The 118,776-nt window shown below is 45.5% G+C and overlaps 2 protein-coding genes and 3 pseudogenes across 2 annotated transcripts; all 5 read right to left on the reverse strand.

Moving 5' to 3' along the window:
• Positions 1-2,340: 2,340 nt before the first annotated feature.
• Positions 2,341-16,048, reverse strand: LOC136157735 (histone-lysine N-methyltransferase PRDM9-like). Its single transcript, XM_065919520.1, has 11 exons — positions 15,974-16,048; positions 15,445-15,568; positions 15,031-15,138; positions 10,856-10,905; positions 8,904-9,060; positions 7,973-8,074; positions 7,488-7,759; positions 6,573-6,640; positions 5,311-5,504; positions 2,652-3,637; positions 2,341-2,397 (listed from the first exon to the last, which is right to left on the reverse strand). Exons 1-11 carry the CDS (start codon positions 16,046-16,048, stop codon positions 2,341-2,343), a joined length of 2,193 nt encoding a protein of 730 aa, XP_065775592.1.
• A 22,563-nt stretch (positions 16,049-38,611) lies between these two features.
• On the reverse strand, positions 38,612-41,040 carry LOC136161895 (xaa-Arg dipeptidase-like; annotated as a pseudogene).
• An 8,661-nt stretch (positions 41,041-49,701) lies between these two features.
• On the reverse strand, positions 49,702-62,854 carry LOC136161890 (histone-lysine N-methyltransferase PRDM9-like; annotated as a pseudogene).
• Positions 62,855-63,785: 931 nt separating this feature from the next.
• LOC136157736 (uncharacterized) lies at positions 63,786-82,808 on the reverse strand. The gene is given in 5 exon segments (XM_065919521.1): positions 63,786-64,134; positions 73,188-73,758; positions 74,465-76,292; positions 76,294-76,399; positions 82,747-82,808. Coding segments are annotated over 5 exon segments (2,916 nt in total).
• Positions 82,809-83,002: 194 nt separating this feature from the next.
• On the reverse strand, positions 83,003-110,184 carry LOC136157737 (histone-lysine N-methyltransferase PRDM9-like; annotated as a pseudogene).
• Between the last annotated feature and the right edge of the window lie 8,592 nt (positions 110,185-118,776).

Here is a 118,776-nt window from a genome sequence, read left to right on the forward strand (position 1 = left end):
GAGGGGCCCTGGGGCTGCCCAGCTCAGCAGGAACGGCAGGGGTGCGAAGCGAGGTCGCCCTCCCTTAGCGCCCCTGACCTAACACCCGCTCATCAGGGCAGCCCAGTGGCTAAACGGCCCCTTCCTCACCTAGCTCTGAAGACCTGGAAGGTGTGGGGGCTGGAGGACATGCAGAAAACAGATTCTGTAAAGCAATTATCCTTCTATTAAAAATAAAAAAAAAAGACTAAAGAAGAAAACACAAAAGACAGCAATGATGGGGCTTGTGTTTTCAGCCAGCCTCTGCCAGATTCCGCCTGTGCTTACGCATCAGACCAAAATGCTGGTGCTCCCACCCCGTATGACAGATGAGAATACAGACACAGAGAGGTTGAGCATCTTGCCCCAGCTCATGCAGCTGCTGGTGGCAGGGCTGAGACCTGGACCCCTGTGGTCGAATCTGGAGTCCAGATGCTGTGATGACCCCGAGGGAGCGGCAGAGACAGACGGCCCATGCTGAGTCAGGCTCGCGAGCACACACACACACACACACACGTGCACGTGGCCTTCACCTTTGCAGCTACAGAAGTCAGAGGGAACCAGAGGGCCACCAGGAGAGGCCAAAGGAGAGCCGGGGTCTATAAGGAGGAGAGGCCCCACTTCCCAGGAGGCCGGGAATTCCCTTCCCTGGTGATTCTGATTCCACTCTGCATTCCTCTCCCTGGACCCAGGAACTGACTGTCCAGTGACCTAACTGAGTTGGCTCCAGAATTATGCCTTCCCAGGGGTTAAGCTAACTGGACCCCACTGCTGTCAGTAATAACGGGGAATGAATACATAGTCTGGAATTCAGATTTGTTTGGAGAGAAAATTTATTAGAAAAGGAGACCTAAAAAACCACGAAGACAATTGGCATGAACATCTCCAAAACACTTGAGAAACCCTCTGCTGTTTATCTACCTCCTCTCATGTCATGAAAGTGGAAGGTCTATTTAACAAGTAATTCTGTGCTTATCACACTCTTTCTTTAAAATATTTATTATATATTTATTTATTCGGCTGTGCTGTGTCTTAGTTGCAGCATGTGGGAGCTAGTTCCCCAAGCAAGTATTGAACGTGGGTCTCTGCATTGGAGTTTTTACCCCTGGACCACCTGGGAATTCTCTCCTCATACTGGTGGGGACAGTAACGGGTCACAGGCCTCCTCTGAGGCGCCCTTAGAGCTGAGGCATGGGGTGGCTGCAGAAATCCTCCTGTGGCTAAGGTGTGGTTTGTTGCTCATGACTCACTCACACTCCCTGCAAACATAGGGCTTCTCCCCTGTGTGTGTCCTCTGGTGGGTGATGAGGAGGGACTTCCGACTGAAGCTTCGCCCACAGTCCCCGCAATCATAGGGCTTCTCCCCTGTGTGTGTCCTCTGGTGTCTGATGAGGGCTGACTTCTGACTGAAGCTTCGCCCACACTCCATGCAAACATAGGGCTTCTCCCCTGTGTGTCCTCTTGTGTCTGATGAGGCCTGACTTCTGACTGAAGCTTCGCCCACACTCCATGCAAACATAGGGCTTCTCCCCTGTGTGTGTCCTCTGGTGTCTGATGAGGACGGACTTGTGACGGCAACTGCGCCCACAGTCCCTGCAAACATAGGGCTTCTCCCCTGTGTGTGTCCTCTGGTGTCTGTTGAGGCCTGACTTCTGACGGAAGCTTCGCCCACACTCCCCGCAAACATAGGGCTTCTCCCCTGTGTGTGTCCTCTTGTGTGAGATGAGATTGGCCTTATGACTGAAGCTTCGCCTACACTCCCCACAAACATAGGGCTTCTCCCCTGTGTGTATCCTCTGGTGTATGATGAGGACTGACTTATGACTGAAGCATCGCCCACACTCCCTGCAAACATAGGGCTTCTCCCCTGTGTGTATCCTCTGGTGTGTGATGAGGAGGGACTTATCACTGAAGCTTCGCCCACACTCCCTGCAAACATAGGGCTTCTCCCCCGTGTGTGTCCTCTGGTGTGTGATGAGGAGGGACTTATCACTGAAGCATCGCCCACACTCCCTGCAAACATAGGGCTTCTCCCCTGTGTGTGTCCTCTGGTGGGTGATGAGGAGGGACTTCCGACTGAAGCTTCGCCCACACTCCCTGTAAACATAGGGCTTCTCCCCTGTGTGTATCCTCTGGTGTCTTATAAGGAATGACTTATCGCTGAAGCTTCGCCCACACTCCCTGCAAACATAGGGCTTCTCCCCTGTGTGTGTCCTCTGGTGTCTGTTGAGGCCTGACTTCTGACGGAAGCTTCGCCCACACTCCCCGCAAACATAGGGCTTTTCCCCCGTGTGTGTCCTCTGGTGTCTTATAAGGAATGACTTATCGCTGAAGCTTCGCCCACACTCCCTGCAAACATAGGGCTTCTCCCCTGTGTGTGTCCTCTGGTGTCTGTTGAGGACTGACTTCTGACGGAAGCTTCGCCCACACTCCCCGCAAACATAGGGCTTCTCCCCTGTGTGTGTCCTCTTGTGTGAGATGAGATTGGCCTTATGACTGAAGCTTCGCCTACACTCCCCACAAACATAGGGCTTCTCCCCTGTGTGTATCCTCTGGTGTATGATGAGGACTGACTTATGACTGAAGCATCGCCCACACTCCCTGCAAACATAGGGCTTCTCCCCTGTGTGTATCCTCTGGTGTGTGATGAGGAGGGACTTCCGACTGAAGCTTCGCCCACACTCCCTGCAAACATAGGGCTTCTCCCCTGTGTGTATCCTCTGGTGTCTTATAAGGAATGACTTATCGCTGAAGCTTCGCCCACACTCCCTGCAAACATAGGGCTTCTCCCCTGTGTGTATCCTCTGGTGTGTGATGAGGACTGACTTATGACTGAAGCATCGCCCACACTCCCTGCAAACATAGGGCTTCTCCCCTGTGTGTATCCTCTGGTGTGTGATGAGGAGGGACTTATCACTGAAGCTTCGCCCACACTCCCTGCAAACATAGGGCTTCTCCCCTGTGTGTGTCCTCTGGTGGGTGATGAGGAGGGACTTCCGACTGAAGCTTCGCCCACACTCCCTGCAAACATAGGGCTTCTCCCCTGTGTGTGTCCTCTGGTGTGTGATGAGATGGGACTTCCGATGGAAACTTTGCCCACAAGCCCCACAAACATAGGGCTTCTCCCCTGTGTGTGTCCTCTCGTGTGTGCTGAGAGTTGACCTGTCCTTGGAGCCTTGCCCACACTCTCCGTATGTGACCCTCATAATCCCTGAGACCCCTGCCCCCTTGAGCAATGTGCCTGTGTCCTCTGGATTCAGTTTTTGGCTTGTGCTGGGCTCGTCTTTCATTCTCTCATGCACCCTAGAAGCCTCCATTTGTCTTCCGGGTGAGTAGGAAGAGACCCTTGAAATCCTGTTCAGCCTTACACTTTTCAGCAAAGCATGGGGCCTGTCCTTGGCCTCCTGACCCTCAGGTTTGTCGCTCGGGCTGTGTGGATCTGAATATCTCTGATTTTGACTGCCTGGGCAGGGATCCTCTGGCTGGAGGAGGTCTCTTTCAGATGGTCTCAGGACGGTCTGAGCAGGGTGACTGCGTTGGATGTGTTGGCTGAGGAATTTCTGGCTGGAGAAGGCCAGAGAGCAGGAGGGACATGGATGGATCTTGGGCTTCGGTTCTGCTGAAAGAGGAAGCATTTGTCAGGTAGTTGGTTTGCCGTGGTCAGGCCCTCCCCACTCATCATTTAAGTGTTGACATTGCACAATCTGTATCTCATCGAGTGTCCTTACAGTCCACTTTTCCATTCCACTGTTGTTCTCTACATCTACAGAAATCCAGGAAGTGGGCATCAAGGACCTTTTCTACATATCACCCAGATAGGGACCTTCCAGCAGCATCAGAGGCAGCGTCTCTCCTGATAGAGGTGGATCTGCAGGGACTTTCCCTGCGTGTAAGTGTCTGAAAAGTCACGTCACAGTGGCCACAGGTATTTACCCTACTGAGGGATAAGAGTTGATGACTTAGGTGGAATCTCCTGAGAGTCTCACTGCGAGGGGAAATGGTCTATTAAGTTAGGGACGCCTGGCCTGGAGCCCTCTGCATATGGGAGGCAGCACGAGGGGTGGTTAGAGCAGGTGTGGCTAAATCTGACTTTGTGGCTCCATGTTCAAAGAGCAGCCTTTGTGCCGATCTCTGCAGGAAGTGGGTTTGAGCGTGGACGAGACCGAGCGGCCCAGGTACCACTGACTACAGGTCTGGCTCCTGCTGCCCAAACTGGTTCACATATTGCTCCTCTCTCAGTTTCCCATAAATCATAAAATAAAGGCATATCGTTTCTCAAGCCTCACCAGTACTCATACCTCATTTATTTCATTCAGGCTTAGTCCACTTAACATGCACTAGGAAACCCTGTTTAAAAATACATGTCCAGCCAGACTCTGCACAACCTCACTCCCGAGCATATTCAGCCAGCCCACTCTCCCACCATGTCTGGCAATGAACTGACCTCTGAGGGGACTCCCCGCTGCTGTCTCTTCCCAAAAGTGAACCAAAGCATCTTCTTACCACAGAGAACGTGCCGCTTGCAGCTGAAAGCCTGGCGGTTGTTCTGTGTCACCCAGGAGGACCCCTGGGGCCTGCACGTGGACACAGGCCCTGAGGCTTCCGTGTCCCATCCAGCCTCCTTCCTCTCCCTCTGTGCTTCCTCCCGCGACCCCTGGCATGGATGGCCTCGCTTCCCGGCCCTGGGGCTGCGGCACTGGCTGCTCTCCTCCCTGGAATCCTTCCCCGCAGGTCTTATCAATGCAGAGACCCTGCCGCGCCGTCCTGCACCGCACCCCACCCTCTGCTCACGCTGACCCGAGGCACGTTGCCTGCGCTGATTTTCCTCAGCACCAACCCCTGTCTGGTGTGAAGCCCCTGCTGCCCCAGGGCAGCGGTTCTGTCTGTTTCGGTGCGTGGAGCCCCGTCTGGCACAGAGCGTGAGCTCACATGACAACAGACTGGAACAGTAACTGAATGCGCATCACTGTACACGTGTCGCTTAGAAATGGGAGGAAATGAAGCAGAAACAAATAAAGGGCAGAGAGCTGGTAGGTGATAGAAAACTTGGAATTTGCTTCTAAGCCTTTCAGCAGAAGGTGATGTTACATATTATTTTGTATGAAGTATTAAAAATTAGAACTAGCATTTTTAATATAAAAATTTTTCCTAACAATCATATGAAAATAATCAAATTCTGAGGCTTTTTAATTGCTATTCAACTGACTTTGGACTGGATTGTCCTCTGCTTCGAAATCGGACCACGGAGGCTCCCAGGATGGGGTGGGGTGCTGGAAGAGGGGAGACACCCACCTCTCCCGGCCGCGAGCTCACTCTTCCCCATGCTGTTCCGCTTGATGCCAAGGTGCTGACCGTACTCGTCCCCGTACCAGACCAGCAGCTCACAGCCCGGCCTGACCACCTGGCAGGTTCGGTAGAAGATCTGCCCGTGATACTGGAAGGCCACCAGGTTCTGCTCCTCGTCGTCCCGGGCACAGTTCACATACCTGGGGTCGAGGCCGGGAAAGGGAAAGAAACCTCAGGGGATGAGTGCCCTCCACTCTCCGCCCATGCCCAGCTCCTTGCCTTCCGCCTCTGAGGCCGCCCCTCATGTGGACCGTCTGTTCACACCTTGGACCAGGCGATGGGAATTCCCATGCTTTTCTCTCCTTACCTAAGTAGCCATTTTCCAGAGCCCAGTTCCTGACTCGTCTCCACCTGGACTGTCCGTGAGGCTGCTGACCTTCAGCTCCTCTAAACTCTGAATTAAGTTCTCTTTCATCCACAGGACTTGGTGCTCCTTGGCTAGCACGCAGCCCTCAGCACTCACCCCAGCCTGCCTTCTCTCCCGAGTCTTTCTGCCATCTCCCCACGTGTATCCAGGGTCCTATTCGCTTGCCCACCCCCTCCCACAGACGCTTGGAGAGAGTTCTGATACAGCTTGAGACATGGAACAGTAATAGTCTGTTCACTGTCTGCCTGCCCTGATGAAAGGAGAAGCCCTCAGAGAATGGCCCTGCTCAGGACCAAGCTGCCCCCCATTCCTTCTGAGGCCTCAGGGCCCACTTCTCACTGGAACCAAGCCTGAGGAGGTTTTTGCCCACAGAGAGTCAAGGTCTCCTGTGTTAGGTCATCCTGGCGTGTGCAGTTACTCAAAGATAGAAGAAATAAGGTTACTGTTCCTAAAATCAATTGGGTAATGTCTGTTTGCAGTATGTTCTCCAAAAGGACAAGGGTTGTGTGATCTGCTTCAGTACCGATGTTCACTGTCTAAACTGAACCACAAAGTGCGTGGTAAGTGTCCATTAAGTGAGTTAAAGTGTCCCTGGTGAATCTAGACTCCTCAAGTTGTTTTCAATCCACCAGTTTTGTTCTGCATATAGAGTTGTATCTTGACGGCACATGCCATATTTTTATTTCCTACTTTCCAGTGTCTTTTGAAATGAAAGAGCATGATATGGAGGGAAAAGAAGAAAGAAGATGTGAGAGCTGTTGAGGGAGCCGGGTTGAGAAGGAAAGGGGCGTGGGATGGAGGGCGTCTCAGTGTCTACACACTGCAGACTCACTGCACTCACCTCATCCAGTTGGCCCAAGACGTGTCCTTTCCATCCACATACTCGTAGCAGTTCCTCCCTTTGGTGATCTGAGGGTCAGAGAAAGAGTTACAAGCTTTTCTTTTTTTTTTTTTTTTTGGTAGGAAGCAACAGAAGAGCTATTTCCCTGAGTAGTCATTGGTGCTTTTCAGCCTGCATGGATTCATCTGCCAGTCGGACCACACGGTAAGCTCCTTACTCATCATTCCAAGTCTGAGTCTCTTGGTTCATTGAAAGCAAGAGCTCCACAAGGTAGGAGTCACTTCTGTGTGTCTGTACACTGTGCTCCCACCTCTCCTCTGAGCTTTAGATAGAGGTCTGAGTGTCTGTACACTGTGTTCCCACCTCTCCTCTGACCTTTAGATAGAGGTCTGAGTGTCTGTACACTGTGTTCCCACCTCTCCTCTGACCTTTAGATAGAGGTCTGAGTGTCTGTACACTGTGGTCCCACCTCTCCTCTGACCTTTAGATAGAGGTCTGAGTGTCTGTACACTGTGTTCCCACCTCTCCTCTGACCTTTAGATAGAGGTCTGAGTGTCTGTACACTGTGGTCCCACCTCTCCTCTGACCTTTAGATAGAGGTCCTGAGTGTCTGTAGACTGTGTTCCCACCTCTCCTCTGACCTTAGGTAGAGGTCTAAGTGTCTGTAGACTGTGTTCCCACCTCTCCTCTGACCTTAGATAGAGGTCCAGAGTGTCTGTACACTGTGTTCCCACCTCTCCTCTGACCTTTAGATGGGAGTCCTGTGTTCACGCCCATGGCACACAGTACACAGGGCTGACTGTGTCATTGACGACCATGTTATCACCATCTGTGTCCTCCCATGTAGACATGAAGTGCCCCCCACCACATAAAAGCGGTTAGAGGTCAGAGGACAGGGAATTGGGTGCTTCTCACCATCCAGGCGTATCCACTGTTGGCGGCCTCTTCATCGTCTGTGATCTGGCCCTCATAGGGGCCAAAGTGCAGGCCCGCTGGCAGATCGGATGCCTCGTTCCACACTCCAAGCCCAGCGTCAGCGATGCTCGACAGCCTGATGCTTAACCCAGGGGGCAGAGTGAGGGCTGAGCGATTGGCATGCCCCTTTTCCACTGCACAGTCCTTTACAAATGTTGGGGGCCCATGGGCAGCACAGCTGTCGATGAAGAAGTTCTGACACTCCTCACAATCTGGAGGTGAGAACAGGGATTTAGAGGTGGTACAGTGATGTTGCTGGTCGCAATGACCTTCAGAAAGAACTGGGGCATTCCGGGCATTTGGCCTCGATCTTGTATCCCAAGTCATAGAGGAAGGGGATGATCGGGGGCTAAACGGTGACGTGAGGTTAGTGGATCAAGGGCTCGTAGCCCCTTCTCCATGAGTGGGCCAGCGGGGTCACTCACAGAGGTAGTCATCATCCTGGGGCTCGCTGACCTCTTGGTACACGAGGCCCTTTCTTTCTCGTAGACTGTACCTCTTCACTCCAGTCTCCTTTCTTCTGAGTTCTAAGATGGAGAACAGAAGCTCTGCAAGGCTGGTGGGGTCTGGGGAGTTAGTCCCTGTTTTATCAGAAAGTGTGAGTTCTCCTACCTGTCCATCTATACACTTTGTTAAAACTTGCTTACATGTATTTTTCAAACTTTACTTTTGTAATTTTAGGCTTTTATGATACAATATTAATTTCTTGGCCAGACTGCATGGCTTGTGGGATCTTACTTCCCTGACCAGGAATGGAGCCCACACCTCCTGCAGTGGAAGCGTGGAGTCTTAACCACTTAACCACCAGGGAGTCCCTTCTCTATGCTTTGTTTCTTTTCCCTTGAACTACAAGTTCAGGAGACTGAGGTTCCACTGACCACAGATGCCCAGTTCAGTGATTGCATCTTGCACTTCCTGTTAGTAGGTTTAACTTCCAAACCATCTTAATTAGGAAATAGTTCAATGACACCTCTACTCAGAAAATATATGGTAAGGGCTCATGATACCTAAGGCACTGAGCAGAGGTCTGGGCATAAACACTAACAAAGCTCGGTTCCCATTATCACAGCTGGATTTATTGAACTCCTTGTAGGTGTCAGACTTTTGCATTTAATGTAAGGCTTTCAAGCACTGTATGAATTATGTATCCTTATCTTCACTTTACAGATAGCAATCAGGACATCAGAAAATGGAAAAGATTTTCCCAAGGCCCCAGTGCTAACTTCATGTCTCAGATCAGTCCAGCTTAAACCCATGCATACCCAAAGTCCATGCCACACACCTGGGCCATACCTATTAGTTTTTCTACAGGGATTAGAGGAATTAATTAGAGGAACTCCCCAAATTTTCTCTTACCGACTTTTTGTCTGGGGTGCTGTCCAGGGGTCCTTGCTTTTCCGGAAGGTGGGACCGGTTTCTGAGCCTGCTTGGAGCCACTTGTCTTCAGCGATTCTGCTGCTCCCAGCAATTCCTTCAAACCAGATTCATTACTTAATGGTGCCCTGGACATTCTCTTCCATGTGAGTAAAAGACAACATGCATTTCTTTAGTATTTTAAGTCTTTATGAAGTGTTTTCACATGCATGACTTGAGTTAATACTTTGACAAATCTTGGAAATACCTGATATGGGGGGAGGGTCTGAACACTGGAGTGTAAAAAAGGGACCTAGGTGGATAGGGAATCAAAACTAGAATTCATATCTTAAGGTTCTTCCCCTTCAACTTTCTGCATAAAAGTGAGATCAAGGCAGGGAGAATAGCTGGAGGCCAGGGAAAGAAAAGGGTAAGTGCTCATAGAGAGATCCGGGGGTTTCTATTAATTAGTGGCCCTTTGATGGACAAGGAACTATGGTAAATTACAGATGGTACAAAACACATGTGGAAAATAAGGTGACAAAGCAGTGAGATTAAGAGGAGAAAAGACGATCGGCAGAAACATATTTAGACAATAAAGAAAGTGAGATGAAAGTTGCAGGTTGCCATGTCCTAGCGACAATGTTTGGAATTAAGGTAGCTGGTCTCATCAGTTCTCCTTGAACAAGGCTGTATGACCAGCTGGTTCTGCTCAGTTTCCTGATCCATGAATTGGTATACAGGCTAGTTCTTAATATTATAATGGACATGAAATTTAATAACCTTCAACAAATTGTTGTGTGTGCTATTTAATACAGTAAGAACGTGCGCATACATCTCTGGTATCAATTTATTCCCTAAACTGCATCTATATTTCAAGTGCAGCTCACAGATACTCCATTCAGCATTCTTTGATCTTTCTACTCCTAGATGAATGCTTAAATGTGGAGTCACTCATTCACAAAACATTCAGTGGGCCCTCAGGGGTTTTGAGCTGGGCTTGGACTTCTGAGAATGAATGGGTGTGGGCTAGGCTCTCAAAGCTCGCAACACAAGGGCAGGCTAAACACATGATTCCAAACAGGAGAGTTGCCTAATTGTAGCTCAGAGAAAGGAGTTGTTACTCCCTCCTACAAGAATGACCATTTGAAATGATGCCCAGATGATGAGTTTCTACTCAAATGCAGGTAATCTATGGGACGTCCTTCTGTTATTTTCTTATTTATTGCTTTTCAGGCATAAACCTGAGGCTTATCAGGATTGCAAGTTGCTTCGTCTTATTGGAGTGGGAGGCTCTGAGGCAGGGATCCTCTCTCCTTCTTCATCATGGACTGTCCACTCTACAAACTGCCCAGCATGTCCTTAAGCTTCTTCATCTTGGACCATCCACTCTACAAACTGCCCAACATGTCCTTAAGCTTCCATTAGTCAGATGTCTTAGCATATCCCTCCGTAGTACAGAACAAAAGAACTGAGGTTGAAAACATCTCTCAGATAAATGATATAAAGATATATGAATAAGCTTCAAAGAACTATGGAAGCTTTAATCAGTTTGTAAGGGGTTTAGAGTACGTGCATTGGTTTAGATTGCACTACCAGTGATACTGTGATCCCAGGCATATAATTAAATGTTTTCACCTCATTTGTTTGGGTCTATAATGGTGATAGCTATTTACATACTTATAGGTACTGTAGGATTGTTTTAAGGTTTAAGTAAGTTTATTCACATAAAATGCTTTAAGTCTGAAATATTTTGAGAATAATGTAACAATAGAACAGGATACTATGTTTGTTGTTCTTACTAACTGTAAAGGTGGTGATGATATCAGACAGTGTGCTAAAGATTCAGGACAGGAAGGCAGCAGTCTCCAGGATCTCTGTGTTTTCTCCTATTCTCACCTGTGACTGGATCCATGAGGAGGATATTTTGGCAACAGGATTTGGGAAATACTCACCTTCTGGTGTTTACTGTGCTCCACTCTGAAGGGCATCGAAGAAGGTTTACCTAAAAAACGATGAGAATCAGTGTTTTGGTTGGTAAATGTTTCCAAACTCTGGGTATTCTAACTAAGGACACATAATTCTAAGCCAGAGAGTGACAAAGACAATGATTACCAAAGGATGAATGGAAAATGATTTCTGTATCATCAACTCCCATGGTTCCACTGTGAGCATTACGTAATTTTCTTAAAATTAAAAAAAATATATGAAACTTCATCTGTGCCTCATCTGATATTCATAAAATATCTAATAAATTTACTAGTCTTTCATAACAAAAGTATTCAAGAATGTAGACATAGTAAGAAGTGACTGCAATAAAAGGTCATATATTGAAAGTCTATCTCTAACATCATAGTCATCAGTGAAAAAGACCAAGGAAAAAAGGCAAGGATGCCCGTTTTCAACATTTCTGTTCACCATAATATTAGAACTCCTAGCCAGCACGGTAGGTTAGAAATGGAAACAAAAGGCTTCCATTTGCAAAGAAAGAAGTAAAATCATATCTGTTCACAGGTGCATGGTTTTATGTGTAGAAAAATCTTTAAATCCACATACACAAAAAACCTGCACAGAAAGTTGCACGGTACAAAATCAAGTTTCAAATATCTTTCCATGCATGAAGAATGACCATTCCACAAAGGAAAATAAGAAAACAATACTATTTATTTTTTATTTTTTTGAAGCTAGGGTTGAGTTAAATTAAAAAAAAAATATTTATTTTTATTTATTTGTTTGTGCCAGGTCTTTGTTGTGGCATGTGGGATCTAGTTCCCTGACTAGGGACAGAACCGAAGTTCTCTGCATTGGGCATGTGGAGTCTTAGCCACTGGACAAATAATCTTATTTATAATAGCATTGAAAAGAATGAAGTAACTAGAAACAAACTTAAGGAGATGAAAGACTTATATGTGGAAAACTACAAAATATTGCTGAAAGGAATCTGACATAAATAATAGATAGGTGTCTCATGTTTATGGATTTGGAGGCTTAATATTATTAAGCTGTTCATACTACCCAAAGTAATTTAAAGATTTAAAACAATTCCTACTAAAATTCCATGGAATTTTTTTCAGATATAGAAAATCCATCCAACAGTTAACACGGAATCCCAGAGCACCACAAAGGCAAAGCAATCTTAGAAAGAACAGCAAAGCTGGAGGCCTCTGATTTCAGAACACACTACAAAGGTACAGGAGCCAAAAGAGTGTGGATTTGGCAAAACATGTGTGCTTAGTCGCTCAGTCTTCTTGACTTTCTGTGACCTTTTGGACTGTAGCCCACCAGGCTCCTCTGTCCAGGGGATTTCTCAGGCAAGAATACTGGACAGGGTTGCCATTGCCTTCTCCAGGGGATCTTCTTAACCCATGGAGTGAACCCTCATCTCCTGTGTCTCCTGCACTGAAGGCAGATTCTTCACCTGCTGAGCCACTGAGGAAGCTGGCTGGCTTAAAGACAGATATGTCAATCAATGGAACAGAATAGACAGCCAGAAATAAACTCTTTGGATACATGATCTAATGAAGATGTGTCAAGATAATGGGGAAAGTTTAATCCCTGTAATGAATGGTGCTGGGAAACAAAATAACCATATGCAAAATAATGAACATCTTGCAATTTGAAGAGAAATCACTCAGAATGAATGAAAGACCTAAATGCAAGACTTGATAAGACCCTTAGAAGACAACAAGGGTGAAGCTTCACGACACTGAATCAGCAATGATTTCTTAGATATGGTGCCAAGTGCACAAGGATTAGTAACAAAGTAAAAATAGAGAAAGGAGATTAATCTTAAAACCTCTGTGCAGCAAAGGACACACTGAACAGAGTTGAAAAGGCCACCTATAGGATGGTAGAAAATATTTGTAAAATATGCATCTGAAAAGGGGTTAATAAGCATACACCAGTATGAAGGCTACCTATAAGCCAGGAAGAGAACCTGATGGGCCATGATGGCACCTTGATATCAAATTTCCATGCTCCACCATTGTAAGAAAACTAATTTCTGTGGTTTAAGGAATGCAGTCTGCTTTGTTATGGCAGTCTGAGCTGACTAACAGTGAGAGAAGGAATTGAATAGACATTTCTCCAGAGAAAATACACAACTGGCCTACAAGCATACGAAAAGATGCTCAATATTACTAATCAATAGGGAAATGCAAATTGAAACCTTCTGTGATGGGCAACATGTATAAGAAGACAATAGGAAGTTTGGTAAGGATATGGATAAATTGGAACCCTTATACACTATTGTTGGCAATGTAAAATGTTGCAAGCTTTATAGAAACAGTATGGAGTTTCCACAGAAAGTTAGAACTGCTATATGGTCTAGCAATCCAGCTCAAGAGTGTGTTTCCATAAAAAATGGAGAGCAAGATATTGACTAAATAGTGGGCACACATATAGTCATTCCTGCATTATTCCCAATGGGCATAAGCAATTTAGATGCGTAAGCAATCTAAATGTTCATTGGGGATAAAAGATGGAGATTATATATAAGATATATGTTATAGCTCTTATATCCACATGCACACAACGGAATGTTTTGAAGCCTTAAAAAAGAATTCTGTCACATGCTACGTCATAGATAGGCCTTGATGATATTACACTAAGTGAAGTGACCAATCAAAAAAGGCAAACATTGCCTGATTCCCCTTCTCTGAGGTATCTAAATTAATCAATTCTATGGAAAGAGAAAATATAATCATGGTTGCCAAGGGCTGTGAGGAGGAAGGATTGGAGAATTGTTCCTCAGTGGGTTAGGGCTTCAGTCACGCAAGATGTAACACTTCTACAGATTTGTTGTACAGCAATGTGTGTATATATCCCCGGTGGCTCAGCAGTAAAAAATCCACCGGCAATGCAGGAGATGCAACAGATGCAGGATCAATCCCTGGCTTGGGAAATCACCTGGAGCAGGAGATGGCAACCCACCCCAGGGTTCTTGCCTAGAGAATCCCATGGACAGAGGAGCCTGGTGGGCTCCAGTCTCTGGGGACGCAGAGTCAGCCATGACTGAGCGATTAGCACTGTGGCCACTAACACTAACGTGTACATAGTTAGCAGCGGTGTGCCATACACTCAGAAACTGTTAAAAAGGTAAATAAAGACGAGCAGGCGTATGGTGAACCGAGGCGTATGTATTCCCTATGAAGAGTCTCTCCTTATGTCAAAACCTTTGCAGACAACCAAATGTTTGGTTTTCATGTCCGTTTCCCTAGTTTTAATAACCTAAGGGGACAGAGGGACATCCCTGGTGCATAGTGGATGAGAATCTGCCTGCCAATGCAGAGGACACAGGTTCGATGGCTGGTCCAGGGAGATGCCACTTTCTGCGGGGCAGCTAAGCCTGTGTGTCAGAAACTACAGAGCCTGCACGTGCTCTGCAATGAGAAGACACTCAGCGCAGCCAGAGAAAGCCCGTGCACAGGAACAAAGACCCAGTGCAGCCAAAACTAAATAAATAATTTTTAAAAATCTGGGAGAACAGAAATCCATAGATGGAGAATCATAGAACTATCTAAATTGTTTTCTCCAGTCTAGGCAGATTAATCCTTCTAAACTGTTTGAGCAGCAGACGAGGAAGTGAGCTGCTCACTTCTATTTTATAAGTGTACTTCATTTTATTTACCTGATGCCATCTCTGGTCAGTGAAATGTGGGAAAGATCATGGAGAATAAATAGTTCTCTCAAACCCTTTCCCAGAATCAAATTAAAGAATTAGTTTAACATTAGGGTAAGAAGATCACGTATTTTGTTTTATATACATACATAAATCATGTATCTTGACATAATATGTTAATCATTTCCTCTTTGAAGAGACTTAATACAATAACCAATAACCAATCTGTTTGGTGAATTTATTTCTAAGGTTTGTTTAACTGCCTTTCACTAAGAATGTTTAGCAAGATAATTCTTTTTTAAAAGAATGATAAATTTTAACCATAAAACTTTTGAGAATTACACTGGAACACCTATACATTCATCTTCATTCAGGCTAATGTCAATACTCAGCCACAGCCACTTTGGAATGCTGAAAATTATGTTTTCCTTGCTACTGGCTGAGATGTAGTTGAGACCTAAGCCCAGGCTGGTTTCAGGAAGACACATCCAAATCCTCCTGGACTCTCACCTTGCTGCCTTGGTGTCCATTCTTCATCAGAATCCTCAGTGTCATCTCCCTGGGGCTTGATGACCTGCCGGCGGTGACGCATGAAAGTTGGTCGAGTGGCTCTGAAACCTGGAAAGAAGCAAAATATTTGTTCTAAGAAGGGGAAACAAAGCATAGAAGCAATGGAAAGTGTCACAGAGTCAGGGAATCAGTAGGATGTGCTGGGGTAATCTAGAACAAGGCAAGAGGTGAGCTCTGTACAGCAGGGTCACCCTCCCTCTGGTACAGAACTGTAAACATTTCCTCCAGGTTATTCTCCACACAAAAGGGAACTGTGAGCAGGTGAAGCCACCTAAGAGCAGGCCAAGTGAACACTGAGGGTGAAGACCTGTTTCATGTTTTCGCGGCTCACACGCACCCAGCACTTCCTGTTACCTATAGCAATCAGCGCTTCGTAGTTTCTTTTCATATTCCTATATCGGATTTTTTCCCGTTCTCCCATCTCTTCCCATTCTTCCTTGGAGAAGTATATGGAGATGTCTTTGAAAGCATCTTTGGCCTAAGAAAAATAATAGATTTCATCAGTGATTTACTAATCTAAGTCAGACCTTAGAGCTGAGCCTTCTCCTCCATCTTCTGTGTGGGGAGTAGCCTGAAGCTCCTGGATGGTCTGTGTGAGACAGGGATGAAGACTTTCCTTCCCGACTGTGTCCTGCTTAGCTGAACAAACTCTGAGCATTTTCCTAACTCTCCCTGGACACAGAGCAGTTGAGAAGCTAGTGTCCTGATTTATCCCACTCCATCCCACCATCTCAGACAGGACCAGGCATTGGCATCCTGTGTACAGTCACAGGGAAGTTCACTCAGCTGCCCAGCCAAGCAGTCTGTGGTGCTTCAGGGCCCAGCAGCTTGTCCTTCCTATAGAGCTGGCTTCGAGCCCAGCTTTGCCACCTCCACCTCTCACCGTGGGCTTCCGCTCTGTTCTCCCGGCATCTCCCTCAGTGCTCTCCTCTGGAGACCTGTTCGGCCTCAGCGCCATGGAGTTCTCAAGGCCAGGGTGCCTCTGGAAGAAAAATGTGCTGAGATAGCCGAGACCGGTGTCCAGAGCCTGAGCTGCCTGCCTTGGGTGGACTGTCCAGGGTAGGAAGGTGAGGGGAAAGTCAGGGTGAGGGTATTGGTGGGATGGACGGACCCTGACTAGATATGACAGACCAGCCTAATGCGAACTAGATTTGTTTTCTTTTGTTCCCTACAATTCAGCCCCTCTGAGGGAAGGTACTGGGAGTGATGTGTCTGTGGGTGACGGAGGGATTCTCGAGGAGACCCGGAAACCCCTAACTGCTGTACTGGGGTCAGGCTGAAATCAGGGCTCTCTTCCAGTGAAGCAGAGGGAATGTTTCTCCAAGAAGGGTTTTGAGGATCTCCTCCTGAACACTCAGAAAAATTTGGGCATAACGTAGGTACTACGTCTAAGGGAGAAGTCGCTCGGCTTGAGGAGATCTGGGTCCCACGGGCTGAAGTAACTGGGGTCCTGAGACAGAGGGGACTGGGAATCTTTTGTCTTATGTAGAATGCGCAGGGTGAGAAAACTTGGGATCTGTGAGGCCTAGGAAATCGGGGGTTTCTTATTAAGGGACTTTAGGGCTCCAATAGGCAGGACAGTTAGGGTCTTGAGGAGGACGAGTTTTAAGAGCTCCCAGGCGGAGGTATTCAGGGTCTCCGAGGTTTAGGAAATTTGGTCTCTTTGCGGGTGGTATTTTGGGGGTGCCTCAGGCTGAGGGGAACTGGGGTTAATCTAGGTATTTGAGGGTCGCAGCACTAGGGAATTTGGGGTTTCTGTGGGTGAAGGGACTTGTAATCCCTGAAGCTGACGAGACGCAAGCCCGCTTCAGATTAGGACTCAGGTTACTCAAAGCTGACAGGATTTCGGGCCTCCCACCCTGGAATTTGAAGCCATCAGGCTAAGGGTTTCTGAGGGCTGCCCAGGACGCGTTCCCTTCAGCCTCCCCGCTGTCCTGCCGCGCTGCCCACCCTGTCCCCAGGAGCGCTAGAGGTTCAGCGAAGTCGAGTCCTTCGGCGCTGAGGTGAAGTGACGGGCCAGGAGCCTGCTTGTACCCTGTCAGGCACAAGCGACCAATCGGCGTGGTTACTGAGGCGGTCTGGCCAATAGGCGCCCGGAGGGTGCGGAGCGCGATGCAGGCCCCGCCCCACCGCTCGGGGATTGGCTGCTCTGTGGGCGTGTCTGTCACGCCTCCAGTGCGCAGGCGCAGCTTGGCTGGTCTCTTTGTTTTCAGGCCTGGCCTCTGAGGCCTGGATCCTCAGGCGGGCGGGCTGTCCTCAGGCTGAATGTTTCTTTCCAGTGCCCTCAACTGGTATATCGGCTCCACCAGACTGTAACCGCGCTCCCGGAGTTTATCCTAGGCCCCCCTGTGCCCTGCCTTATCCAATCCAGTTTTGGCGAGAACTCTTATGTGGTGAGTACTGCATTATTCCAGGGAAACGGTGTAATTAACTACATTCTGATGAGATGCACGATAAACACCGTATGGTCAAAGATTTAAACACAACGCGTGGAATAAGGATGTTAGAAAAAACTTGGAGGATTTTTAACCTGAAAGCAGAGCTGGCACTGATGAGACATCTGTTTATTTAATGTAGGTATGAAAAGCCTTCAGAAATGAGGTATAAGTAAAACTTCAAAGCCTTGCAAGTGTTTTCTGTAAGCCGAGGCATCGATCTGGAGGACTGTGGGTCCATAGAGCTGAGTTTGCCTGACACCTACTCGCTTCACAAGATAAAATAGGGACACTGGTTCTGGCCCTTAGGTAGCTTTGCTCTCATAAAAATAATGTGATTTCAATGTGTTGGAAGCAAAGCGACAGATTTTAGAATTAGTACCAAGTGGTGGTTGGGAGTCTGGATGGAGAAATGTTACTAGAGAAGCGAGTTTACCTCTTGGTGGGTGTAGAGCCAGAAGGTACAACCCAGCCAAAGTTCATGGGAAGGAAAAGTGTATTGCTTGCAGAACTATGGAGAACAACATGGAGCTTTCCAGAGCAGTGTCTCTGTAACCACAAAGTTGGATAAGCTTTAATCTATGAGTACAGGCATGTTCTGGCTTCTGAGCTGACTCAGATGGTAAACAATCTCTGCATAGCAGAAGACCCGGGTTCAAACCCTAAATGAGGAAGTTCCCAAGAGGAGGGCGGGGCAGTCCACTCCAGTATTCTTGCCTGGAGAATCCCATGGACAGAAGAGCCTGGTGGTCCATGGGGTTGCAAAGAGTCAGACATGAGTGAGTGACTAACAGTTTAACTATACATGCAGGTTCATTATGGGTCTTGGGTTGTGGGAGACTCCAGGCTTCAGTTGCTTGAAGTCTTGAGAGTCAGAACCAGTCACCATCAGCATGCCTTACATTCCAGCTGGTCTGGTATACATATAGCTATCTATTCTTGATATAGATATAGATATCTATTCTTCTTCATATATTTTCCCCTTATCAGTACAATTCAGTCACTCAGTCGTGTCTGACTCTTTGCAGCCCCATGAACTGTAGCACGCCAGGCCTCCCTGTCTATCAGTAACTCCCGGAGTTTACCCAAACTTGTGTCAACTGAGTTGGTGATGTCATCCAACCATCTCATCTTCTGTTGTCCCCTTCTCCTCCTGCCCTCAATCTTTCTCAGCATCAGTGTCTTTTCAAATGAGTCAACTCTTCACATCAGGTGGCGAAAGCATTGGAGTTTCAGCTTCAACATCAGTCTTTCCAATGAACACTCAGGTCTGATCTCGTTTCGATTGGACTGGTTGGATCCCCTTGCAGTCCAAGGGACTCTCGAGTCTTCTCCAACACCACAGATCAAAATCTTCCATTCTTCAGCAGTCAGCTTTCTTCACAGTCCAACACTCCCATCCATACATGACCACTGGAAAATCCATAGCCTTAACTAGAGAGACATTTGTTAGCAAATTAACATCTCTGCTTTTTAATATACTGTCTAGGTTGATAGTACCTTTCCTCCAAGGAGTAAGTGTCTTTTAATTTCCTGGCTGCAGTCACCATCTGCAGTGATTTTGGAGCCTCCAAAATAAATTCAGCCACTGTTTCCCCATCTATTTGCCATGAAGTGATGGGACCAGATGCCATAATCGTAGTTTTCTGAATGTTGAACTTTAAGCCAACATTTTCATTCTCCTCTTTCACTTTCATCAGGAGGCTCTTTAGTTCTTCTTCACTTTCTGCCATAAGGATTGTGCCATCTGCTTTGCTGATATTTCTCCCGGCAATTTTGAATCTAGCTTGTGCTTCATCCAGCCCGGTATTTCTCATGGTGTACTCTGCATAGAAGTTAAATAAGCAATTTTTATAGCCTTGACAATATATAGCCTTGATATGCTCCTCTCCTGATTTGGAACCAGTCTGTTGTTCCATGTCTGGTTCTGACTCTTGTTTCTTGACCTGCATACAGATTTCTCAAGAGGCAGGTCAGGTGGTCTGGTATTCCTATCTTTTGGGAATTTTCCACAGTTTATTGTGACCCACACAGTCAAAGGATTTGGCATAATCTGTAAAGCAGAAATAGATATTTTTCCTGGAACTCTCTTGCTTTTTCAATGATCCAGTGGATGTTGACAATTTGATCTCTGGTTTCTCTGCCTTTTCTAAAACCAGCTTGAAGATCTGGAAGTTCACAGTTCACGTATTGCTCAAGCCTGGCTTGGAGAATTTGGGCATTACTTTGCCAGCGTGTGAGATGAGTGCAATTGTGCAGTAGTTTGAGCATTCTTTGGCATTGCCTTTCTTTGGGATTGGAATGAAAACTGACCTTTTCCAGTCCTGTGACCACTGCTGAGCTTTCCAAATTTCCTGACAGATTGAGTGCAGCACTTTCACAGCATCATCTTTTAGGATCTGAAATAGCTCAACTGGAATTCCATCACCTCTACTAGCTTTGTTTGTAGTGATGTCTCCTAAGGCCCACTTGACTTCACATTCCAGGATGTCTGGCTCTAAATGAGTGATCACACCATCATGACTGTGTGGTCCATGAAGATCTTTTTTGTACAGTTCTGCTGTGTTTTCTTGCCACCCCTTCTTAACATCTTCTGCTTCTGTTAGGTCCATACCATTGATGTCCTTTACTGAGCCCATCTCTGCATGAACTGTTCTCATAAGCATGTTTTAAGGTTGCTATTGCAGGGAATGGCCACAAGGCGGCAGGACTTTTTCATGCCCAGTATTGATTGCCTTCAATGTGAAAACTCAAGTTTTAACTCAAGACTGTAATTCAATATGGAATGTACCTGAAAAAACACCCAAAAGCTTGTGTGTTCTTTCTGAACATTTTTATTTATTTATTTTAATAATTTTTTTTTAGTTTACTGGCAGATCCATGTGGCCTGTGGGGTTTTTAGTTCCCCGACCAAGTGTCGAATCCTCACCCCCTGCATTTGAAGCACAGGATCTTAACCACTGGACTGCCGGGATGTCCCCCTAAGCTTTATTTTTTTAAAGTAACCTTTATTTCATATTGTAGTAACATTGACATACCATGTGTTGTTGGTGGCAGGTGAACCAAATGTATTTTCTATTTTGTTGCTGTTCAGTTGCTGAGTCAGGTCTTTTTGTAGGAGCGTTTCCTTTTCTACAGGCCCTGTTATACTGCTAAGACATCTATTTGTATAAACATAAGTGTACATAAATGTAAATATCTAGGTACATAGATATGTAAATTTCCAGAGAGAAATATAAATGTCTAGGTACATAGATATACAAATGTGTATATGCATAGAAATATACATTCTAGGTACATAGATGTATAAATACCTAGCTTCATAGAGACATAAATATCTATATGCATAGGCATATAAATATGTATGTAGATATAGACATAACTTTCTATGTATATACAGATATAAATATCTATTATAGATACATATAGGCATAGATATCTATATACAAAGACTTGTAAATATCTGTATACTCGGAGGAGGGTTACACAGTGGACAATGAAGGAGACCACCTTATATACAAAATAAATGATACAGATAATGGCACTTATAAGAGCATAGTAGGAGAGAGAAACATAAACAATTTCAAACAAAGAGAACACAGCTAAGCAAGATGCATGTGACTAGTTTTAATCTAATGGCAATAAACCAACAAGTCCACAGAGGGTCAGTAGCTGATGGCAAAGTCTGGAAGGGTGAGATAGTGAAAACAAATTAAATGTTTCATCTTTGTTTACAAAGCATACCTTATAAATTTTTGGATTCATACTTGTTACCTCCTTAAATATGTATCACCTATATCCTCCTATGCCCACATGCAAACTGTTTCAACTCATATCAAGCATAACTCCAACTTGATGCAACTCTCATTAGTCAATTGTTGCAATTTCATGAAAAAGACACAGTGTGATTCTTTTGTATAGACCAGTAATGGTTAGGATTTGTGTCTTATTTTATTTTATTTTTTTTTAGTGTCCTTAGAGATCATTTAAAATTTCAACACTTCTCCTTGCTTCACCTTGTTCTGATTCAATTTATATTGGAAAAGTTATGGAAAGAGTGTTTAATATAATCTGAACTCACCAAGTATCTATTGTTTGGTGTACATAAAGATCTGAGAAGTAGACTTCGATGGATGTTAAAATAAATATTGTGGATATAGAACATAATTAAGATTGCAAGAGTCATTTGACCAGAGAGCAATCACAATGGATCCACTTCATCTCCCACTCCCATGGGGACATGTTTATTTTGGTAATAATATCAGCAACTGAAGAGTTAAATTGTTGAAACGTTGTTGCTGAAAGATAAGACGCTGGAATTCTTGGTCTCCAGAGGAGATGAATTCAAGCCAGGGCCAGAGAAGAGGCTGGGTAGCTCAGAGATTTGTGTAATAAAGTTTTATTAAAGTGTAAAGGAGAGAGAGAAAGCTTCTGACATAGGCATCAGAAGGGGGCAAATAGTACCCCCCTCCTTGTCTTTAGCTGTATGTTATATAGTCACTCACAGTCTGTTAATGAAAAGAAAGTAGTGTCATAAAATTTAGAATGGCACCAGATATTTCATCCCTGGCCATAAAAAGATTGACTTGAATCTTGTAGAAGGGCAGAATACTAACAAATAGTTTTGTTTACATAGATTAGGGGAATAATACCTGAGTAAGTATGTTGGGCTATTTGCCTGAACCAACTTGGAGATAGAATCTGGGATACATTAACATAGCTTAAGACAACATTTCCATAAGAAAAACCAACATATTGGTTAACTCAAGGTTTGAGAGTAGTTAGCTTCAGGTGAAACCAGGTGTCATGGCAACACAGCATTTTAAGAGAAATCTCCTTTTAAATTTGTATAGAGAAGCAAAATATCACTGTTTTTTTTTCCTCCTGCCACTTAAGAGAGATAAAAATGTCTGGAACTTGCAGCCTCTTTCCTCCATTTGGAGACCCCTGGCCTTCCTGCCTGTTACCCTCTCAGTGTTACCACTGTGAAAAATGATTATGAAAAGAAATCTATGGAATGTTTTCATAGATAGGATGCAACTTTCCAAGAGGCTTTAAATTTCAGGTGAATGTTTTATTATGTGAAATCTTGAGTGGATTACAGACTCTGTAAGTTTTACAGACTGTTCAAAGTTACATTCTGTTCCATCCCGGAATGAATGCATTACCTTTTGGTTCATGCACTTGTGACGGACTTAATCAGCTTAGAGACAATCTGTGTTGGAGAGCATACTAAACCAATGTGCGTACCAGTTGCAGGTCTGACAAGAAACATTTACTCTCATGTTGTAGTTGCTGTTCAGTGGCTAAGTTATGTCTGACTCTTTGTGACCCCATGGACTGCAGCACGCCAGGAATCCCTGTCCGTCGCCAACTCCCGAAGCTTGCTCAAATTCATGACAGTTGAGTCAGTGATGCCATCCAACCATCTCTTCCTCAGTCATCCCCTTCTCCATTTCCTTAAACCTTTCCCCGCATCAGGATCTTTTCCAGTGGCTCGGCTCTTTGCATCAGGTGGCCAAAGGATTGGAGCTTTGGTTTCAGCGTCAGTCCTTCCAATGAATGTTCAGGACTGACTTCCTTTAGGATTGACTGGTTTGATCTCCTTGCAGACCCTGGGACTCTCAAGAGTCTTCTCTAGCACCACAGTTCAAAAGCATTAGTTCTTCAGTGCTCTGCCTTCTTTGTGGTCCTACTCTCACGTCCGTGCATGACTTCTGCAAAAACCAGTAGCTTTTACTCTCACATATGGAATATCAGATTTGTTTTTACATATTGCCTGCTATATTTAGACCCTTGGTTCATACTTCATGTACCCATGTAGTGTTGTATTTCAATCCAGTTTGAAACAGAGCTTTGTTTGAAGAACGTTTTGCCCACCAGCAGCGTTCTATTCTCACCAGCACCTCTTACCTTTATGTGACATCTCAAAACTCAGAATTTCTTACATGCTATATGAATATCAGTTTCATCTTAGCAGAGTTTAAACAGAGAAGTGACAAAATCAGGGTGCCTATTTTATCAGGTTTCTCCAGGCAGAAAATTGAAGCTTGATGTTGTTCCGTTGCTCAGTCATGTCCAACGCTTTGCAACCCCATAGACTGCAGCATGCTGGGCTTCCCTGTCCTTCACCATCTACCAGAGTTTGCTCAAACTGCTGTTCATTATGTTGGTGATGCTATCCAAACATCTTGTCCTCTGTCATCCCCTTCTGCTCCAGCCCTCAGTCTTTGAAATTGAAACTCTTAGAAGGCAGAGTTCATACAGCTTATGGGCTCCTTGACTCAAATTTTTTTTTCCAAGAATTTTCTTATGTATTTTTTTAAGTATGGCCTTTCATTCATATAATAGCAAATAACAGAATTAGAAGAAACCAATCTGAAACAATGGATTGTTTCTACCCTGACAATGTGAACACAAAGGAACCATAATGAACACTTTGACTTTTCAATCCTGTCTGCACTGATTATGTTTCGACAAGACTGCTTGCTTTCTGCAATGAGAATATTGACACCGACCATGTTCTGTGTGCACGAGGACGTGGAGACCTGGGTGCGGACTGGGCCTGGCCTCCGTCCTGGAAAACTCCGTGCCTGTGTCTGAATGTCAGTGCTCAGAGGTCTGGGGTCTGGAGCTGAGGTGGGCCTCTCTGAGTAATGTGCCCTGCTCTGAGAGGGGTTCCATGGCCCTCCCAGGGGTCAGTGCTGCAGCAGGGCTCTTAGTCTTTCCTCCTGCCAGGCTCACCTGCCCTGAGGCTCATGGAGACTCCTCAGGTGGGCTACTTGGTAATTATTCCAATTTTTCAGCGCATTCAGTTTGAGTAGGGAGGCAGGTTCGCCTGGCTCATTGATTCCAGGGTACAAGGATCAGGCAAAAAATCAACGGGCAGCAGGTGAGGTTGCTATGTGATCGCCTTTCCGTCGGCCGTCCCTGCTCAGCAGACACCAGACCTGCCCCCCGTCTTCTAGCCCCGCGCCTGGTGTGTTTTCTCAACACCTCAGTGGGAAAACAAAGAACGGAGCCTGCTGGAACCAAGGCAGTGTGTTCAACATTATCGTGACAGCTGTCAAAACAGTTAGTATCAGACAGAACCAAAGGGCAGGAGAGGAGGACTTCTCTGGGACGAGAGAAGCTTTCAGGAACTCAGGAGTTTCCAGGAACCCACTCGTTTCCGCCTTTGGGGCCCAGCCATCAGGGACCTGGTGTCCTAACCAAGAGTCATGCAGCCCCAGATGCAGAGTTTGGGGACCATGTGGGTCTCACCCCGTCCACACGGGTCCGGATCCTGTGCCCAGAGACCCCGTGTCTGCTCTTCACTTCTGTGTGTCTTGCCCCTTGGAGATTCCCAACATCTGATTTGAGGGTGTTGACCTGATTAACCTGTGGTCTTTCTTCTCTTCATCTTGGGACATTCACATGAGGTCAGGCACCTTTGAATGGGTTGCTGCTCTGTGTTCTGCTGGGTGAAATCCTTTGGCGGTGTCATATTAACATCATAGTGTATCACAGACCTAATCTGTAGGGTCGCCACTGTCTAGGGACCCCTATATGGATCTTCTGTAATTTAATTTTTGTTTTCTATTGGAGTCAGGTTGATCTCCATTGTTTTACTAGTTTTAGCTGTATAGGAACTTAGTTTGATTTTACATAGAAGTGAATCTATTCTTTTTCCATATTTCTCCTCATATAGATTATTACAGTCTCTCTAGTAGAGTCCCCTGTTTTCTTCACTAGGTCCTATTTACTTATCAATTTGTTAGATCTTAGTGTGTATATAAATCCTAAACTCTTTATCCCTTCTTTCCTTCTTTTGATACTCATAATTTGATTTTCGCAGGCTGTGAAGACCGTTTTGTACATTAGGTCATTGGTATGAATTTATAGATTGTGCCCGTAAGTGATATCTCATGATATTTGTCTTTCTATCTCTGAGTTTCCTCACTTCGGGTGATGATTTCTTCGTACACCACACTGCTGAAAGCATCCTTGTTTCACTCTGTTTTACGGTTGAATGGTGTTCGAGTTATAGATGTACTGCCTTGTCTTCAGTTTTCTTCCACTGGGCCTTTTGCTGGATTCCGTGTCTTGCCTATTGAAGGAGTGCTGCCCTGAAAATCAAGGTGCACGTGTCATTTTGAATGGTGATTTTCTGTGGACCATGCTTCCCTGATAGCTCAGTAGGTAAAGAATCCGCCTGCAATGCAGGAGACCGCAGTTCAATTCCTGGGACTGGACGATCCGCTGGAGAATGGATGGGCTCCCCACTCCAGTATTCTTGGACTTGCTTTGTGGCTCAGCTGGTAAAGAATCTGCCTGCAATGCGGGAGACCTGGACTTGATCCCTGGGTTGGGAAGATCCCCTGGAGAAGGGAAAGGCTACCCACTCCAGTGTTCTGGCCTAGAGAATTCCATGGACCGTATAGTCCATAGTGCTGCAAACTGTTGAACACGACAGAGTGACTTTCACTTCACATTCTCTGGACCTAGGCCCGTGAGTGGGAGTGCAGGGTCATAGGATACCTCTGTGTCTTGTATTTCTTGGAAGCTCCATGCTGTTTTCCATAGTGCCTTCAGCATTTACATTCCCAAAATGATTGTAGGAGGATTTCATTTTTTGTATATTCTTTGCAGATGTTTTATTTTATTTATTTGTTTAGTCTTTATTCTTTGTAGATCATTTTGATGATGGGCACTGTGACCAGCGTGAGGTGATACCTTATTGTAGCTTTGATTGACATTGATTTAATAATTATTGGTGTGGAGTATCTTTCTGTGTGCTTTTATTATTTTATACTTTGTGAGTACAGTTTATCTCTTGAAACTGGCCTCTTGAAACTTGATAGAATTGATAGAAACTTGATAGAAGAAAGGTTCGATGCTATCTAGAGCAATATGGCATAGGAACCTGGAATGTTAAGTCCGTGAATCAAGGCAAATTGGAAGTGGTCAAACAGGAGATGACAAGAGTGAACATCGACATTCTAGGAATCAGCAAATTAAGGTGGACTGTAATGGGTGAATTGAACAAAGATGATCATTATATCTACTACTGTGGGCAGGAATCCCTTCGAAGAAGTGGAGTAGCCATCATAGTCAAAAAACGAGTCTGAGATGCAGTCATTGGATGCAATCTCAAAAACAACAGAATGATCCCTGTTCGTTTCCAAGGCAAACAATTCAATGCCAGAGTAATCCAAGTCTATGGCCCAACCACTAATGCTGAAGAAGCTGAAGTTGAACAGTTCTATGAAGACATACAAGACCTTCTAGAACTAACACCCTAAAAACATGTCCTTTTCATTAAAGGGGACTGGAATGCAAAAGTGGGAAGTCAAGAAACACCTGGAGTAACAGGCAAATTTGGCCTTAGAGTACAGAATGAAGCAAGACAAAGGCTAATAGAGTTCTGCCAAGGAAATGCACTGGTCATAGCAAACACCCTCTTCCAACAACACAAGAGATGACTCTACACATGGACATCAACAGATGGATGACACCGAAATCAGGTTGATTATGTTCTTTGCAGCCAAAGATGGAGAACCTCATACAGTCAGCAAAACAAGACCAGGAGCCAACTATGGTTCAGATCATGAACTCCTTATTGCCAAATTCAGAGTGAAATGGAAGAAAATCGGGAAAACCACTAGATCATTCAGGTATGACCTAAATCAAATCCCTTATGACTAACAGTGGAAGAGAGAAATAGATTTATGGGACTAGATCTGATAGAGTGCCTGCTGAACTTTGGATAGAGGTTCATGGCATTGTAGAGGAGACAGAAATCAAGACCATCCCCAAAAATACAGAAAAGAAAAAGAAATACAAAAAATCAAAATGGCTGTCTGAGGAGGCCTTACAAATAGCTGTAAAAGAGGAGAGTGAAAAGCAAAGGAGAAAAGGAAAGATATCCCCATCTGAATGCAGAGTTCCAAAGAAGAGCAAGAAGAGATAAGAAGGCCTTCTTCAGTGATCAGTGCAAAAAAAAAAAAGGAGGAAAACAATAGAATGGGAAAGACTAGAGATCTCTTCAAGAAAATTAGAGATACCAAGGGAATATTTTACACAAAGATGGGCTCAATAAAGGACAGAAATGGTAGGGACTTAACAGAAGCAGAAGTTACTAAGAAGAGGTGGCAAGAATACACAGAAGAACTGTGCCCAAAAGATCTTCATGACCCAGATAATCATGATAGTGTGATCACTCACCTAGAGCCAGACATCCTGGAATGAGAAATCAAGTGGGCCTTACGAAGCATCACTATGAACAAAGCTAGTGGAGGTAATCGAATTCCAGTTGAGCTATTTCAAATCATAAAAGATGATGCTGTGAAAGTGCTGCACTCAATATGCCAGCAAATCTGGAATACTCAGTAGTGGCCACAGGACTGGAAAGGTCAGTTTTCATTCCAATCCCAAAGAAAGGCAATGCCAAAGAATGCTCAAACCACCCCACAATGCACTCACCTCACACGCTAGTAAAGTGATGCTTAAAATTCTCCAAGCTAGGCTTCAGCAAGACGTGAACTGTGAACTTCCAGATGTTCAAACTGGATTTAGAAAAGGCAGAGGAACCAGAGATCCAATTGCCAACGTCCGCTGGATCATTAAAAAAGCAAGAGAGTTCCAGAGAAAGATCTATTTCTGTTTTATTGAGTATGCCAAAGCCCTTGACTGTGTTGGTCACAATAAACTGTGCAAAATTCTGAAAGAGAAGGGAATACCAGGCCATCTGACCTGTCCCTTGAGAAACCTGTATGCAGGTCAGGAAGCAAGAGTTAGAACTGGACATAGAACAACAGACTGGTTCCAAATAGAAAAAGGAGTACATCAAGGCTGTATATTATCACCCTGCTTTTTTAACTTGTCTGTGGAGTACATCATAAGAAACCCTGGGCTGGAGGAATCACAAGCTGGAATCAAGATTGCCGGGAGCAATATCAATAACCTCAGGTATGAAGATGACACCACCCTTATGGGAGAATGAGGAGAAGAACTAAAGAGCCTCTTGATGAAAGTGAAAGAGGAGAGTAAAATATTGGCTTAAAGCTTAACATTCAGAAAACTAAGATCATGGCATCCAGTCCCATCACTCCATGTTAAATAGATGGGGAAAGAGTAAAAACTGTGGTTGACTTTATTGTTGGGGGCTCCAAAATCACTGCAGATGGTGATTGCAGCCATGAAATTAAAACACACTTGCTCCTTGAAAGGAACGTTATGAGCAATCTAGACAGCATATTAAAAAGCAGAGACATTACATTGTCAACAAAGGTCTGTCTAGTCAGGTGTATTTTTTTTCCAGTGGTCATGCATGGATGTGAGTATTGGACTATAAAACAAACTGAGCACAGAAGAATTGATGCTTTTGAACTGTGGTCTTGGAGAAGATGCTTGAGAGTCCCTTGGACTGCAAGGAGATCCAACCAGTCCATCCTAATGGAGATGAGTCCTGGATGTTCATTGGAAGGACTGATGATGAGGCTGAAACTCCAATACTTTGGCCACCTGATGCAAAAAGCTGACTTATTTGAAAAGACACTGATGCTGGGAGGGATTTAGGGCAGGAGGATAAGGGGACGACAGAGGATGAGATGGTTGGATGGCATCACCGACTTGGTGGTCATGGGTTTGGGTGGACTCCGGGAGTTGCTGCTGGACTGGGAGGTGTGGTTTGCTGCGGTTCACAGGGTCGCAAAGAGTCAGAAATGACTGAGCGACTGAACTGATCTGAATTAGTGTTAGAAAAATTGTTTGATATAGGTGCCCTGGGATCGCATCTAATTTTCGTCCTAGAGAAGGCACAGCTCATGAGTGTAGCACATCTTCTGTGGAAATTGACATTGGTTTAACTATCACTATAGGTAAAACAACCCAATCATCTACTTCCAAATACCCTGGCTTTAACTCTGCTGTTGGAATTATATAGGAGTCAAAATTCAAGTCTTCATAATCCGTATATTCATGGCTTCAATATCTTGGGTGAGTGATAGTTTATACCATAAGGCATGGAGTGTTAATTTTGTCTATTTTATATAAAATCTATAGGGATAGAAAGGCAATTAAGACAAAAATAACCGCTGGTAAGATTGTTCGGATAGTCTACTTCTTGCGTGTCTATAGTGCTAGTGTGTGTGAGTTTGTTGTCAGAATAAGTGAGATAATATAAACTACTAGTGAGCTGATTAGGAAAACAGTTACTAATGTGTTACCATGAAGTGTAAGAATTCTTCTATGATGGCTGGTGTTGCATCTTGAAAGTCTAGTTGTAGAGGATATGCATTGATATATACAGATTTTTCACCTATAACTTAACTTCAACAAAGTGATATAATATTTTACTAATATCTCCTTAATAGAGAAAGAAATCATGGTTATGATTTTGGCTTGAAATCAGTAGTTGGGGGTTCGATTCCTTCCTTATTTATTTTAAAATGATATGCATAGTTTCTCTGGGTGTGTGATATGGTTGGTCTACTGTTAAGACCTCGTCTTGATGGAAATGCTTCTCGGGTAATAAGCATTATTGGTATTACTGTGGTTAAAAAATCAATGGGCCTATAGATGAAATAGTATTTCCTACTGTGTATGCATCTGGGTAGTCAGAATATTGTTGTGGTATTCCAAACAGGCCTAGAAAGTGTTCTTGGAAAAGGTTATGTTAACATCTACAAATACATTTCTGAAGTGAATTTTTGCTCATGTCAAGTTGAGTGTAGCCTGAGAATAATGACATTCAGTGCAGAAAGCCCCCTATAATAGCAAATCGCCCACTGAAAGTACATAATGCAACTATGTAACTACATAGTGTATATCATGAAGAAAATATCTGAAGATGAATTAGCCAGGAAAATTCCTGTTAACCCTCTGACTGTGAAAAGAAATACAAAACCTAGGACTCACATTATAGCTGGGGATCATTTAATGTTACTGTCAAGAGGCATTGCTAATCAACTGAACATTTGTACTCTTGTTGGCCTACTAATTATAGTGGCTGATGTGAAATAAGTTTGGGTGTCAACATACATCTTTACTGTGAATATACAATGTTCTCATATAATAAATCCTAAGAATCCAGTTGACACTATAGCTCAGACCATTCCCATGCACCTGAAAGGTTCTTTTCCCCTAAGTAACAGGTAACAATATATGAAATCATCCTAAATCCTGGCAAAATCAAAAGATATACTTCAGAGTGTCCGACAAATCAGATCAATGTTGATACAGTATTGGGTCCCCTCCTCCTTCAGGATCAAAGAAAGCTGTATTTAGATTTCAGTCTGTTAATAGCATGGTAAAAATACCAGCTGCCAATACAGTTAGTGATAGTAATATGGCTGTGATTAGGACTGGTCATATGAATAATAGTGTTTGATATTGGGATATGGCAGGGGTTTATATTAATAGTTGTAGTAATAAAATTGATAACACCTAAGATAGAAGAAACACCTGTTAGGTGTAGAGAAAAAATAGCAAAGTCTACTTAAGCTCCAGCATGAGCTAGATGTCTGACTAAAGGTGTAGACAGCTCAGCCTGTACCAGTGCCTGCTTCAACTCTTGGTGATGCAAGCAGTAAAAGGAAAGAGGGAGGGAGAAGTCAGAAGCTTATTTATTCAGGGAAAACTATGTAATTAGCTCCAGCTGTCAGGGAAACTAATCAGTTACCAAAGCCTCCAATCATAATAGGTAGCACTATAATGAAAATTATTACAAATGCATGAGCTGTCACAATTACATTATACATTTGTCCATCTCCAAGTCGAGTTCCAGGTTGGCCCAAGCCAGCACAGATTAATAACCTTAGGGCTGTGCCTACTGTTGCCAGCCAAAATCTTGGCCTTCTTTGCCCACTGACGCTGAACGAAAAATATGGAAACCGGGTTTGGAGGAAATAGAATGTTGACTTTTATTCTTAGCTGGCAGAGAGGAGAAACGCAGTAGGCTTATGCCTCGAGAGCTGTGCCCTGCCCCCCATGAGGAATCTAGGGGCTTACAGAAGGCAAGAGCTCACAGTCAGGAATCAGTGATGAGGAACAAAGGGAATAGGATCTTGATTTCTTCCTTTTGCATTGTTTCAAAGACAGTAGGAGATTGACGTCTATAACCCCGTAATTGAGTCTGGCATTCGGTGACCCTGTGGCCTTCTTTCTGACACGTAACTACAAGGGGAAGAGTGTTCTGAGGGTAAACACCAGATAGGGGATATATTTAGTGCAGAGTCAAAGGAAAATAGGTGACAAGTGTAGCTTCTGCAGAGTTTAGGGACAGAAAAGCAAACTTAGTCACAGACGTTCAGCGTGAGGAGCAGTTACAGGAAAAAGAAAAGTTAGGGATGTTCAGCCCTGCTGACTCTTCTCTTTATCTTCTTTGTTGTCAGAAAAGAAAGGAGAAAAACTCATTCCTCCTTTCCCCTTTCACTGCAACACTGTCTACCCGGCTCAGGCACCAAATAGTAATTATATAGTGCCGATATCTTTATGGTTAGTTGAAAACAATAGGCAGTTAGTGAACATAGGCTGAATGGCTGAGGAGGCTTTAGACTGTAAACCTAAAGACAGGGGTTTAATCCACTTTTTCTTTTTACTAAGTCCTGTATGAATATTTCACGTTCAGTTGCAAATTCAAAGAAGCCGGTTCAATTTGCTGGGACTTATACCGCTTTTTTTTTTTTTTTTTTCTTTTTTCCTTTGCAATAGAAGTAGGTTGAAGTCAGTTGACCAGGATATTTAGCTGTTAACTAAAAGTTCATGGGGTTATAGCCCACCAATCTAGAGAGGGTTTAGCTTGAGGTGGCTGGGTTGCATTCAATTGATGTAAGATATAATCTTGCAAACCTTATGAACAGGAATTAAGTAAATTATACTTGATTAAGGCTTTAAAGTATAAGGAACATCCCTGTAGTACAGGAATTTTCCTGTAGTTCATACAATAAAGAATCTGCTTGCAATGCAGGAGACCTGGGTTCCATCCATGGATCGGGAAGATCCCCTGGAGAAGGGAATGGCAATCCACTCCAGGATTCTTGCCTGGAGAATCCCACGGGCAGAGGAGCGCGGTGGGCTACAGTCTGTGGGATCTCAAAGAGTCGGACATGACTGAGCGACTAAGGCCACAGCACACAGGGCATTGAAGGCTCTTGGTCTAGTTAACCTAAATTCCTATTTCAGTACTGAGAGAATTGGAGTTATGGGTAGGAGGATTGTGGCTATTACAGTTATTGTGGATAGGAGTGTTATTTGTTTCACAGTTTAGAAACATCATGCTTTCTCTGTTATTTGTGGAGAGGAATAAGGTTAGTGCCATGGAGGCTGTGAGTCATATGTTGAAGTACGGTAGTGCCATGATTGCTATTACTGTTGGTAAAATGATACTCTTTTTGGTTGTTGTTATTTTTTCAGTAATTATTCACTTGTGTCTGAATCCTAATAGTGGTGGGAGGCCTCCTATTGATAATAGAATGATGAGGATAAGGGTTCTTATGATTGGTATTTTGTTGCATGTATGTGATAGTGATAATGTGGTGGTGGTGGAGTTGGTTATGAACATTCTGAATATGGTGGAAGTTAAGATAATATAACCAGGTTTAGTGGAGAAGGCAATGGCAACCCACTCCAGTACTCTTGCCTGGAATATCCCATGGATGGAGGAGCCTGGTAGGCTGCAGTCCATGGGGTTGCTAAGAGTCGAATATGACTGAGCAACTTCACTTTCACTTTTCACTCTCATGCATTGGAGAAGGAAATGGCAACCCACTCCAGTGTTCTTGCCTGGAGAATCCCATGGGCATCCTTTGTCCTGGAGGCTGCAGTTCCTGGGGTTGCAAAGAGTCGGACACGGCTGAGCGACTAAGCCCAGCTCACAATACACTATTAAAGTAACTGATGGTGAAGTTTGGTATAGCACAGACATGGGTGCAAGTTTTTGTCATGGTCATAGGATGAAGCCAGATGTTAGTAAAATGTATTGTATACCTTCTGGTACTCCAATGTGAAATGCAAATATTCCCAGTTTTATTCATAAGGCTATCATTATTAATATGGATGCTGTTGGATTAAATAGTTTTGTGACAGTCCATTGGCCTGAGAAAAATAAACAATGACAGTTATCATGAGTAATATTGATGTGGTGGATTGTGTCAAGTATTTATTTGATGCTTCTGTTACTCCTGGGTTGAAATTATTTATTATGATGGGGATCATGCCTAATATATTTCTTTCAAAGCCAAATAGATAAGTAATCAATTGAGATAATTATAATGACAATAAATCCTGAGACAATAGTTGATAGGATAATGATAAAGATGATGGGACTTGTTAGTACAGAAAGGGTATACATGAACATTTTTGGGGTACAGGCCCAGTAGTTTAATTAGCTGACCTTACTTATAGAATGTGGTGTAATTTGGTAGCACAAAGAACTTTGGATTCTTAGTGGTATGTTCAGTTCCTATAATTCTAGATATAAGAGGATTTAAATATCTATTATTTACTCTCTCAAAATAACTCTAGTCAGACACATTTTTTATGCTTGTGGAAGAGTACTTGATAATAAGATGGATAAGGATATGTGTCATGTGCATAGGGCTTAGTGTTAGGGATTGAAAATATTTGAGAGTAAATATATTCACTGGTCATATTGGAATCAGGGGTATAATTCTCAAATTGATAGGAAGGAGACTGTTAATGATAGTGATTTGGTTCAGTTCAGTTGCTCAGTCCTGTCCGACTCTTTGTGACCCCGTGGACTGCAGCATTCCAGGCCTCCCTATCCATCACCAACTCCTGGTATCCACCCAAACCCATGTCCATTGAGTCGGTGATGCCATTTCACCATCTCATCCTTTGTCATCCCCTTCTCCTCCTGCCTTCAACCTGTCCCAGCTTCAGGGTCTTTTCAAATAAGTCAGCTCTTCGCATCTGGTGGCCAAAGTATTAGGGTTTAAGCTTTAGCATCAGTCCTTCCAATGAATATTCAGGACTAATTTCCTTTAGCATGGACTGGTTGAATATCCTTGGAGTCCAAGGGATTCTCAAGACTTCTCCAACACCACAGTCAAAAGCATCCGTTCTTCAGCACTAAGCTTTCTTTATAGTCCAACTTTCACATCTACACATGAATACTGGAAAAATCATAGCTTTAACTAGACAGATCTTTGTCGACAAATAATGTCTGTGCTTTTTAATATGCTGTCTAGGTGAGTCATAACTTTTCTTCCAAGGAGCAAGCCTATTTTAATTTCATGACTGCAGTCCCCATCTGCGGTGATTTTCAGTTCAGTTCAGTTCAGTTGTTCAGTCCTATCTGACTCTTTGCGACCCCATGAACCGCAGCACACCAGGCCTCTTATCTATCACCAACTCCTGGAGTTTACCCAAACACATGTCCATCGAGTTGGTGATGCCATCCAACCATCTCATTATCTGTTATCCCATTTTCCTCCTGCCCTCAGTCTTTCCCAGCATCAGGGTCTTTTCAAATGAGTCAGCTTTTCAGATCAGGTGGCCAAAGGATTGGAGTTTCAGCTTCAGCATCAGTCCTTCCAATGAACATTCAGGGCTGATCTCCTTTAGGATGGACTGGTTGGATCTCCTTGCAGTCCAAGGGACTCTCAAGAGTCTTCTCCAACACCACACTTCAAAGGCATCCATTCTTCAGTGCTCAGCATTCTTTACAGTCCAACTCTCACATCCATACATGACTACCAGAAAAACCATAGCTTTGCCTAGATGGACCTTTGTTGGCAAAGTAATGTCACTGCTTTTTAATATGCTGTCTAGATGTGTCATAGCTTGTTTCCGAAATAGTAAGCATCTTTTAATTTCATGGCTGCAGTCACCATCTGTAGTGATATTGGAGACCCCCAAAAAAGTCTGTCACTGTTTCCACTGTCTTCCTATCTATTTGCCATGAAGTGATGGGACCAGGTGCCATGATCTTAGTTTTCTGAATGTTGAGTTTTAAGCCAGCTTTCTCACTCTCCTCTTTCACCTTCATCAAGAGGCTCTTTAGTTCTACTTCACTTTCTGCCATAAGGGTTGTGTCATCTGCATATCTGAGGTTTTTGTTATTGCTCCTGGCAATCTCGATTCCAGTTTGTGCTTCCTCCAGCCCAGCATTTCTCATGATGTATTCTGCATATAAGTTAAATAAGCAGGGTGATAATACACAGCCTTGACATACTCCATTTTATGTTTGGAACCAGTCTGTTGTTCTATGTCCAGGTCTAACTGTTGCTTCCTGACCTGCATACAGGTTTCTCAGGAGGCAGGTCAGGTGGCCTGGTATTCCCATCTCTTTCAGAATTTTCCATAGTTTATTGTGATCCACACAGTCAAAGACTTTGGCATAGTAAAAAAAAAAAAAAAAAAAAAAAAAAACCAAAAACAAAAACAGAAATAGATGTTTTTCTGGACCTCTCTTCCTTTTTTGATGATCCAGCGGATGTTGGCAATTTGATTTCTGGATCCTCTGTCTTTTTTAAAACCAGCTTGAACATCTGGAAGTACACGGTTCATGTATTGCTGAAGCCTGGTGGACCCCCTCCCCTCCAAAAAAAAATCTGTCACTGTTTCTGTTGTTTTCCCATCTATTTGCAATGAAATGATGGGACTAGATGCCACAACCTTAGTTTTCTGATTGGTGAGTTTTAAGTACACATTTGTCATAGAGGGTGTTTGCTTTCACCAGTGCATTTGCTTGGCAGAACTCTATCAGCCTTTCCTTGCTTCACTCCGTGCTCCAAGGCCCAACCTGCCTGTTACTCCGGGTGTTTCTTGACTTCCTTCTTTTGCATTCCAGTCTTGCAGGTCTTCATAGAGCTGTCCAACTTCAGCCTCTTCAGCAACACCGGTCAGGGCACAGCCTGGGTTTACTGTGATATTGAATGGTTTGCCCTGGAAATGAACAGAAGTCCTTCTGTCATTTTGAGACTGCATCCAAGTACTGCATTTCAGACTCGCTTGTTGACTATGATGGCTACTCCATTTCTTCTGAGGGATTCTTGCCCACAGTAGTAGATATAATGGTTTCAATAATATGTGAACTGTCAGCATCAAAATGTTCAAGGTGGTTTTAGTAAAGGCAGAGGAACCAGAGATCAGATTCCCAACATCCACTGGTCACTGAAAAAGCAAGAGAGCTCCAGAAAAATATCTATTTTTGCTGTATTGACTATGCCAAAGCCTTTGACTGTGGATCACAATAAACTGTGGAAATTTCTGAAAGAGTTGGGAATGCCAGACCAACTGACCTGCCTCTTGAGAAACCTGTATGCAGGTCAGGAAGCAACTGTTAGAACTGGACATGGAACAACAGACTGGTTCCAAATTCGAAAGGAGCGTGCCAAGGCTGCATATTGTCAGCCTGCTTATTTAACTTATATGCAGAGTACATCATGAGAAATGCTGGGCTGGAGGAAGCACAAGCTGGAATCGAGATTGCCAGGAGCAATATCAATAACCTCAGAGAGGCGGATGACACCACCCTTATGGCAGAAAGTGAAGAAGAACTAAAGAGCCTCTTGATGAAACTGAAAGAGGAGAGTTAAAAAGTTTGCTTGAAGCTCAATATTTAGAGGAGAAGTTAATGGCACCCTACTCCAATACTCTGGCCTGAATAATCCCACGATTGGAGAAGCCTGGTAGGCTGCAGTCCATGGGGTCGCGAAGAGTCAGTCACGACACAGCGACTTCAGTTTCAATTTTCACTTTCATTGTTTGAAGAAGGAAATGGCAACCCACTCCAGTGTTCTTGCCTGGAGAATCCCAGGGATGGGGGAGCCTGGTGGGCTTCTGTCTGTGGGGTTGCACGGACACGACTGAAGCGACTTAGCAGCAGCAGCAGCACCATTCAGAAAACTAAGATCATGGCATCTGGTCCCATCACTTCATGGCAAATAGATTGAGAAACCGTGGAAACAGTGGCTGACTTTATTTTCTTGTGCTCCAAAATCACTGCAGATGGTGATTGCAGCCATGAAATAAAATGACGCTTAGTGCTGTTAAGAAAAGATATGACCAACCTGGGCAGCATGTTAAAAAGCAGAGGCGTTATTTTGCCAACAAAGATCTGTCTAGTCAAGGGTATTGTTTTTCCAGTAATCCTGCATGAATGTGAGAGTTGGACTATAAAGAAAGCTGAGTACCGAAGAATTGATGCTTTTGAACTGTGGTGTTGGAGAAGACTCTGGACAGTCCCTTGGACTGCAAGGAGATCCAACCAGTCCATCCTAAACATAATCAGTCCTGAAAGTTCATTGGAGGGACTGATGTTGAAGCTGAAACTCCCATACTTTGGCCACCTAATCTGAAAAACTGACTCACTGGAAAAGACTCTGATGCTGGGAAAGATTGAAGGCAGGAACAGAAGGGGCCGACAGAGGATGAGATGGTTGGATGGCATCACCGACTCAGTGGACATGAATTTGAGTAAACCCCGGGAGTTGGTGATGGACAGGGAGGCCTGGTGTGCTGGAGTCCATGGAGCTGCAAACAGTTGGACACGACTGAGCGACTGGACTGACTGATGTTTCTATCATATGCTGGAGCAGCAATTGCGTCACACTCGAGTGACTCTGAGGAGATACCCCACGTCCAGGGGCAAAGGAGAAGCCCCAGAAAGATGGTACGAGGGGCGCAGTCACATTCAGAATCAAACCCACACCTGCCAGAGACACTCAGGGGGCTCAAACGCACCCTGTGCACACCAGGACCTAAACCCACACGGAGACTGAGACAGAACTGTGTCTGGGTGTGTCCTGAGGGACACGGGTCAGCAGTGGACTGCCGCAGGAACAGGGGTTCTAGGTGCAGCAGACCTGGGTATGGCATAAGCCCCCTGGGAGAAGTTCACCATTAACCCACCACAGAGCCGCCAGAACGTGCACAGGACTGGGAAACAGACTCCTGGAGGGCACAGCAGAACCTAGTGCACACCAGGACCCAGGAGAAAGGAGCAGTGACCCGCAAGAGACTGACCAGGACGTGCCGTGGGTGTCCAGGAGTCTCTGCTGGAGGCGTGGGTTGGTGGCGGCCTGCTGCAGGTTGGGGCACTGACTGTAGCAGGGCCTGCATGGCATTTTTTGTTTTTTTTTATTCACAGCTTAATGTATTTGTTTTACTGGATACTTTTCACATTCTTTTATCATGATAAAGAAAGTCACACCAGGAAAAACGAATATACTTCTTAGTTTATACTAGCATGGGGCTTAAGGCAGCTTAGAATTCTGTCCCCTAAATTTAATAAACTACTGAGCTTACTCAGGCTGGACAGGCTAGCTTCTGAGGAAAAGCCTGAACAGGGCTGCTGGGTAGAGGGGACCAGTTCCATGACATTAACATTCAAGATAAGCAGACATCACTCCCCTCACCATATTCTTCTAGGGCACCTGGGGCCACCACGCCAAAACCTTACAGGAAGAGTCTAATCCTACCCAGCTACCATTTTCCCTATTACAATAATATGGAATGAGAAATAGCACTTCAATGCCACTTCTCAGAGTAAGTTATATACAAAAAAGAACATTTTCATTTGCTTTCAAACGGTAACGTAAGCTCATTCTTTGCACCTGAGTTTCTAGTTATTTCCCACACCACTTCTGATTAAAAGCCTACTTTTATTATCAATGAAGACAGTCTCTAGACCAAAATAGATACAGATATTCCAAATGAATCTTCCCTAAATTTAGAACGGGAATTTTTAAACAACTTTATAGAACAGTGTTACCAATACCAAAAATATCTTTCATGTGCCCATTATGAATATAAGGCCTGAAATCTCTTGGATCTTTTAAAATACACTCACACACCATATGGCTTTATAAAATATTATCACCAATAAACCATGTGTCATCCAGGTTGTTTATGAAATGCCAGCTCTGAAAGGTTACAATTTCATCAGCCACAGATTTGTGAAATTTTCACCCTAGATATGAGGTGAGGTAATATGTTTTTTCCACATCGTGTCCTCACCTTTCAGGTAAGAGGAATTTGACTCTTTTAAGACTGAAAAACAAGCCATGCCCTCCTCGCTCATTAAAAAAGATTACAGGAAAAAAAATCATCACTTCTTCTGAATGATCTGTAAGTAGCTCCTAAACCCTCCTTTTATTCTACTGCATTTAAAACTCTTCTTCTTGAAGTTTCAATTTGAAGTCCTCTCTGATTCTTTCCAGCAACTCTGGCTTAAAAATAACATCCAGTGCAGTCATTGCCAGAGCTTTGGCTGTTCTCAAAGTGTAGAACTGACCTTCCTGTGATCCTGGAGCTTCAGTGTACTGCTCTGTATGATTCAAGGCATTAGATCCAGTGTGAAAATACAGATGAATCCCGGGAACCACAAAAGAAACGTTTCCAAAATCGGTAGATCCTGAAGGTCCACTGAACATAGCATCTTCTGAAAGGAAGTCTATTCCTAGCTTTTTTCCGTTTTCAACATAAGCTTTCCACAGACTCTTATTGGGAAGAACATTGTAATAATCACGTGCTCCACCATCAATTTCCACTGTGCACCCAGTGGCCAAAGCTGCAGCTCTGAAGCTATCTTCTGCCTTTTTGGTCAAAACTGGAAGCTCTTTCATTGAGGGTGCACGGAAGTAATAGATTAACTCAGAATAAGAGGGGATGATATTGGGTTTTACACCACCATTTTTTATTATACCGTGAACTCTCCAGGCGGGCTTCAGCTGCTGTCTCAACAAGGACAGATTGGTGTACGCGAGGACGGCAGCATCCAAGGCGTTCAGCCCTTCCCAGGGATAGGCGGCGGCGTGAGACGCCTTTCCGTAGAACTTCACAGTCACATCATGTTCAGCAACGTCAGGTAGATAAGCGGCATTCTCTTGGGATGGATGGGCCATAAAAACAACATCAAGATTTTTGAAAGCCTCGGCTTCAATTAAATCAATTTTGCCACCACCATCTTCTTCTGCAGGGGTTCCCAGGACAATCACTAATTCGATTCCACCAGCTCAACCAGGCAGATTTATTGGTCACCAAACACCTTCACCGGCAGAGGCAGCCCGGCGAGGCTCTCCAGGGCCCCCTTCACGCCCAGGGCGGCCGCCGCCCCGACCTCGGCCATCAGGTTGTGGCCGCAGGCGTGCCCGAGGCCGGGCAGCGCGTCGTACTCGCAGAGGAAGCCCAGGTGCAGCGGGCGCGGCGCCGCCCAGCCCCCCGGAGACCCCCACTCGGCGCGGAAGGCCGGGGCCAGCTGGTAGTGCGGCTGCACCGCCCACGCCCCGGCCGGGGCCTCGCTCCAGAAGAAGCGCGTCAGCACGCCGTGGGCCTGATGCTCTCCGTAGGCAGCTCGGGCTCGCTCCAGATGGCGCGGCTCAGGGCCCCCAGGCGCTCGGCCGCCGCGTCGATGCACTCCGCGGCGCGCAGCTTCAGCAGCTCCAGCTCGGAGACACTGGCGCAGGCACCCGCTTCCACCGGCCGCTCCTCTCCGGGCCTCATCGTGCCCACAGCCGCTGGCCGGTCAGCAGCTCTCTCCCTGGACCGCTGGCTGGCTCGCTCCCGGGCCCACCGAGCCTGCGGACCCGCTGGGCATCCGCGGAGGTCGTCGCCGCCGCTCCTGGGAGGCCGGCCCCGAGTCCCCGCCCCGCCTCCAGAGCCTCGCCCGCCGCATGGCATCTTTTGAAGGAGGTCGCCATTATCTTCATCACCTCCACCATAGTTTGGCCTCAGGTCAAAAAACAGAGAGGGAACACAACCTCGCCCTTCAACAGAAAATTGGATTTCCATCAGAGGGCAGACAAACTGAAAACCACAATCACAGAAAACTAACCAATCTGATCACATGGACCACAGCCTTGTCTAACTCAATGAAACTATGAACCATGCTGTGTAGAGCTAGCCAAGACGAACGGGTCAAGGTGGAGATTTCTGACAAAACATGGGCCACTGGAGAAGGGAATGGCAAACCACTTCAGTATTCTTGCTTTGAGAACCCCATGAGCAGTATGAAAAGGCAAACAGATAGGACACTGAAAGATAAGCTCCCCAGGTCGGTAGGTGTGCAATATGCTTCTAGAAATCAGTGGAGAAATAACTCCAGAAAGAATGAAGAGAGAGAGCCAAAGCAAAAGCAACATCCAGTTGTGGATGTGACTGGTGATGGAAGTAAAGTCCGATGCTGTAAAGAGCAGTATAGCATAGGAACCTGGAATGTTAGGTCCATGAATCAAGGCAAATTAGTGGTCAAACAGGAGATGGCAAGAGTGAATATTGATATTTCAGGAATGAGCGAAATAAAATGGACTAGAATGGGTGAATATAATTCAGATGACCATTATGTCTTTTGGGCAAGAATTCCTTAGAAGAAATGCAGTAACCCTGATAGTCAACAAAAGAGTCCGACGGAGTACTTGGATGCAGTCTCAAAAAGGACAGAATGATCTCTGTTCATTTCCAAGGCGAACCATTCAATATCACAGTAATCCAAGTCTATGCCCCAACCAATCAGGCTGAAGAAGCTGAAATTGAATGGTTCTATGAGGACCTACGAGACCTTCAAGAACTAACCCCCAAAAAAGGTGTCCTTTTCATTAAAGGGGACTGGAGTGCAAACGTAGGAAATCAAGAAATATCTGGAGTAACGGGCAAGTTTGGCTTTGGAGTACAGAATGAAGCAGGGCAAATCCTAATAGGATTTTGCCAAAAGAATGCTTTCATCATAGCAAACACCCTCTTCCAACAACACAAGAGAAGACTCTACACATGGCCATCACCAGATGGTCAATACCGAAATCAGGTTGATTATATTCTTTGCAGCCAAAGATGGAGAAGCTCTATACAGTCAGCAAAAAGAAGACTGGGAGCTGACTGTGGCTCAGACCATGAACTCCTTATTGCCAAATTCAGACTTAAATAGACGAAAAATGGAAAAACCACTAGACCATACAGGTATGACCCAAATCAAAACCCTTATGACAATATAGTGGAAGTAACAAATAGATACAAGGGATTATATCTGCTTGAAAGAGTGCCTGAATAACTATGGATGGAGCTTTGTGGCATTGTCCAGGAGGCAGTGATCAAGATCATCCCCAAGAAAAAGAAATGCCAAAAGGCAAAATGGATGTCTGAGGAGGCCTTACAAATAACTCTGAATAGAAGAGAATGAAAGGCAAAGGAGAAAAAGAAAGAGATACCCATTTGAATGGAGAGTTGCAAAGAAGATCAAGGAGAGATAAGAAAGCCTTTCTCAATGATCAGCGCAAAGAAATAGAGGAAAACAATAGAATGGGAAAGATTAGAGATCTCTTCAAGAAAGTTAGAGATACCAAGGGAATATTTCATGCAAAGATGGGCACAATAAAGGACAGGAATGGTAGGGACCTAACAGAAATAGAAGATATTAAGAAGAGATGGCAAGAATACACAGAAAAACTGTACAAAAAAGATCTTCCTGACCCAGATAATCACGATGGTGTGATCACTCACCTAGAGCCAGGCATCCTGGAATGTGAAATCAAGTGGTCCTTAGGGAGCATCACTATGAACAAAGCTAGTGAAGGTGATGAAATTCCAGTTGCGCTCTTTCAAGTCTTAAAAGATGATGCTGTGAAAGTGCTGTGCTCAATGTAGCAGCCAATTTATAAAACTTAGGAGTAGCCACAGGACTGGAAAGGTCAGTTTTCATTCCAGTCCCAAAGAAAGAGAATGCCAAAGAATGCTCAATCTACGGTAAAACTGCACTCATCTCACATGCTGGCAAAATAATGCTCAAAATTTTCCAAGTCAGGCTTCAATGGAGCATGAACCATGAACTTCCAGATGTTCAAGCTGGATTTAGAAAATGCAGAGGAACCAGACATGAAATTGCCAACAACCATTGGATCATCAAAAATGCAAGAGAATTTCAGAAAAAATATTTACTTCTGCTTTATTGACTGTGCCAAAACTTTTGATTGTGTGGATTACAACAATGTGTGGGATATTCTTCAAGAGATGGGAATACCAGACCACCTGACCTGCCTCCTGAGAAATCTGTATGCAGTTTAGGAAGCAACAGTTATAATTGGACATGGTATAACAGACTGGTTCCAATAGGAAAAGTAGTGCGTCAAGGCTATATATTGTCACCCTGCTTATTTAACTTATATGCAGAGTACATCATGAGAAATGCTGGGCTGGATGAAGCACAAGCTGGAATCAAGATTTCTGGGAGAAATTTCAATAACCTCAGCTATGCAGATGACATCACCCTTATGGCAGAAAGTGAAGAAGAACTAAAGAACCTCTTGATGAAAGTGAACGAGGAGAGTGAAAAAGTTGGCTTAAAACTCAACATTCAGAAAGCTAAGATCATGGCATCTGGTCCCATCACTTCATGTCAAGTAGATGGGGAAACAGTGGAAACAGTGGCTGACTTTATAATTTTGGGTTCCAAGGTCACTGTAGATGGTGAGTGCAGCCGTGAAATTCAAGGACGCTTGCTCCTTGGAAGAAAACAACGAAAAGAAAAGAAGAGAAGAATACCTAGACAGCATATTAAAAAGCAGAGACATAACTTTGCTAACAAAGGTCCGTCTAGTCAAAACTATGGTTTTTCATGTATGTATGCGTGTGCGAATTGGACTATAGAGTAGTCATGTATGGCTGTAAGAATTGGACTATAAAGAAAGCTGAGAGCTGAAGAATTGATGCTTTTGAACTGTGGTGCTGGAGAAGACTCTTGAGAGTCCCTTGGACAGCAGAGAGATCCAACCAGTCCATCCTAAAGGAAATCAGTCCTGAATATTCATTGGAAGGACTGATGCTAAAGCTGAACCTCCAATACTTTGGCCACCTGATGTGAGGAACTGACTCATTGGAAAAGACCCTGATGCTGGGAATGATTGAATGCGGGAGGAGAAAAGGGTGACAGAGGATGAGAGGGTTAGACGGCATCACTGATTCCATGGACATGAGTTTGCACAAACTCCAGGAGTTGGTGGTGAACAGGGAGGCCTGGCGTACTACAGTCCATGGGGTCACAAAGAGTCAGACATGACTGAACGACTTGATGGTTTGGGTAGAGGAATTCCTATGGTTAAACTAGGCTCAAGGCAAAGATAGGTTCGAGGAGAAGTACAGAAACTGAGGATGTGGCTGATCATAGGGCTTCTTTAATAAATAGTGACTGCATCGTCAATAGATTGGAGTAGGCTGTATGGCCCTACAACATTTGGGCTTTTTCAGAATTGTGTATAGCCAAGAACTTTTCATTCTACTAGTGTTAAGAATGCTATAGCTAGGAGGATGGTCATAATAACTATTAGAATATTATGAACATTTTGTTAAGGATAGGATTTAAATCTCTGATCATACAGGTTCAAACTTTATGCAATTATCAGGTTCTGCCACCTTAAATAAGGCCTGTTTTTGTGTGGAAATTTTTGCTTATCCATTAAGATAACATTATTCATTATTTGAAGGCCCTTATTTAAAGTTGGCCCTATTTCTCTTGTCCTTTCCTCCTGGGAAAATTGTGTAACAGATGGAAACCGACCTGAATGACTCTGGTCTGAACTCAGATCATGTAGAACTTTAATTGTTGAACAAAACAAACCTCTAATCCTGGTCACACCATTCGGGTGTCCTGATCCAACCTCAAGGTTGTAAACACTGTTGCTAATATGAACTCTAAAATGGGACTGTGCTATTGTCCCTAGGTTACTTGTTCCATTGATCAATTTCTTGGATCAATAAGTGACAATTTGATTTGACTGGGAGGTCTTGGCCTTAAAAGTCACTTGGAGGATCTTTTGTTCTCCAAGGTCACCCCAGTCAAAATCATTAGCTCATTAAAAGTTCTGTTATCCCTTAATGGTTTAACTTTCTTTGGGGGGGCTAATTAATTAAAGTTCAATAGGGTCTTCTCCTCTCATTGGGTTTTTCCCCTGACTTCATGGGAAGGTCAGTTTCACTGATGAGCAGTAAGAGTAAAACCCTTGTGCGGTCATTTATACAAGTCCTTATTTAGAGAACCAATGATTAGGCTACATTTGCACAGTCAGGATACCACGGCTGTTTAATGATTGTCACTGGGCACACAGTGCCTCTAATACTAGTGATGCTAGAGTGATGCTAGTTTTTGGTAAAGAGGCAGGGTTTATGTTTGCCGAGTTCTTTTTCCTCTTTTCATCTTTGCTTGAGTGAATGCCTCTGTTGGGTTAACAGTGCAATTAATAATCTAATATTAGATTATTTTTATTTACTGTTCACCATCAAGGAGTAATACTAGTTGCTGACACAAACTTGTGCAAGGAGTCTTAGGGAGTTTTATTGTTTTCCTCTTCAGGTTTACAAGACCAGAAGCATGGATATACTATGAAGACTTCTCTTCATTTTAGATTATTTTAGGTAATGCTAGTTACTGGCATTGATAGTAGGATAAGGTAAAACATATAATAGATGCTAGTTGTCCAGTGATGATAAAGAGATATTCTACTGGTTGTCCTCCAATTCATGCGAGTGTTAAGAGGTTCGCTACTAGAATTCAGAACAGGCACTGGCTGAATGTGAGAATGTCATGCTTTGCTGTTTGCATGTATGAAGTAATGGCATTAATACTAAGATTAGGATAGAAAAGATTCAGGCTAAATTCTGCCTAGTTTGTCAGGGCTTGATTGTAGGACTGCATATGTAAATAAGAAGTATCATTCTGGCTTGATGTGTGAAGGTGTGTTGAGAGGTTTGCTGGGGTGTAGCTATCTGGGTCTCCTAGTAGGTCAGGTGAAAATAGGACTAGTATTTTTAACCCCCGAACTAGTAGCAAGGCACCCAAGATGTCTTTAAATGTATAATATAGATGAAATGGGATCTTGTCTATATCAGATTAAATTCTACTGAGTTATTTGATCCTGTTTCATGGAGAGATAGTAAGTGGACTATAGTAAGTGCTGCAATAAATGACCTTGTAGAGAAGAGGGACCAACCATGTTACTAATTGGTCATAATGAATTGTTATTACAGAAATTACTTGTGCAAATTTAAATTATGCTGATGAGTAAGGTGATAAGGAAAGAGGAAATAGTGTGATTAGCCCCTTTTGATCTGATACCAATATAGACATTTTTATTTGAATAAGGGAGGTGGTTTTTGGCAAAATATCCTCTCATCAGATTCAGTCTAGAAGGGGGATGCTGACTTTTGGCTGGTTAAGTTTAAATAAGGGGTCAGGCCGTGTATGATAGTAGAAAAGTATCCTTGAATACATTTGAATAGTCGAACTTCAGGTTTTGTGTTACTGCTAGTTTTGAGTGCCAAGATGAAGCCTAGAATATTCAGGGCCAGGGCAGTTATTCTGAGGTAGTAAGGTATGGTTATTTGTGGAACTGCTGTTGGGGGAATATTGTTGGAGATAATAAAGCCAGCAAAAATCCTTCCAACTAGCAGGCATTTAATTGATTGAGAGGGGGATGTTCTTGTTAATGATAATCAGAGTAGAGAATTGAGGCCGTCCTCGTAGCATGAAGAAGACAGTGAGGATGCTGCAGATGGCCGTGAGTGAGCGGGCAGTGTGTGGAGGGGATCAGGCATTGGTATAAGGCATATTCACAGTGTCAATATTTAGGTCTTTAGAGTAGAATCCAGTGAGGAAAGGCATTCCTGTCAATGCTAAGCTGCCAATGGTAAGGGCGGTTTTAGCAAAAGGCGTAGCTTTAAACAGACCTTCTATTTGTCGAATATCTTGTTCATCATTTAGGTTGTGAATAATCTGGATTACATAAATAGAATGGCTTTGAAAAAGGCAAGAGCAGTTTTTTTGGAGTAAGAGGAATGCTGGGTAGAGTTGATTGATGCCAATTGTTACTATCATGAGGCCTAATTGACTGGAGGTGGAGAAAGCAATGATTTTTTTTTTTTTTTTTTTTTTGATATCGTTCTGGGTAATGGCACATATTGCTCTAAATGTTGTGATAGCCCCTAGGCATAATGTAACTGATGGGGTACATTTATAGCTTTCTGTCAGAGGCTAGAGGTGGATGAGTAGGAATATATCTGCTACTACTATTGTGCTTGAGTGGAGTAGGGCTGAGACTGACGTTGGCCCTCTATTGCTGAGGGTAATTATGGGTGTAGCACAAATTGGCAATTTTTCCCGTTGCAGCTAATACTAAACCTAATATAGGGTAATCTGAATTAAGTTGAGCAAGAGAGTTCCAGAGAAACATCTATTCCTGCTTTATTGACTATACCAAAGCCTTTCACTGTGTGGATCATAATAAACTGTGAAAAATTCTGAAAGAGATGGGAATACCTGACCACCTGACCTGCCTCTTGAGAAACCTGTATGCAGGTCAGGAAGCAACTGTTAGAACTGCATATGGAATAACAGACTGGTTCCAAATAGGAAAATAAGTATGTCAAGGCTGTATATTTTCAGCCTGCTTATTTAACTTATATGCAGAGTACATCAAGAGAAATGCTGGGCTGGAGGAAGTACAAACTGGAATCAAGGTTACTGGAAGAAATATCAATAACCTCAGATATGCAGATGACACCACCCTTATGGCAGAAAGTGAAGTAGAACTAAAGAGCCTCTTGATGAAAGTGAACGAGGAGAGTGAAAAAGTTGGTTTAAAACTCAACTTTCAGGATACTAAGATCATGGCATCGGGTCCTATCAGTTCATGGCAAATAGTTGGGGAAACAGTGGAAACAGGGCTCCAAAATCACTGCAGATGGTGATTGCAGCCATGAAATTAAAAGACACTTGCTCCTTGGAAGGAAAGTTATGCGCAAAAAAGACAGCATATTAAAAAGCAGAGACAGCACTTTGCCAAAAAAGGTCCATCTAGTCATGGGTATGGTTTTCTCAGTAGTCATGTATGGATGTGAAAGTTGGAGTATAATGAAAGCTGAGCGCAGAAGAATTGATGCTTTTGAACTGTGGTGTTGGAGAAGACTCTAGAGAGTCCCTTGGACTGCAAGGAGATCCAACCAGTCCCTTTAAAGAAGATCAGTCCTGGATGTTCATTGGAAGGGCTGATGCTGAAGCTGAAACTTCAATACTTTGGCCATCTGATGCGAAGGGCTGACCCATTGGTAAAGACCCTGATGCTGGGAGGGATTGGGGGCAGGAGGAGAAGGGGACGGCAAAGGATGAGATGGTTGGATGGCATCACCAACTCAATGGACATGAGTCTGGGTAAACTCCGGGCATTGGTGATGGACGAGGAGGCCTGGCGTGCTGGGGTTCGTGGGGTCCCAGAAAGTTGGAGACGACTGAGCAGCTGACCTGAGCTGAGGATAAAACTTGCTGTAAGTGTCATGCATTGAAGTTAAGTAAGGGTCATGCTGCTGTTTTAATAAAACCTGTGTCAGCGTAGGGTTTGGAGAGGGGATGGACCCCACTCTAGTGCTCCTGCCTGGAAAATCCCACGAATGAAGGAGCCAGGTAGGGTGTGGGCCATGGGGTCACAAATAATCAGACACGATGGAGTGACTTCACTTTCAGTTTTCTCTTTCATGCATGGGAGAAGGAAATGGCAACCCACTCCAGCGTGTTGCCCGAAGAATCCCAGGGACGGAGGAGCCTGGTGGGCTGCCGTCTATGGGGTTGCACAGAGTCGGACACGACTGAAGCAGCTTGGCAGCAGCAGCAGCGGCAGCACAGGGTTATACAAAACAGATCCACACCCCCCTGGCCCCGCTTTCTCACATCCGCGCCCCGTGCCCTGCATCCCCACATCCACGCAGCGCAAGCCAGCAGTCTGCCTCCTCTTTCCAGTCAGTCTTTGGGCTTCGCTGAGGAGTTTTGGCCCTGGGGAAGGAAATGGCAACCCGCTCCAGGATTCTTGCCTGGAAAATCCCATGGACTGAGGGCCTGGTGGGCTACAGTCCATGTGGCCGCAAAGAGTCGGACACAGCTGAGCGCCTGAGGTGTTATTCAAAAATGCCTCTAGTGCCGCCGTGTTTGCACCTGCCGTCCACACCACCATCCAATGAGCAGGAAGGATGTAATCCCTGCTCCTTCTCAACCAGTAAGTAATTGGAAGAGATTCTTAGTGGTAACAAGAATGAGTATTGTAACAAGGAAAAGGCGTGATTGAAGAATCAGTTAATGTTGCGGTCTGAGTGAACGGATCGTATTGCGAAGTCTATAATTGATCATATGGCAAATAGGGCCACCAGCACACATTATTGAGAAGTAATCTATTTTAGAACTGAATGATAGCTTAAGGGTTTGTCATGACTCACTCACACCCCTGAAAACTTAGGGCTGCTCCCCTGTGTGTGTCCTCTGGTGTGAGATGAGATGGGACTTCTGACTGAAGCTTCGCCCACACTCCCTGCAAACGTAGAGCTTCTCCCCTGTGTGTGTCCTCTGGTGTGAGATGAGATGGGACTTCTGACTGAAGCTTCGCCCACACTCCCCACAAACATAGGGCTTCTCCCCTGTGTGTGTCCTCTTGTGTCTGTTGAGATTGGACTTATCGCTGAAGCTTCGCCCACACTCCCCACAAACATAGGGCTTCTCCCCCTTGTGTGTCCTCTGGTGTGTGATGAGATGGGACTTCTGACTGAAGCTTCGCCCACAATCCCCGCAAACATAGGGCTTCTCCCCTGTGTGCGTCCTCTGGTGTCTGATAAGGACTGACTTAATGGTGAAGCTTCGCCCACACTCCCTGCAAACATAGGGCTTCTCCCCTGTGTGTGTCCTCTGGTGTGTGATGAGGACTGACTTCTGAGAGAAGCTTTGCCCACACTCCCCGCAAACATAGGGCTTCTCCCCTGTATGTGTCCTCTTGTGTGAGATGAGATTTGACTTATCACTGAAGCTTCGCTGAAGAGACTTATCACTGATGAGACTTGACCTGTCCTTGGAGCCTTGCCCACACTCTCCGTACGTGACCCTCATAATCCCTGAGACCCCTGCCCCCGTGAGCAATGTGCCTGTGTCCTCTGGATTCAGCTTCTGGCTTGTGCTGGGCTCGTCTTTCATTCTCTCATGCACCCCAGAAACCCCCATTTGTCCTCCGGGTGAGTAGGAAGAGGCCCTTGAAATCCTCTTCAGCCTTACGCTTTTCAGCAAAGCTTGGGGCCTGTCCTTGGCCTCCTGACCCTCAGGTTTGACGCTCGGGCTGTGTGGATCTGAATATGGCTGATTTTGACTGCCTGGGCAGGGATCCTTTGGTTGGAGGAGGTCTCTTTTAGATGGTCTTAGGAGGGTCTGGGAGGGGTGACTGCGTTGGATGTGTTGACTGAGGAATTTCTGACTGGAGAACGCCAGAGAGCAGGACGCACATGGGTGGATCTTGGGCTTCGGTGCTGCTGAAAGAGGAAGCTTTTGGTCAGGTAGCTGGTTTGCCATGGTCAGGCCCACCCCACTCATCATCTAAGTGTTGACAGTGCACGATCTGTCTCCCATCAAGTACCTTTACAGTCCACTTTCCCGTTCCACTCGTATTCTCTACATCTACAGAAATCCAGGAAGTGGGCGTCAAGGGCCTTTTCTACATATCACCCAGATAGGGACCTTCCAGCTGCATCAGAGGCAGCGTCTCTCCTGATAGAGATGGATCTGCAGGGACTTTCCCTGCGGGTAAGTGTCTGAAAAGTCATGTCACAGTGGCCACAGGTATTTACCCTACTGAGGGATAAGAGTTGATGACATAGGTGAAATCTCCTGAGAGGCTCCCTGTGAGGGGAAAGGGTCTATTAAGTTAGGGGCGCCTGGCCTGGAGCTCTCTGCATATGGGAGGCAGCACAGGGGGTGGTTAGAGCAGGTGTGGCTAAATCTGACTTTGTGGCTCCTTGTTCAAAGAGCAGTCTTTGTGCCGATCTCTGCAGGAAGTGGGTTTGAGACTGGATGAGACCGAACGGCCCAGGTCCCACTGACTACAGGTCTGGCTCCTGCTGCACAAACTGGTTCACAAATTGCTCCTCTTTCAGTTTCCCATAAATCATAAAATAAAGGCATATCCTCTCTCCAGCCTCACCAGTACTCATACCTCATGTATTTCATTCAGGCTTAGTCCACTTAACATGCACTAGGAAACCCTGTTTAAAAATACATGTCCACTCAAACCATTCACACCCTCACTCCCAAGCATCTTCAGCCAGCCCACTCTCCCCTCATGTCTGGCAATGAACTGACCTCTGAGGACACTCCCCGCTGCTGTCTCTTCCCCAAAAGTGAACCAAAGCATAGTCTTAGCACAGAGAACATGCTGCTTGCAGCTGAAAGCCTCGCGGTTGTTCTGTGTCACCCAGGAGGACCCCTGGGGCTTGCGCGTGGACACAGGCCCTGAGGCTTCCGTGTCCCGTCCAGCCTCCTTCCTCTCCCTCTGTGCTTCCTCCAGCGACCCCTGGCATGGCCTCTCTTCCCGGCCCTGGGGCTGCGGCACTGGCTGCTCCCCTGCCTGGAATCCTTCCCCGCAGGTGCTATATCTGCAGAGACCCTGCCGCGCCGTCCTGCACCACACCCCACCCTCTGCTCACGCTGACCCGAGGCACGTTCCCTGCGCTGGTTTTCCTCAGCACCAGCCCCTGTCTGGTATGAAGCCCCTGCTGCCCCAGGGCAGTGGATCTGTCTGTTTCGGGGCGTGGAGCCCCGTCTGGCACAGAGCGTGAACTCACATGACAACAGACTGGAACAGTAACTGAATGCGCATCTCTGTACATGTGTCGCTTAGAAATGGGAGGAACTGAGGAAGAAACAGGTAAATGGGAGAGAGCTGGTAGGTGATAGAAAACTTGGATTTTGCTTCTCAGTCTTTTAGCAGAAGGTGATGCTGCACATTTTTTTGCATGAAATATTAAAAATTAGAACATTTTTAATATAAAATTTTTCTTAACAATCATATGAAAAGAATCAAATTCTGAGGCATTTTAATTACAATTCAACTGACTTTGGACTGGATTGTCCTCTGCTTCGAAATCAGACCTCGGAAGCTCCCAGGATGGGGTGGGGTGCTGGAAGAGGGGAGACACTCACCTCTCCCGGCCGCGAGCTCACTCTTCCCCCTGCTGTTCCGCTTCATGCCAAGGTCCTGACCATACTCGTCCCCGTACCAGACCAGCAGCTCACAACCCGGCCTGACCACCCGGCAGGTTCGGTAGAAGATCTGCCCGTGATACTGGAAGGCCACCAGGTTCTGCTCCTCGTCGTCCCGGGCACAGTTCACATACCTGGGGTCGAGGCCGGGAAATGGAAAGAAACCTCAGGTGATGAGTGCCCTCCACTCTCCGCCTATGCCCAGCTCCTTGCCTTACACCTCTGAGGCTGCCCCTCATGTGGACCCTCTGTTCACACCTTCGACCAGGCCATGTGAATTCCCATGCTTTTCTCTCCTTACCTAAGTAGCCATTTTCCGGAGCCCAGTTCCAGACTCATCTCAACCTGGACTGTCCGTGAGGCTGGTGACCTCCAGCTCCTCTAAACTCTGAATTAAGTTCTCTTTCATCCACAGGACTTGGTGCTCCTTGGCTAGCAAGCAGCTCTCAGCACTCACCCCAGCCTGCCTTCTCTCCCGAGGCTTTCTCCCATCTCCCCACATGTATCCACGTTCCTATTCGCTTGCCTACCCCCTCCCACGGAAACTTGGAGAGAGCTCTGATATAGCTTGAGACACGGAACAGTAATAGTCTGTTCACTCTCTGCCTGCCCTGATGAAAGGAGAGGCCCTCAGAGAATGGCCCTGCTCAGGGCCATGCTGCCCCCCATTCCTTCTGAGGCCTCAGGGCCCACTTCTCACGGGAACCAAGCCTGAGGAGGTTGTTGCCCACAGAGAGTCAAGGTCTCCTGTGTTAGGTCATCCTGGCGTGTTCAGTTACTCAAAGATAGAAAAAGTAAAGTTACTGTTCCTAAAATCAATTGGCTAATGTCTGTTTGCAGTATGTTCTCCAACAGGACATGGGTTGTGTGATCTGCTTCAGTACCGAAGTTCACTGTCTAACCTGAACCATAAAGGGCGTGATAAGTGTCCACTAAGTGAGTTAAAGTGTCCCTGGTGAATCTAGACTCCTCAAGTTGTCCTCAAATCCACCAGTTGTGTTCAGCATATAGACTTGTATTTTGACGGCACATGCCATATTTTTATTCCCTTCTTTCTAGTGTGTTTTGAAATGAAAGAGTATGGTATTGAGGGAAAAGAGGAAGGAAGATGTGAAAGCTGTTGAGGGAGCCGGGTTGAGAAGGAAAGGGGCGTGGGATGGAGGGAGTCTCAATGTCTACACACTGCAGACTCACTGCACTCACCTCATCCAGTTGGCCCAAGACGTGTCCTTTCCATCCACATACTCGTAGCAGTTCCTCCCTTTGGTGATCTGAGGGTCAGAGAAAGACTTACAAGCTTTCCTGTTTTTTTTTTTTTTTTTTTGGTAGGAAGCAATAGAAGAGCTATTTCCTTGTGTAGTCATTGGTGCTTTTCAGCCTGCATGGATTCAACTGCCAGTCGGACCACACGGTAAGCTCCTTACTCATCATTCCAAGTCTGAGTCCCTTGATTCATTGAAGGCAAGGGCTCCACAAGGGAGGAGTCACTTCTGTGTATCTCTACACTGTGCTCCCACCTCTCCTCTGACCTTAGAGAGAGGTCTAAGTGTCTGTACACTGTGTTCCCACCTCTCCTCTAACCTTTAGATAGATGACATGAGTGTCTGTACACTGTGGTCCCACCTATCCTCTGACATTTAGATGGAAGTCCTGTGGTCACGCCCACGGCACACAGTACACAGGGCTGACTGTGTCATTGACAACCATGTTATCACCATCTGCATCCTCATATGTAGACATGAAATACCCACCACCACGTACAAGTGATTAGAGGCCAGAGGACAGGGAAACGGGTGCTTCTCACCAGCCAGGCGTATCCACTGTTGGCGGCCTCTTCATCGTCTGTGATCTGGCCCTCATAGGGGCCAAAGTGCAGGCCCAGCAGCAGATCGGACGCCTCGTTCCACACTCCAAGCCCAGCGTCAGGAAGCCCGACAGTCTGATGCTTAACCCAGGGGGCAGCGTGAGGACTGAGCGATTGGCATGCCCCTTTTCCACTGCACAGTCCTTTACAAATGTTGGGGGCCCATGAGCAGCACAGCTGTCGATGAAGAAGTTCTGACACTCCTCACAATCTGGAGGTGAGAACAGGGATGAGAGGAGGTACAGTGATGTTTCTGGTCGTAAAGACCTTCATAAAGAACTAGGGCATTCATGGCATTTGGCCTCGATCCTGCACCCCAAGTCATAGAGGAAGGGGATGGCCGGTGGACTAAATGGTGAGGTGAGGTTAGTGGACCAAGGCCTCATTGCCCCTTCTCCGTGAGTGGGCCAGCGGGGTCACTCACAGAGGTAGTCGTCATCCTGGGGCTCGCTGACCTCTTGGTACACGTGGCCCTTTCTTTCCCGTAGACTGTACCTCTTCACTCCAGTCTCCTTTCTTCTGAGTTCTAAGATGGACAACAGAAGCTAAGCAAGGCTGGTTAGTCCCATTTTATCAGAAAGTGTGAGATCTCCTACCTGTCCATCTCTACACTTTGTTAAAATTTTCTTATATGTATTTTTCAAACTTTTACTTTCGTAATTTTATGTTTTCATGTTCCATTATTTATTTCTCGGCCAGACTGCATTGCTTGTGGGATCTTAGTTCCGTGACCAGGAATGGAACTAACACCTCCTGCAGTGGAAGCGTGGAGTCTTAACCTCTTAACCACCAGGGAGTCCCTTCTCTCTATTTTCTTTCTTCTCCCTTTAAATACAGTTTCAAGAGACTGAGGCTCCACTGACCACAGATGCCCAGTTCAGTGATAGCTTCCTGCACTTCCCATTAGTAGGTTTAACTTCCCAACCTTCCGACTTAGGTAATAGTTCATCGACACATCTACTCAGAAAATATGTGTTAAGCGCACATGACAAGTAAGACATTGAGCAGAGGTCTGGGCATGAACACTAACAAAGCATGGTTCCTCTTATCACAGTTGCATTTATTGAACTACTTGTAGGTGTCAGACTTTTGCATTTAATGTAAGGTTTTCAAGCACTGTATGAGTCATGTATCCTTATCCTCACTTTACAGATAGCATTCAGGATCTCAGAAATTGTATAAGATTTTCCCAAGGCCCCAGTGCTAACTTCATGTCTCAGATCAGTCCAGCTTAAACCCCGCCTACCCAAAGTCCCTGCCACACACCTAGGCCATGCTTATTAGTTTTTCTACAGGAATTAGAGGAACTAATTAGAGGAATTCCCCAAATTTCTCTTACCGACTTTTTGTCTGGGGTGCTGTCCAGGGGTCCTTGCTTTTCTGTGATGGGGCACTGGATTCTGAGCCTGCTTGGAGCCACTTGTCTTCAGCGATTCTGCTGCTCCCGGCAATTCCTTCAAACTAGATTCATTACTTAATGGTGCCCTGGACATTCTCTTCCATGTGAGTAAAAGACAACATGCATTTCTTTAGTTCTTTAGGACTTTATGAAGTGTTTTCACATGCATGACTTTAGTTAATACTTTGACAATTCTTGGAAATACCTGATATGGGGGGAAGGGGTCTGAACACTGGAGTGTAAAATAAGGACCTACGTGGATAGTGAATCAAAACTAGAATTCATATCTTAAGGTTCTTCCCCTTCAACTTTCTGCATAAATGTGAGAGCAAGGCAGGGAGAAAAGCTGGAGGTCAGGGAAAGAAGAGGGTAAGGGCTGGTAGAGAGATCCTGAGGGTTTCTCTTAATAGTGGCCCTTTGACGGACGAGGACGTATGGAAAATTACAGAGGGGACAAAACACATGTGGAAAACAAGGTGACAAAGCAGTGAGATTAAGAGGAGAAAAGACGATCGGCCGAATCACATTTAGACAAGAAAGAAAATGAGATGAAAGCTGCAGGTTGCCATGTCCTAGCGACAATGTTTGGAATTAAAGTAGCCGGTCTCGTCAATTCTCCTCGAACAAGGCTGTATGACTAGCTGGTTCTACTCAGTTTCCTGATCCATGAATTGGTATACAGGCTAATTCTTAATATTATAGTGGACATGAAATTTAATAACCTTCAACAAATTGTTGTGTGAAGTATTTACTACAGTAAGAACGTGAACGTACATCCCTTACGTATCAATTTATTCCCTAAACTGCCACTATATTTAAAGTGCAACTCACAGATACTATCTTCAGCATCCTTTGACCTTTCTACTCCTAGATGAATGCTTAAATGTGGAGTCACTCACTCACGAACCATTCAGGGGGCACTTAGGGGCTTTGAGGTGGGCCTGGACTTCTGAGAACTAATGGGTGTGGGCTAGGATCTCAAACCTCACAACACAGGGGCAGGCTAAACAAATGATTACAAACAGGAGAGTTGCTAATTAGAGCTCAGTGGAAGGAGTTGTTACTCCCTCCTACAAGAATGAGCATTTGAAATGATGCCCAGATGATGAGTTTCTACTCAAAAGCAGGTAATCTATGTGAAGTCCTTCTGTTATTTTCTTATTTGTTGCTTTTCAGTCATAAACTTGAGGCTTATCAGGGTTGCAAGTTGCTTCCTCATATTGGAGTGGGAGGCTCTGAGGTAGGGATCCTGTCTCCTTCTTCATCTTGGACTGTCCACTCTACAAACTGCCCAGCATATCTTTAAGCTTCTTCATCTTGGACTGTCCACTCTACAAACTGCCCAGCATGTCCTTAAGCTTCCCTTATTCAGATGTCTTAGCATATGCCTCCCTAGCAAAGCACAAAAAACTGAGGTTGAAAACATGTCTCAGATGAGTGATATAAAGATGTATGAATAAGCTTCATAGAACTATGGAAGTTTTAATCAGTTTGTAAGGTGTTTAGAGAACGTGCATTGGTTTACATTACACTACCAGTGATACTGTGGTCTCAGGTATATAATCAAATGTTTCTTACCTTTTTTTTTTTTTTGTATCTATAATGGTGATAGCTCTATACCTACTTATAGGTACTGTAGGATTGATTTAAGGTTTAAGCAAGTTTATTCACATAAAATACTTGAAGTCTAAAATATTATGAAAATAATGTAACAACAGAACAACCTACTACTGCTGTTGTTCTTACTAACTGCAAAGATGGTGATGATATCAGACATTGTGCTAAAGACTCAGGACAGGAAGGCAGCGGTCTCCAGGATCTCTGTGTTTTCTGCTATTCTCACCTGTGACTCGATCCATGAGGAGGTTATTTTGGCAACAGGATTTGGGAAATACTCACTTTCTGGTGTTTACTGTGCTCCACTCTGAAGGGCATCGAAGAAGGTTTACCTAGAAAACGATGAGAATCAGTGTTTTGGTTGGGAAATGTTTCCAAACTCTGGGTATTCTAATTAAGGACACATAATTCTAAGCCAGAGAGTGACAAAGACAATGATTACCAAAGGAGGAATGGAAAATGATTTCTGTATCATCAACTCCCATGGTTCCACTGGGAGTATTACATAGTTTTCTTAAAATTAAAAAAATATATGAAACTTCATCCGTGCCTCATCTGATTTTCATAAAATATCTAATAAATTTAATAGTCTTTCATGACAAAAGTTCTCAACAATGTAGGAATAGGAGGAAGTGACTGCAATATAATAAAGGTCATATATTGAAAGTCTACCTCTAACATCATAGTCATCAGTGATAAAGATCAAGAAGAAAAGCCAAGGATGCCCGTTATCAAATTTCTGTTCACCATAATATTAGAACTCCTAGCCAGCGCTGTAGGTTAGAAATGGAAACAAAAGGCTTCCATTTGGAAAGAAAGAAGTAAAATTCTGTCTGCTCACAGGGGCATGGTTTTATGTGCAGAAAAATCTTTAAATCCACACACACAAAATTCCTGCAGAGAAAGTTGCAAGGTACAAAATCAACACTCAAATATCTTTCCATGCATGAAGAATGACCATTTCACAAAGGAAAATAAGAAAACAATACTATTTATTTTTTATTTTTTTAAAGCTATATTCAAGAGCTAAATTATAAAAAAATATTTATTTTTATTTCTTTGTTTTTTCCATGACTTTTGTTGTGGCATGTGGGATCTAGTTCCCTGACTAGGGACTGAACGCAAGTTCTCTGCATTGGGAGTGTGGAGTCCTAGCCACTGGTCAAAGAATCTTATTTATAATAGCATTGAGAAGAATGAAGTAATTAGGAATAAACTTAAGGAGATGAAAGACTCATATGTTGAAAACTACAAAATATTGCTGAAAGGAATCTAACATAAATAATCGATAGGTGTCTCATGTTTATGGATTTAGAGGCTTAATATTATTAAGCTGTTCATACTACCCAAAGCAATTTAAACATTCAATGCAATTCCTATTAAAATCCCAATGGAATTTTTTTCAGATATAGAAAATCCATCCAACAGTTAACACGGAATCTCAGAGCACCCCAAACTGGCAAAGCAATCTTAGAAAGAACAGGAAAGCTGGAGGCCTCTGATTTCAGAACACACTACAAAGGTACAGGAGACAAAAGAGTGTGGATTTGACAAAACATGTGTGCTTAGCTGCTCAGTCTTCTTGACTTTCTGTGACCTTTTGGACTGTAGCCCTCCAGGCTCCTCTGTCCAGGGGATTTCTCAGGCAAGAATACTGGACAGGGTTGCCATTGCCTTCTCCAGGGGATCTTCTTAACTCGTGGATTGAACCCACATCTCCTGTGTCTCCTGCACTGAAGGCAGATTCTTCACCTGCTGAGCCACTGAGGAAGCTGGCTGGCATAAAGACAGATATGTCAATCAATGGAACAGAATAGACAGCCAGAAATCAACTCTTGGATACATGGTCTAATGATCTTCATCTAGCGTGTCAAGATAATGGGGAAAGCTTAATCCCTATAATGAATGGTGCTGGGGAAACAAAATAACCATATGCAAAGTAACGAACATCTTACATCTTGAAGAAAAATCAACTCAGAATGGATTAAAGACATTTATGCAATTCTTGATAAGACCCTTAGAAGACAACAAGGGTGAAGCTTCACGACACTGATTCAGCAATGATTTCTTAGATATGGTGCCAAGTGCACAAGTATTAGTAACAAAGTAAAAATAGAGAAATGAGATTAATCTTAAAACCTCTGTGCAGCAAAGGACACTGAACAGAGTTGAAAAGGCCACCGACATGATGGTAGAAAATATTTATAAAATCTGCACCTGATAAGGGGTTATTAAGCATACACCAGTTTGAAGGCTACCTATAAGCCAGGAAGAAAATCTGATGGACCATGATGGCACCTTGATATCAAATTTCCATGTTCCAGGATTGTAAGAAAACAAATTTCTGTGGTTTAAGGAATGCAGTCTGTTTTGTTATGGCAGTCTGCGCTGACTAACAGTGAGAGAAGGAATTGAATAGACAATTCTCCAGAGAAAATACACAATGGCCAACAAATATATGAAAAGATTCTCAATATTACTAATCGGTATGGAAATACAAATTGAAACCTTCTGGGATGGGCAATATGTATAAGAAGACAATAACAAGTTTGGTAAGGATATGGAGAAATTGGAACCCTTATACACTATTGTTGGCAATGTAAAATGTTGCAAGCTTTCTAGAAAAGACTATGGAGTTTCCACAGAAAATTAGAAGTGCTGTATGATCTAGCAATCCAAGTCAAGAGTGGGTTTCCGTAAAAAATTGAAAGCAAGATAATGAGTAAATAGTGGGCACATGTATAGTCATTGCCGCATTATTCCCAATGGGCAAGATGTGTGAGCATTCTAAATGTTCATTGGTGGATAAAAGATAAAGATTATATATAAGATATATGTTATAGCTCTTATATCCACATGCACACAACGGAATGTTTTGAAGCCTTAAAAAAGATTTCTGTCATATGCTACATGGATGGGCCTTGATGATATTATACTAAGTGAAATGAACCAATCAAAAAAGACAAATATGGCCTGATTCCACTTCTCTGAGGTATCTAAATTAAATCCATGGAAACAGAAAATATAATCGTGGTTGCCAAGGGCTATGAGGAGGAAGGATTGGAGAATTGTTCCTCAGTGGATTAGGGCTTCAGTCACACAAGATGTAACACTTCTACAAATTTGTTGTACAACAATGTGTATATATAATCCCGGTGTCTCAGGGGTAAAAAGTCCACCTGCAACGCAGGAGATGCAACAGATGCAGGCTCAATCCCGGCGTTGGGAAGATCACCTGGAGCAGGACATGGCAACCCACCCCAATATTCTTGCCTAGAGAATCCCATGGACAGAGGAGCCTGGTGGGCTCCAATCTATGGGTACGCAGAGTCAGCCATGACTGAGCGATTAGCACTGTGGCCACTAACACTAACGTGTACATAGTTAGCAGCGGTGTGCCATACACTCAGAAACTGTTAAAAAGGTAAATAAAGACGAGCAGGCGTATGGTGAACCGAGGCGTATGTATTCCCTAAGAATCTCTCCTTTTGTCAAAACCTTTGCAGACAACCAAATGTTTGGTTTTCATGTCCCTTTCACTAGTTTTAATAACCTAAGGGAACAGAGGGACGTCCCTGGTGCACAGTGGATGAGAATCTGCCTGCCAGTGCAGAGGATACAGGTTCGATGGCTGGTCCAGGGAGATGCCACTTTCTGCGGGGCAGCTAAGCCTGTGTGTCAGAAACTCCAGAGCCTGCACGTGCTCTGCAACGAGAAGACAGTCACCGCAACCAGAGAAAGGCCGTGCACAGGAACCAAGACCCAGTGCAGCCAAAACTAAATAAGTAATTTTTTAATATCTGGGAGAACAGAAATCCATAGATGGAGAATCATAGAACTATCTAAATTGTTTCTCCAGTCTAGGCAGATTAACTCTTCTAAACTGAGCAGCAGAAGAGGAAGTGAGCTGCTCACTTCTATTTTATAATAGGTGTACTTCATTTTATTTACCTGATGCCATCTCTGGTCAGTGAAATGTGGGAAAGATCATGGAGAATAAATAGTTCTCTCAAACCCTTTCCCAGAATCAAAATAAAGAATTAGTTTAACCTTAGGGTAAGAAGATCATGAGTTTTATTTTATATACATATATACATAATGTATCTTGACATAATATGTTAATCATTTCCTCTTTGAAGAGATTTAATCCAATAACCAATAACCAATCTGTTTGGTGAATTTATTTCTAAAGGATCTTTAACTGCCTTTCACTAAGAATGTTTAGCAAAAATAATTCTTTTTAAAAATAATGATAAATATTAACCATAAAACTTTTGAGAATTACACTGGAAAACCTATACATTCATCTTCATTCAGGCTAATGTCAATATTCAGCCACAGCCACTTGGGAATGGTGAAAATTATGTTTTCCTTGCTACTGGCTGAGATGTAGTTGAGACCTAAGCCCAGGCTGGTTTCAGGAAGACACGTCCACACCCTCCTGGCCTCTCACCTTGCTGCCTTGGTGTCCATTCTTCATCAGAATCCTCAGTGTCATCTCCCTGGGGCTTGATGGCTTGCCTGCGGGGATGCATGAAATCTGGTCGAGTGGCTCTGAAACCTGGAAAGAAGCAAAACATTTGTTCTAAGAAGGGGAAACAAAGCATAGAAGCAATGGAAAGTGTCACAGAGTCAGGGAATCTGTGGGATGTGCTGGGAGAATATAGAACAAGGCAAGAGGTGAGCTCTGCACTGCAGGTCACCCTCCCTCTGGTACAGAACTGCAAACATTTCCTCCAGGTTTGTCTCCACACAAAAGGGAACTGTGAGCAGGTGAAGCCACCTAAGAGCGGGCCAAGTGAACCCTGAGGGTGAAGACCTGTTTCATGTTTCCCAGGCTCACACGCACCCAGCACTTCCTGTTACCTATAGCAATCAGCGCTTCGTAGTTTCTTTTCACATTCCTATATCGGATTTTTTCCCATTCTCCCATCTCTTCCCATTCCTCCTTGGAGAAGAATACGGAGATGTCTTTGAAAGCATCTTTGGCCTAAGGAAAATAATAGATTTCATCAGTGATTTACCAATCTAAGTCAGACCTTAGCGCTGAGCCTTCTCCTCCACCTTTTGTGCAGGGAGAAGCCTGAAGCTCCTGGATGGTCTGTGTGAGACAGGGATGAAGACTTTCCTTCCCGACTGTGTCCTCCTTAACTGAACAAACTGAGCATTTCCCTAGCTCTCCCTGGACACAGAGCAGTTGAGAAGCTAGTGTCCTGTTTTGTCCCACTCCACCCCACCATCTCAGACAGGACCAGGTATTCCCATCCTGTGTACAGTCACAGGGACTTTCACTCAGCTTTCAAGGCAAGCAGTCTGTGGTGCTTCAGGGACCAGCGCCATGTCCTTCCTATAGAGCTGACTTTGAGCCCAGCTTTGCCGACTCCACCGCTCACCGTGGGCTTCCGCTCTGTTCTCCCGGCATTTCCCTCAGTGCTCTCCTCTGGAGACCTGTTCGGCCTCATGGCCATTGGAGTGCTCAAGGCCAAAGTGCCTGTGGAAGAAAAAGGTGCTGAGATACCCCAGACCAGTGTCCAGAGCCTGAGCTGCCTGCCTTGGGTGGAGTGTCCAGGGCAGTAAGGCGAGGGGAAAGTCAGGGTGAGGGTATTGGTGGGATGGACGGATCCTGACTAGATATGACAGATCAGCCTAATATGAACTAGATTTGGTTTCTTTGGTTCCCCTACAATTCAACCCCTCTGAGGGAAGGCACTGGGAGGGATGTGTCTGTGGGTGACGGAGGGATTCTCGAGGAGACCCGGAAACCCCTAACTGCTGTAATGGGGTCAGGCTGAAATCAGGGCTCTGTTCCAGTGAAGCAGAGGGAATGTTTCTCCAAGAAGGGTTTTGAGGATCTCCTCCTGGGGACTCAGAAAAATCTGGGCAATACGTAGGTTCTACGTCTAAGGGAGAAGTCGCTCGGCTTGAGGAGATCTGGGTCCCACGGGCTGAAGTAACTGGGGTCCTCAGACAGAGGGGACTGGGGATCTTATGTCTGATGTAAAATGCGCACGGTGAGAAAACTTGGGATCTGTGAGGCTGAGGAAATCGGGGGTTTCTTATTAAGGGACTTTAGGGCTCCAATAGGGAGGACAGTTAGGGTCTTGAGGAGGAAGAGGTTTAAGAGCTCCCAGGCGGAGGTATTCAGGGTCTCCGAGGTTTAGGAAATTTGGTCTCCTTGCGGGTGGTATTTTGGGGGGTGCCTCAGGCTGAGGGGATCTGGTGTTAATCTATGTATTTGAGGGTCGCAGCACTAGGGGATTCGGTCTTTCTGTGGGTGAAGGGACTTGTAATCCCTGAAGCTGACGAGACACAAGCCCCCTTCAGATTAGGACTCAGGTTACTCAAAGCTGACAGGATTTCTGGCCTCCCACCCTGGAATTTGAAGCCATCAGGCTAACGGTTTATGATGGCTGCCCAGGACGCGTTCCCTTCAGCCTCCCCGCTGTCCTGCCGCACTGCCCACCCTGTCCCCGGGAGCGCTAGAGGTCCAGCGAAGTCCAGTCCTTCGGCGCTGAGGTGAAGTGAAGGGCCAGCAGCCTGCCTGTACCCTGTCAGGCACAAGCGACCAATCGGTGTTGTGACTGAGGCGGTCTGGCCAATAGGCGCCCGGAGGGTGGGGAGCGCGATGGAGGCCCCGCCCCACCGCTCGGGGTTTTGCTGCTCTGTGGGCGTGTCTGTCACGCCTCCAGTGCGCAGACGCAGCTTGGCTGGTCTCTTTGTTTTCAGGCATGGCCTCTGAGGCCTGGATCCTCAGGTGGGCGGGCTGTCCTCAGGCTGAATGTCTCTTTCCAGTGCCCTCAACTGGAATCTCGGGTCCACCAGACTGTAACCGCAATCCCGGAGTTTATCCTAGGCCCACTGTGCCCTGCCTTATCAAATCCAGTTTTGGCGAGAACTCTTATGTGGTGAGTACTGCATTATTCAAGGGAAACGGTGTAATTAACTACATTCTGATGAGACACAAGATAAACACAGTATGGTCAAAGATTTAAGCACAGCGCTTGGAATAAGGATGTTAGAAAAAACTTGGAGGATTTTTAACCTGAAAGTAGAAGTGGCACTGATGAGCCATCTGTTTATTTAATGTGGGTATGAAAAGTCTTCAGAAATGAGGTATAAGTAAAACCTCAAAGCCTTGCAAGTGTTTTCTGTAAGCCAAGGCATCGATCTGGAGGATTGTGGATCCATAGAGCTGAGTTTGCCCGACACCTACTGGCCTCACAAGATAAAATAGGGACACTGGTTCTGGCCCTTAGCTAGCTTTGCTCACAGAAAAATAATGTAATTTCCATGCATTGGAAGCAAAGCGACTGATTGTAGAATTAGCATCAAGTGGTGGTTGGGAGTCTGGATGGAGAAATGTTATCAGAAAAGCGAGTTTCCCTCTTGGTGGGTGTAGAGCCAGAAGGTACAACGCAGCCAAAGCTCATGGGAGGGAAATGTGTATTACTTGCAGAGCTATGGAGAACAACATGGAGCTTTCCAGAGCAGTGTCTCTGTAAACCACAAAGTTGGGGAAGCTTTAATCTATGAGTACAGGCATGTTCCAGCTTCTGTGGTGACTCAGATGGTCAACAATCTCTGCATAGCAGAAGACCCGGGTTCAACCCCTAAATGAGGATGATCCCAAGAGGAGGGCAGTGCAGTCCACTCCAGTATTCTTGCCTGGAGAATCCCATGGACAGAAGAGCCTGGTGATCCATGGGGTTGCAGAGAGGCAGACATGAGTGAGTGACTAGCACTTTAACTTGACAGACATGTTCATTAATGGTCTTGGGCTGTGGGAGACTCCAAGCTTCATTTGATTGAAGTCTTGAGAGTCAGAACCAGTCACCATCAGCATGCCTTACATTCAAGCTGGTCTGGTATACATATAGCTATCTATTCTTGATATAGATATAGATATCTATTCTTCTTCATATTCTTTCCCCTTATCAGTTCAATTCAGTCACTCAGTCGTGTCTGACTCTTTGCAGCCCCATGAACTGTAGCACGCCAGGCCTCCCTGTCTATCAGTAACTCCCGGAGTTTACCCAAACTCGTGTCAACTGAGTCGGTGATGCCACCCAACCATCTCATCTTCTGTTGTCCCCTTCTCCTCCTGCCCTCAATCTTTCTCAGCATCAGGGTCCTTTGAAATGAGTCAGCTCTTCACATCAGGTGTCCAAAGCATTGGAGTTTCAGCTTCAACATCAGTGTTTCCAATGAACACTCAGGTCTGATCTCGTTTAGAATGGACTCTTGCATCCCCTTGTCGTCCAAGGAATTCTCGACCCTTCTCCAACACCGCAGTTCAAAAGCATCCATTCTTCAGCACTCAGTTTTCTTTAGAGTCCAACTCTCCCATCCATATATGACCACTGGTAAAACCATAGCCTTGACTAGACAGACCTTTGTTAGCAAAGTAGCATCTCTGCTTTTTAATATACTGTCTAGGTTGGTAGTAACTTGTCTTCCAAGGAGTAAGTGTCTTTGAATTTCATGGCTGCAGTTACCATCTGCAGTGATTTTGGAGTACCCCAAAATAAAGTCAGCCACTGTTTCCCCATCTATTTGCCATGAAGTGATCTGACCAGATGCCATGATCTTAGTTTTCTCAATGTTGAGCTTTAAGCCCACATTTTCATTCTCCTCTTTCACTTTCATCAGGAGGCCCTTTATTTCTTCTTCACTTTCTGCCATAAGGGTTGTGCCATCTGCATTGCTGATATTTCTCCTGGCAATCTTGAATTTAGTTTGTGCTTCCTTCAGCGTGGTATTTCTCATGATGTCCTCTGCTTAGACTTTAGATAAGCAGGGTGACAATATATAACGTTGATATGCTCCTTTCCCGATTTGGAACCAGTCTGTTGTTCCATGTCTGGTTCTGACTGTTGCTTTTTGACCTGCATACAGATTTCTCAAGAGGCAGGTCAGGTGGTTCGGTATTCCCATCTTTTGGGAATTTTCCACAGTTTATTGTGACCCACACAGTCAAATGCTTTGGCATAGCCTCTAAAGCAGAAATAGAATTTTTTTTTTTTCTGGAACTCTCTTGCTTTTTCGGTGATCCAGTGGATGGTGGCAATTTGATCTCTGGTTTCTCTGCCTTTTCTAAAACCAGCTTGAAGATCGGTAAGTTCACAGTTCATGTATTGGTCAAGCCTGGCTTGGAGAATTTGGAGCATTATTTTGCTAGTGTATGAGATGAGTGCAATTGTGGGGTAGTTTGAGCATTCTTTGGCATTGCCTTTCTTTGGGATTGGAATGAAAGCTGACCTTTTCCTGTCCTGTGACCACTGCTGAGTATTCTAAATTTGCTGACAGATTGAGTGCAGCACTTTCACAGCATCATCTTTTAGGATCTGAAATAGCTCAACTGGAATTCCATGACCTCTGCTAGCTTTGTTTGTAGTGATGTCTCCTAAGGCCCTCTTGACTTCACATTCCAGGATGTCTGGCTCTAGATGAGTGATCACTTCATCATGACTGTCTGGTCCATGATGATTTTTTTTGTACAGTTCTGCTGTGTTTTCTTGCCACCCCTTCTTAATATCTTCTGCTTCTGTTAGGTCCATACCATTGATGTCCTTTACTGAGCCCATCTTTGCATGAAATGTTCTCATAAGCATGTTTTAAGGTTGCTATTGCAGGGAATGGCCACAAGGGGTCAGGACATTTTCATGCCCAGTTGTAATTGCCTTGAAATTGAAAACCTTCCAAGTTTTCACTCAAGACTGTAATTCAATATGGAATGTACCTGAAGAAACACCCAAAAGCTTGCGTGTTCTTTCGGGACATTCTTGTTTATTTATTGTAATAATTTTTTTAAATTTACTGGCAGTGCCATGTTGCATGTGGGATTTTTAGTTTCCCGACCAAGTGTCGAACCCTTGCCCCCTGCATTTGAAGCACAGAATCTTAACCACTGGACTGCAGGGAAGTCCCCCGAAGCATTACTTTTTTAAACTAACTTATATTTCATATTGTAGTAACATTGATATACCATGTGTTGTTGGTGGCAGGTGAATCGAATGTGTTTACTATTTTGTTGTTGTTCAGTTGCCGAATCAGGTCTTTTTGTAGGAGTGTTCCCTTTTCTACAGGCCCTGTTATACTGATAAGACATCTATTTGTATATACATAAGTGTACATAAATGTAAATATCTAGGTACATAGATATGTAAATGTCCAGAGAGAGATATAAATGTGTAAGTACGTAGGTATACAAATGTCTATATGCATAGAAATATAGATTCTAGGTACATAGATGTATAAATACCTAGCTTCATAGAGACATAAATATCTATATACATAGACATATAAATATGTATATAGATATAGACATAACTATATATGTATATACAGATATAAATATCTATTATAGATACATATAGGCATAGATATCTATATACATAGACATGTAAATATCTGTATACACGGAGGAGGTTTACACAGTGGACAATGAAGGAGACCACCTTATAGACAAAGTAAGTGATATAGATAGTGGCATTTATAAGAGCATACTAAGAGAGAGAAACATAAACAATTTCAAACAAAGAGAACACAGCTAAGCAAGATGCATGTGACTAGTTTTAATCAGATGGCAATAAACCAACAAGTCCCCAGGGGGTCAGTAGCTGATGGCAAAGTCTGGAAGTGTGTGATAGTGAAAACAAGTTAAATGTTTCATCTTTGTTTACAAAATTTACCTTATAAATTTTTGGATTCATACTTGCTACCTCCTTAAGTATGTATCATCCTATATATCCTCATATACCCACATCCAAACTGTTTCAACTCAAATCAAGCATAACTCCAACTTGTTGCAACTCTAGTTAGTCAATTGTTGCAATTTCATGAAAAAGACACATTGTGATTCTCTTATATAGACCAGTAATGGTTAGGATTTCTATCTAATATATATATATTTTTTTAGTGTCCTTAGAGATCATTTAAAATTTCAACTCTTCTCCCTGCTTCACCTTGTTCTGGTTCAATTGACATTGGAAAAGTTATGGAAAGAGTGTTTAATATAATCTGAACTAACCAGGTATCTATTGTTTTGTGTACATAAATATCTGAGAAGTAGACTTCGATGGACATAAAAATAAATATTGTGGATATAGAACATAATTAGAAATTGCTAGAGTCATTTGACCAGGGAGCAATCACAATGGATCCACTTCATCTCCCACACCCATGAGGACAAGTTTATCTTGGTAATAATATCAGCGACTGAGGAATTAAAGTGCTGAAAGGTTGTTGCTGAACAATAAGACGCTGGAATTCTTGGCCTCAGGAGGAGACGAATTCATTCCAGGGCCAGAGACGATGAAGAAGGAATTCTTAGGGCCTGGACTCCATCTCAGGCCTGTCTGTGCTGATCGTGCTCGGCCAGCTCTCCCGTGGACTCTGAACTCTCTGCTTAGTGCCTGTGGGAACGACAATGGAAGGATAAGACTCCCTCCGGACAGGGGAACCCTGAAGATCACATCCAGGTTACTCATCACCTAAGAGAAAACAGACACTAATCACCACTGCCTCCGGACACTATCTATCAGAATGTAAGCACAGGCTTATCGGTTATTAACTGGTTGGAATGTAACTGCAGGCTTATTGATTATTGACTGTTTGAACACATAACACGTGAATGATGGGGGTATTGTGGCTGTATTTACCCTTCCTTTGTAAGCATCAAGGGATTGGGGTGGTGGGTTTGGACATGTACACATGGGGTATAAAAGATTTTCACAAATGCTGGTCGGGGCCCTTGGCTAAGAAGAACCGCACTCCACTATCTGCATTGTCCTTCTGAGTGAGTTTGTTTCCCGGAAAGTGTGGCTACAACATTTGGTGCGTTGGCCGGGAAGCTCCTCACTTTGAGGAGACAGATCTCATTTGAGGCCACCCCGAGGCTTTGTAGCTTGAATCTCCTAGAGGGGGGAAGGCCCCTCGCCCCTCTGGAAGGATTCTGCTTCTAAACGCCCAGACCTTTCATGTCAGCAGGTAGTGGACCGCACCAGGGTAACTGAGCGCTCAGGTGAGGAGGAACCCACCCAGCAGGGTGGAAGAGGGGGCCTGATCACCCCCCTGGGAGGGACTAGAAGGAGTGGGGACCCACAGGAGCCTGGAATAGGCAGGCGGCGATTGCTTGGTACACAGGTTGACGAGCGTGCTAGGGTTTAGGAAGGAAGTTTGTGAAGGTCATTTAGGAGGCATGTCCACGCCATCTTGGGTAAAATTATTACCAGTGATCGCCAGGGGATATTTAGGATAGGAAACTGGTCCTTGTATGCTCGTAATCTGCCCTCCCCCAGGAGGTGTCCTGTTTGCTGTGAAATTCTTGACCCCCTCGGAATTGTTAGGCTAGAAGGAGGGGGATTCAGAAGTGAGTATAAATTGGCTTTTCCGGAGATGGCCTGGGACATGGGATATTTAACCCATCTGTGTTTTCATTCGCATCTGATCAAGCCCACCAAGGCAGAATGGACTTTGAGGGAGAAACAGTCTTGGACCATGTGATGTTCTGGTTCAGCTATGCTGACCGGCAGGTGAAAACATGCCGATCCCCCTTCTCCCGCTGGGGTCTGGCAGGTAAGGCTCTTCTCACCCCAATTAGGAAGGAGGCAGAATGGCAATTTAAGTGTCACTGAGTGAAAATAATGAGAAGTACTTAGGGTACTGAGAACTTCGTAGACAGAACGAAAAGGAAAAGTACAAGAAGGCCTGAGAAGGTAAGCAAGATGGTGCGAAGTGAATCTAAGGCAACTGTATTGGAGTGAAAATTTTAAACAAGGGATTAGGAGGAGACTATGGGGTGAAGATGAAGCCTAACTACCTCCACATACTCTGTGGTCGAATGGACTCCTACGGGAGCAGGATGGCCACCAGAGAACATCATGAACTCAAAAATAGTGGAAGCAATCTATACAGTAGTCACAGGAGAGCCGGGACACCTGGGTCAATATCCATCTATTGACTCATGGCTAGGGTTAGCTTGAGACCCTCCTACTTGGACAAGGTTCTGTATCCAGAAGGGAAAGGGAAAAATGTTAAGGGCACAAAAATTGACTGATGATAAAAAAGGAGATTCTACAGGATTTGGACGGGGATGACCTGACCCCTCCCCCATGCTGGATAATGACGCGCCTGCCTCCCAGTGCTTCACCAGGACCGGAGGCCGCCTTCATGCCTGATCCAGGGCCAGGTGAAGTTTCTGAGCAGACGCTGCTCCTCCGCCAGCTTTCCCGGAGTTCCTAGAGCCGCCGTTTGGGCAGGCTCCGATCCCGGTGACAGAAGCCTCTGGCCAACACTTCCAGGATCCGGCTCCAGCCCAAGCGCCCAAGCTATGCCCGCCTCTCCCGGTGAGTACTGACGAGAAGGGGAGGGAGACGCTGGAATTAAGCAGAGACTGCGCTCTGCCAGAGGGCTGGAGGAAATGAAAGAGAACAAACAAGAGACTTACAGCGCTAGCTGCTGCTCTGGGAAAGCATATCTCGGGCCCTCCGGAAAACCTCACCTGCCCCAGGGACAGGACAGTCCTTCAACCGGCCCCAAGGGAGGCCCCGGGCCCATTACAGCCAAACCAGTGTGCCTGGTGCAAGCTTTTGGCCACTGGAAGAATGAATGCCCTAAGGCACGGAAGGAAGAGGAAGCTCCCGCAGTTGTGGGGCTTGCTGACTTGGAAATTGACTGTAAGACCCAAACGTCAGGTCTCTGTTCCGGAGAGGAGCTCCCGCGACTCAATAAACAGTCCAGCAGATGCAATATGCAAGAGGCTTTATTGTCGGTTTACGCAAGCCGGGCGACTCTAGTCTCCTCGGAGGCAGAGCGCACCGTATAGCAGTGTAAGCTGACTTTTACAAGCAGAAGTCACATTGTCAGCACATCCAGTACAGTGAATGAATAACATAATGTATACCGTTGGCACATCCAGTACAGTGAATGAATAACATAAAAGTAACATAATGTGTATCATATGGCGTCATCTTATCTGTGAGTACAGGTGCTTGACGTCAGTTGGTTCCGGAAAACAGCAGGCTTGTTTGTGCAGTTATTGGGAAACCTATAGACGTTCCGTTTACATTTCTCTATCCTTATTTTGCAAACGGAAAATTCTGCGCAAGTGGAAAATTTACACAGGCCAGGGAATTTCATGGTGTTTTTCAGATTCTTTCATTCCCCCCTTTTCTTTGTCATTAGTTTTAATCTTAAAACTTAGGGATCTTGTTGTTTCACATCCCCAGGCCTTGCAGTATCCCTCTGGGGGCCCTCCGCACCTCTGGACTTTAGGACGGGTCCGTGAGTGACCCGGACATACATAAAAGTCAAGTGCTCGGGTTTTTACCCGCCACCCGGGGTGTAATCATCCATATCCAGGGAAGGGCTCTTGGGGGTTGGGATCCCAGCTTTTTCCCACTATGTCACACAGATCTACAGTCAAACTGGGGAAATACATGGAGACTGGGGCTACACCGGTAGTCTCAGTTGCTGTCTCTCCGGTTTCTGTGTTGAAAACTCTCCAGGTGATACGGTACACCTGGTGGGGGCTCCCGCCCTCCTGAACCGAGGGCAAGACGCCCCGGACAAATAGCAGAATTATTATAAGTGAGAAAGTCTTAGCTTTAGAGGATTTTGAGTGCGGTGGAGTTTCCATCCGTGTTCTGGCATCTCCTCGCAGCAGCGGCCGGGTGCAGCTTTTACGTGGGAAGCGTGTATCCATGCTGCAATCCCGTCTACCTTTAGTGCGGTAGGAGTGGTCAAGAGGACGGTGTAGGGTCCTTTTCAGCGAGGTTCCAAAGTCTTGGTTTGATGTCTCCGTACCAACACTGTGTCACCGATTTTAAAGGGGTGGGGACAGGAAACAGGGTTATCCACACGGTATGCGGCTGATACAGACTTCCAAATTTCTTGTTGCACCAGCTGCAGAGCCTGTAGGTGGGCCTGCAGGGTAGGGGAAGTCGCAAGGACATCAGGGTCAAAAAAGGATGTAGCTGGTGGGGGGCTTTCATAGATGATCTCAAACGGGGTGAGCCCGTGTGGGCCAGGGGTATTTCTGGCTCGATATAAAGCCAGTGGTAGGAGTTGAACCCAGTCTCTAGTGCCAGTCTCCAGCGTTAATTTGGTTAAGGTCTCTTTAATTGTTCTATTTATCCTTTCTACCTGTCCTGAACTCTGGGGTCTGTAGGCACAATGTAACTTCCAATCAATCCCCAATGATTTGGCCACCAACTGACTTACCTGGGAGACAAAGGCCGGACCGTTATCTGACCTGAGTACCTTAGGTAAGCCGAATCGGGGAAAAATTTCTTCGAGGAGCTTCTTGACCACAACTTGAGCTGTTTCTTTCTTTGTGGGATTTGCTTCTACCCATCCTGAGAAGGTATCTATGAACACTAGCAAATACTTGTTATTATATAGGCCTGGTTTAATCTCGGTGAAATCCACTTCCCAGTGAACTCCAGGCCTATGCCCCCTGGCTCGAACTCCGGAGGGGAGTTTTAGTCTGCCAGCGTTTACTTTTGCACAGGCCTCACAACCGTTTACAATTTGTTGTATCAGTAAGTCTCTCTGAGGGATGTAATAGTCTAATTTATTTTCATTTAGGAGGTCAGCCATCTTTCTTTTTCCCAAGTGGGTCAGTCTATGCAGGTGAGTCAAAAGTCTCTTGGCGGTGCTTTGAGGCATCACTGTTTTCCCTTGGTATATCCATCTGTTATGGACCTTGTCATAGTTCGCCCCAATCCTTGAAGGAAGTCTAGGTCTGCTTTACTATAAACAAGTGCCGCATCATCATCATTTTTTGATGCTGACTCGAGTGAGACAGTTAGTATTTGGGGGCCTAATGCCGCTTGTTTAGCAGTTATATCTGCCAGCCGATTTCCCCGTGCAATGGGTGTATCTCCCTTTTGGTGGCCTGGGCAATGGATTATCCCTAGTTTCCTTGGTAAGAACAAGGCTTGTAGTAAATCTAATATTTCTCTGCCTTCTGAGGTCAGCAACCCCCTCCTTCTATGTATTTCTCCATGTACATGTGCCGTGGCGAAGGCATACCGGCTATCAGTGTATATGTTGGCTTTCTTACCTTCCGCCTTCCTGAGTGCCTGCGTGAGGGCGATGAGTTCGGCCCTTTGGGCCGAGGTTCCCGGAGGCAGAGCGCTGGCCCAAACGACGTTTTCTCCGTCAACTACTGCAGCCCCGGCTTTCCGCTCGCCCTCTAAAAGGTAGCTGCTCCCATCCGTAAACCAGGTGATCTCTGCGTCTGCCAGTGGTTGGTCGGTGAGGTCTTTCCTGGTTCCATGCACTTCTGCCAGGATTTGCTGGCAGTCGTGTGGGGTCCCTTCTTGGGGATCCGGGAGGAGCGTAGCAGGGTTGAGGGCGGCGGCTGGACCGAAACGCACTCGCTCCGTATTCAGCAACAAAGACTGGTAGTGAGTCATTCGGGCATTTGAAAGCCAGCGGTCTGGAGGCTGGCGGACTATAGTCTCTACAGCATGGGGTGCAGTTATTTTAAGGGGTTGGCCCATGGTTAATTTGTTAGTCTTTGATAAGCGTGGCAATGGCCGCCACCATCCGTAGGCATGGTGGCCAGCCTGCCGCAACATTGTCCAATCTTTTGGAGAGATATGCGATGGGCCTCTTCCAGGGTCCTAGCTTTTGAGTCAGTACCCCCTTAGCAATCCCTTGTTTTTCGTCTACGAAGAGCTCAAAGGGCTTGGATATGTCCGGGAGCCCTAGGGCTGGGGCACTCAGGAGGGCCTTTTTGATGTTATCAAATGCTTCTTGTTGGGCCTTTTCCCAAAGGAAGGGGGTGTTTTGCTTGGTTAGGGGGTAAAGGGGTGCTGCCATTTCTGCGAACCCGGGAATCCAAAGCCTACAGAATCCCGCAGTGCCTAGAAACTCTCTCATCTGGCGGGGAGTTGTTGGGGGCGGTATCTGTGATACCGTTTGTTTCCGGGCTTCTGTCAGCCATCGCTGTCCATTTTCTAGCTGGTACCCCAGATAATTCACTTTAGTTTGGCAAATTTGGGCTTTCTTTGCCGAGGCGCAGTACCCCAGTTCTCCCAGAGTCTCCAACAGGGCCCCCATACCTTTGTTGCAATCCAGTTCCGTGGGGGCCGCCAGCAGCAGGTCATCTACATACTGCAGAAGCACCAGGGCGGGGTGTTGTGTCCGAAAGGCAGCCAGGTCTTGATGTAGGGCTTCATCAAACAGGGTGGGGCTATTTTTGAATCCTTGAGGTAGTCTAGTCCATGTCAGCTGCCCCGACAGGCCAGCTTCTGGATCTCTCCATTCAAAAGCGAACAAGGGTCGGCTTTGTGGACTTAGCCTCAGGCAAAAGAAGGCATCTTTTAAATCTAATACCGTATACCAGGTATGGGAAGGGGGTAGGGTGCTAAGCAGATTGTACGGGTTCGGCACTGTCGGGTGGATGTCTTCTACCCGCTTGTTTATTTCTCTCAAGTCCTGCACTGGCCGGTAATCTCCCGTACCTGGCTTCTTGACAGGGAGTAGAGGAGTGTTCCAGGCTGATCTGCAGGGCTCAAGGACGCCCAGCTTGAGGAGCCGTTGTATATGGGGTCTGATTCCCTTGTAAGCCTCCTCAGACATGGGGTACTGTTTCACCGAAATGGGGGTAGCCGAGGATTTTAATTCATCGACAATGGGCGGCTGTCCCATTGCTAGCCCCATTCCTGCAGTCTCTGCCCAGGCTAGAGGGTACTTCCGTATCCAGTCTTGGATGGGACCCACTGGCAAGGTTTTGGACTCTAATAATTTGTATTCATCTTCTAACTTTATGGTCAAAATTTGAAGGGGGGCCCCTCCGGGTCCTGTAATGGAGGCCCCCTTTTCATGAAACTGAATTTGGGCTCCGACTTTAGAGAGAAGGCCCCTCCCCAACAAGGGGAACGGACAGTCCGGAACATGGAGGAAGGAATGAGTCACCTTACCGGAGGCCAGGTGCACCTTCCGTTCAGTAGTCCATCGGCACAGCTTTCCTCCTGTAGCTCCTTGTACCCACGCGGTCCTGGTGCTCATGGGTCCGTTGGTCTGGGTTAATACAGAGTGCTGAGCTCCTGTGTCCACCATAAAGGTCACTGGCTGCCCCCCTATTTTTAATGTTACCCGGGGCTCGGGGGGGGGGGGGGGCTCCTGGCCCTGACTGTCCTAATCTTCATCCAAGGACAAGACCTTGGAGGATTCTCTTCGCAAATCCCGTGGTTTCTTTGGGCAGTCTTTTATCCAGTGGCCTCTTTCTTTACAGTAGGCACATTGGTCACGGTCTATTCTCGGTTGCCTATTGCCTCCCAACCTATCTCTCCTTCCTGGCTCTGACCTAGGCTGAACTACGGTGGCCAAAATTCTGCTCAACTCTCTGTTACGCCTTTTTTCTCGTTTCTCTTCTTTTTCTTCCTGTTCTTTTCTCAATCTGTCCTCTCTCTCTTCTTGCACTTTCCTAAGCCTTTCTGCTCTTTCTTCTGGAGTTTCTCTCTTATTGTAAATCCTTTCTGCTTCTCTCATTAGATCCTGCAAGCTATAATCTTGAAGTCCTTCTAACCTTTGTAATTTATTTCTAATGTCCGGCGCCGACTGCCCTATGAAGGCCATGGAGACATTTCCCCTATGCTCGGGGCTACTAGGATGGAAAGGGGTATACATACGGTATGCCTCCATGAGCCTTTCAAGGAAAGCCGCCGGGGTCTCCTCCTGTCCCTATGTTACTGCTCTTACCTGGGCCAAATTGGTGGGGCGCCTCCCGGCACCCTTGAGACCCGCAAGGAGAACCTGGCGATAGAGACGGAGCTGCTCCCTACCAGCAGGGGTGTTGTAGTCCCAGTCCGGACGCGTCAGGGGGAAGGCTGCATCAACTCCATTTGGAAGGAGAGTAGGGGCCCCGTTGGGCCCGGGCACGTTTTTTTTTTCTTGCTTCCAGGACAACTCTCTGTCTCTCTTCTACGGTCAGCAGAGCCTGCAAAAGCTGGAGGCGATGGGGGATGAAGTATTCATCTCCCCGCTGGTCGCCGCTGGGCCAGTGGGGTCAGGGGAGCGGGCCTCAGGGGAGGCGGACGGGGGCGGCCTGGGAGGAGAGCGGGCGGCGGGCGGGAAGGGGCGGGGAGCGCGCTCCTGCGGCGGCAGCGGCGGCCGTCCTCATCCCGGCGGGATGACTGGTTTCGTTTTGGCGGTGGATTTTTCTTTTTCAAAAATGGGGTAAAGAGGGGACTGGGCTGGTGGGGCCGTGGGTGTATCAGCACCGGGAATCTTCGGCTTTTCTGCCACGAAAGGTGCCACCCAGGATGGCGGGTCCTGGGCCAGACTCTCCCAGGTAATTATGTAGGGGACTTGGTCAGGGTGTCCATGAAGTCCTGTGTCAAACACCCGTTCTTTGATCTGCAAAATACAATCAATGTTAAAACTGCCCTCCTGAGGCCATCCCACATTGAAGGCTGGCCACTCGGAGCTGCAAAGGGTTTGCCACTTTTTTCTCCTGATTTCTACTGACAGGTTACTGCCTCGTCCTTTGACGTCCTTCCAGTGCTCTAGAGTCAGACTTAGGGGGGTAGTTAGTCTGGGTCCCATGCCGGAGGGAAGGGGGACACAAAAGTACACCAACACACAGACAGTACAGACACACAGAATGCAGACCAGAAGCCGCGCGGCACAGTATCGGCGCCAAAGTTCAACCAAAGAATCAGACGGGGGCAGAGGCCGAAGTCGTTGACCCCCGGGGTTGAGGACGGCCTGCTCGTCCCCAGCCACTCAGAACCCCCCCGGAGCGTCCTCCAGGGTTGAAATTCGGAAGGCCTATGACCCGTCGGTCCACTTCACGAATTTCTACTAAGCCCGTACCGTACGGGTACTAAACACAAAGCACAAAGGACAACAGACAACACAAACTCACTGCCGGCCGGACTTACCTCCTGCTGAAGTCTGGTATTGAATCCGGGGTCTCCTCGATCCCGGACGAGCCCCCAAATGTAAGACCCAAACGTCAGGTCTCTGTTCCGGAGAGGAGCTCCCGCGACTCAATAAACAGTCCAACAGATGCAATATGCAAGAGGCTTTATTGTCGGTTTACGCAAGCCGGGCGACTCTAGTCTCCTCGGAGGCAGAGTCGCACCGTATAGCAGTGTAAGCTGACTTTTATAAGCAGAAGTCACATTGTCAGCACATCCAGTACAGTGAATGAATAACATAATGTATACCGTTGGCACATCCAGTACAGTGAATGAATAACATAAAAGTAACATAATGTGTATCATATGGGGTCATCTTATCTGTGAGTACAGGTGCTTGACGCCAGTTGGTTCCGGAAAACAGCAGGCTTGTTTGTGCAGTTATTGGGAAACCTATAGACGTTCCGTTTACATTTCTCTATCCTTATTTTGCAAACGGAAAATTCTGTGCAAGTGGAAAATTTACACAGGCCAGGGAATTTCATGGTGTTTTTCAGATTCTTTCATGACTAGGGTTGCCAGGGCTCAGAGATATCAGGTCCCTGAGAGCCCATGGTAACCGTAAAAGTGGGGGACCAAAACATTGACTTCGTGGCAGATACAGGAGCAGAACTGTCGGTAGTAACAAAACCTGTGGCTCCACTGTCCAAAAAGACTACCGCTGTAACTGAGTGATCGGGAGAAGAGATGATTAAACCGTTTTGCCAGCCCAGAAAATGTCAGATGGGGGGGTGGGGTGGGCACCAAGAGATTCATGAATCCCTCTACATTCCTGAGTGCCCAGTACCCCTGTTGGCAAGAGACTTGCTCTCCAAACTAGGAGCACAGGTGACTTTCTCGCCTGAGGAGAGGCCCACCTTCTGGACGGACCTATGACTTTTTTGCCCTCTCTCTCATCTCCAAGATGAGTGAAGGTTACCTGAGTGTCCGAAGGAAGAACTGGGTGGGCCAGAAGAGCATGACAGAGAGCTAACACAATTATTCCCTGAGGTCTGGGCAGAAGTCAGCCCCCCCCCCCCCCCGCCAAGGCTGGCTAAACATCACGCCCCAGTGATAACAGAGCTCAAACCAGGCACCAACCCGGTTAGAGAGTGCCAGTACCCGCTACAGATGGAGGCCTGAACTGGCATATTGCCCCACATCAATAGACTGAAACAAGCGGGCATTCTGGTAGAGTGCCAGTTGGCTTGGAATACGCCGATCTTGCCAGTCAAAAGGGAATGAGGACAGGACTATAGGCCTGTACAAGATATCAGGCTAGTCAACCAGGCTACTGTGACTTTACACTCCACTGTTCCAAACCCACTATACCTTCCTTAGCCTCCTCCCGCCGAGGACTAAAGTTTACACTTGCCTAGATCTTAAAGATGCCTTCTTCTGCATACGCCTCACCCCAGCGTCACAGTCCATCTTTGCGTTTGATTGGGAAGACCCAGTCGGGGAGCACGAAACAACAGCTCATCGGACTCCCCCACAAGGTTTAAGAACGCCCCAGCCATCTTTGGGGAAGCCTTGGCTTCTGACCTGGACTCATTCCATCTGGAAGAGTATGGATGTTGGCTCTTACAATAGGGGGAGGACCTGCTGCTGGCTGCCAAGACCAAGGAAAAATGCTGGGAAGGGACTAAAGCACTGCTCCAGCTGCTGATGGAAGCAGGTTACCGGGTGTCAAAGAAGGCACAGATCTACAAAGAGGAGGTAAGTTATCTGGGGTTTCTTTTAAAGAAGGGCTCAAGGTTCCAGACCCCAACTGGGTCCTATATACTGATGGCACTAGCCTGATAAAACAAAGACAATGGCTGTCAGGTTAGCCAAAGCGGAAGGGGCCATCAAGACTGAAAAGGGATGGTGGGAATTGCCAAGTGGCAAATTATTGGTACCGGAGGAGCTGGCGCACACTCTGGTAAGCCAGACACACCAAGCGACCCACCTAGGCCATGCTCCCTGCTCAGAGGTTAATGCTGCCTCTCGGGGATTCAGACAAAATCCTCCGGGTGTTCAGCTGAAAGGCACACTGCCCCTTGAACACCTGGGAGTGGACTTCACTGAAATGAAACCTCACCAACACCACCATTATCTGCTGGTCATGGTATGTACGTTCTTGAGATGGGTAAAAGCTTTTCCTACCTGGACTGAAAGAGCACCAGAAGTAGCCTGGTGCCTGCTTACAGAAATGGTTCCCAGATTTGGATTTCCTACCAGCATTAGTTCAGGTAATGGCCCGGCTTTTGTAACTGATTTAGTACAACAAGTAAGCAAAACTTCAAACATCAAATGGAAACTGCACACTGCATATAGGCCTAGAGTTCTGAGATGGTGGAAGGAACCAACCGGACACTTAAAGAGACTCTCCAAGTGGATCAGAGAGACTGACTGCTCCTGAGTGGACTTGCTTCCGACGGTTCTGCTCAGGCTCAGGATGACCCCACAGTCCCAAGGTTATTCTCCATGTGAAATTGTGCATGGGAGGCCCCCTCCCATAATAAAACAGGTGTCAAGAAATTTGCCTCAGGTGAGGGGGGATAGGATTTCACAGCAGATGGAACTGGGTAAGGTAATAAATCGGGTAACTAAGTTTGTACAAGAAAGGGTGCCGTTCCCCCTTGGGGAACAGATTCATGAGTTTACGCTTAGTGACCAATAATGGGTCAAAGATGGGAAGCATGATTTGCTAGCCCCTCGGTGAAAGGGTCCTTATGTTATTCTAACTACTCCTGCTGCAGTTAAAGTTGCAGGTATTGTCCCTTAATCCATCATACGAGGGTGAAGAGAGTATACCACGCAGACCCAGAAAACTCTGAGTGGACTGCACAGAGGGACCCCGCTGACCCTCGAGAGAGTAAGACCTTCCTTGAGAAGAAGGAAAAGAAGATCCCGGAGGAGCCCCTTCAGGATGAAGCCGCACAATCAACTCCTGCTGCTTGGCCTCATCAACGTGATTTTGAATTGAACTTGTGTTTCAACTCAGGACAATGTTTTCATCTCATGGGCACGTTCCTACGCAGACTTCCAGAACACCTCCAACTGCTGGGTATGTGGGACTGTGCCTCTGTCTGTGATGGATGGACTTCCTTGGTGGGTGTCACCGCTCTGCCAAGGAGATTTTAAACCACTCAGCTCTTTTCTGGGATGACAAAAAGAGACTTTCCTCTCTCTTGTCAATGATAACCTCTCCTTTATCTCTTGGTGTAAGACCTACAGTTAAGAGACTCGGGTCGTGGGGTTACATTTGATATAAATGCCAGTGTAACGAAAGCCTAACCTACAACAAGCCCCGGCAAATCTACCTTATTTACATGCTAGGTGGACAAGATCTGTGTTTCGATGGTATGAGTATATTGCTGCCTTGTTTGTACCCGCTATAGGGACAAGAGATATTATGATTAAAGTAGAGGCCTTGACTAATTTCACAAAACAGGCCCTCCTAGATAGAACAAAAGCCGTCCAAGCCTTAAATGAAGAGCACATCCAAATGAGAAAAGTGGTAATTCATAATAGAATGACTTTGGACATGCTCACAGCTGCTCAAGGAGGGACCTGTGCTATAATTCAGGTTGAATGTTGTGTATACACTCCTGACTGATCTGGCAATGTACCGACTGCTTTAGATGACGTGAAAAACCAGGTAAAAGCAATGTCAAATGAAAACATTCCTTTCTGGACTTCGGTCCTATCTTGGGTGAATGGCGATTGGTGGAAAACTATATTTACCACTGTTATAGTTGCCTTGGTAGTTCTGCTTTGTGGACCCTGAATTTTACAGTGCCTTGTGAATTTTGTAACCCAGAGGTTGGTAGCATTCTCTCATGTGGGTGGCCGGAGGGCTAGGGTACAATATATTGCACTAAATGATGCTTATTGTGGAAACTAGGAGCATCAAGAAGGGGGAATGAAGAAGGAACATAGGGCCTGGACTCCATCTCAGGCCTGTTCATGCTGATCATGCTCGGCCACCTCTCCAGTGGACTCTGAACTGTGTTTAGTGTCTATGGAAATGACAACAGAAGGATAAGAACCCCTCCAGACAGGGGAACCTTGAAGAGCATATCCAGGTTACTCATCGCCTAAGAAAACACATACACTGATCACCCCTATCTCCGGACAGGCCATAATTTTTTCTGTATCTCTTGGAGTGTAACCTCGTGCTTATTGATTATTGGCTAATTGTTTCACTGCCTGAGCACATGGCACAGGAGTGATGGGGTTATTGGGATTGTATTTGCCCTCCCTCAGTTTATGTGAATATCAAGGGATTTGGGGTGGTGGGTTCGGATGCGTACGCATGGGGTATAAATGATTTTCACAAATGCTGGTCGGGGCCCTTGGCTAAGAGGAGCCTCTGCCTTGGGCCCGCCGGTGTAATAAACCTCACTCCACTATCTGCATTGTCCTTCTGGGTGAGTCTGTTTCCCGGAGCGTGTGGCTACAACAAGTTGGCAAATGCCCTTATTGACGTTCAGGAGCTGTGTCCGTCGTGTCCGACTGTTTGCGACCCCGTGGATTGTATCCCATGCATGGGTGGATGGATGGTGGCTGGATGGTGGGATGGTGGATGGATGAATGGCTGGGTAAACAGCATGGGGTCCATGCACACAGTGGAGTCTGACACGGCCATGAAAAGGAGTGAAGCTCTGACACAGGCTACAGCGTGGATGGACCTTGAACACACGATGCGGACACAGAAGCAGACGCAGACGGACTCACTGTCTTAGTCTGCTTGGGCTGCTGTAGCAAAATAGAAGGCTGGGCGCGCCAGCAACACAAATGCATTTCCTACAGTCGTGGAGGCCAGAAGTCTGAGATGAGGGTGTCAGGAAGGGCAGGTTCTGGTGAAACTCCGTTCCTGGTGGGGGGCGCGGTCTTCACGGTGTCCTCAGGTGGAGGAAGGGCTGAGGGGGCTCCTTGGGGGTCTCTGTCATAAGAACCGGGATCCTGTTCATGGGGTCTCCACTCATGACCTCATCACTTACCATCCCCCCAACACCCCCGCCGGTCACACCATCACCTAGACGTCATGATTTCAACATGTGAATTTCAGGGGACACAAACATCCAGCCCAGAATAACCACAAACTGTATGATTCCATTTACAGGAGAACGTCGGACAAACCCAGAGACAGGAAGTGGTGCCAGGCGCTGCGGGAGGGAAGGGCAATGGGGAGCCACAGTTCACAGGCCGGCCCCTAAAAGCCTGCACCTCCCAACGCTGCAGAATAAGACAGTTCTGACTCTGAGTTGGAACTGTTTCTTTGCCTTGCTCTCTGACTTCCTTTTGTTATTATAATCACACCTAATGGCCCCCCTCTGAGAATCCCGCTCCTCTGCCAGACTGATAAGCTACAGCGCCTTTGTTCAGCCCCGTTCCGCGGAGGACTGCAGAAAGGGAGAAATTAACACATCGGACTGCCTGGGGCTCACCGTTCCAGGATATTTGGAAGATTAATGACGGTTTCTTTAGTTGGTTTCCTCTCGTCCCCCATGTCCGATTCCTGAAAGGACCTGACATCCAGACCCCGACACGATGTTTATTCGGAGACTTTCATTGGCCATCTAGTTGGCCATCTGGCTCTGAGAATACAGCGTGTACTTGTCTCAACGCGTCCTGTCCCGCGGCAAGCGCAGGGCCTTGGGATTCCCGCGGGGCCACAACCGAAAGGGCCCTGGCTCTCTGCCTTCAGCTGACCTTGATCTGCACTGTGCCAGCTGCAAAGAGAGGGAGCTTGTTCACACCCCCCCCCCCCAGGGCCCGGGCTCCCGTGGGCTGACCCCGCCAGGGGAGGGGCCAGTCTGGGCGGAGCTCAGCACACAGGGGTCGTCGCAGAGCGCCCCCAGCCTGTCCCCTGAGCAGAGGGGACCCTGAGCCCCTCAGAGCAAGACCTGGACTGACAGAGAGCCGCTCCTGGAAGGCCCGTGACCCTGGACTTCGCTCTGTGCGTCCTCCCAACAGCAGGACTTGCAGAGGCTTCTGCTGCGCCCGGCACCGTCTCCACCCACCACCCCTCCTTTCCTGGACTCCTGGGCTCCTCTCACTAGCAGAAGGTCTGTTCGAAACTGCCTCCCACTTGAGGGCCAGATAAAAGGATTAGAAAACCAGCCAGAGCTGCAACCCCACGTCCATCCTGACCCTCAGGACTGCGCTCGCGTACCTTGCACTTGGCCGCCCAAACAAGGCCCATTTTCTGCCACTGTGAGCCCCTGATGGGTGAGGATTGGCTGACCCGGCCGGCCAGCCCTTCCCAGGTGTGCCGGGATTGAGGTCTTTATAAACAACCCCTTCCAGGCAGTGGGGCTTCTCCTGTGGCTCAGAGGGTAAGGAATCTGCCTGCAATGCAGGAGACGGGGGTTCTGTTCTTGGATTGGGAAGATCCCCTGGAGGAGGGCATGGCAACCCACTCCAGTACTCTTGCCTGGAGAATCCCATGGACAGAGGAGCCTGGCGGGCTGCAGTCCGTGCAGTTTGCAGAGTCAGCGTGGACATGGGTAACAGAGCTTTTGGAGTTGCTGTTACAAAAGGCGGCCACTAGGCCTCAGCATTTCTTCAGGGCCCAGATTTTTTTTCCCCCTCTTTGTGTGCATTCATTATTTTCTATTGGAGTAGTGTTGGTTTCTGAAACTGTATTTATTTTAGATGTACAGGAACTTGATTCAATGATACTCAGACGTTTATCTCTTCTTTCTTTGGGTTCCTGTTCTATCTAGGCGATGACAGTGTGTATTCCCCATGCGCTTCAATAAGTCCCTTTTGATCATCTCTTTGATCCACAGGAATGTGTATATTCATATCGTGTATGTGGGCTTCCTGGGTGGTGCTAGCAGTAAAGAGCCTGCCTGCCAATGCAGAAGATGCAAGAGACGCGGCTTCGGTCCCTGGGTCAGGAAGATCCTCTGGAGGAGGGAATGACAGCCCACCCCAGTGTTCTTGCCTGGAAACCCCCCTGGACAGAGGAGCCTGGTGGGCTACAGTCCATGCTGTCTCAGAGTCGGACACGACTGAGCGACTACGCACCCCCCAATAGGCACATGTTATTAGCAAACGCTTAATTTATCCCTCATCCGTAACATCTTTTCGATAATCTTAAGTTGGTTTTCTCAGTTTGTGAGTGTTTCTAACTTGGTGAGATACTTCATTTGCATTAGGTGCCTCAGATGGTAAAGCGTCTGCCTGCAATGCGGGAGACCTGGGTTCGATCCCTGGGTTGGAAAGATCTCCTGGAGAAGGACATGGCAACCACTAGAGTATTCTTGCCTGGAAAATCCCATGGATGGCGGAGCCTGGTGGGCTACAGTCTATGGGATTGCAAAGAGTCGGACATGACTGAGTGACTTCAACTCACTCACTGCGGTATAATTCTCAATGATATCTCATGACGTCTGTCTTTCTCTCTCTGACCTGCGCTTAGTATGAAGATGTCTGTCCATTCATGATGCTGTTGGTGGCATTATACCAAATCGGGCTTCTGATTGCTAAGTGTGTGCTAAGTTGCTTCAGCCGTGTCTGACTCTCTATGACCCCATGGACTGCAGCCGCCAGGCTCCTCTGTCCATGGGGTTCTCCAGACAAGAATCCTGGAGCGGGTTGCTATTTCCTCCTCCAGGGGATCGTCCCGCCACAGGGACTTCTGATGGTCCTGTCTCTAATAGAGATGATGAGCATCTTGTTATGTGCCTTATGGGAATCTCTATGCCTTCTTGGAAGACATATCTGTTTCTATCTTGGGCCCTTTTATTTCTCGGGTTGCTTGTTTTGTTTTTTTGACATTGAGCTGCACAAACTCTTTCTATGTTTTGGACACGAATTCCTTGTGTGTATGTTTGATTGCAAATGTATTTTCTCATTCTGTGAGTTGCCTTTTTCTTTTGTTTAGGGTTTCCTCTTCTGTGCAAATGTTTCAGGTAGATTAGGTCCTGTTGTGTTACTTTTGATTGATGTTTCATCATTCTAAGATCTGGAGCCCAGGAGAATTTCCTGTGATGCATGTCAAAGTGTGTCCTGTGTATATTTTCCTCAAGAATATCACAGTCTCCATCTTCCCATTTAGATCTTGTATTTTTGTGTATGGTGTTAGGGAACATTCTGATCTCATTCTCGTTTTCATTGTTCGAGAAACCCACACACTGGTCTTCAGAGGGGCTGTCTCCAGCTTCCATTCCCAGCATCAGAGGAGGAGGGTTCCCTTTTCTCCAAGCATCTGCAGCGCTTGATGTTGGTAAAGGGCTTGCCAGTGGCCCTTCTGACCGGCCTGAGCTGACACCTCATTAAGGGTTGGCAGGCCCTTCCCTAATATTTAGCGATGTTGCCGTCATTGAATGTGATTTTTTTCCCTTTAAGGGTGTGAGTTAAAGGTACCTGTTGAACTTGGCTCTGTGACCGTCTGCTAAGTTTAGAATTCTTGTTTGTTGACCTTCCCTGGGGGTCAGCTTCTGGAGGGCAGTAGTTTACTTACAACCCCAGGGCCCTTGTGAATATCAAGTGCCTGGAATGACTGAAGGAGGGAGAGAAGGGGACGACAGAGGCTGAGATGGTTGGATGGCATCATCGATTCGGTGGAGCTGAGTTTGGGCAGACTCCGGGAGTCGGTGATGGACGGGGAAGCCTGGCGCGCTCCAGTCTGTGGGGTCGCAAAGAGTCGACACGACTGTGAACAGGACTGGACTGCACACAGCTTTCAGAGTTGTTGTTACAAAAAGTGACCACGAGGTGGGAGCATTGCTTTTGCTTCAAACTTCACTCTTCCGTTTCTGTGCATTCCTTGTTTTATTTCCGAGTAGGGTTGATTCCCGATACTGTCACGTGTGGAGGAGCTTGGTTCAGTGATACACCGACGCCTGTCAATTCTTTCTTGGGTTCGTTTTCCCCAGATAGAGGATTACATCGTCTCCAGGAGGCTGCCCTTTGCTATTCAACAGTTTTTTTTCCCGATTTTCTGTTTGATGTATATTGATGTCTGTTGCTTGCAAACTCTTCATTTATCCCACATCCCTAACTTTATTTTTTAATAATCATAAGTTGGTTTTCTAAGTTTGTGAGTCTGTTTCTACTGCGTAGTAGCCTACATTTGCGTTAATCTTAGGAAGATAGCTGTCAGTGATACCTTCTGACACTTGTCTTTCTCTCCCGGCCTTCCTTTCCTTAGTATGGTAGTCACTCTTTCCACCCACGCTGCTGTCACTGGCATTATTCGGCTCTGATTCAGGGCTGGGTAGCATTGCCGGGTACAGGTGCAGCACTCTGTCTGCAATTCCCTGTCGATGGATATCCTGGTTGAATTTGTTGCAGGGGAAGGAAAAAAAGGGCTTCCCTGGTGGCTTAGCTGGTAGAGAATCTGCCTGTCAATGCAGGAGGCATGGATTCAATCCCTGATTGGGGAAGATCCCCTGGAGGAGGGCATGGCAACCCCCTCCAATGTTCTTGCCTGGAGAATCCCATGGATTCTGGCGGGCTGCAGTCCATGGGGTCACAAAGGGCTGGACACGACTGAAGTGACTGAGAATGCATGCAAAGGAAAAAAAAAAAAGATGAGTGAGCATTTTATTTTTTCCCTTTTTTGAGAAGAAAGGAGATAAAGCAGTGAGCTGGTGTGAACATTCCTAGTTTTTGTTGGTTTTTTTTTCTTTTTTTACTTTTAACTCCTCATAACTCTGAATGTCTGTAACTAAATTTGCTTTTCTGCCCCCTAATTCTGCAGGAGCTACAATAAACATTTTTTCCTTGGACTCTATGCTAAATACATCCTCTGTCTGGGGTTTATGCTTTACAACACCCTCCCCCTCGTACTTACATATTAGAAAGAAGGCCGCAGAGACATCGAACTGCCAGAGTCCGTTCCTGGGTTATTGACTTCAGTCTGTGACTGTCTTTGAAAAAATGCACGAGGAAGAAAGCGAGGTCCTGTCGCCTTTGTTCCTCATCACTGTCTCCTGGCCGTGAGTCCTTGCTTTATGTAAGCCCCTAGACTCCTCATGGGCGGGGTGTGGGGCACAGTTCTTGAGGCATGACCCTCCTGTGTTCCCCTCTCTGCTGGCTTGAGAATAAAAGCCACCTAGGTATTTCCTTCAGACTCTGTCTCTGTAATTTTTATTTGGCTTCCCTGGGAAGAGAAAGCCAAGATTTTGGCCAGCAATGGTTCTAGCTTGACCATTGTCAGTCGAGCTGCCCTGAAGACAAGTGTTCATGGGCAGCTGTGAATTCTGATTTTTTCTGGATTGGAGCACAAACGTGGGATTGAGGTTAGGGCCATGTGGTTTCTGGATGTTTACCTGATAAGTAACGTCCTTGCTGGTTTTGATAGTTCCTGCAGCCACCAAGAGTGTAGGAGAGTTCCCTTTTGCCTCCATCGTCTGCAGCCCGTATTCTCTGTAGATGTTTTAAACGGTGCCATGCTGACCTGTGGGAGGGGATTTTTCATGGGAGCTTTGATTTGCGTGGATTTAGTACACAGTGGCGTGCTGCAGTCCACGGGATTGCAAGGAGTAGGACATGACTGAGTGACTGAACTACATAGTCAGCTGCAGGAATTTTCCTGGTACTTTTCGATGCTGTACAGAGTGACTACAGTTTACTTCTTGAAACTATGTTCTTGAAAAGTGGCCCTGTTTGAATTCATGTCTGATGATTTACCCCGGGACATGACTGGACAGGAGAGGTCATTTACAGTCCCGCAGGCCTTGTGAATATGAGGGGCCTAACAGCACTAGGTTTAAAGTCATTTTTCTGGAAGATGGCCCTAAGGAAACAGCATTGCTTCCTGCCCCACTCTGGTCCACAGGCATTGAGTCTCATGGAAAACTCTGCGCATGGATTGTCAGGTAGAGTGGACTGTGCCAGAAGAAACACCCCAGGCTTGAACCTCTTCTCCTTCCCCCTTACCCAGTGTCCGCAGGATACATCCCAGGTTTTTGGAACACCACTCTCAGAGGGTGCTGTCATCTGTAGGCGGGGTGACCCTAAGGATGGAGGCTGGAGGTAGGAACCCCAGCCTAGGGGACATAGACTGGCCAGGGGACCTTGCAAACCTGTTCCAGCCCAGAGGTTCCACCAATTCTTGGGTGATGTAGGCTTGGTTTCTCTGCAGGAGGTTCCACCTGCATCTGGAGACTGGGGGTCATGCAGAGGGAAGGACGTACCGCAGGCCCATCGTGGGGCCACATTTCCTGCCACATGCTCCTAGCTCCTTTGCATTGAGCCCCTCCAGTCTTGGGTTCCCTCCAGCTTGAGTCCTTCCAGCTCAGGTTCCAAGGATGTGACACCATCCGATTCACCGTGGCCTGAGGGCAAGAGTCAGCCTTTCTGATTCCTGTTTTGTACTTTATTCCCAAATTTGAATTGCAGTATGTAGTTGAATGACTAGGTTGTGGGTGTTTTCTTTTTTTTTTTTTTTTTTGGATCGACAACAACTTGATTCACTTGTGCATAGATGTATATATCCTCTCTCCAGGTTCTTCTCTGGTATAGGATGTTGCAGAGTGTTGAATAGGATTCCTGTGTTACTCAGTGGGTCCTGGTGGACACTTAAAAAAAAAATAATATTAGCCTTCCTATGTTAGACTGAATCAGTTCATTACTCCCTGTCCCACATCCGGTCCCATCACTTCATGGCAAAGAGATGGGGAAACAGTGGATACAGTGGCTGACTTTATTTTTCTGGGCTCCAAAATTACTGCAGATGGTGATTACAGCCATGAAATTGAAAGACGCTTCCTCCTTGGAAGGAAAGTTATGACCAACCTAGACAGCATATTAAAAAGCAGAGATATTACGTTGTCAACAAAGGTCCATCTAGTCAAGGCTGTGGTTTTTCCAGTGGTCATGTATGGATGTGAGAGTTGGACTATAAAGAAAGCTGAGCACCGAAGAATGGATGCTTTTGAACTGTGGTGTTGGAGAAAATTCTTGAGAGTCCCTTGGACTGAAAGAAGATCCATCCAGTCCATCCTAAAGGTGATCAGTCCTGAGTGTTCATTGGAAGGACTGGTGCTGAAGCTGTAACTCCAATACTTTGGCCACCTCATGCAAAGAGATAACTCATTTGATAAAACCGTGATGCTGGGAAAGATTGAGGGCAGGAGGAGAAGGGGACAACAGAGGATGACCTGGTTGGATGGCATCACTGACCCAATGGACCTGAGTTTGCATAAACTCTGGGAGTTGGTGATGGACAGGGAGGCCTGGCATGCTGCGGTTCATGGGGTCACAAAGAGTCAGACACGACTGAGCGACTGAACTGAACTGAACTGTCCCAGATTTTTGTTTTTTTCTGGGGACCATTGATTCTTTTCTGAGCCTGTGAGACTGTTTCTCTTTGGTAAAGAAGTTCATCTGTATCCATTTTTAGATCCCAGCTACAAGTAATATGCTATGTTAATATCCCTCCCTGTCCCCCTCTCCTCACTTGCTATGATCATGTCTAGTTTCTTCCCTGACGCCTCCCAGGGCATTCTTTCCTGCTTGTTATGACTGAGTGATGGTTCATCCTGTCTATGTACCCCATCTTCTTTATTCCTTGTGGACGTCTTTGTTTGCAAATGTTTTTTCCCCCATTCTGAAGACTGTCTTTCTCTTTCATTTAGGGTTCCTTTTCTGTACAAACACTTTTAAGGTTAATTCAGCCCAGTTTTCTTTCCTTTTTAAAAAATATAAACTTATTTATTTTAATTGGAGGCTAATTACTGTACAATATTGTATTGGTTTTGCCATACATTGACATGAATCCACCCTGGGTGTAAATGTGTTCCGCATCCTGAAACCCCCTCCCACCTCACTCCCCATCCCATCCCTCAGGGTCATCCCAGTGCACTGGCTTTGAGTGCCCTGTCTCATGCATCGAACCTGGACTGGCGATCCATTTCACATATGATAATAGACATGTTTAAATGCCATTCTCCCAAATCATCCCACCCTCACCTCTCCCACAGAGCCCAAATGACTGTTCTATACATCTCTGTTTCTTCTGCTGTCCCGCATACAGGGTTATCATTACCATCTTTCTAAATTCCATATATATGCGTTAGTATACTGTATTGGTGTTTTTCTTTCTGGCTTACTTCACTCTGTATAATAGGCTCTAGTTTCATCCACCTCATTAGAACTGATTCAAGTGTATCCTTTTTAATGGCTGAGTAATGTTGTATATATGTACCACAGCTTTCTTATCCATTCGTCTGCCAATGGACATCTAGGTTGCTTCCATGTCCTGGCTATTATAAACAGTGAACATTGAGGTACATGTGTCTCTTTCAGATCTGGTTTCCTCGGTGTGTATACCCAAGAGTGGGATTGCTGGGTCATATGGCAGTTCTATTTCCAGTTTTCTAAGGATTCTCCACACTATTCTCCATGGTGGCTGTACTAGTTTGCATTCCCACCAACAGTGTAAGAGGGTTCCCTTTTCTCCACACCCTCTCCAGCATTTATTGCCTGTGCGCTTTTGGATAGTAGCCATCCTGACTGGCGTGTAATGGTACCTCATTGTGGTTTTGATTTGCATTTCCCTGATAATGAGTGATGTTGATCATCTTTTCATGTGTTTGTTAGCCATCTGTTTGTCTTCTTTGGAGAAATGTATGTTTAGCTCTTTGGCCCATTTTTTGATTGGGTCGTTTATTTTTCTGGAATTGAGCTACAGGAGTTGCTTGTATATTTTTGAGATTAATTCTTTGTCTGTTGCTTCGTTTACTATTATTTTCTCCCATTCTGAAGGCTGTCTTGTCACCTTGCTTATAGTTTCCTTTGTTGTGCAAAAGCTTTTAAGTTTAATTAGGTCCCATTTGTTTGTTTTTGTTTTTATTTCCAGTATTTTGGGAGGTGGGTCATGGAAGATCCTGCTGTGATTGATGTCGGAAAGTGTTTTGCCTATGTTTTCCTTTAGGAGATTTATAGTTTCTGGTCTTACGTTTAGATCTTTAATCCATTTTGAGTTTATTTTTGTGTATGGTGTTAGAAAGTGTTCTAGTTTCATTCTTTTACAAGTAGTTGACCAATTTTCCCAGCACCATTTGTTAAAGAGATTGTCTTTTCTCCATTGTATATCCTTGCCTCCTTTGTCAAAGATAAGGTGTCCATAGGTGTGTGGATTTATCTCTGGACTTTCTATTCTGTTCCATTGATCTATATGTCTGTCTTTGTGCCAGTACCATAGTGTCTTGATGACTGGGCTTTGCAGTATAGCCTGAAGTCAGGCAGGTCGATTCCTCCAGTTCCATTCTTCTTTCTCAAGATTGCTTTGGCTATTCGAGTTTTGTTTTGTATTTCCATACAAACTGTGAAATTATTTGCTCTAGTTCTTTGAAAAATACCCTTGGTATTTTGATACCATTGGTAGCTTGGTAGTGATTGCATTGAATCTATAGATTGCTTTGGGTAGTATACTCATTTTCACTATATTGATCCTTCCTATCTATAAACATGGTATATTTCTCCATCTATTTGTGTCCTCTTTGATTTCCTTCACCAGTATTTTATAGTTTTCTATATGTAGGTCTTTTGTTTCTTTAGGTAGATCTATTCCTAAGTATTTTATTCTTTTCATTGCAAAGGTGAATGGAGTTATTTCCTTAATTTCTCTTTCTGTTTTCTCATTGTTAATGTATAGGAATGCAAGGGATTTCTGTGTGTTGATTTCATATCATGCAACTTTACTATATTCATTGTTTAGCTCTAGTAATTTCTGGTGGAGTCTTTAGGGCTTTCTATGTAGAGTATCATGTCATCTGCAAACAGTGAGAGTTTTACTTCTTTCCAGTCTGGATTCCTTTTATTTCTTTTTCTGCTCTGACTGCTGTGGCCAAAACTTCCAAAACTATGTTGAATAGTAGTGGTGAGAGTGGGCACCCTTGTCTTCTTCCTGACTTTGGGGGAAATTCTTTCAATTTTTTCACCATTGAGGGTAATGTTTGCTGTGGGTCTATTGTATATAGCTTTTATTATGTTGAGGTATGTTCCTTCTATTCCTGCTTTCTGGAGGGTGTTTTTTTTTTTTTTTTTTTTTTTAAATCATAAATAGATGCTGCATTTTGTCAAAGGCTTTCTCTGCATCTATTGAGATGATCATATGGATTTTATTTTTCAATTTGTTAATATGGTGTATTATGTTGATTGATTTGTGGATATTGAAGAATCCTTGCATCCCTGAGATAAAGCCCATTTGGTCATGATGTATGATTTTTTAATATGTTGTTGGATTCTGTCTGCTAGAATTTTGTTAAGGATTTTTGCATCTATTTTCATCAGTGATATTGGCCTGTAGTTTTCTTTTTTGTGGCATCTTGGTCTGGTGCTGGTATTAGGGTGATGGTGGCCTCATAGAATGAGTTTGGAAGTTTACCTTCTTCTGCAATTTTCTGGAAGAGTTTGAGTAAAATAGGTGTTCAGTCACTTCAGTTCAGTCGCTCAGTCGTGTCTGACTCTTTGCAACCCCATGAACTGCAGCACGTGAGGCCTCCTTGTCCATCACAGACTTCCGGAGTTTACTCAAACTCTTGCCCATTGAGTCAGTGATGCCATCCAGCCATCTCATCCTGTCATCCCCTTCTCCTCCTGCCCCCAGTCCCTCCCAGCATCAGGGTCTTTTCCAAAGAGTCAACTCTTTGCATGAGGTGGCCAAAGTATTGGAGTTTCGGCTTCAGCATCAATCCTTCCAATGAACACTCAGGACTCATCTCCTTCAGGATGCACTGGTTGGATCTCCTTTAAGTCCAAGGGACTCTCAAGAGTCTTCTCCAACACCACATTTCAAAAGCATCAATTTTTCGGCACTCAGCTTTCTTCACAGTCAAACTCTCACATCCATACATGACCACTGAAAAAACCATAGTCTTTACCAGACGGACCTTTGTTGACAAAGTAATATCTCTGCTTTTTAACATGCTATCTAGGTTGGTCATAACTTTCTTTCCATGGAGGAAGCATCTTTTAATTTTGTGGCCGCAATCACCATCTGCAGTGATTTTGGAGCCCCCACAAATAAAGTCAGCCACTGTTTCCACTGTCTCCCCATCTATTTCCCATGAGGTGGTGGGACCAGATGCCATGATCTTAGTTTTCTGAATGTTAAGCTTTAAGTCAACTTTTTCACTCTCCTATTTCACTTTCATCAAGAGGCTTTTTAGCTCATCTTCACTTTCTGCCATAAGGGTGGTGTCGTCTGCATATCTGAGGTTACTGATATTTCTCCCGGCAATCTTGATTCCAGCTTGTGCTTCTTCCAGCCCAGCGTTTCTCCTGATGTACTCTCATTATAAGTTAAATAAGCAGGGTGACAATATACAGCCTTGACGGACTCCTTTTCTTATTTGGAACCAGTCTGTTGTTCCATGTCCAATTCTAACTGTTGTTAGCACTTCTCTAAATTTTTGGTAGAATTCAGCTCTGAAGCCATCTGGCCCTGGGCTTCAGATATTGGCTGGGCTCCAGATACTGGCTGGGCTCATGAGTCCCGTAAGCAGGGCAGGGCTGGTGGCTGAAGACAGGCTTGGCCTCTGGAGCTCTGCCCTCACCGACTCACCCAGGGTCACCGAGCACTGGCAGCCAAGCAAAGCCACGCGCAGGCGGGGCTGGTACAGCCACGGGGCCGCCGTGGTCAGAGTGGAGTGTGCGGCGGAGGCAGCTGGCTGTCCGTCCCATGACTGCTGGTGTCCTCTGTGCCCGGGCAGGGCAGTCACGCTGTCAGGTGGGGCCTGGCCGCTGTCCTGGGGACAGGATGGGACCTCAGAGAGCTCGCATCCCCACTCCCCATCTCCCAGCTCCGCTTCAGATCATGGCTTGTGGCTGCTGGCAGCTCCCTGGGCTGGGAGGCTGTGTAAAGCACCAGCCTCCTTACTCAAGGTCAGCTGAGACCCCCAGCTCTGGGGTCACACAGCATCCCTGCCACCATCCAGGTCATCCCACTTCTGTGAGGGAGGGCCTGTGTGGGGCTGTGGGTGATGGGGATTTGGGGGTGTTGTGGGCTGGCCCCAGGAGTCAGCTTCTTGAGTGGAGGGGAACAGAGGGGAGGGGTGGTAGAAGCTTTGACCTGCTCAGCCTTCCCGGGGATTCCAGGCCCAGCTCTGGTGGGAGGTGCAGGTAAGAAGCCCCTGCAGGTTTCTGGGTCCCCTTCGTTTTCAGTTGAAGCCCCTCTGCCTGCACCACCCCTAACTCTCCCTCCCATGGCCCCGTCCTGAAGCCACAGAAGATGGGGAATTTACGTGGCTTCCCTTCCTGTAGGGAAACCAAGCCACAGACAAACACGTTCCTTTAAGAAAGCATAGAAACCGGAAAATAATCGTGGGTGGTTGTCACTGACACGGTTCATGTAGAGACGCTTCACAAGCCTGGCCCGGGGAGGGAATTGAGGGCCATTGCCCCGAGTCCGGGAGTTCGCATCCTCTGCCCCCCGCCCCATGGCCCACTCTCCCCTTGGTGTCTTCTGGTGGCTGGGCGGACTTCAGCCTCCTGAACCCCTTCTGGAAGGATCAGGCCAGGGCAGAGGTCATTCATAGAGGGGAGGGTGTGGTCGACCTTAAGAACGCCATTGACCCCACTCTGTGTTGGAGCTAGGTTCCGGGTCTGAGCAAGCGTGGCTTCCTGGTGCTGTCCCCACCCTCACTCACCCAGGGTAGGGGGCTTTGTGTCCACCTTGTCCCCTCGTGCAGCCTGGTCACCCCGGGATCCGTGCTGTGTGAGCATCTGCTCTGCTCACAGCGCACCCCGGGGCCCATCAGACTTCACTCATGAAAGGGAAGTGTAAGGATGAACTATTCCATGGTTAAGAATTTCAAGGTCGCGACAGCGTTGACCAGAGCGCACAGACACAGGTACGAGGCCCATGCATAGAGAAGCCGCGGTGTGGGCTTCAAGGACCCTCCGTGTGGGGGTGGGATGGGTGCCGAACGGGGATTTCCAGCAAACGCGGCTCCAGGCTCTGTGCTCGGCAGGGGGACGACTGTGGGCCCTGCCTGTCTGTGGAGGGGCCCTGGGGCTGCCCAGCTCAGCAGGAAAGGCAGGGGTGGGAAGGGAGGTCGCCCCTCCCTTAGCAGACCTGACCTCACACCCCCTCATCAGGGCATCCTAGTGCCTAAACGGCCCCTTCCTCATCTATCTGAGGACCTGGAAGGTGTGGGGGCTGGAGGACATGCAGGAAACAATATTGTGTAAAGCAATTATCCTTCTATTAAGAGTAAAAAAAGATTAAAGGGAAAAACACAAAGGACAGCAAAGCTGGGGCTTGCATTCTCAGCCAGCTTCTGCCAGATTCCACCTGTGATTACGCATCAGACCAAAATGCTGGTGCTCCCACGCCGTATCACAGACGAGAATAGAGACACAGAGAGGTTGAGCACCTTGCCCCAGCTCACACAGCTGCTGAGAGCAGGGCTGAGACCTGGACCCCTGTCGTCAAATCTGGAGTCCAGATGCTGTGATGACCCCGAGGGAGCGGCAGAGACCAGACGGCCGATGCTGAGTCAGGCGCCTGCGCACACACACACACTTGCACATGGCCTTCACCTTTGTGGCTACAGAAGTCAGAGGGAACCAGAGGGCCACGAGGAGAGGCCAAAGTAGAGTCGGGGTCTATAAGGAGGAGAGGCCCCACTTCCCAGGAGGCTGGGGAATTCCCTTCCCTGGTGAGTCTGACTCCACTCTGCATTCCTCTCGCTGGACCCAGGATTGACTATGCAGTGACCTAACTGAGTTGGCTCCAGAATTATGCCTCCCCTGGGGTTCAGCTACCACTGGACCCCACTGCTGTCAGTAATAACGGGGAATGAGTACATAGTCTGGGATTCAGATTTGTTTGGAGACAAAATTTGTTAGAAGAGACCTAAAAAACCACGAAGGAAATTGGCATGAACATCTCCAGAACACTTAAGAAACCCTCTGCTGTTTATATACCTCCTCTACTGTCATGAAAGTGGAAGGTCTATTTAGCAAATAATTCTGTGCTTATCACACTCTTTCTTTAAAATATTTATTATATATTTATTTATACGGCTGTGTTGTGTGTTAGTTGCAGCCTGTGGGAGCTAGTTCCCCAACCAGGTATTGAACGTGGGTCACTGCATTGGAGTTTTGATCCCTGGACCACCTGGGAATTCTCTCCTCATACTCGTGGGGACAGTAACGGGTCACAGGCCTCCTCTGAGGCCCCCTTAGAGCTGAGGCATGGGGTGGCTGCAGAAATTCTCCTGTGGCTAAGGTGTGGTTTGTTGCTCATGACACACTCACACTCCCTGCAAACATAGGTCTTCTCCCCTGTCTGTGTCCTCTGGTGTCTGATGAAATCTATCTTCTGAATGAAGCTTCGCCCACACTCCCCGCAAACACAGGGCTTCTCTCCTGTGTGTGTCCTTTGGTGTTTGATGAGGTTGAAGTTCTTACTGAAGCTTCGCCCACACTCCCCGCAAACATAGGGCTTCTCCCCTGTGTGTGTTCTCTTGTGTGAGATGAGATTTGACTTATCACTGAAGCTTCGCCCACACACCCCACAAATATAGGGCTTCTCTCCTGTGTGTGTCCTCTGGTGGGTGATGAGGAGGGACTTCCGACTGAAGCTTTGCCCACACTCCCCGCAAACATAGGGCTTCTCCCCTGTGTGTGTCCTCTTGTGTCTGATGAGATTGGCCTTATCACTGAAGCTTTGCCCACACTCCCCGCAAACATAGGGCTTCTCTCCCCTGTGTATCGTCTTGTTTGTGATCAGGAATGACTTATTGCTGAAGCTTCGCCCACACTCCCTGCAAACATAGAGCTTCTCCCCCGTGTGTGTCCTCTGGTGTCTGGTAAGGACTGACTTATTGCTGAAACTTCGCCCACACTCCCTGCAAACATAGGGCTTCTCCCCTGTGTGTGTCCTCTGGTGGGTGATGAGGAGGGACTTCCGATTGAAGCTTCGCCCACACTCCCTGCAAACATAGGACTTCTCCCCTGTGTGTGTTCTCTTGTGTGAGATGAGATTTGACTTATCACTGAAGCTTCGCCCACACTCCCCACAAACATAGGGCTTCTCCCCCGTGTGTGTCCTCTGGTGTGAGATGAGATGGGACTTCTGACTGAAGCTTCGCCCACAATCCCTGCAAACGTAGAGTTTCTCCCCTGTGTGTGTCCTCTTGTGTCTGATGAGATTGGACTTATCACTGAAGCTTCGCCCACACTCCCTGCAAAAATAGGGCTTCTCCCCTGTGTGTGTCCTTTGGTGTTTGATGAGGTCGGATTTCTGACTGAAGCTTCGCCCACACTCTCTGCAAACATAGGGCTTCTCCCCTGTGTGTGTCCTCTGGTGTGTGATGAGATGGGACTTCCGATGGAAGCTTCGCCCACACTCCCCGCAAACATAGGGCTTCTCCCCTGTGTGTGTCCTCTGGTGTGTGATGAGGTCTGATTTCTGAGAGAAGCTTCGCCCACACTCCCCGCCAACATAGGGCTTCTCCCCTGTGTGTGACCTCTCGTGTGTGATGAGACTTGACCTGTCCTTGGACCCTTGCCCACACTCTCCGCATGTGACCCTCATAATCCCTGAGGCCCCAGCCCCCGTGAGCAATGTGCCTGTGTCCTCTGGATTCAGTTTCTGGCTTGTGCTGGGCTCGTCTTTCATTCTCTCATGCACCCCAGAACCCCCCATTTGTCCTCCGGGTGAGTAGGAAGAGACCCTTGAAATCCTCTTCAGCCTTACACTTTTCAGCAAAGCTTGGGGCCTGTCCTTGGCCTCCTGACCCTCTGGTTTGTCGCTCGGGCTCTGTGGATCTGAGTATCGCTGATTTTGACTGCCTGGGCAGGGATCCTCTGGTAGGAGGTCTCTTTCAGATGGTCTCAGGAGGGTCTGAGAGGGGTGACTGCGTTGGTTGTGTCGGCTGAGGAATTCCTGACTGGAGAAGGCCAGAGAGCACGAGGCACATCAGTGGATCTTGGGCTTCGGTTCTGCTGAAAGTGGAAGCTTTTGTCATGTAGCTGGTTTGCCATTGTCAGGCCCTCCCCACTCATCATCTAATTGTTGAGAGTGCAGGATCTGTCTCCCATCAAGTGTCTTTACAGTCCACTCTTCCATTCCACTGTTATTCTCTACATCTACAGAAATCCAGGAAGCGGGTGTCAAGGGCCTTTTCTACATATCACCCAGATAGGGACCTTCCAGCAGCATCAGAGGCAGCATCTCTCCTGATAGAGATGGATCTGCAGGGACTTTCCCTGCGGGTAATTATCGGAAATGTCATGTCACAGTGGCCACAGGTATTTACCCTACTGAGGGATAAGACTTGGTGAATTAGGTGACATCTCCTGAGAGGCTCCCTGTCAGGGGAAAGGGTCTACTAAGTTAGGGGTGCCTGGCCTGGAGCTCTCTGCATAAGGGGGGCAGCACAGGGGGTGGTTAGAGCAGGTGTGGGTAAATCTGACTTTGTGGCTCCTTGTTCAAAGAGTAGGCTTTGTGCCGATCTCTGCAGGAAGTGGGTTTGAGCGTGGACGAGACCGAGCGGCCCAGGTCCGACTGGCTACAGGTCTGGTTATTGCTGCCCTAACTGGTTCAAAAATTGCTCCTCTCTCAGTCTCCCATAAATCATAAAATAATTCCATATCCTTTCTCAAGCCTCACCAGTACTCATAGATTATTTATTTCATTCAGGCCTAGTCCACTTAACATGCACTAGGAAGCCCTGTTTAAAAATACATGTCCAGCAAGACCCTTCACACCCTCACTCCCAAGCATCTTCAGACAGCCCACTCTCCCCTCATGTCTGGCAATGAACTGACCTCTGAGGACACTCCCCGCTGCTGTCTCTTCCCAAAAGTGAACCAAAGCATCGGCTTAGCACAGAGAACATCCTGCTTGCAGCTGAAAGATTCGCGGTTGTTGTGTCACCCAGGAGGACCCCTGGGGCCTGCACGTGGACACAGGCACTGAAGCTTCCGTGTCCCGTCCAGCCTCCTTCCTCTCCCTCTGTGCTTTCTCCCGCGACCCCTTGCATGGCCTCTCTTCCGCGCCCTGGCGCTGTGGCACTGGCTGCTCCCCTGCCTGGAATCCGTCCCCGCAGGTCTTATCTCTGCAGAGGCCCTGCCGCACCGTCCTGCACCGCACCCCACCCTCTGCTCACGCTGACCCGAGGCACGTTCCCTGCGCTGGTTTTCCTCAGCACCAGCCCCTGTCTGGTATGAAGCCCCTGTTGCCCCAGGGCAGTGGTTCTGTCTGTTTCGGGGCGTGGAGCCCCGTCTGGCACAGAGCGTGAACTCACATGACAACAGACTGGAAAAGGAACTGAATGCGCATCACTGTACACGTGTCGCTTAGAAATGGGAGGAAATGAAGCAGAAACAAATAAAGGGCAGAGAGCTGGTAGGTGATAGAAAACTTGGAATTTGCTTCTAAGCCTTTCAGCAGAAGGTGATGTTACCTATTATTTTGTATGAAGTATTAAAAATTAGAACAAGCATTTTTAATATAAAAATTTATCCTAACAATCATATGAAAAGAATCAAATTCTCAGGCATTTTAATTGCAACTCAACTGACTTTGGACTGGTTGTCCTCTGCTTCGAAATCAGACCTCGGAGGCTCCCAGGATGGGGTGGGGTGCTGGAAGAGGGGAGACACTCACCTCTCCCGGCCGCGAGCTCACTCTTCCCCCTGCTGTTCCGCCTGATGCCAAGGTCCTGACCATACTCGTCCCCGTACCAGACCAGCAGCTCACAGCCCGGCCTGACCACCCGGCAGGTTCGGTAGAAGATCTGCCCGTGATACTGGAAGGCCACCAGGTTCTGCTCCTCGTCGTCCCGGGCACAGTTCACATAACTGGGGTTGTGGCCGGGAAAGGGAAAGAAACCTCAGGTGATGAGTGCCCTCCACTCTCCGCCCATGCCCAGCTCCTTGCCTTCCGCCTCTGAGGCCGCCCCTCATGTGGACCTTCTGTTCACACCTTCGACCAGGCCATGTGAATTCCCATGCTTTTCTCTCCTTACCTAAGTAACCATTTTCCGGAGCCCAGGTCCAGATTCATCTCCACCTGGAATGTCCGTGGGGCTGGTGACCTCCAGCTCCTCTAAACTCTGAATTAAGTTCTCTTTCATCCACAGGACTTGGGGCTCCTTGGCTAGCACGCAGCCCTCAGCACTCACCCCAGCCTGCCATCTCTCCCGAGGCTTTCTCCCATATCCCCACATGTATCCACGTTCCTATTCTCTTGCCCAACCCCTCCCAAAGAAACTTGGAGAGAGCTCTGATATAGCTTGGGACACGGAACAGTAATAGTGTGTTCACTGTCTGCCTGCCCTGATGAAAGGAGAGGCCCTCAGAGAATGGCCCTGCTCAGGGCCAAGCTGCCCCCCATTCCTTCTGAGGCCTCAGGGCCCACTTCTCACTGGAACCAAGCCTGAGGGGGTTGTTGCCCACAGAGAGTCAAGGTCTCCTGTGTTAGGTCATCCTGGCGAGTGCAGTTACTCAAAGATAGAAAAAGTAAGGTTACTGCTCCTAAAATCAATTGGCTAATGTCTGTTTGCGGTATGTTCTCCAAAAGGATACGGGTTGTGTGATCTGCTTCAGTACCGATGTTCACTGTCTAACCTGAACCATAAAGTGCGTGGTAAGTGTCCATTAAGTGAGTTAAAGTGTCCCTGGTGAATCTCAACGCTTCAAGTTGTTTTCAAGTCCACCAGTTTTGTTCAGCATATAGACTTGTATCTTGACGGCACATGCCATATTTTTATTTCCTTCTTTCCAGTGTCTTTTGAAATGAAAGAAAATGATATGGAGGGAAAAGAGGAAGGAAGATATGAAAGCTATTGAGGGAGCCGGGGTGAGAAGGAAAGGGGCGTGGGATGGAGGGAGTCTCAATGTCTCCACACTGCAGACTCACTGCACTCACCTCATCCAGTTGGCCCAGGACATGTCCTTTCCATCCACATACTCGTAGCAGTTCCTCCCTTTGGTGATCTGAGGGTCAGAGAAAGAGTTACAAGCTTTCCTCTCTATTATTATTTTTTTTGGTAGGAAGCAATAGAAGAGCTATTTGCCTGTGTAGTCACTGGTGTTTTTCAGCCTGCATGGATTCAACTGCCTGTTGGACCACAGGGTAAGCTCCTTACACATCATTCCAAGTCTGAATCTCTTGGTTCATTGAAGGCAAGAGCTCCACAAGGGAGGAGTCACTTCTGTGTATCTCTACACTGTGGTCCCACCTCTCCTCTGACCTTTAGATGGAAGTCCTCTGTTCACATCCAGGACACACAGTACCCAGGGCTGCCCGTGTCATTGCCGACCGTGTTAGCACCATCTGTGTCCTCCCATGTAGACATGAAGTACCCCCCACCACATACAAGCGGTTAGAGGCCAGAGGACAGGGAAACGGGTGCTTCTCACCAGCCAGGCGTATCCACTGTTGGCGGCCTCTTCATCGTCTGTGATCTGGCCCTCATAGGGGCCAAAGTGCAGGCCCAGCGGCAGATCGGACGCCTCGTTCCACACTCCAAGCCCAGCGTCAAGGATGCCCGACAGTCTGATGCTTAACCCAGGGGGCAGAGTGAGGGCTGAGCGGTTGGCATGCCCCTTTTCCACTGCACAGTCCTTTACAAAGGTTGGGGGCCCATGGGCAGCACAACTGTCGATGAAGAAGTTCTGACACTCCTCACAATCTGGAGGTGAGAACAGGGATGAGAGGAGGTATCGTGATGTTTCTGGTCGTAAAGACCTTCAGAAAAAACTGGGGCATTCATGGCATTTGGCCTCGATCCTGCACCCCAAGTCATAGAGGAAGGGGATGGCCAGGGGACCAAATGGTGAGGTGAGGTTAGTTGACCAAGGCCTCATTGCCCCTTCTCCGTGAGTGGGCCAGCGGGGTCACTCACAGAGGTAGTCGTCATCCTGAGGCTCGCTGACCTCTTGGTACACGTGGCCCTTTCTTTCCCGTAGACTGTACCTCTTCACTCCTGTCTCCTTTCCTCTGAGTTCTAAGATGGAGAACAGAAGCTAAGCAACGATGGTGGGGTTCGGGGGGTTAGTCCCATTTTATCAGAAAGTGTGAGATCTCCTACCTGTCCATCTATACACTTTGTTAAAACTTTCTTACATGTATTTTTCAAACTTTTACTTTTGTAATTTTATGCTTTTATGATACAATATTAATTTCTTGGTCAGACTGCATGGCTTGTGGGATCTTTGTTCCCTGGCCAGGAATGGAACTCACACCTCCTGCAGTGGAAGCCTGGAGTCTTAACCACTTAACCGCCAGGAAATCCCTTCTCTATACTTTGCTTCTCCTCCCTTTAACTACAGGTTCAGGAGACTGAGGCTCCACTGACCACAGAAGCCCAGTTCAGTGATAGCATCTTGCACTTCCTGTTAGTAGGTTTAACTTCCAAACCATCTTACTTAGGAAATAGTTCAATGACACATCTACTCAGAAAATATATGTTAAGGGCACATGACATGTAAGGCATTGAGCAGAGGTCTGGACATAAACACTAACAAAGGTTGGTTCCCATTATCACAGCTGGATGTACTGAACTACTTGTAGGTGTCATTTATGCCTTAAACTTGCATTTAATGGAAGGCTTTCAAGCACTGTATGAGTCATGTATCCTTATCCTCACTTTACAGATAGCAATCAGGACCTCAGAAAATGTATAAGATTTTCCCAAGGCCCCAGTGCTAACTTCATGTCTCAGATCAGTCCAGCTTAAACCCCGCCTACCCAAAGTCCGCCCCACAGACCTAGGCCATACTTATTAGTTTTTCTGCAGGGATTGGAGGAACTTCCCAAATTTCTCTTACCGACTTTTTGTCTGGGGTGCTGTCCAGGGGTCCTTGCTTTTCTGTGATGGGGCACTGGTTTCTGAGCCTGGTTGGAGCCACTTGTCTTCAGCGATTTTGCTGCTCCCGGCAATTCCTTCAATCTAGATTCATTAGTTAATGGTGCCCTGGACATTCTCTTCCATGTGAGTAAAAGACAACATGCATTTCTTTAGTTCTTTAGGACTTTATGAAGTGTTTTCACATGCATGACTTGAGTTAATACTTTGACAATTCTTGGAAATACCTGATTTGGGGGGAGGGGGGTCTGAACACTGGAGTGTAAGAAAAGGACCTAGGTGGATAGGGAATCAAAACTAGAATTCATATCTTAAGGTTCTTCCCCTTCAACTTTCTGCATAAAAGTGAGAGTAAGGCAGGGAGAAAAGCTGGAGTTCAGGGAAGGAAGAGGGTAAGGGCTGGTAGAGAGACCCAGTGGTTTCTCTTAATTAGTTGCCCTTTGACGGACGAGGACGTATGGAAAATTACAGAGGGGACAAAGCACATGTGGAAAATAAGGTGACAGAGCAGTGAGATTAAGAAGAGAAAAGACGATCGGCAGAATCACATTTAGACAAGAAAGCAAATGAGATGAAAGCTGCAGGTTGCCATGTCCTAGTGAAAATGTTTGGAATTAAAGTAGCTGGTCTCATCAGTTCTCCTTGAACAAGGCTGTATGACCAGCTGGTTCTCCTCAGTTTCCTGATACATGAATTGGTACACAGGCTAATTCTTAATATTATAGTGATTTTGAAATTTAATAACCTTCTACACATTGTTGTGTGAGCTATTTAATACAGTAAGAACGTGAATGTACATCCCTCACGTATCAATTTATTCCCTCAACTGCCACTATATTTCAAGTGTGGCTCAGAGATACTATCTTCAGCATCCTTTGACCTTTCTACTCCTAGATGAATGCTTAAATGTGGAGTCACTCACTCACGAACCAATCAGGGGGCACTTAGGGGCTTTGAGGTGGGCCTGGACTTCTGAGAACTAATTGGTGTGGGCCAGGATCTCAAACCTCACAACACAGGAGCAGGCTAAACAAATGATTACAAACAGGAGAGTTGCTAATTAGAGCTCAGTGGAAGGAGTTGTTACCCCCTCCTATAAGAATGAGCATTTGAAATGATGCCCAGATGATGAGTTTCTACTCAAAAGCAGATAATCTATGTGAAGTCCTTCTGTTATTTTCTTATTTGTTGCTTTTCAGTCATAAACCTGAGGCTTATCAGGGTTGTAAGTTGCTTCCTCTTATTGAAGTGAGAGGCTCTGAGGTAGATATCCTGTCTCCTTCTTCATCAAGGACTGTCCACTCTACATACTGCCCAGCATGTCCTTAAGCTCCTTCATCTTTGACTGTCCACTCTACAAACTGCCCAGCATGTCCTTAAGCTTCCCTTATTCAGATGTTTTAGCATATCCCTCCCCAGAAAAGCACAAAAAACTGAGGTTGAAAACATCTCTCAGATGAATGATATAAAGATGTATGAATAAGCTTCATAGAACTATGGAAGTTTTAATCAGTTTGTAAGGGGTTTAGAGAACGTGCCTTGGTTTAGATTGCACTTCCATTGATACTGTGATCTCAGGTATATAATCAAATGTTTCTTACCTTTTCTTTGTATCTATAATGGTGATAGCTCTATACCTACTTATAGGTACTGTAGGATTGATTTAAGGTTTAAGCAAGTTTATTCACATAAAATGCTTAAAGTCTGAAACATTATGAAAATAATGTAACAACAGAACCGCCTACTACTCTTGTTGTTCTTACTAACTGCAAAGATGGTGATGATATCAGACATTGTGCTAAAGATTCAGGACAGGAAGGCACCGGTCTCCAGGATCTCTGTGTTTTCTCCTATTCTCACCTGTGACTGGATCCATGAGGAGGATATTTTGGCAACAGGATTTGGGAAATACTCACTTTCTGGTGTTTACTGTGCTCCATTCTGAAGGGCATCGAAGAAGGTTTACCTAAAAAACGATGAGAATCAGTGTTTTGGTTGGGAAATGTTTCCAAACTCTGGGTATTCTAATTAAGGACACATAATTCTAAGCCAGAGAGTGACAAAGACAATGATTACCAAAGGAGGAATGGAAAATGATTTCTGTATCATCAACTGCCATGGTTCCACTGGGAGCATTACATAATTTACTTAAAAGTAAAAAAAAAAATATGAAACTTCATCCGTGCCTCATCTGATGTTCATAAAATATTTAATAAATTTAATAGTCTTTCATGACAAAAGTTCTCAAAAATGTAGGAATAGGAGGAAGTGTCTGCAATATAATAAATGTCATATTTTGAAAGTCGACCTCTAACATCATAGTCATCAGTGAAAAAGATCAAGGAAAAAAACCAAGGATGCCCATTATCAAATTTCTGTTCACCATAATATTAGAACTCCTAGCCAGCGCTGTAGGTTAGAAATGGAAACAAAAGGCTTCCATTTGGAAAGAAAGAAGTAAAATTATGTCTGCTCACAGGGGCATGGTTTGATGTGCAGAAAAATCTTTAAATCCCCACACACAAAATACCTGCACAGAAAGTTGCATGGTACAAAATCAACACTCAAATATCTTTCCATGCATAAAGAATGACCATTCCACAAAGAAAAATAAGAAAACAATCCTATTTAGTTTTTTTTTTTTTGAAGCTATAGTCAAGAGCTAGATTAAAAAAAATATTTATTTTTATTTCTTTGTTTGTGTCAGGACTTTGTTGCAGCATGTGGCATCTAGTTCCCTGACTAGGGACTGAACCCAAGTTCTCTGCATTGGGAGTGTGCAGTCTTAGCCATTGGACAAAAATGTTATTTATGATAGCATTGAGAAGAATGAAGTAATTAGGAGTAAACTTAGGGAGATCAGACTTATATGTTGAAAACTACAAAATATTGCTGAAAGGAGTCTGATATAAATAAGTAGATAGGTGTCTCATGTTTATGGATTTGGAGGTTTAATATGATTAAGGTGTTCATACTACCCAAAGTAATTTAAAGATTCAAAGCAATTCCTACTAAAATTCACGGAATTTTTTTCAGATACAGAAAATCCATCCAACAGTTAACACGGAATCTCAGAGCACCCCAAATAGGCAAAGCAATCGTAGAAAGAACAGCAAAGCTGGAGGCCTCTGATTTCAGAACACACTACAAAGGGACAGGAACCAAAAGAGTGTGGATTTGGCAAAACGTGTGTGCTTAGTCGCTCAGTCTTCTTGACTTTCTGTGACCTTTTGGACTGTAGCCCACCAGGCTCCTCTGTCCAGGGGATTTCTCAGGCAAGAATACTGGACAGGGTTGCCATTGCCTTCTCCAGGGGATCTTCTTAACCCATGGAGTGAACCCGCATCTCCTGTGTCTCCTGCACTGAAGGCAGATTCTTCACCTGCTGAACCACTGAGGAAGCTGGCTGGCATAAAGACAGATATGTCAATCAATGGAAGAGAATAGACAGCCAGAAATCAACTCTTGGATACATGGTCTAATGATCTTCATCTAGGGTGTCAAGATAATGGGGAAAGTTTACTCCCTGTAATGAATGGTGCTGGGGAAGCAAACTAACCATATTCAAAATAATGAACATCTTACATCTTGAAGAAAAATAAACTCAGAATGGATTAAAGACCTAAATGCAAGACTTGATAAGACTCTTAGAAGAAAACAAGGGTGAAGCTTCAGGACACTGAATCAGCAATGATTTCTTAGATATGGTGCCAAGTGCACAAGTATTAGTAACAAAGTAAAAATAGACAAAGGAGATTAATCTTAAAACCTCTGTGCAGCAAAGGACACTGAACAGAGTTGAAAAGGCCACATGTAGAATGGTAGAAATATTTGTAAAATATGCATCTGATAAGGAGTTAATAAGCATACACCAGTATGAAGGCTACCTATAAGCCACGAAGAGAACCTGATGAACCATGATGGCACCTTGATATCAAATTTCCATGCTCCAGCATTTTAAGAAAACAAATTTCTGGGTTTAAGGAATGCAGTTTTGTTATGGCAGTTTGAGCTGACTAACAGTGAGAGAAGGAATTGACTAGACATTTCTCCAGAGAAAGTACACAAATGGTAACAAACAGGAAAAGATGCTCAATATTACTAATCAATGGGGACATACAAATTGAAACCTTCTGTGATGGGCAATATGTATAAGAAGACAATAGCAAGTTTGGTATGGATATGGAGAAATTGGAACCCTTATACACTACAGTTGGCAATGTAAAATGTTACAAGCTTTCTAGAAAAGAGTATGGAATTTCCACAGAAAATTATAAGTGCTGTATGATCTAGCAATCCCACTCAAGAGTGTGTTTCCATAAAAAATTGAAAGCAAGATATTGACTAAATAGTGGGCAAATGCATGGTCATTGCAGCATTATTCCCAATGGGCGAGATTGTAAGCAATCTAAATGTTCATTGGTGGATAAAAGATAAAGATTATATATGAGATATATCTTATAGCTCTTATATCCACATGCACCCAACAGAATGTTTTGAAGCCTTAAAAAAGAATTCTGTCATATACTACATCAAGGATGGGCCTTGATGATATTTTACTAAGAGAAATGAACCAATCAAAAAAGACAAATATGGCCTGATTCCACTTCTCTGAGGCATCTAAATTAATCACAACCATGGAAACAGAAAATATAATCATGTTTGCCAAGTGCTATGAGGAGGAAATAGGAGAATTGTTCCTCAGTGGGTTAGGGCTTCAGTCTCGCAAGATGTAACACTTCTACAGACTTGTTGTACAGCAATGTGTGTATATATCCTCGGTGGCTCAGCAGTCAAAAACCCACCGGCAATGCAGGAGATGCAACAGATGCAGGCTCAATCCCTGGCTTGGGAAATCACCTGGAGGCAGGACATGGCAACCCACCCCAGGATTCTTGCCTAGAGAATCCCATGGACAGAGGAGCCTGGTGGGCTCCAGTCTATGGGGACGCAGAGTCAGCCATGACTGAGCGATTAGCACTGTGGCCACTAACACTAACGTGTAGATAGTTAGCAGCGGTGTGCCATACACTCAGAAACTGCTAAAAAGGTAAATAAAGACGAGCAGGCGTATGGTGAACCGAGGCGTATGTATTCACTATGAAGAGTCTCTCCTTATGTCCAAACCTTTGCAGACAACCAAATGTTTGGTTTTCATGTCCCTTTCCCTAGTTTTAATAACCTAAGGGGACAGAGGGACAACCCTGGAACACAGTGGATGAGAATCTGCCTGCCAATGCAGAGGACTCAGGTTCGATGGCTGGTCCAGGGAGATGCCACTTTCTGCGGGGCAGCTAAGCCTGTGTGTCAGAAACTACAGAGCCTGCACGTGCTCTGCAACGAGAAGACACTCACCGCAGCCAGAGAAAGCCCGTGCACAGCAACAAAGACCCAGTGCAGCCAAAACTAAATAAGTAATTTTTAAAAACCTGGGAGAACAGAAATCCATACTTGGAGAATCATAGAACTATGTAAATTGTTTTCTCCAGTCAAACAGATTAAATCTGCAAAACTGTTTGAGCAGCAGAAGAGGAAGTGAGGTGCTCACTTCTATTTTATAATAAGTGTACTTCATTTTATTTACCTGATGCCATCTCTGGTCAGTGAATGTGGGAAAGATCATGGAGAATAAATAGTTCTCTCCAATCCTTTCCCAGAATCAAAATAAAGAATTAATTTAACGTTAGGGTAAGAAGAGCATTTGTTTTGTTTTATATACATATATAAATAATGTATCTTGACATAATATGTTAATCATTTCCTCTTTGAAGAGATTTAATCCAATAACCAATAACCAATCTCTTTGGGGAATTTATTTATAAGGTTTGTTTAACTGCCTTTCACTAAGAATGTTTAGCAAAAATAATTCTTTTTTAAAAGAATGGTAAATTTTAACCATAAAACTTTTGAGAATTACACTGGAAAACCTATACATTCATCTTCATTCAGGCTAATGTCAATACTCAGCCACAGCCACTTTGGAATGCTGAAAATTATGTTTTCCTTGCTGCCGGCTGAGATGTAGTTGAGACCTAAGCCCAGGCTGGTTTCAGGAAGAAACGTCCACATCCTCCTGGCCTCTCACCTTGCTGCCTTGGTGTCCATTCTTCATCAGAATCCTCATTGTCATCTCCCTGGGGCTTGATGACCTGCCTGCGGGGATGCATGAAATCTGGTCGAGTGGCTCTGAAACCTGGAAAGAAGCAAAACATTTGTTCTAAGAAGGGGAAACAAAGCATAGAAGCAATGGAAAGTGTCACAAAGTCAGGGAATCTGTAGGATGTGCTGGGGAAATCTAGAACAAGGCAAGAGGTGAGCTCTGCACTACAGGGTCACCCTCCCTCTGGTACAGAACTGCAAACATTTCCTCCAGGTTAGTCTCCACACAAAAGGGAAATGTGAGCAGGTGAGGCCACCTAAAAGCAGGCCAAGTGAACACAGGGTGAAGACCTGTTTCATGTTTCCCAGGCTCACAGGCGCCCAGCACTTCCTGTTACCTATAGCAATCAGCGCTTCGTAGTTTCTTTTCACATTCCTATATCGGATTTTTTCCCATTCTCCCATCTCTTCCCATTCTTCCTTGGAGAAGTATACGGAGATGTCTTTGAAAGCATCTTTGGCCTAAGGGAAACAATAGATTTCATCAGTGATTTACTAATCTAAGTCAGACCTTAGAGCTGGGCCTTCTCCTCCACCTTTTGAGCAGGGAATAGCCTGAAGCTCCTGGATGGTCTGTGTGAGACAGGGATGAAGACTTTCCTTCCCGACTGTGTCCTCCTTAATTGAACAAACACTGAGCATTTTCCTAACTCTCCCTGGACACAGAGCAGTTGAGAAGCTAGTGTCCCGTTTTGTCCCTCTCCACCGCACCATCTCAGACAGGACCAGGCGTTCCCATCCTGTGTACGGTCACAGGGAAGTTCACTCAGCTGCCAAGGCAAGCAGTCTGTGGTGCTTCAGGGACCAGCGCCATGTCCTTCCTATAGAGCAGGCTTCGAGCCCTGCTTTGCTGCCTCCACCTCTCACCGTGGACTTCCGCTCTGTTCTCCCGGCATCCCCCTCAGTGCTCTCCTCTGGAGACCTGTTCGGCCTCATGGCCATTGGAGTGCTCAAGGCCAAGGTGCCTGTGGAAGAAAAAGGTGCTGAGATAGCCCAGACCACTGTCCAGAGCCTGAGCTGCCTGCCTTGGGTGGAGTGTCCAGGGCAGGAAGGTGAGGGGAAAGTCAGGGTGAGGGTATTGGTGGGATGGACGGATCCTGACTAGATATGACAGATCAGCCTAATATGAACTAGATTTGGTTTCTTTGGTTCCCCTACAATTCAGTCCCTCTGAGGGAAGGCACTGGGAGGGATGTGTCTGTGGGTGACGGAGGGATTCTCGAGGAGACCTGGAAACCCCTACCTGCTGGACTGGGGTCAGGCTGAAATCAGGGCTCTGTTCCAGTGAAGCAGAGGGAATGTTTCTCCAAGAAGGGTTTTGAGGATCTCCTCCTGCGGACTCAGAAATATCTGGGCATAACGTAGGTTCTACGTCTAAGGGAGAAGTCGCTCGGCTTGAGGAGATCTGGGTCCCACGGGCTGAAGTAACTGGGGTCCTCAGTCAGAGGGGACTGGGGATCTTTTGGCTGATGTAGAATGTACAGGGTGAGAAAACTTGGGATCTGTGAGGCTGAGGAAATCGGAGGTTTCTTATTAAGGGACTTTAGGGCTCCGATAGGCAGGACAGTTAGGGTCTTGAGGAGGACGAGTTTTAAGAGCTCCCAGGCGGAGGTATTCAGGGTCTCCGAGGTTTAGGAAATTTGCTGTCACTGCGAGTGGTATTTTTAGGGTGCCTCAGGCTGAGGGGAACTGGGGTTAATCTAGGTATTTGAGTGTCGCAGCACTAGGGGATTCGGTGTTTCTGTGGGTGAAGGGACTTGTAATCCCTGAAGCTGACGAGACGCAAGCCCCCTTCAGATTAGGACTCAGGTTACACAAAGTTGACAGGATCTCGGGCCTCCCTCCCTGGAATTTGAAGCCATCAGGCTAAGAGTTTACCAGAAGTGCGCAGGACGCGTTCCCTTCAGCCTCCCCGCTGTTCTGCCGCACTGCCCACCCTGTCCCCAGGAACGCTAGAGGTTCAGCGAAGTCCAGTCCTTCGGCGCTGAGGTGAAGTGACAGGCCAGCAGCCTGCCTGTACCCTGTCAGGCACAAGCGACCAATCGGCGTTGTGACTGAGGCGGTCTGGCCAATAGGCGCTCGGAGAATGCGGAGCGCGATGGAGGCCCCGCCCCACCGCTCGGGGATTGGCTGCTCTGTGGGCGTGTCTGTCACACCTCCAGTGCGCAGGCGCAGCTTGGCTGGTCTCTTTCTTTTCAGGCATGGCCTCTGAGGCCTGGATCCTCAGGTGGGCGGGCTGTCCTCAGGCTGAATGTTTCTTTCCAGTGCCCTCAACTGGTATATCGGCTCCACCAGACTGAAACCGCGCTCCGGGAGTTTATCCTAGGCCCACTGTGCCCTGCCTTATCAAATCCAGTTTTGGCGAGAACTCTTATGTGGTGAGTACTGCATTATTCAAGGGAAACGGTGTAATTAACTACATTCTGATGAGATGCACGATAAACACCGTATGGTCAAAGATTTAAACACAATGCGTGGATTAAGGATGTTAGAAAAAACTTGGAGGATTTTTAACCTGAAAGTAGAAGTGGCACTGATGAGCCATCTGTTTATTTAATGTAGGTATGGAAAGTCTTCAGAAATGAGGTATAAGTAAAACGTCAGAGCCTTGCAAGTGTTTTCTGTAAGCCAAGGCATCGATCTGGAGGACTGTGGATCCATAGAGCTGGGTTTGCCTGACACCTACTGGCCTCACAAGATAAAATAGGGACAGTGTTTCTGGCCCTTAGCTAGCTTTGCTCACAGAAAAATAATGTGATTTCCATGCATTGGAAGCAAAGCGACCGATTGTAGAATTAGCATCAAGTGGTGTTTGGGAGTCTGCATGGAGAAATATTACCAGAAAACCGAGTTTACCTCTTGGTGGGTGTAGAGCTAGAAGGTACAACGCAGCCAAAGCTCATGGGAAGGAAAAGTGTATTAATTGCAGAACCATGGGGAACACCATGGAGCTTTCCAGAACAGTGTCTCTGTAAAGCACAAATTTGGGTAAGCTTTAATCTATGAGTACAGGCATGTTCTGGCTTCTGTGGTGACTCAGATGGTAAACAATCTCTGCATAGTAGAAGACCCGGGTTCAACCCCTGAATGAGGAAGATCCCAAGAGGAGGGCGGGGCAGTCCACTCCAGTATTGTTGCCTGGAGAATCCCATGGACAGAGGATCCTGGTGGTCCATGATGTTGCAAAGAGTCAGACATGAGTGAGTGACTAATACTTGAACTTTACAGGCATGTTCATTAAGGGTCTTGGGCTGTGGGAGACTCCAAGCTTCAGTTGATTGAAGTCTTGAGAGTCAGAACCAGTCACCATTAGCATCCCTTACATTCCAGCTCGTCTGGTATACATATAGCTATCTATTCTTGATATAGATATAGATATCTATTCTTCTTCGTATTCTTTCCCCTTATCAGTTCAATTCAGTCACTCAGTTGTGTCTGACTCTTTGCAGCCCCATGGACTGTAGCACGCCAGGCCTCCCTGTCTATCAGTAACGCTCGGAGTTTACCCAAACTTGTGTAAACTGAGTCGGTGATACCATCCAACCATCTCATCCTCTGTCATCCCCTTCTCCTCCTGCCCTCAATCTTTCTCAGCATCAGGGTCTTTTCAAATGATTCAGCTCTTCACATAAGGTGGTCAAAGCATTGGAGTTTCAGCTTCAACATCAGTCTGTCCAATGAACACTCAGGTCTGATCTCGTTTAGAATGGACTGGTTGGATCCCCTTGCAGTCCAAGGGACTCTTGAGTCTTATCCAACACCACAGTTCAACATCATCCATTCTTCAGCAGTCAGCTTTCTTCACAGTCCAACACTCCCATCCATACATGACCACTGGAAAAACCATAGCATTAACTAGACAGACCTTTGTTGGCAAAGTAACATCTCTGCTTTTTAATATACTGTCTAGGTTGGTAATAACTTTTCTTCCAAGGAGTAAGTGTCTTTTAATTTCCTGGCTGCAGTCACCATCTGCAGTGATTTTGGAGCCCCCAAATTAAAGTTAGCCACTGTTTCCCCATCTATTTGCCATGAAGTGTTGGGACCAAATGCCATGATCTTAATTTTCTGAATGTTGAACTTTAAGCCAACATTTTCACTCTCCTCTCTCACTTTCAACACGAGGCCATTTAGTTCTTCTTCACCCTCTGCCATAAGGGTTGTGCCATCTGCTTTGCTGATATTTCTCCGGGCAACTTTGAATCTAGCTTGTGCTTCATCCAGCCCGGTATTTCTCATGATGTATTCTGCATAGAAGTTAAATAAGCAGGGTGACAATATATAGCCTTGATATGCTCCTTTCCCAATTTGGAACCAGTCTGTTGTTCCATGTCTGGTTCTGACTTTTGTTTCTTGACTGCATATAGATTTCTCAAGAGGCAGGTCAGGTGGTCTGGTATTCCTATCTTTTGGGAACTTTCCACAGTTTATTGTGACCCACACTGTCAAAGGATTTGGCATAATCTGTAAAGCAGAAATAGATATTTTTTCTGGAACTCTCTTGCTTTTTTGATGATCCAGTGGATGTTGGCAATTTGATCTCTGGTTTCTCTGCCTTTTCTAAAACCAGCTTGAAGATCTGGAATTTCACAGTTCACGTATTTTTCAAGCCTGGCTTGGAGAATTTTGAACATTATTTTGCTAGTGTATGAGATGAGTGCAATTGTGCAGTAGTTTGAGCATTCTTTGGCATTGCCTTTCTTTGGGATTGGAATGAAAACTGACCTTTTCCTGTCCTGTGGCCACTGCTGAGCTTTCCAAATTTCCTGACAGATTGATTGCAGCACTTTCACAGCATTATCTTTTAGGATCTGAAATAGCTCCACTGGAATTCCATCACCTCTACTAGCTTTGTTTGTAGTGATGTCTCCTAAGGCCCCCTTGACTTCACATTCCAGGATATCTGGCTCTAAATGAGTGATCACACCATCATGACTGTCTGGTCCATGAAGATCTTCTTTGTACAGTTCTGCTGTGTTTTCTTGCCACTCCTTCTTAATATCTTCTGCTTCTGTTAGGTCCATGCCATTGATGTCCTTTACTGAGCCCATCTTTGCATGAAATGTTCTCATAAGCATAAGTTTTAAGGTTGCTATTGCAGGGAATGGCCACAAGGCGTCAGGACTTTTTCACGCCCAGTTTTGATTGCCTTGAATGTGAAAACTTTCAAGTTTTAACTCAAGACTGTAATTCGATATGGAATGTACCTGAAAAAACACCCAAAAGCTTGTGTGTTTTTTCTGTACATTCTTATTTATTTATTTTAATATTTTTTTTAGTTTACTGGCAGATCCATGTTGCATGTGGTATTTTTAGTTCCCCGACCAAGTGTCGAACCCTCGCCCCCTGCCTCTGAAGCACAGGATCTTAACCACTAGACTGCAGGGAAGTCCCCCTAAGCTTTATTTTTTTAAAGTAACCTTTATTTCATATTGTAGTAACATTGATATACCATGTGTTGTTGGTGGCAGGTGAACCGAATATATTTTCTATTTTGTTGTTGTTCAGTTGCCGAGTCAGGTCTTGTAGGAGCGTTCCCTTTTCTACAGGCCCTGTTATACTGGTTAGACATCTATTTGTATAAACATAAGTGTACATAAATGTAAATGTCTAGGTACATAGATATGTAAATTTCCAGATAGAGTTATCAATGTCTAGCTATGTAGATATACAAATGACTATATGCATAGAAATAGACATTCTAGGTATATAGATGTATAAATACCTAGCTTTATAGAGACATAAATATCTATATAGATAGACATATAAATATATATGTACATGTAGACATAACTATCTATGTATATACAGATGTAAATATCTATTATAGATACATATAGCCATAGATATCTATATACATAGAAATATAAATATCTGTATACACAGAGGATGGTTACATAGTGGACAATGAAGGAGACCACCTTATAGACAAAACAAGTGATACAGATAGTGGCATTTATAAGAGCATACTAGGAGAGTGAAAGATAAACATTTTCAAACAAAGAGAACACAGCTAAGCAAGATGAATATGACTAGTCTTAATCTGATGACAATAAACCAACAAGTCCACGTGGGGTCCGTAGATGATGGCAAAGTCTGGAAGGGTGAGGTAGTGAAAACAAGTTAAATGTTTCATCTTTGTTTACAAAGTATACCTTATACATTTTTGGATTCATACTTGTTACCTCCTTAAATATGTATCATTCTATATATCCTCATATGCCCACATACAAACTGTTTCAACTCAAATCAGGCATAACTCCAACTTGTTGCAGCTCTAGTTAGTCAATAGTTGCAGTTTCATGAAAAAGACACATTGTGATTCTTTTGTATAGACCAGTAATGGTTCGGATTTCTGTATAATTTTTTTTTTTTTTTTTTTTAGAGTCCTTAGAGATCATTTATTTATTTATTTATTTATTTTTAATATTATTTTATTAGTTGGAGACCAATCACTTCACAACATTTCAGTGGGTTTTGTCATACATTGACATGAATCAGCCATAGAGTTACACGTATTCCCCATCCCGATCCCCCCTCCCACCTCCCTCTCCACCCGACTCCTCAGGGTCCTCCCAGTGCACCAGGCCCGAGCACTTGACTCATGCATCCCACCTGGGCTGGTGGTCTGTTTCACCATAGATAATATACATGCTGTTCTTTCAAAACATCCCACCCTCACGTTCTCTCCCAGAGTTCAAAAGTCTGTTCTGTACTTCTGTGTCTCTTTTTCTGTTTTGCATATAGGGTTATCGCTACCATCTATCTAAATTCCGTATATATGTGTTAGTATACTGTAATGTTCTTTATCTTTCTGGCTTACTTCACTCTGTATAATGGGCTCCAGTTTCATCCATCTCATTAGAACTGATTCAAATGAATTCTTTTTAACGGATGAATAATATTCCATGGTGTATATGTACCACAGCTTCCTTATCCATTCATCTGCTGATGGGCATCTGGGTTGCTTCCATGTCCTGGCTATTATAAACAGTGCTGCGATGAACATTGGGGTGCACGTGTCTCTTTCAGATCTGGCTTCCTCGGTGTGTATGCCCAGCAGTGGCATTACTGGGTCATATGGCAGTTCTCTTTCCAGTTTTTTAAGAAATCTCCACACTGTTTTCCATAGTGGCTGTACTAGTTTGCATTCCCACCAACAGTGTAAGAGGGTTCCCTTTTCTCCACACCCTCTCCAGCATTTATTGCTTGTAGACTTTTGGATAGCAGCCATCCTGACTGGTGTGAGATGGTACCTCATTGTGGTTTTGATTTGCATTTCTCTGATGATAAGTGATGTTGAGCATCTTTTCATGTGTTTGTTAGCCATCTGTATGTCTTCTTTGGAGAAATGTCTGTTTAGTTCTTTGGCCCATTTTTTGATTGGGTCGTTTATTTTTCTGGAATTGAGCTTCAGGAGTTGCTTGTATATTTTTGAGATTAATCCTTTGTCTGTTTCCTCATTTGTTATTATTTTCTCCCAATCTGAGGGCTGTCTTTTCACCTTACTTATAGTTTCCTTTGTTGTGCAAAAGCTTTTAATTTTCATTAGGTCCCATTTGTTTATATTTGCTTTCATTTCCAATATTCTGGGAGGTGGGTCATAGAAGATCTTGCTGTGATTTATGTCGGAGAGTGTTTTGCCTATGTTCTCCTCTAGGAGTTTTATAGTTTCTGGTCTTACATTTAGGTCTTTAATCCATTTTGTGAAGTTTGCTCTGCGTTCAGTTATTTTTTTGATGAATTTCTAGGAGAGAAAGTGGTCTCTCCGTCTTACTCCTCCGCCATCTTGGCTCCTCCTCCTCTTTAATCGATTTTGAGTTTATTTTTGTGTATGGTGTTAGGAAGTGTTCTAGTTTCATTCCTTTACAAGTGGTTGACCAGTTTTCCCAGCACCAGTTGTTAAAGAGATTGTCTTTTTTCCATTGTATATCCTTGCCTCCTTTGTCAAAGATGAGGTGTCCATAGGTTCGTGGATTTATCTCTGGGCTTTCTATTCTGTTCCATTGATCTATATTTCTGTCTTTGTGCCAGTACCATACTGTCTTGATGACTGTGGCTTTGTAGTAGAGTCTGAAGTCAGGCAGGTTGATTCCTCCAGTTCCATTCTTCTTTCTCAAGATTACTTTGGCTATTCGAGGTTTTTTGTATTTCCATACAAATTGTGAAATTCTTTGTTCTAGTTCTGTGAAAAATACCGTTGGTAGCTTGATAGGGATTGCATTGAATCTATAGATTGCTTTGGGTAGAATAGCCATTTTGACAATATTGATTCTTCCAATCCATGAACACGATATGTTTCTCCATCTGTTTGTGTCCTCTTTGATTTCTTTCATCAGTGTTTTATAGTTTTCTATGTATAGGTCTTTTGTTTCTTTAGGTAGATATACTCCTAAGTATTTTATTCTTTTTGTTGCAATGGTGAATGGTATTGTTTCCTTAATTTCTCTTTCTGTTTTTTCATTGTTAGTGTATAGGAATGCAAGGGATTTCTGTGTGTTAATTTTATATCCTGCAACTTTACTATATTCATTAATTAGTTCTAGTAATTTTCTGGAAGAGTCTTTAGGGTTTTCTATGTAGAGGATCATGTCATCTGCAAACAGCGAGAGTTTCACTTCTTCTTTTCCTATCTGGATTCCTTTTATGTCTTTTTCTGCTCTGATTGCTGTGGCCAAAACTTCCAACACTATGTTGAATAGTAGTGGTGAGAGTGAGCATCCTTGTCGTGTTCCTGATTTCAGAGGAAATGCTTTCAATTTTTCACCATTGAGGGTGATGCTTGCTGTGGGTTTGTCATATATAGCTTTTATTATGTTGAGGTATGTTCCTTCTATTCCTGCTTTCTGGAGAGTTTTAATCATAAATGAGTGTTGAATTTTGTCAAAGGCTTTCTCTGCATCTATTGAGATAATCATATGGTTTTTATCTTTCAATTTGTTAATGTGGTGTATTACGTTGATTGATTTCCGGATATTAAAGAATCCTTGCATTCCTGGGATAAAGCCCACTTGGTCATGGTGTATGATTTTTTTAATATGTTGTTGGATTCTGTTTGCTAGAATCTTGTTAAAGATTTTTGCATCTATGTTCATCAGTGATATTGGCCTGTAGTTTTCTTTTTCTGTGGCATCTTTGTCTGGTTTTGGAATTAGGGTGATGGTGGCCTCATAGAATGAGTTTGGAAGTTTACCTTCTTCTGCAATTTTCTGGAAGAGTTTGAGTAAGATAGGTGTTAGCTCTTCTCTAAATTTTTGGTAGAATTCAGCTGTGAAGCCATCTGGTCCTGGGCTTTTGTTTGCTGGAAGATTTCTGATTACAGTTTCGATTTCCTTGCTTGTGATGGCTCTGTTAAGATCTTCTATTTCTTCCTGGTTCAGTTTTGGAAAGTTATACTTTTCTAAGAATTTGTCCATTTCATCCAAGTTGTCCATTTTATTGGCATAGAGCTGCTGGTAGTAGTCTCTTATGATCCTTTGTATTTCAGTGTTGTCTGTTGTGATCTCACCCTTTTCATTTCTTATTTTG

This window comes from Muntiacus reevesi, chromosome 2, assembly GCF_963930625.1.
Source record: "Muntiacus reevesi chromosome 2, mMunRee1.1, whole genome shotgun sequence".
Classification (NCBI taxonomy): domain Eukaryota; kingdom Metazoa; phylum Chordata; class Mammalia; order Artiodactyla; family Cervidae; genus Muntiacus; species Muntiacus reevesi.

Bases quoted from the DNA above. Each gene is read 5' to 3' on its own strand.
- LOC136157735 (XM_065919520.1), bottom strand. From the start codon at position 16,048: ATGGCGCTGAGGCCGAACAGGTCTCCAGAGGAGAGCACTGAGGGAGAT. The intron at 9,061-10,855 runs GTGAGTATTTCC...CTCACATGGAAG, and splicing joins AGCACAGTAAACACCAGAAG to AGAATGTCCAGGGCACCATT. The intron at 7,760-7,972 runs GTGAGTGACCCC...TCTCACCTCCAG, and splicing joins CCAGGATGATGACTACCTCT to ATTGTGAGGAGTGTCAGAAC.